The sequence below is a fragment of the Barbus barbus genome (assembly GCF_936440315.1).
Source record: "Barbus barbus genome assembly, chromosome: 23".
NCBI classification, from domain to species: Eukaryota; Metazoa; Chordata; class Actinopteri; order Cypriniformes; family Cyprinidae; genus Barbus; species Barbus barbus.
Window position 1 is genome coordinate 6,637,116 of NC_136751.1, and position 144,179 is coordinate 6,781,294.

At 37.6% G+C, this 144,179-nt stretch overlaps 5 protein-coding genes across 15 annotated transcripts in view; 3 read left to right on the forward strand and 2 right to left on the reverse strand.

Moving 5' to 3' along the window:
* Window positions 1–317: 317 nt before the first annotated feature.
* On the reverse strand, window positions 318–47,756 carry trip12 (thyroid hormone receptor interactor 12). 9 transcript variants are annotated; one of them, XM_079373977.1, is made up of 43 exons: window positions 47,670–47,742; window positions 45,077–45,106; window positions 37,621–37,767; window positions 36,583–36,708; window positions 35,570–36,468; window positions 21,602–21,707; window positions 18,457–18,593; window positions 18,231–18,314; window positions 15,318–15,413; window positions 15,070–15,221; window positions 14,623–14,658; window positions 14,345–14,440; window positions 13,938–14,030; window positions 13,532–13,693; window positions 13,216–13,284; window positions 12,354–12,519; window positions 12,062–12,179; window positions 11,742–11,898; window positions 11,489–11,642; window positions 10,267–10,495; window positions 9,879–9,997; window positions 9,480–9,684; window positions 9,274–9,371; window positions 8,964–9,138; window positions 8,376–8,517; window positions 7,954–8,145; window positions 7,475–7,626; window positions 6,437–6,594; window positions 6,284–6,357; window positions 5,973–6,172; window positions 5,695–5,822; window positions 5,420–5,571; window positions 5,048–5,190; window positions 4,788–4,944; window positions 4,604–4,702; window positions 4,180–4,294; window positions 3,890–4,047; window positions 2,975–3,139; window positions 2,700–2,864; window positions 2,493–2,606; window positions 1,529–1,623; window positions 999–1,102; window positions 318–915 (listed from the first exon to the last, which is right to left on the reverse strand). In XM_079373977.1, exons 3-43 carry the CDS (start codon window positions 37,716–37,718, stop codon window positions 719–721), a joined length of 6,285 nt encoding a protein of 2,094 aa, XP_079230103.1. In that variant the 5' UTR covers window positions 37,719–37,767; window positions 45,077–45,106; window positions 47,670–47,742; the 3' UTR covers window positions 318–718. The 9 variants fall into 9 exon arrangements, with proteins under 9 accessions (XP_079230103.1, XP_079230102.1, XP_079230098.1 ...); XM_079373976.1 differs by having other exon boundaries at window positions 3,890–4,044; window positions 9,274–9,374; XM_079373972.1 differs by having other exon boundaries at window positions 9,274–9,374.
* A 42-nt stretch (window positions 47,757–47,798) lies between these two features.
* On the forward strand, window positions 47,799–49,658 carry fbxo36a (F-box protein 36a). Its single transcript, XM_079373702.1, has 4 exons — window positions 47,799–48,275; window positions 48,519–48,627; window positions 48,709–48,881; window positions 49,110–49,658. The coding sequence occupies exons 1-4, from the start codon at window positions 48,180–48,182 to the stop codon at window positions 49,299–49,301; spliced, it is 570 nt and encodes a 189-aa protein (XP_079229828.1). The 5' UTR covers window positions 47,799–48,179; the 3' UTR covers window positions 49,302–49,658.
* A 4,150-nt stretch (window positions 49,659–53,808) lies between these two features.
* Window positions 53,809–72,926, forward strand: zbtb38 (zinc finger and BTB domain containing 38). 3 transcript variants are annotated; one of them, XM_079374310.1, is made up of 3 exons: window positions 53,809–54,122; window positions 54,566–54,713; window positions 68,221–72,926. In XM_079374310.1, the coding sequence occupies exons 2-3, from the start codon at window positions 54,594–54,596 to the stop codon at window positions 71,911–71,913; spliced, it is 3,813 nt and encodes a 1,270-aa protein (XP_079230436.1). In that variant the 5' UTR covers window positions 53,809–54,122; window positions 54,566–54,593; the 3' UTR covers window positions 71,914–72,926. The 3 variants fall into 3 exon arrangements, with proteins under 3 accessions (XP_079230436.1, XP_079230437.1, XP_079230438.1); XM_079374311.1 differs by lacking the exons at window positions 53,809–54,122; window positions 54,566–54,713 and adding an exon at window positions 60,016–60,245; XM_079374312.1 differs by lacking the exons at window positions 53,809–54,122; window positions 54,566–54,713 and adding an exon at window positions 66,480–67,566 and having other exon boundaries at window positions 67,911–72,920.
* Window positions 72,927–74,695: 1,769 nt separating this feature from the next.
* LOC306843067 (ras GTPase-activating protein 2-like) lies at window positions 74,696–116,134 on the forward strand. Its single transcript, XM_079374315.1, has 24 exons — window positions 74,696–74,907; window positions 85,255–85,378; window positions 89,026–89,132; window positions 89,220–89,314; window positions 91,932–92,008; window positions 94,644–94,727; window positions 94,999–95,071; window positions 95,574–95,650; window positions 96,392–96,493; window positions 99,393–99,546; window positions 99,840–99,994; window positions 100,101–100,215; window positions 100,370–100,444; window positions 100,774–100,897; window positions 101,101–101,207; window positions 101,474–101,560; window positions 101,695–101,772; window positions 102,650–102,723; window positions 102,879–102,985; window positions 108,358–108,440; window positions 108,969–109,177; window positions 109,266–109,369; window positions 109,656–109,827; window positions 111,672–116,134. Exons 1-24 carry the CDS (start codon window positions 74,850–74,852, stop codon window positions 111,700–111,702), a joined length of 2,472 nt encoding a protein of 823 aa, XP_079230441.1. The 5' UTR covers window positions 74,696–74,849; the 3' UTR covers window positions 111,703–116,134.
* Window positions 116,135–124,030: 7,896 nt separating this feature from the next.
* Window positions 124,031–144,179, reverse strand: part of LOC306842614 (transmembrane protein 255B-like) — a 23,495-nt gene continuing 3,346 nt past the window's right edge. The window contains exons 3-9 of the mRNA XM_079373578.1: window positions 143,777–143,839; window positions 135,101–135,190; window positions 131,969–132,049; window positions 131,237–131,322; window positions 130,338–130,497; window positions 126,220–126,357; window positions 124,031–125,098 (exon numbers count right to left, since the gene is read on the reverse strand). Of these exons, the coding sequence (XP_079229704.1) occupies window positions 124,940–125,098; window positions 126,220–126,357; window positions 130,338–130,497; window positions 131,237–131,322; window positions 131,969–132,049; window positions 135,101–135,190; window positions 143,777–143,839 (777 nt within the window). The 3' untranslated portion in view covers window positions 124,031–124,939. The remainder of the gene's footprint in view (window positions 125,099–126,219; window positions 126,358–130,337; window positions 130,498–131,236; window positions 131,323–131,968; window positions 132,050–135,100; window positions 135,191–143,776; window positions 143,840–144,179) is intronic.

Genomic DNA, 144,179 nt, shown 5'->3' on the forward strand with positions numbered 1-144,179 from the left:
CAAATAAAAAGGGGAAACAAAAACAAAAGTGACAAGAGGAGAGAGAGAAATTAAACAAAGTGGAACCAAAATGTAACAAGACGTTCGAGGGTATAATACAGAACAGAGGGGAAACTGGGCAGGAGAGCACACAGCTATTCTATCAAATGTGTCGAATGAGCAAAATCTGCAAATGTTTGTCTGTACAAATGATCTTTGGAGCTATAGGAACCCTCGCCGGCTTGATGGATGCCCCCTCCCCAACAGGAACACACAGTGAAGATGTCATTCACCAGGAGAGAAAAAAACTAACAAAAAAAAACATCCCTTTTTTTCTTGATACATCAGACAGCAACGCAAGTTTTAAAATGTCACCCAGGTTTTCTCCTCTTTTTTTCGCCTTGAACATCTCTCAACTACTGATATATTTTATAATCTGCTCTGAAGTTTCTTTTTTTAATCTGATGAGTCGCATAACACCCTTTCCTCCTGGTCAGGAGTCAAAAGGAAGTCTCACGTTCTATTGTTTAGTTTCTGCAAGCTGCTTTTCTTTAAACAAGTAGGCTGTACATATTTTGCCTCAATGTGGGTGTTAAAAAAAAAACAAAAAGGAAAAAAAGGGCAGGAAAAAAAAAAATGAAAGGAAGAGGAACTCTAAAGGAAGAAGTCACGATTTGTGTGGTTCTGCAGTGAGTTGATTGAAGGCCATTTTGAGAGTGAGAGGGTGCAGGAGGTGAGATCAAGACAGATGGAAAGACTGCTGGCCCTCGCGCGCAGCAATCAACAGTTTCTCGCGCATGATCTCGATGCTGGAGTAATCCGGCAGTTTCAGGTAGTTCACACACGTCATCACCGACGGAAGGAAGTCGTCCGGGTTCTCTGTCGACTCGAACGTCTTCCGAACGATGGTGAGGGGAGGGTTTAAACTCCGGAATCCTGAAAAGAAAAAGATGGAGGCCACGTTATCTGAGAACACCTCCCTGACGGCTGATACTCTGTGCACTGAAATGGTTCCTCACCTCCGACAGGAAGTCTGGGGCTGCCTGTGACAAACTGCAGGAAAAGTCTCTGCTGCTCTGCATCAAAACTGCTCAGCACCTCAAACAGGAACCGCACTGCACGGCTACAGACACACAACAAAATCTGTCATTTATACAGACGGGGATGTTACTCAATTTATGTGCGACTATAATGCATGCTGTGATTACACAGAAAGAGCTTTATTAAGGCTGGAATAGACTACACAACCTGAAAATCTGTTCACATTTTAAAACACAAGGCATCAAACACTTGCCAACTTAGTTACAGAGAAAACTGGTAGTCATCATACACTATCAGACATCAAGTTATTAAAAAAGCAAACTTGCACAAAAACGATGATAGGAGAAAAATGAAAATGTGTTGTACAATCAGCTCAAAATATGAAATGTGTCCGATGCCCTCTGACTGGATAGAACCAATGGCTTTGACTATGGTCAGCTAGCATCAACTACTGTCGACTCCTTCAGACCCATAGTGTATTCAGGCCTATGCAGGCGTTACTATATACCTGTCATGTGTGTAGCCGTGGTCCGGTCTGCAGCACTCCATTAGTGTCTTCACATCCCAGGACTCTGACTTACTGCCACACAACAACTGATCCAGCTGTACAGGGAGAGCACACGAAAAGAAAGATTAAACTAGACATAAATTTCATTGTAAAGCCACCAGTTAAAAAGATCATGAATGGCATTTTTTTTTCCTGAGGTGAACTTACAGTGTTAGAAATACAATGCTACGTTAAAAAGTAGTCAATTTAGAAATGTCAATTTTCCACTAATTTTAGTTTAAGCAATTTATGTGCTTTTTAAATATTTCTATTTAGCTTTATTTTTTATTTCAGTTTGTCAATTTAGTACTTCAACTTATTTTACTTCAGTTAGTTGCCAAAGCAATATTTTAAGCTTACATTTTTTATAAATATTATTATTAAATATTTATATATTTTATTTTAGTACCTTTTCAATTAACGCAACTTTATGCAAGGTTTTTTTTTTTTACCTTGAAATATCAATTTCAAAATCATTCTGATGCTACACTGACTTCTAATAAGGTAAATGGCTTCGGTTTCTTTCTCGTAGTCCCCCCAAAATGTGTTCTTTGCTAAGCAGGTATGAAATTCAGTGTGTTTGATTAGGGTTGGAGCTAAACTCTGCAGGACACCGGCCCTCCCGGTTACCCCTGATTTACTCACTGGCTTGAGTTACTGACGCATAAACGGCAATTAATGATTTTGTGACAGAGCGTCTAACTGTCCACAGTTTTTACATATCAAAACAATGTCTACTTATGTGTCAAATGATTAGGTAAAGTTTCATTTCTCCATTCATGACACCTTTGGCACACCATTTAAAACTTGTCCTTCAACTAAAAATCCTTCATGTGCAATGAGAAGAATAAAGCCAAAAAAATGCTGTGGCACCTTGAGTGCTTGGTCTTTAAAACTGAATGACTAAACTGTTGAAAGCGCTCACCTCTTCAGGATAGAAGTACTGCAGGTGATGCAGAGGGAAGACAGACTCAAATCCTTCCCTAAACGACTCAAACTGCCGAGAGACGCCCTCATTGAGTGTCCAGTAGACCACCAACTACAGACAGACGGAACAAGAGGTGGTGAAGTTAGAGCGGTTTATTCAGGCTACATAAATGACGATGTGTGTCAGGTTATTCAGTCCCCTTACTCTGAGGTATTCCTCCAGGTTGTGAATGGTGACGGGCACGTCTTTGCCCCCTTTCTTCAACTCAATATTTGGGAATCCAGGCAGAGTGAAGTCCAGGCCCAGATCTTCCACCGAGCAGCCGTTCATGTTGAGACTCTCCAAGGCCTGCTGTAGGGTCTCCCGTGTCTGACAAATACAGACAGTTACAATACAATACCAAAAACAGTCCAGATGTTGGCTGGCTTTGAGTGTTTCATGTCTCTATGTGTTATGTAGAGTTAGCAGCCAGTGCTCACATGTGATCTGTCCTGCTCTATTCTCTTCTTCTGGCGGATGATGTCCTCCAGGTGCTGGATGGATTTGGCGACACCAGGATCAATGTTGACCAGGTCATGAGAGCTGACAGAGGACTCGTGCCTCAGCATCCACTTATAGAATGGCAAACCTAGAGGCAAGTCCAACTAGAGACAAATAAAACACATCAATTAACAATATTCAATGACATGATATTCTCTTGTTGTGTCTGGAGGTATTAAATGATTGGGAAAAACAAACAAACTGAGCTTTATTCCAGAAAAGTGCCAGAAAGTGTTCTGTGCAAACAAAAACCAGAGCAGGAGATAATGCCGTGTGTGTGTGTGTTGCAGTGATGATTAGTTATCATATGGCTATTTTACCAGCAGAAGAGGAAGGTGTCATTGTGTCATTTTCACTACATGATTACCATGGCCAAAACACTACACAATAATAATATTGCTGCTATATCTATAGAAGTTTGAAAAAACAATGTCACTCAAATTCATCTTTAAGGTTTTATCACACTTTAAATATGTGTAGGAAGGCAGAGAATGTGTTTGTAACCATAACCGCACAAAAGCATACAATATAATTTTTTTCTGTTTTATGATGGGTGGCAACCAGCATTAAGGTGCAATACTGCCACCTACTATGTTGGAGTGTCAAGCAGATTGTAAAACTTAAATATTTGTGAATAAATGTGTAGTTTTCACGTATCAATATTTCATGTTTTTAATGTCATGGCTTTGATTCCAGTATATTGCATCACCCCTAATTTAAATACACAAATGTAAAAAAAATTCTGAGATTGTAATGAACAACTTTAAAAGGCTGAAATTCTTGAAAGAAAATAAAAGGGGCATAAATTGAATGTAAAGTTTTAATGCTACACAGTTTGTCATGAGTAAACGTACCAATCTGAAGTCCATGATCGCTTTAGCCATCAGTTTTCCAAGAAAACGGAACTTCATTTTGATCTTGGCGATGTGAGCTGGTTTGGTAGTTCGTCCAAACGGTACAGCAAACAACCCTCTGGAACTGAACATATACTTGGTACCCTCCTGACTCCCTGCTTGGAGACAGACAGAGTGTGTGTGAGGGAGGGAGAGACAGACAGAAGAAACAAGCTTGGTGAATAGCAGTAGAATGCTATTTGCATTACACTGGAAACAGTGCTCAAAATTGACAAATATATGACAGTTACCTTTAGGGTTGGAGAGAGTGACTTCCTCTCCTCTCCAAAGACCCAAATCGGCCCTCTGCAACTCCTGAGACACCAGAGCATAGAACTCTTGCGTAGGTCCGAGGCCTGTTCCCACCTGAGACACAGAGAGAAGTCAGGCATAAATCAAACAAGACTAACAGAAATGTGGACTCTGAGCTGAAACAGATTGACTGGTTCAAAATTGCACTGGCTGAAATACACAGACTCCATAGGCTAGTGAAATAACAGTGGTGGCAAACAGTCAATATGTTTATAGCGAGCTACCAGAACACCACCACATCCGCAGGGCCTCCTGTTTGTTACTGTAACAAAGTAACGCAAGAACACAAACGACACGGTTGAAATGCACTGGCCAAGAATTTGTGCAGACTATGTTTCTGGCCTAATCGTCAGTCATGCATACCTCGTTCTCGTATTGAATTTCCAGCATGGCTCTGGAACTCCCGAGGTCTTGCATTACTGACTCTGCTTGCTTCAGGAGCTCATCACGGTTTATCGTTCTCTATACATACAAAACAAATAATAAGAGATGGCATATATGACGCAATGACAGCATTCAAATACTTAAACAGGAAGTTTAGGGCAACCTTCTTCCTGTCAAGGCGTGGAGCAACACGGCTGTCTTGTGAGTCAGACTGGTTGATCTCTGGGTTGGTGTCGAGCAGGCGCTGCATGGCACGATCGCGGTCAAACGCAGTCACGTAGAAGAGCATCTGCCGTGTGTCAAATGGGAAGAAGAATGGACTAGAAGAGAGAAAATTAGAGGTGTAAAAAGTACAGAACAGACAGACTGGAGAAGTTCAAGACCACATGAGTGAAAAAGAGTATAATGAAACGTTTGCAGTACCAGGTCTTGCCGAGCTCAGTGAGCCAGGTGGGGATGTTCCCTGTCATGATGACCAGCGGATCCTGCAACTGCCTGTTGGCCTTTGCTGTCAGTTTACTGTTAATAAACTCACCAGTGGGAATGATCTCTTTACATGCAGCATTCTGGGGAAAAGGAGACAGATGAAAATCTACTGTTTGATTGTTTTATTATTGGGTGAATCTTGCTGAAAAATGTCCAAGTCACATTTCACACAAAAAACAAAAAGGAATAAAACAACAATTTGCATAAAGAAAATGAAGCCAATTTAAGAACCATTGACTTTTTTGATTATCGTTATCATTGTACCTGTGCTTTTGTACGAATGGAAGTGTTCTTGAACATGGTACTCACATCATACAGGTAGAACCAGTATCTACTGATGGAGTGCAGGACCCTCAGCAGCAGAATCACCTCCATTGAAGGATCATCAAAAGTGATGCCCTCTGGAGGATCACTAATGAGGTATGACTCTAATGGGTTTGTCACACTGGGACACACACCCTCTGAAAACACAAACAACAAACAGTCTGAATAAAGATGGATTCCAAGGCAGTCCCTTATTAAACTCCTATAGGCTACAGCTTTTATAGGTTATCAGTGCACAAATGCACATGATATTTCCCTACCATGCCACAGTTCGTCCTGTTTCTTGGCATTTCGAGGGGAGGTTTTAGTGGGAGCCGTCTGTGCACGACCCCTCTTCCCTCCGACAGCATCTTTACAGCCCTCTTCATCCTCTCTGACTGGCTTATACCTGTATCACACACAAACAAACATATATTAACACGCACTATGAATACAAAATAAAAGTTCAAATAATAGGGTTACAGACTTGTATCACATTCACGGAAAAGGCAAACATTAGTGATTGTGTAGTTTCTGAAAGAGTGAGAAAATGGCGTACCATATAGTGTGTGTTTTGGTCCAGATGCCTGCCCGTCCCAGAGGATTAGCTTCATCGTCTGTGCTCTCTCGCTCCTCCTCAGCCTGTAAGCTGAACTGCCTGACGGCCTGATATACAGTCATGTTGTACGGCAGCAGGTGCTCTCCAATGTAGAACTGCAGCCTGTGACGTACACTCCCAGAATTCAAGAACTGGGCAGCCTTTGGGAAACAGTTAAGAGTCCACAGTATTAAAAAGATTGCATACTACACACAGTATGCCATTTTCATCAGTTACTAGGTAAATATTATCATGAAAACAAACATTCGTACCAAAGATTCATCAATCTCATCATCAGAACCATCATCATCACTGTCTTCATCCTCCTCCCTGATCCTTCCATACCCTGTGGAGACCACAAAAGTCAACCATCTCATCTGAGAACTCAGAAACCAGAGAACATGTTAAGATTCTTGTGTGCTTACCTCTAACCACAAGGTATCTCTCAATAGCCTGTACCAGGGCCAAGGGGTCAATTTTGACCGGCCCGCCCTTCCACTGCTTTACATTGGTGCAGTCTGGGTGTCTTTGCAGCTGGCATTTTAGCTGATGTGTGTTGAAGAACTTAAGGGCTTGTGAACCCCTGTAAACAAAAGAATAACAATCAGCATGCGATAAAAAGATAAAAACATGTAGATTGTTACCATATTAAATCTTGTGTTTTTAACTGTTGAAAATCACTTGTTTTTCTTACAAACTTTGTGTATTTTAAATGCATGCAAACAAAAAGATTGAATTACAAATTGAATTCTCCATCAAAGTCAGATTCATTAATTTGTTGTGTGTGACCCTGGACCACAAAACCAGTCATAAGTATCACGGGTGTATTTGTAGCAATAGCTACAATACATTGTATGGGTCAAAATTATAATTATTTTCTTTTATGCCAAAAATCATTATGATGTCAAGTAAAGTTCATGTTCCATGAAGATATTTTGTAAATTTCCTACCATAAAAATAAAAACTTAATTTTTGATTAGTAATACACATTGCCAAGAACTTCATTTGGACAACTTTAAGGGCCATTTTCTCAATACTTTTTTATTTTGTTGCACCCTCAGATTCTAGATTTTCAAATACACGAGTCAACATTTGAAGTGGATCAAAACTTTTCAAAGTTGTCCTAAAACCTGAAACCAAAATGCATTCTCGTCTTAGGCCAACTTTGATTAACTTTTTTGATCCACTTCAAAAGTTGTATCTCGGCCAAATATTGCCCTATCATAAACCATACATCAATGGAAAGATCATTTATTCAGCTTTCAGATGATGTATAAAACTCAATTTGAAAAAAAAAAAATTACCCTTATGACAGGTTTTGTGGTCCAGGGTCACAATCTTAGCTTTTGGTTTGTATCAATCAAAAAAAAAAAACAAAGTAGAATATGAAAGCCAACGATAAATGGAAAGATAAATGGGTGTATTTACAAGAACATTAAAGAAGAGAGTACAGAGGGAATTACCTGCTTCCGTTGCCGTTCCCACTGGGAAAATCATGCACTTTAACAGGAAACTGTTCCATCTGACTAAGGCAGTTGTTCATCTTGTGCACCAATGACAGCAGTGGGCCATTCTCTGTTGGGTCCAAACGACCCAGAGGTTCCTGCCCTGGTATCTGAATCACATACAACAAGCAATGAGTCGCACTGATCACACCAGTAACTACTACAAGCAAACAGCCCAATTAACGTGTCAAATAAATTCAGCGCTAAGGGAGAAGTGTAACACTGTTACAAAACATAGTAAGTTGCCTTGCTGTCTCTATATATCAAACATACATACATATTCCTATAAATTTTAGTGTCAGAGACGCTTTGGCCAATAGACACTGTACCAATAGCTCAGCTAATAGTAATTATTAATAGTATTTGGATAAAAAAAACAGGAAAATCAGCATTGTGAGAGGCAGGAAGCTGGATGTGTTTTTTCAAGTGTGACTAACCGGGCAACCGAAGAACACATGCAGAAACCTCTTGATTCTCTCGTCTCTACTGATAGTGTGCCGTTCACTGTTTGATGTCAGATACAACAACAGCTGCTTCACAAGCCCACTGTGCTGGATCTCAAAGGAGGACACATCTGATTCAGATACAATACTGCTTATCTCCTCTAGACACTCTACGCCCCTGTCAACCTGAACAAAAACAGTTTGAGAGGAAGAATACATTCCACAGGACAACAAAAACTTAAATATGGTTCTCTCTCTAAACTGTACACATTAAAAAGTGATAAACACCATCATAAAGCGTTTCATAACATGCTTATTTCTTCTGTGGTAAAACATTTAAATTAGGCAGCATGATAGAATCAGCATAATAACTGCTTTATAATGGCTACAAATGCTAACTTTGTGTCTGGGGTTACCTGCAAGTTCAGCTGTTCTGTGGCAGTACAGAGTCTTTGCAAGACGTTCAGAGCAGGGTTGCTTCCATTCACGCTCTCAGAATTAAAGTAACGCTCCACAAACTTGCTGGCTTGTTCTTTTATCCAAGCCTTTATCTTATCCCTGAAACATCAAAAATTAACTATGGATATCAAAAGAACTTGTATTTCGCAACCTCAAAACTGTAACCAAGCGTCTGAAGAACAACCTAATTACATGATCTCATTTAATTACTAAACACTTGCCGATTTCTATACATTTTGTAAAGAAATTCAATGAAATTACAATTTCATGTAATTCATGTAAAATTTTGTAAATAACTAATGTAAAAATTTAATAAATTTAATGTAATAAAACATTTAAAAAAAATTGTGTTTTTAAAAATTAATTTAAAAACAAATGCAGCCTCGGTGAACATCAGAGACATTAAAAAAAAACTTGGGATTCCAAAATTTTCAACCGTAGGTTTATATATTGGTGTATAACAACAATTATGTCCGTTATCAACTAATTCACATTCCCATTCACAAACATATATAATCAGAACACAATTAAACATGTAGCTTTACCTGTTGTTTGAAACAGAGTCCTTGGGTGGCACTCGTGCCAGACCACTGACCCCTGCAGTGCGCGAGGGCTCTGAGTTGGAGCTGTTTGTCTGAGTCCCCAGCTTACCCCAAGTCTTGGGATTCAAACTGGCCAGGAAAGAGGACTTGGGGGACTGTGTGGTTGTAGGACTCTTAGCTGTGGAGGAGACATGCAGAGTACGGTAATAAGGCATTCACAATGGTCAAACAAAAGATGACACCAAAAAATCAGCTGAACCCACAAAGCATCACTGGCACTACTATAATTCTCAACACAAGGTGTGCTACATACCCCGATTATCCACTTTGTCATCGTCTCTGGGTGGGGAGTACTTGGGACGCCTTGGTCCTCTTTTAGGAAGGCGCTTTCTTTTCAGAACATCACTCAACCTACTAGAGAACAGAGGTTTCTGTTTTTAAACTTTAAATGACAAGACATTAGTTACCAAGCCTGCTAGCTCTAGATCAGTAACGCTGCATGTGAGAATGGCTCTATACCCCTGTGGACTGAGGTCCAGAGAGTCGTCCATGCTGTGCTGGAAACTGGGGGAGCCTAAGTCAGGTGTGACGTTAGAAGCAGCTGTAGTGGTTGCTGTGGTGATGGTGGTGGTGCAAAGACTAGCTGTGCCGCTGGTGCACGCTTTCGGAGGGCTGGTGAGGAACACCTCGGATTCAGCGAGGTTCTTTACCTGGTGCATAACACCTAAACAGAACAAGAGCAATAATACCGCAGTGTTAGGTGTAATGCATTACTGTAATCAAATATATATTTTGCAGGAATGTTGGAGACAACTTTTTGTTTTTCAGTAATCTTGCCTCAGCTAGTGAGATTTGATTCTTTCAAGTAACTTATGCAGAGGTTTGGTGTGAAGCTTATATAAAAACCAAATCCAGTACCTTCCCGTCTGAAATAAACACTGAACACATCTGGAAGCTTCTGCATAAGGATCTCAGCCATCTGCAAAGAGCCCACTACAATCTTCAGGTCCTGACTGGACAGCATGGAAGCTATGTGGCTACAGACAAAATTCAAACATTTGCACACATAAGTTCAGGATTAGTCAAACCAAACGAAGACTTACAAGCTTTGCATAAGCCACGTATCTTCACTTGAATCTATAACTAAAATGGAAGACAATTACATGGTGAAATGGGAACAGGTACATACACTAACGCTGTGTGGTGTGACGATGATTAACATCTTTTTGCTTTGAAATCTTTATTGATAAAGTAAACATAAGTTTCGTCCAACCGCTCACACAGAGCTCTGCATTCACAGACTGACCTAGACACAGCATGGTTGCGCAGTACGTCTTTAAGCAGCTCTGCATCTGCGAAGTAGATGATCCGGAGGATGGCTCTAAGGCACTTGTGTCTGACGGCAGGCCCAGCTGAGGAGCTGTACACCTCATACAGAACCCCAAACAGAGTCTTTATGAAGCACTTGGCCAGCTCAGGGTCCTCTTTCATCAGCTGAGCACGTGCGTCCTCTCGCCGCACCTCCAAGTGCCCTCCTGTGAACATGGACAGTTTTACTCCATTTATGGTTTTTAAAAAAATGTATTCTTGCTAAATATCCTGTATAATTTGGTAATGTGCCCGATTTATGGAAGTAAAATTAGATTCCCTGTTTATTGATTCTATTGTAAGTGTGTTTGTTACCCACTGGTCGTAATTTTTTGACAGCAGAGGCTGACCAATATATCATATTTGCTGATTAAATGGCACAGATAGTTGCTTTTTGGACTGTTTTTCTCCCATTACGTCAGAATTATTTGATTATGATGAATGATTTTACTTATCTACATTTCCAAGTCTTTCACAAACTTTGGCCTTGGAGTACTGTATGTTCGCCAACAATGTGAGAGGATAACAGCAGTTTCAATGTTAAGATTTACAAGTTACAAAGTCTTTGCTATTTTGTATGAAAAAAAAGATGTCTTTTGAATTGTGCAGATCATATTCAGAGTTGAGGGCGATCCAATTTGGTATAACAAACATGCACTCCAAAGAAGACATGAAGTCTTGTTAAGACATGAAGATCTTGTTAATCAATATTTCATAATGTTGAATGTCCACCAAGTTAATGTGACAAATGTTAATAGCTTATCTTGCGCTTGCTTCAAAAGACAATTTCTTGTCTTTCTGCATTTCTTGTAGATTATAAATTTCATATTAAAAAAATAATGTATAAGAAAAATAATTTAAAAAATAATAATAAGCATCAGTGTCAGTAGTACCATGTGTTTTTTTATGCATTTTAATTTATCTTAATTATAAGTGCTGAAATAATAAAGTTCTGCACTATTTTACATTTTTCATTCATACTGATTTTAAAAACTATTGTGGATTACTTTGCCATATTTTCCAATTTTAGAAAAAAATCCCTCAATTCGAAAAAAACAAAAAGAAACTATCTGATAGTTTACAACAAAATTGTGGCAAGGCAACATTACATAGAAATTGTTCAAGGAATATTTAATATAGTATAAGTGTGGCATGTGCACCTGTGTTGGGGTTGGCCAGAGGGTTGGGTTTTCTCTGAATGGCACGGGCAGTGCCAGTGTCTTCATTTATCTGCTGCATAGAGTTGAAGTCAATGGTGTAGACACGGCCGAGTGTCGACAGACTTATCTCGTCTTCCCCATTCTGGTGTGCAGTCTAAGAAAAAGTGAGCAATTAAGATCCAATTGTGATTCTGAATCATTAACTGGTCTTCTGAATACCATGCTAACTACATCTGCACTGCGCTGAACATACTTCAATGATACGGCTGTCAATGCGGTTGTATGGGTGCCACAGGCCTCTGTCATCTCTCCACTGCCAGATGGCGCCCTCTGTGGTCTGAGCACTGCCTTTCTTTAGCATGGCGTCAACCGCAAAGATGCCCTCTCTGGGCAAACATGGCATCAGCTCACTACAGCAGAGAGATCAAATACACTCATTACAGCAAAGATGACAATTTTCATTTTGGAGTGAACTAATCCTTTGAGTAAACTGAGGAATTATTATGAAGCTTAGAGCATGTTAATCAGTTGTCACCGACAGAACCACACAGATCGAGGAGAGGTTTCACATACCAGATGAGTGAGGTGAGTTCATAAAGCTCCTGAGGGCTTCTGGGAACGAGGTCAACCTGCTCTTGACAGCTCCCATTAGATGCACCACAGAGCAGGAAACGCAGGGTCTCTGCTATATCTACAAACACACAATACGCACAGTCACTCAATACACATTCACTTGAAGTTCATAAAACAGGCCACATATCAACCTTGATCTTGAATATGTGCAAAACAAGCTGCTCTTAAGAACCACATTCAGTGTTGATGTTCCTAATAAAAACAGGACTCCTTACTCATAGATGTGACTTACTCTGTTTCATGAGCTGTGCGGCCAGGCATGGGCAGTTGGAGCACATGAGAGAGAACATGCGCACTACCATAATGAACATGCCGGAGCTGAGCACGGGTGGAGTGAGCACCAGCAGCTGCTGGATGTTGGTCAGCAGGTCTCGTGACGCCACCTGCTGTAAGAGGTTCTATGAGACAGTGACACAGGGCAGCGGTTAATGATGTCACACTAAATGCACAAAAATGTTTTGCATACCAGAGTAGTGATGGACAATGCACAGACAAGTTGTTTTGACTGATTATTTCGAAGTGATTCATGTATGTGATAGATGTAACAAACATTATCTACTAAATGCACTTTAAATTACTGGCCAGAAATGAGAATGAAAAGCAGAAAAAAGGCTAGTTCACAGCAGGCAAGATGACAAAACATGACTAAAAAAAGCTGAGAAAAAACTGTGGTGTTAACTTTTGCCAAAATGTCAACACCCACCATTAATGTTTTGAAAATAAAAAAGTGGATGTTCAAAATCTGTAGTTTTAACGAAAGCCATGGAGCTGTCCAGTGTCCAGCAGATGATGCAAAACAATGCAGTTCACTGACAAACAAAAGCAGACATCTGTGTACAGGTATTTAATACATATAATAGATTTAATACATATATGACCGACAATGTAACAATACAAAGCTGCTTTAAAGTAAAAAAATAAAAATTCAGCAAACCTATCCATTAAATTTGATTATGCACTCCGGAAACATTAAGTGATTTATTTACTTATTTTCCCCTTGAAATGAACCACTTAAATTTGCTAAAATTGATCAGATGCAGGTTTAAGGTTAATAAGATTTGCCGTGTTTGTGTGTGCAAGTAATCATCTCTCACCTCCTCATGCTGAAAGTTGTCCACCAGCCTGGCAAAACAGAGACAAGTGCTTTCCACAGATTTTTTATCCTGTAAAACAAAAGTCATAATAAAAATGCTGATACATCTGAGGTAGACTATGTTGATTTTATTGTTTACACCTGAAGTCCGGCATCTGAAAGTCAAACAGGTGTGATTCACACCAGTAGCACTATGGCAAACATATCGCTTACGTCCTTGTGGGGTGTTTATGTTTGTGTTACATATCCAGACATGACAGCCGTGCATCTGCTCTTGTAAATGTGAATGAGATGTCTGCTGTGTTTCAGCTCATCACCTGGTGTGTGAGTCTCTGAGTGAGCAGGGGCAGAGAGTCAGCGACAAAGTGAAACTCGTCTGTTGTGATGCTCTGGCAGCAGTTAGCAGCGATGGCTAATGCGTTCCTCTGAGCATTGATGCTGAAGAACTCCAAGTACAGCAAACAGTCAGCCAGACCTCCCTATAGACATTTCAATAAAATAGCACAGCCTTAGTGGAATGTCATTTGTGATCAAATAAAATGAAGCCAACAGAACAGATTCCACATTCAAAGCACATCTGGGTCCACACATCTACTCTATATTAATGCTTTGAACTCTTTTTGTGATTAAATTATTAAATTCAATTCAGTTTGACTGGTGTCTTATAATATTGGTTGATCTAGTATTTAAGTAACACGACACTCAGAAAGTATCAGTACTCACAGCCTGTAAGATGGCTTTGCTGTGCCTCCGTGACAACATTTCCAGGGCAGTCAAAGCTTGCTCTGCCACATCGATAAACTGTATTACCTGAAGCTGTGGACACAAGGGAAACTTGGATTTGAGACAACATACACAAAGACACCTCTTCTAAACAACCTTTTTCATGACTGGCGAACTTCCTCATATATGAAACATCAGACTCCCATCAAGATGGCAGACACTGAATATGTGAATGTAAGTGGTTATACGTGACAGTGGTTGTGATGTTGTAACTTGTTTTTGCAACTTAGTTGCTAAAAAGTGAGCGGGGGCTATATCAAGTCTGCTTTCCTTGATATAGCACCTTTAATTATGTCATCCACATAATTGGCAGCCAGGTTTCAAAGGAATGGTGAGGTGCAATTTACCTTTTCCAGGAAGACAGGGATGGCGTCTACCACCACAGCCGAGGAGCGTGGCAGAGCCTCCATCATGTAGGTGAGGGCGCGAGATGCATGATTCATCTGAGGAAAGAACACATAGGGTGAACAGTTATTACATTATTCTCTAATTTTAAGTGTCAAAATAGATGGTTGAAATCATTGCCAGGTGATAGATTCACTGCAGTTGGCCTTGCATCGGCTGACACAATGTTCTGACTCTGCACGGACACATGTACCCACTCACAGAAGTTCCTAATACTCACAATATCAAAATTATGCTCCATCTGTAATAGTGTGATCTGCAAAAAAAGACAAGAAGAGAGCAGGATGTGAGGGTAAGAAGAGAAAGGCATAAGAGGATGCTTGACAACACAGAAAGGACGTTGTTTCTCTCTTGGATTATGAATTTTAAAAAGAACAACCAAGGGTATCTACAAGTTTTTTAAATTTAAGGGTTTTTAAGCTTTATGACCTGCACAAATTAAATTAACAGCATTTGGGTAGGGCAGGGCACTGTCTACTATAACATCCTAAAGATTAAAATCACAAAGTATACAAAGCATTATTAGAAGGACATTATTATTATTTTGTGCATCATTTGAATATTTTTTTCTCCTTACTGTCTAATAGGGCAATTCTTGGACAGAATAAACTACTATGTAAACCAGACGAGGTCCAGGTGAATTTCCTTATGCAGTGAGAGTACTCACCAGGGCAGGTACGACGCTCTTGACAGGGAATCCTCCCAGCGTCTCCTCATTACCCATCACTAGCAGCTGGCACATCTCTATAGCAGCCTGGAGCTGCTGGGATTCGTCTCCTGTAGCCTGAAGCCCCTGCAGCAGCTGTTGTGCCTTTGAGCCTGCAAGTGCAGAGAGAGACAGAAGACGGACATGTTGAGCAGAGGAAATACTCAATCATTCCACGAAAATGACAAACATAAGTCAAGGTCACTCACTAGCACCACTCCCGATGGTCCTATGAAACAGCTGAGACATACGGGGCCCAAATGGGCCAAACAGGTGAGGAGGAAGGCCCCTGGCCTCCAGTAGAGCTGTAGAGAGAGAGAGAGAAAAAATGAAAAAACCTTACAACTAGATGTTTCAGTTTCATTTTCCTTCACTTTGATGTCAACGGAAAAAAAAATTGACTAGAAAAATTTTACAGTGCACTACCAGTATTTTATTTAAAAAATAAATACTCAAATCACAGTCAATTATGTTGAGAATTGACCCATTCGAGCAGATGTGAGCTAAATCTGAACAATGAATGAACACTGATAAACTCGAGCCATTTTCTAGTAGCACCCAAACACATCCTATGCACAAGATTATTTTAAATACATTTACGTGATTAAAAGATACTAAATTACTTTTAACAACAAAAAAGTTAAATAAAATGTTTGAATATTCAGTTAAATACTCCCTTCAAATAAAACACTATTTTTATCTACTAAAATTAGATGTCATTTGAATCAAAGTAACATTGACTAAACTTAAATATTTTCATCATAAGAAAAAAAAACACTAAAACAATAATAATATCACTGAAGATACAATTATATTACAGGGCTTAAAGCGAACAAAAAAATCCTGAGCCTGAAATTTTTTTCCAGGGGCGGGGGTCCTATCTTTAACATTTGAAAGGATACTATGACAAAGTTATTGCTTTCCTTATTCAAACTGATTTTTTTCATGAATATATGGTTGACCTGAAGAATGAAGGCAATATAATACACTTGGAAAATTATGACCTATATCACCGCTTATCAACACTAGGGGTGTGACAATACACTTAGCTCTTGAGATGAGACAAAATACAGATACTTATTTCACTAGAACAAGACAATCTCTTAATATTTTTAAAGAAATTTTCAATGACAAAATATTTGTCTTTTAAAATTACAAAAAGTAAAAACGCAGTTGTATTTTGAAATATTTTAACTAATCTAGGGCTGTAACTAATGATTACTTTGGTAATCAAGTAATCTACTGATTATTTCGACAATTGAGTAATCTGATATTTTTAGTAACACAAGCAGACCTGAGTGAAAACCAGGCTTTAATATGACTATTTATATATAAACTAACGATGAGGCAATAATAATTGGCTCAAATTAAATATCAAAACCAAGTAATTTCATGGTTTTATTGAACAACACTGTTAAAATACATAATGTAATGTGTCTATACATAATATGAAAGTAACCAACTTAAAGTCCCCCTGTAGTGAAAATCACGTTTTTTTTATGTTGTTTATTTGTCTGTGTGGTGTTTTTAATATGCTTTCAGACAAACCATGTGCCAATCCATGTGCCATGTGAGTATTTTATCCTTAAAACTGTAGTTTGCCAATGGCACTCCCAGAAATGCGGCTTGAAACAGCCCTCGGGTTGCTACATCACAAACCAATAACTAGCATGCAAAATATACCAATACCAGCACAAAACCAAACATAAATTAGAGCAAAAAACCCATGAAGCCATGGTTTAATGTGAATTTAGAACCGCTAACTTGCATTATAACCCCACCTCTCCTGCCTCGGTGTCTGCACTTCACACACGTATGCTCGTGGGCGCAAATTAAGAATCACAAATGGCTGCATTCAGACTTGACAGCATTTTGAGGACACAACATCATCATGTAAGTAACTTTAATGAATGTTACAGTATTCACTGTAGTTGTCTGCTAGTAAAAACATAGCTTTATCAGTCATTATCTGTGTAGGCCATTGTTTTGCATTTACTACAGTTCAGTAGATCAGGAGGCACTGGCTGCTGCGACTCAGTGGAGGCGGGGCTAATTCGCATATTCATAGATCAGTGTATAGTAAACGTAGCAAGGGTGTTGAGTTACATTCAAGCTATTTTAAGGCATGAGAAAATTATTTTCACAAGAAAAAACATTTAAATGTCATTTTGATGATCAAAGATAAGTTTTAAGGGACAAAACATTTGACTACAGGGGGACTAAGTAAATTATGTATCACAACATACCTGCAGAGGGCGCCAACGGCCTGGTGACTTTTCACTTTACTGCGCGATTAAACAAGGTTTAAATCTATAATGTTTTTAAATTTGGCCACATGCAAACTCAGAAACTTACATTTTGAAATTGCAATGTACAATAAATTACCTTTTTAGAAAGGGGTTGATGTAAATCATTTATAAACCTTTGCCAACACAGAATACGTTACAAATCTAGTGAGATAATGCCCACCATTTTCCCAGATGAACGTTTAGCAATTCAAATTCACAGCATATGCAGAGGAAGAGTTTAGCCCCTTTCACACATACAGTCTTTAATGGTAAATTACGGTAAGTTACCATTAAGAGAACATGTGTGGAACAGGACCTTTTCAAAAATCCCAGTAAATTTGTTCTGGCAATCATATCGTTCTTATGGAGATGACATGATTATTCTGAGCCGTTCACAAAGCTCCGCTGCTTTTTAATTAGTTTTTCAATACAAATATGCATTAGATGGACATCTTTGACCATTGTGCCTCGCAGCTTTTTCAACGTGTCGCTTCTCCATTCATCAGGGCTGCGACTCTGCTACTGGATCCTATTATGCGCATCTCGTGATTATAAGAGCAAAATATTCTGATTGGCTAATAATGTTAGTTTGGTTGAGAGTGAAAGCTGTGCTCATACCATTGGTAGGCGAACTCATGGACTCGAAAGTGATATCAATAAGTTTTGTTTTTTTTAAATGTAGGATTATTTTTTTCCGCAGCCAAACGCTGCACGCCGGAGATCCAGCACAGTGCCGGAGAACTTTAAGCCCTGATATTATCTTCACAAATACCTAAAAACTCTATAAAAAACACTGCAATGAAATGAATTAAATAACATGTAGAGCACACATACCTTGCAGTCTTCCCATTTCAGAGTCATCTGATTCACTCTCTCCAGAGGTGGTCATGCCAACAGCTCCAGCCACTGAGCTAGACGCTTCACAGCAGAAAGAGAAAATGAGCATACAATAAAACATTTCTTGACGACATTAAGATACAGTCATTGTGCTCTTAACTCATACGGTCATAGTATCACATACAATGTATAGTAAAATCTCATTGCACTGCTGCTCTTTTACCTGACGCCCCTTGTGGTGTCTCCTCTGTGCGCGCGGCCGATGAATTGGCCCCATCCTGGTTGTTGTCAGAGTCGGCCATTTTCTCCTGTCGGCGAGATTCGGCTGCTCCGCGCTTGCCCAGGCCTGAGCCTCGCCGACTAGAAAGAAAAGAAAGAACAGGGAAAGAGAAAGACCAATATTCTCATTAAAATGTGCATATCCACATACACTACACTAAAATGATGCCAAACTATCAAAATAAACTATTTACTTTAATAAAATATCCATAGCCAAACAGCACAGAATGAACCCAACTTTAAAGAGCACAAGCATTTAAAGTGAAAGACGACAACTGTAGCACACGCTGATAAGAAACAGAACGTTAAAATCAGTGCGGCTATATTATTATAAATATTATTAACATGTATCATTCTTGGTGCGAATGGGGCATTGTTAGGAATGGGGTGTTGTTAGCAATGACACAGAGTCATTTTATAAAAAGACTACTTACACATTGCAATGTTTTATAAAATAAAGAAACAATAACTGAATAATTTATTGAAGTTTTTCACAATGGCTTTAAATGACACTTAGCCAATTATAATCAAGGTTTCCAAGCATTCAGAAAAAAGTTAGAAAAACAGTTCTGCTAGATAATCCAACATACTGCACTCGATTTCTTATGAGGATGAACTGGAAATTCCAGTAAAGTAACCGAACAAAAAAAAAAATTCCATGAGATCCCATTGACAAATTTGTATGGGGAAATCTTTCACCCTCAGCTGCCAGGATTTTGTCTGTGAAAATTCACTGAACAACAGTAAATGCGATTGCAGCAAATACATGAGCAAGACTAGTATGGATTGCATCCCCAATGGATAATACATCTTTCAACAAACACTTAGTAGACAAAAACTCCAGAAGAGTTTTGACAGTTGTGAAAAATCAAAAGGTTTAGAATGTTTATAAAGTGCATGCCACTGTAAAGACATTTTCATCCACATAAATTGAATATGGCTTTTACCCTGACTACAGCCTACTGAAGTGAAAAGGTATGTCTACAGACACTGTGAGCACAGAGACTGTAGTATACACTAGGGGTGCTCCTATCAGGATTTTTGAGACGGATCACGATCTTTTTAAAGCCTTCTTTTTATCATGTAGTATTATTTATATTGATGATCCAATCAAGATTTTTAGACATTTATTCAGGGCCTGAATTTCATTTCTGAAAATGAATTCCCCTCAAGTAACTCTTGAGAGAGGGAATTTTTTTCATTTGAGGGGTGGAGGAGGGCATTTTTTAAACATCCTTCAAAATTATATTTATACGTTTGATCATGCCCTGCATTTTTGTTTTGACAGTGCAATTGTTGCACAATAGCTTGCACACAACACAAGCCTGATTTCATGAGCTGTATACTCCGTTTGCAGTGCGTATGCAGTCCATGTGCAGTATATGTAAGCGGAGCAGAAGCAGCACGGACTGTGCTTTCACACGGGAGTCTGCTCCTGATCTATGGCTGTTTACTACAAACACAACATTTATCCATTATTTTGATTTCAAATCCAAACATTGTTACTTAAAATGCTTTTTCAGCATTGTAATTCTTTTTTTACACAGTACAGTAATACAATCTTTCTTAGATGTATTTAAATGCAATAAATATAAGAAACATTATTCAATGCTATTTACTTTTGCATTTACTTCTAGATTTATATATTCAGTTGCTCAAGCAAGTGACAAAACATTTAAACTACTTTTCTTACATTAATCACAAACATTCTAAATTAAAACTTACTATTGACAAAGTCAGCTTTACTGCCTTTTCTTTGGCATTGAAATCTTTTATACAAGCAATCCCGCGGTTCATAAAGAACTTTGTTTTACTACCTCCATGAGTGCCATTTATTATTCCCTTGTTTATCTAAAAGTGCTCTTTTCCTTTAAACCTAGTCAAAAAGCCATAGCCTATGTGTTGACTGTGAAACACAGTAGACTTTAAATTATATGCATTTGTGGTGTAATTACTACATTTTCATGCCAATCCATGTTCAAATTTACTGTAAACAATGCGCTGTTACTTTAATTCAGCGCTTGCAGCAGAAACGGACTTGATCTCTGCACTAGTGCAGATGCACCGCTCCTGGGACGTACTGCCGGACCGCAACTGTGTGCAATATGAGCGCTCTAATCAGTTAATATGAGCGCAAAAAAATATGCACCGCATACGCAATGCAAACAGTGTGTGTGAACCTGCCGTTACGTGTGTGTGCATGAGTGCAGTCTGCAGGAGAGTGCTGAATGGTTTAAACACTGGCAAGAATTAAAAAAGAAATGCAAATTATAAACTTTAGTGACGATGCAACACTGCCTCGATTGTGCAAGTGACAATCCCTGTGTCAACTGTGCAGCTCGCGTATAGTGCAGACACGATGTGATTTGAAGCCATTTGCGCATTTTGAGAGAGAGAGAGAGAGAGAGAGAGAGAGAGAGAGAGAGAGAGAGAGAGAGAGAGAGAGAGAGAGAGAGAGAGAGAGAGAGAGAGAGAGAGAGAGAGAGAGAGAGAGAGATATGAGGTGATTCACATTGTGAAATTATGTCTCACAGAAACTTTTCTAATTACTTTAGTTATTTAATGAAGAAATGAATTGTACAGCATTATAATTTTTCACCCATGCCGGACGCTGCATGCCCGGGTCAATCCTCTCACGGCAGGCACGTCATCAGCTTGAGATCAGTTTTTTGAGATCAGCCTTTTTAAGAGACTGACGATCAAACATCCCAACGTGATTATCGTCCGATAGTGATCGGCAGCCGATCAATAGGAGCACCTCTAGTATACACCGTAATATTTAAGTGCTTGGCTTAAATGTGTAGTGTTCATAAACGGCTGTTGAGATAGTATTCTCCAGTGAAACTAATAGAGGCTTGGACCCAGTAAACAGCAAACGGGTTGCGTTTCAAAGCATACTTCATTTGACAGCATGTGTAAAAACAGGGGCTCAATACATGCACACTAGAAAGACAATTTTTCTCCAAAGAAAATGAGCAATAAAAATGACATGCACATAGCCAGAAGGGCACATACATATATTGTTTAGCTTGTGCATGTTCTAGATCAGTAGGCTGCTCTAGTGTTTGAAGAGGCTGGTGGTTCAGTACCTGGTGCTGGCGCAAGAGCCCGTGGTCTTTTGACGTGTGCTCCTCCGACAACTGGGGAGCTCTGCTGGGGGAGACTCACTACGCTTCTTAGTGGACTTCCTCAAACCTAAAAAGAGAAACATACAGCATTAAACATTAAGAGTGAGACAGTTAAAGGATAGCAAGCCTAATTTAGAAGCCAGTCACAGAGAGATCTCACAGGAGAACAGCATGTTTTAATCAATCGCACAGAGAACAGTATGCTATTCCTCAGCAGGCTACAATGACACATCAGAAACAACTAGGGCTGGGTAAAAAAAATATCGATATCTCGATTTGAATCAATTCTCACAGGGCTCCAAACTGCGACTAAAATGGTCGCATTTGCGACCAAAAATATTAATTTGCGAGTGAAGTTTTTGCTGAGGTCGCCACTGGCGACTATATATAATTTGCATGAAAGGACTTTTTTCCCGATTGTTTTGCGCTCACATCTTCTGTTATGTTCACGTATTAAACTTACATAAGACGATGCGCATCAAAGTTTTACTGGAAAAGAGTTTCAAACAGTCCTCGTCTCTGCCGCACACAGTCTGCTGAACGCAGTGAGAGAGACCTGAAAGGTGATAATATAAACACCAGTACCCCGCGTCCACACGGTCCGTGTATGTATGGGAAGCCATTCAAACCAAAAGTGGGACGAGACAGCGGGGGTTTACAGAGCTCGCGCCGCGCTGACATGTCATCTGCGTGGTTCAATGGTCCGAGCCGCGCGGCCGATTCGTCAGCGCAGCGCGGACGTGTTTCCTAGCGACACCCAATGGGCAGCGCGGCGCGAACAATCCTCACCAGTGCTGCGCTGACCAATCTAAACAGATACAAGATCATTTGGCGCCACTCAATTACATTTTACCCATAAACCTCTGCTATTATTAATGTAAATGAGTGAGGTAAAATGGCTAGGCGCATTGTAGAAACAATTTTAACTACTCCTGACATTTTGAATAGAATTGAGGAGGCTCTAGGGGACAGAGACATTCATTCAGAAAATGAGAGACGAAGACTTTTTAACCGTTTGCCACAAACCAGACCCATTCCAGTTCGCACGTAACTTCAGTGGTGAGGCCTCACGGGGAACTGTAAACATGAGAAGAAGGTAAAATAGTGAATAACAATGTAGGCTATATGCTATTCGTCTAGCAAAGTATTTGCATTTAGTCATAGACATAGTTACACAAGTGCACAATTGCACAGGTGGTCCCTTCATTAGAGAAGTGTGTCTATTGACCTCCCCGGAAACCACAGTTGTACCAAAGGGAATGGCTAGAGTCCAACTCCTAAATAATGGTTAATAACCAGGTCAATAGACACACTTCTCTAATGAAGGGACCACCTGTGTTTCTTTGGCACCTAAAGGAAATAAGAAAATGCAATTGTGCACTTGCATTTTCATTATCTAATTCAGAAATAACATCTTACTTCAGGCAGTTAAATACTCAATTATAGGCCAACTATGTCTATGACTAAATGCAAATACTTTGCTAGACGAATAGCCTACATTGTTATTCACTATTTTACCTTCTTCTCATGTTTACAGTTCCCCGTGAGGCCTCACCACTGAAGTTACGTGCGAACTGGAATGGGTCTGGTTTGTGGCAAATGGTTAAAAAGTCTTCGTCTCTCATTTTCTGAATGAATGTCTCTGTCCCCTAGAGCCTCCTCAATTCTATTCAAAATGTCAGGAGTAGTTAAAATTGTTTCTACAATGCGCCTAGCCATTTGACCTCACTCATTTACATTAATAATAGCAGAGGTTTATGGGTAAAATGTAATTGAGTGGCGCCAAATGAACTTGTATCTGTTTAGATTGGTCAGCGCAGCACTGGTGAGGATTGTTCGCGCCGCGCTGCCCATTGGGTGTCGCTAGGAAACACGTCCGCGCTGCGCTGACGAATCGGCCGCGCGGCTCGGACCATTGAACCACGCAGATGACATGTCAGCGCGGCGCGAGCTCTGTAAACCCCCGCTGTCTCGTCCCACTTTTGGTCCGGATCGCGCGAGCGGAGAGTATCGCACTTAATGCTCAGGCGCGATCTCTTTAGCGCCTCAGTTAAAGCAGCAAGTGAACCCATTATATATTTCCATTTACTACTATAGTATGAAATGAATATGATCAAAAGGTAGGCAATAAGAAAACCTATAGTACAACTTACTGAAATGTTTTATGGAAAAGCTCATTCAGTGTTTCAAACTGAGGAAATGTATAAAGCTTGTAAACATTGCATTGTAATACATTTACCTCAGAATAACCACTCAGTGTCCATAAACTCATCAGTCAGCTAGAAAAATAACTATAAAGAGGAGCGTTTTGCTATATTCATGCGCTGTTGCATATTAATATTTTTACTTATTGTGTTGTACATGATTCAACTCCTATAAAATAGCATTTTACTAATGAAGAAAAACAGACTGAATGTGTGAAAGACGTGACAACATTTATAGCATGCACTGCACTCAGTTGCCAAGTGATGCTTATGGTCCATGATATTGGTACAGATTCTGTGTAACGAACAATTTTTTGTGACTGTATATTTCAAGTTGTAAAAGACATTTAATTCACACTTTAAGTGAACCTTAGTCCCCCGGTCGACCTGATCATCTACAAGATGGATTAAAATGCTGATAAAGCCTAGAAAAGATAAGACATAAACACATGACAAAATGATTGAAATGTTAAAATAGGGGGGAAAAATAAAATGATAATAATAAAATAAACCACTTTTATTCTGTGGCACCTAAAAAAATAATTTGGCGCCTAAGTTTTTCTTTTATAGGAGCCAATGGCTCCTTACTCGATTTTTTTGTCTGGAGCCCTGCTCATTTATACGGAACTATATTGATTCTTAAATCCCAAGAATAGATTATTCTAGCCTGTTTTCAGTTAATGGACGGAACATTAAAAGGCATCTCCCGTCCAATAAATCGCAATAAGCATTGTGCTTTGGTACTTTTAATATGAAAAAGTCTCAGACTTCAAATTCTGTCCATTGTATTTCAGTATTCAAACAATAGGCTAAATGCCGTTTTGGCACTGTTTAATGTGGAGTGACAGATCGCTGTAGCGCCTCAGTTCAACAGACGCGGCAGCGTGAGGCGCACCTGAGCTGATCATCTCCTCCACATTAATAGCAGATTCAGCACAAAATAAGCATGAATAAACATCCAAAGGTAAGTTAAAAGAAAGACTACAACTTTTCTATCCATATCCTGTCTAAAGTAATCGCTCAATCAGGGTTTCAGATGTCCAAAGACATCAATATAACGGCTTGTTATATTCATTATTTTTATTGTTCTTCAATGTTTAATTTGTTTGAATAAATCCATCAAGTTTTATGACAGCCACCATTTAAATGTTAATAGCCTATTTAAAACAAAATGATTTGAAGTAGAAATATTATGCAATTGTAACTTCATTATTTTAAAAATTTCATTAAGTGTCATTTTAACAGTTGTGTAGCCTGCAAATCAGTCAGTTTTAACCTTCAATATTATAGTAATGTAGCTAGTACCAACTGACTCGTGTATATTTTACAGAATTAGTTGAGATTTTTTCCATGAGAAAATTGGCATGTAGCTTACTGTACCCGATTTATATCCAAAACAATCGATATTGAATCGAATCAGTAATCAAATCGAAAGCTTGTGAATGAGAATCGAATCGTGAAACAACAGAATTAAACCTTTAGTTTTTTACTTCAGACTGCTGAAGTAGGATGCTGTACTTTTGAGCGTTTGTGTCTGATTATAGCTACTTTTTATTTGCACTGAATCAAATCAGGCGTGGTGTCAATGTGTAAATTCCCCCAAATAATCATAACAACTGGATTAAAAGGGGTGGTGTCAACCTTGTATAATATGATCAACAGGAAAATATTGAGCATATAAACACTCGTGTCTGACCATTTGCTTAAACAGATTTAAAAAAAACTGTGCGCACATGCGAAGGGCTGTGATGCATTTGTTACTAATGTTTTACATCATACAAACTCATCTTACAAAGCGGTCAGTGGACAAGACTAAATATTCACCACATTTTTGTAAAAAAATTAAACATACTGTTCTCATCTTTATTAGAGGTCAACAATTTTTACCAATAATGATAACTGCACTGGACGATAACCAATTAAAGGGCACCTATTATGTAAAATCCACATGGACATAAATGTGTGTTGGCAGTGTGAGATCACAACCACCCTACAATGATAAAAATCCACCCACTCATTTTTTAATCCCCTTTAAACCAAATCAGTCTCACTAGCCCTGCCGATTTGATTCTCTATGCAATGTGACATCACATTGCATAGGGCAGGGCCACGGGGACTGATTGACAGCCCTGCCTGGGGTCGACAATATAATTGGCCCGGTGGCCCGGACGTACTTTTAAAACCGTCAGGGCCACCAGATCGCTCCAACCACTAGCCCGGTGGGGCCAGTAAAAATAATGCCTCGATTAAAAAAAAGTCTAATTTCACATTAATTACCTGTGGTTCTGTGTTTTGATTTCTGTTTAATCGTCTCGGTAACCACCGCTAACACGTTACGTGATCCCGACAGCCTTACGCTCCGTCTGCACCGCCTTGCTCGCTCCCGCGGTTACGCGCACAAACTGCACACTGCTGCTCAGCACCTACCTATAAGCTACCTATATTAAGCTAGGCTACATGTTTCTGAAACCCACATCACCCGGCCAAACGCCGGGTAAAAAAGAGAAGGCAAGGAAGAGAAAATCACCAGAGGAATTGAGGGAAATCGAAAGGGAATACGAAAAGAAAAGGCAGAGAAAGTTTCAGCCCCAGTGGCGAGACCGCTGGAATTGGCTGGGCTTAGGGTGTGCGATATGACGATTTTTGATCGTGGATGATAAAAATGTCTCCACGATCTGCTTTTGAAGAAATATGGTAGTATCGTGCTACAGCAGACATTCCGTCAAATACAATTCTGGCTCCTCCGTCTCTATTTACTGTACAACACGACATACAGCAGTAGAGTTACTCTGACAGGACACTGCCGATTCGCGATCGCAAAAGTACATTATTTGCACACAAGCCTTGCTGGTTAAATGTTTAATTCGCGCGCTGGTCGGCGCTTTTTCTGAGCACATACACCTGAAGCACGCGCGCTAAAAAGCCTGTCTAACAGCTCCTGATTACTCAACTAACTTATTTTTTGCGCTAATACTGTCAAAACACACAAGGTTTACATACAGACTGAGTTGGTTATCTCTAAAATGAAAGTAAATAGTTAAGAGAGAAACAGATGCGTGCCTGTATATTAGATGCGTGCAGCTCTTAAAGGGACAGGACACTAAACATGCTGTCGACTGTCATTAAAGGGATAGTTCACCCTAAAATTTAATTTCTTTCATTATTTACTCACTCATATGTTGTCCCAAACCTCTATTAATTTCTTGTGCTGAACCCAAAATAAGATATTTTGAAGAATGAGGGTAACCAAACAGTTGCTGGTCCACATTGACTTTGATAGCAGGAAAGAATCCTATGGAAGTCACTGAGGACCAGCAACTGTTTGGTTTTCCACCTTCTTCAAAATAGCATTTATGTTCAGCAGAAGAAAGAAACTCATTCAGGTTTAAAACAACTTTTGAGTAGTTTTAAAGGGCCAGTGGCAAATTTCCGGAGGGCCAGTGGCAAATTTCCCTTATTGTCTACCCCTGCCTGCATTGCTATAGTTTCCACCCTCAGCGAGCTTTTTGGTTGTACACTGCCCTCCATTTTCTCCGTGCTCAAGCAGCTGTAACACCAACAATGTCTCGTAACAGGGCTCCAGACTGCGACTAAAACGGTCGACCAAAAATATTAATTTGAGAGTGAAGTTTTGCAGAGGTCCCCGCTGGCGCCTATATATATTTACATGTTATGACTTAAAAATTTGCGTGCAATGTCATTTTTCCTGATTGTATAGCAATACAATCAGGAAAAAAGGCATTGCATGCAAATTTAAGTCATTTTGTTGTGTTGACATAACAGGTGCCCTTTAATAAACAAATAAAAAAGAAAACATGCTGGTCGCACACCGGACGAGAAGCACAGCACCACGTTGCGGCTATGACAACGGGATCACACACCAGACGAGTCACGTTCAATTCAAGCAGCGGTCCGAAAAAGTTTATTTAACCACCAAACAGGCAAAAGTTCACTTTATTGAAAAAAAAAAAAAAAGTGTTGTAAATGAGTTTGAAGTTCTGCATTTCTGATTTATGTTTCTGTCGGCTGCATGAACAACCAATATGATTTCTCACATCACTAGCTTTAAATATTTAACTTTGCTGGCTAAAGAATGCATGAAAGTGACCAACTGGACATAAATTAACACAAATAGATGGTAACAATTGTGACATTAAACATCAGAGCTAGATGATAAACTAATATGTGAACTGGACTGGAATGTCTAGTATTCATCATTTTCTGAATCTGAAATCAGACTGTAGTCATTTGGTTTAAAATTAATGCATGTAAATGTACCTAATGAGGAAAAAAAACACTGGTTATCGCACATCTTGTGCAAATGGAATTTAAGAGCTGCGGCAGAAGTAAAGATTTTTAGATTTAAAGCCATTTTAATTTAGGTCTGTTCCTCGCACAAACCTATTGTATTCATCCAGACCTGATCTGGTATCACAATATTAGTACTGTATTTCACAAATATAATATCAAACATTTTGTTCAAATAGCAACTATTATCTAAAGCTAGAGATGCAGCAATAGGATTTTTTTGGCAGATACAACACAGATTTTAACAAACTATTGGCTGATTCCGATACTGGGAAAACGCCCGTAGTTTGTGTCTATGTGTGTGTGTGTGTGTGTGTGTATACACATTAGGGCTGGGTATTGTGACCAATTCTGCGATTCGATTCTTATTTTTATGGTTTCGATTCGATATCGATTAGCTATCAATATTTCATTTAAAATGTTAGTTTTGCAGACATGGGATCCATATTTTGATATAAATGCTGGTAACTGAAACTCTCCTACTTAAGTTTATTACTGAAATACACATCTACATTAATAATAGGGTGCACACAGTTGTTTTTTTTAGTGGAGCAATTCGAAAGATGGTGACACCTTCAGGACGAGAGGTGAATATTCATATCCTCTTACGTGAAGCACGCGCATTAAGAATCGATTCGGGGATTTCCCGAATCGATATCGTTGCGTTAAACTGAAGATCGATTAAAATCGGAGAATCGATATTTTTTACCCAGCCCTAATATACATATATACACACATACATGTATATACATACACACACATATATGTATATACATACACTCACACATACATATATACATACACTCACACATGTTTATTTATATAATATAATATATAATATTTTGCGAAGCAATTGTGTATAGCAGAAGAATAATTCAGAATTGGGTCTCTCTTGGAATTGGTGTTGGTTGATAAACACCATAGTAAATACAAAAACCTGACTGAATGCTTGAATATATATATATATATATATATATATATATATATATATATATATATATATATATATATATATATACTAGGGCTGGGACGATACACAAATCTGCTGATTCAATACTATCCCGACACTTGTGTGCTGATTCAATATATATTGCGATAGAGTATTACGATTATATAACTATTGCGATTCGATATTACAATTTAGTGATTTTTTTTGCTTACTAAAGACCAAACAATGGAAAATACTTGATCATACCCTTAAAGAGACTGAATATGACTCATCATATAAACAACAACCATGCATCACATCTTTCTGAACTTTTATTTGTACCAAAACCCTAAACTTGCACATGTCATTGCCCAAGTGTCAAATGTGAGTTTGACAAAATGAGTAGAAAAAAAAAAAACTCAGAAATAAAATAAAGTGCTGTGTTACTTTGCATACCGTTTTAGTCATGTTTAGTCAGTGTGCTAAATCCAAACTGTTTCTACACTTGGGATTCAAAACGTGAAGGTGCAGAAAGAATTCTCAAAGAGGTTTGATCCTCTGCCTCCACCATGGTTTTGCTTTCTCGTGCCAGCTTGAAATGTATACGATGTCATCTAATACAGCGGCGCTACACACACAAACCAAACGTTTTACGACATCAAAGCACCGCAAGAGCTACAGAGCTGCTTTCAAATCGTTCTCGCGGTACTTCGATGTCATACGCGGACCGGTCAGCACGGTGCTGCTTCAAGTCAAACACACCTATACATTTCGCTCTCTGTTAGATCAAAACTTCTCCCCACCACCTCTTAGGAAAAGAAATAAATATAAATTGATTCTGAGATTAACCAATTTAAAAAAAAATAAAGATAGTTAGGTGAATCGATTTTTTCTCCTACCCCTAATATATACACTGTGTGACTTCCTTTTAATTGCCATGACAAGCGGGTGTCAGAAAAGGATGTGCAAAAGTTTGTTTATAAGGGGAAACTGTATTTCTGCTTTACTATAAGCGCCACCTACTGGCAGAAAATGAGTTCAACCAGTCTGCTGGTTTTTACGCCTCTTCGGAACACAAATTAAGGTAGTTTTGATGAAATCCAACAACTTTCTATCCAAGGATGGGCGATATCTCACCGTTTGCGATATACTGGTATAAATTCTGGCGATAAGAATTAGTCTTCCTGTGATAATTACGTTAAAGTCTAGTTGTTGACATTTCTGGGTGCGACAGTGCAGAGCGACATTGCGGAAGGCGGACATGAAATTGAGGAGGAGTTTATCCTAAATGAGAAGCAATCTGGAACTGGTTTGGTCAGGGCTCTACATGTGTATGAGCCTGTTTACAAACCTGCAGTCCAACAAAAAATATAATTTATTGACATGCTGTTTCTACAAATTAAATTCATAACATAGTTGAGCGTTTGAAATAACTTCTATGACCAGACATGGTTTCATATTACAGAATGATAGTGTTATATACAGTGATAAACACTATGCATCGCATTCTATATATACTTTCCTTATCAAAACTAACCAAGATTGCTTGAACACGGATAAACCATATATTTTGTGCAATCGTATGTTTATTGTCTTCAAGTTTCATTAGTTAAAATGTATCTGTCTCCATTGTGTTTTATTCAGCTATTACTTGGATACCTTTTGTCTATGTTAGGGACTTCACTGAGCGTTGTTCTTCTGCTATGCATATTTGGAGTTTCTGCGCAAGGGCTCCCTTCAGCTTCCAGTATGAATTAAACCGTCAATACATTACGTGTGTACTCAATGATCACAACACCCTGTTTTGGGTAAAAATAGGAAAGATAATACTTTTCTCTTAAGAAACAGGATTCCTTGAATTATCGTCATCACAATAAATACCAGAAATATCATAATTTTAAGCCCATATCGCCCATCCCTATTTCTAACCCTGCATTGACAGCAAAGCAACTGACATGATTAAGGCCTATAAAGGTAGTAAGGACATCGTAAAAACAGCCAATGTGACATCAGTGGTTCAACCATAATGTTATGAATCTACAAGAATACTTTTTTGAGTGCAAAGAAAACAAAAATAAATTTTATTCAACAATTTCTTCTCTTCTGTGTGAGTTTTCGATGCGCGTTCATGAGAGTACCACTACAAATGCGTGTGCATTCCTCTACTTGTAAACAAGCGGCAGCACATCTGGGTTCTACATCAGAATGCCAGCTCCTGTGTCAGCAGCATCACATGCATGCGTCGTGGTACTCTTGTGAACGTGCGGCGAAGACCGACATGGAAAAGACAAAACTGTTGAATAAAGTCGTTGTTCTTTGCGCACAAAAAGAATGATTAATGACATTTTTGGGTCAACTATCCCTTTAAGGCACTGATTCAAGAAAGGTGCCCTGCTTTGCTCCTGATAAGCTGATGTTGTCTTAAAACAGCTAAGAAAAAAAAAACAACGCTTGTAAAAAATAAAAACATAAATGACCAAATGAGCCACGTTATAAAATACACAAAACCTACAGAAATCTCTTGAATTCTGTATCGATATGCACCATTAAAAAAAATTTCAAACGTTGCTTAGCTACCATAAACAACCCAGAGTTACACCAGACACAAGCAGTACAGTACACCAAAACTAAATTACTTACTACACAGTGCACATCTCATATACAGTATATTGTCACAGTAACCAGCCCTACTGAATATAGAAAATAGAAGGGAAAATGAAAGAACCTTTAAAAGACCTCTGACAGCGCTTTCCCTGTAAAGCCAGATGAATCACACATGCCTTCAACAGCTCCTGCCTGATGGTCAAAACCTAACACTGAGGGTCTATTCTGGCCAATGCACTGCCCCCTGCCCTTTGGCAGAATGCCCTCGCGTGACTCTTCATATCAGAGATCGTCCTTCCATAATCAACCCAGACTGACCTATGTCTATGCAGGATGACCTCTCATACTCAAGATAAACACCGCCAACAAGCCTTCACAGAACACTTTACAGCAACACTTAGTAGAAAAATCAGGATCAAAACATCCAAACATACCGCTGAAATGATCGTGAACATCCAACCAGCAGCACTCATACGCCTAAATTTCCATGCCAGCATTCTGACCCACCTCTGGGCATTGATACTCCAAAAGTTCTGCTAGGCTAATCTGCACAGCAAAATAACTACACCAAGCCCTTCCTACCTCAGCATACATCCAGCCGCGACTCTTGTCCATACAATACTGTAAGGCAGCAGAAGGTTGGTATTTTTAGACCAGTACACTGGCACTGAACTGGACTGAAACCTGAGCCAGCTCCCCCTGCCATGACCACAGCCAAAACCCCATCAGCTATTACTGGGGCTAGAAACGATCACAATCACAATGATCATGCCTTTGCTAAAGACACCGATTTGTGGAGGCAGGGCTGCTCAAGGTATTAGCCGTCAGGTCAAGGATCAGCTGAAATTATTACACAGCAAAAATACCTGCAATTTAGATGCCAGAGATGTTCAATTTCCTGTTTCAAGAGTGCTCCCAAGTTGTTTTTTACCCCAAAATTAAAAAAGGAAAAAAAGAATACATAAACCCCCGGTTTCACAGACAAGGCTTAAGACTAGTCCCAGACTAAAATGTAATTCTGAGCTGTTTCAATTGAAATAAACTTGCACTGATTGATCTTAAAACATGTCAGTGCCTTTGTTTTGTCTCAAGATGCATAGCAGTAATGATTTTTATAAGGCAAGTTAATAAAAATTACTTAAATGTCTTAATTGAACTATAGCCTAATCCTGGCTTAGTCTAAGCCCTGTCTGTGAAACCGGGCCAATGTTTGTAATATACATGGTTTGTAAAGAATTTATACATGTGCAGCATTTTTGTGCATTTTACACTAATTTGGTGTGAAAATATGTTCATTTCTCACTAAAGTAACTGCCTTTAACAGTCTGAAAAGCTGGGTTCATTTATAAATAATTCCTCTGTAACAAATAACTTACACAAAGTTTAGGTATACAAAACTGAAGACTAGTAAACAATGTGGAACCAAATAAATAAGAAACATACGTTTATTAGCAAAATGCATAAGAAAGCTTGGAGACACGGCATACTTGATGTAAATAAAAAAAAAAAAAAAAAAAATAAAAATCAGCAAACACTGTGGAACCAAATAAATAAGACACGAATGTTTAAAAAAAAAAAAAACTTCCAATATCACCTTAGATAAATGGCAGAAAACAACAGTAGGGCTGCACGATATATCATTTCAGCATTGATATCGCGATGTGCGCATCCACAATAGTCGCAGGATCTGCGATGTTTAGTATACTGATCGTTATTATTTATACTGATCGTTTTCTTTGTTCACACACAGACACCATCTTTACACCGGACGCAACAGCTGTTTTTTTTTTTTTTTAAATAAATCGCAACAAAGACGACAAAATATCGCAATGTGAGTTTTTTTCCAATATCGTGCAGCCCTAAACAACAGGCTTTTTAAAATCCTAAATATTTTTAAAACAGGAGCATTTGCATGTCGTTTTGAAACTCTTCTGCCATCGTCTCGTCTGTGTCGCCTCATGTGTGATAAATGAAAATTGGTCTGATGCGAGCACCCTGCATTGAGTCGCTGTGTTAAATTTTAATTGTAGTGTCTGTTCTCTAACTGAACAAAAGAATATTTATTACTATAAAAAAAAAATCAAACTGACTATGGGGGCAAGTGATGTAACCAGCAACCCTAGTACATAATCATACTTCATATCAAAACATTAAACAAGTACACTTTGTAAGGGTGTTTGAGTTAGAGAATGACATTTCAGTTAATAGAATGTGTGCTTGTTGGTGAGCTTTCCCCGCTCATTGTTGCAAGTATGCACTGATTGAATTGTCACCAATTTTTAATCAGCCGAAATTTGTCTTCTGTGATTGGCTGATCTAAACTCAGGACTCATCTTTTATTAGCTGCAGCACATAGGAAATCACACATACTGTACAAAGCTACTCTAATGACTAAAGGGGTGAATCATTCTCAATTTCACAAATTCATCAAACATGCTGTAATTCAGATGAATTTGTCGGCCTGTTCTAAAAACATTAATAAACACTAATAAAAATTAATAGCGATATTCTGATTTTTTTTTTATACAAAATGCATGCATGTTTATATAAAGAGATACATTTAACCATGTTTATAGTAGGCATCAATAACTACATGTCTTCATGATGATGATGATGATTCTTAATTGTTAGAACCAAACACCAACATCAAAAACAAATCAGACACTAAAAAATGTCCCACTTGAACAGTTTTGGACCTTGTAATTACAAGTTACATGTAAAAGATATACTGCTGTGTGTGACAAGGGTCACTTACAGCTAAAACAAGACTTGAGCTTAAATAGCAGGGCTTCATGACCTCTTAAAAATAAATATTGGTGATTAACATTGGCTGATCTTATTGTTAAAGAAAAATTGGTGATTACATCTGCCACAAATTTCCTGATTGGTGCACCGCTAGTTGTAAAGTTTGCATATCCCAGAGTGAGAAAAGGATTTCTCTGTGCATAGATAAACAACGTGAATGATCTCGTAGTGTGAGCGCTTCACACGATCAAAAGCAGTGTAAGTGGCATAATGTGGAATATCCTCCATATGTTCTGGGTTGAATCAATTTCATATTTTGCCACACGTCTTACTATCGCAAAAGACAACCCAGAGAGATCAGTCGTGTCACAGAAAGCTTGCGTGTCAGTTGCATCACTGGTGGCAGGTGCCTGAAAACTGAAGTCCACTTCTAGCACCCTTGCAGCTGGTGTTCTACATGTGCACTATGTTGAAACTGAAGCCTGGATGTAGAATAGTTGAAGTGCTTGCACACAGTGACATCCAATCTAACCAAAAGAGCCCAGCACTGATATTACCAATACACAAACGCTCAATATCAAAAGTACCACTGGTGCGGAGTCAATACCAAAGTTTTAAAAATGCAACAATACATGTTATAATCAAGTACTTTGTCAATTTGGTTGCTTTCAAATGCTCCTGTGTACATCTGCTTGCACGTTCTGTGAAGAGCTGATAGTGCATGTCAAAATAGATCGGTGATTCAAATCAGAGTATAAATATAAACTATCAGACCTGACACCTGCTCTGTGCAATGAGTCTCTTTGTTCTTCTTTTATTACTATATGTTCACTGAAATGTTTTAAAGTAATGTTTGTTTAGTTAAGTGAAAAGATTTGCAGGCTATATTGTTCAAATTTATCACTTATCATTTATAAGTTTTTTCCTGTGGTACCAAAATTGTTACTTTGTATAGACAGACTACTGACATTTTGGTATTGTGACAATACTAGCCTCAATAAGATACCCTACACCAACCCTCAGATGTTTGGTCTCCTATTTTGTCTAACTTGGGAATACCATACCATGAATTAGAGCTTGTTAACTTGTTTTGAATTTGGAACATTGCATTAAAAATACAGAAACAGTTTGAGCACTCACTTGCTAGTTTGGCCTGCAGTCCGGAGGGCCCAGGCTTGGAGGAGGTCTCAGCCTTGGCCGATCCCGGCAGGGACAGTTTGGGCTTTGGCAGGTTGACTTTGGAGTTGAAGCGGGATGTCCAGTCAAACTTGGAGGAGCCAGCAGCCTTGCTCTGCTCTTTATCCCGGCTGCTCCTTCGGGGAGAAGGGGAGGATGCAGAGCGTGACCGTCGCGCTTTGCTCTGGTCCTTGCCCTGTTTTAGCCGGGCACCCTGAGGGGCACAGCTGTTGGTGCCTGTGGTGGCCGAGGAGGAAGAGGAAGAGGAGGATGAGGAAGAGGCAGAGGAAGAGGAGGAGTCAGTCACGGTGCTACACCCAGCTTTGGCTGAGGCGGCCGATTTGGACGCCAGCTTGGTGGGTTTGGCTGCCCGGCTGGCCTCGCTGCGGGGTGGCAGGGGGCCTGCCGCGCTGCTCGAGCTGGGGAGGGAGGAAGAAGAGGATGACAACGAAGAGGCGTCTGCCTTCTTGCGCTTTTGAGAGGGGGTGGTTGAGGCCCCACTGGGGCCAGGGTAGGACGCGCTCTTCTTGCTCAGGGCTCTGTTGGGAGTCGGCTCGGCTGCTAACCGTCTCTTTTTGGACTTGGTGCTGACAGACGCTGGAACCTTCCTTGGCTCTGTAACTTCAGGTGAGGTTGTGGGGGCCGAAGGCCCACTGGATGAACTCTCCAAAAGGTGGCTGGACACCGCTTTGGGCCGTTTGGCCGGGCTGGGTGAAAAGGTAATGTTGGGCTCTGAAGCTGAGCTGCGTTTGAGAGCACGGGTGCTACTGCCCTCCCGTCTCCCCTGCTGGCCAGAAGTCCCTGCTGCTTCCAACTCTGGATCTGGAATCGAGTGTGAACCCACGGATAGAGAGAGGCTGTTCCTGTAAAAACAAACAGAAAGGGGAAAGACTTGAGTACCCAAGACAGAGCAGTCATCACATGGTGAACTTGCGTCACAAAAGACCCACACGCAGTACAGGAGGAAAAAGAGATACCTTCGAGAGGCGTGGCCGCGGGCGGAGCCAACGGCAGAGCTGGGCGGGGCTTTGGAAGCCTTAGAATTAGATCTTCTACTTTCAGGTGGGGAATTTGCTTTTTGGTTTACTTGCTCTGGCTGCAACCTGGAGAGGTTGGGAATTAAATAGCAGAGAGCAGTGTGGGATGGGCAGTAAATGAGGAACACCTCAAATTCAATTTCACAAGCTGACTATTCCTGCAGTCCTACAGCACTTCCTACACACCCGTCAACCCATCGGCAAAGATGAACAACAATCATTACGAGTTTCTATCTAGACATTTCTCACAAGTTGAGAGCATCGCCCTGAGTTGGGCAGCTAAACTATTAGCCATTTGGCTGTGTCGCTGGAGGACATAAAGTACTTGTTTGAAAGCGAAGAGAAAAAAGTATCCCCGTAAGTATAGAATGTCTGTGCATCAGGCCTAGAAGAGAGACACTCTGTCAGTCTTCCCTGCACTGCTATTCAGCAAAGGTGCCATGCTACTACTGAATCTATAGCACCATGGCAAAGGAAATTATATATTATTCAAGTTGAGAGTTTGCAGTGTGAATCGAATGTGACTAGAGAGACAGACTGGGCACCCTAAAATAACCCACATATATTTCTACTGTTGATATCACATAACCAATATAGTCTGCATCCTGAACATCTTATTCTTATTAGATGGTTATGTCTTGAGATCACAAGTTATCCGATTAAACTAACGTTCAATAGTTTGGGGTCAGTAGTTTAGCTTTTTTTGGAAATAATTTAATACTTTAATAAAACAAGGACATAGAAATCTTTATTACATTATAAATACTGCCACTTTTGGATTGATAAAGAAACCTAGTGATGCGTCACACAGGCAGAAACAATTCAACTGTTTGACCTCAACATTGCAACTGTTGTACAAATAGTATTCTGCAGGTTCAACTGGTCTAGATGCAGATGGGAAGATAAAGGTACACATACAGACCTAAACCAAGGACGTATTCTGCACTTTGGTGCAAAGTTTGGCAATTGCGTACTCACCTTCCTGCAAGTGTGTGGTCTATTGGCTGGGCCGCGGCTGTGTTCCTCTGTGAACGGCGCAGTGACCCCCCTGGATTGGAATTAGGCCGGTTGGACATTGGCACCTCTCTCCTGAAGGGACATACCCTTTCTAGACACTACCATTCACTGGTAACAAAGTATAAAGAGAGAAAAAAGGAAAGTTAGTTGAGATATGTTGTGTGAATGTTCTCAATGTTCTTGCGAACTAATTTTGGACAAAAGCCATTCTGTACTTGCAGATGTATCCTATGGACTATATATCCACTGAACTTCACTCTGACTGGTGAACAAAGCAATCTTAGTCTCACTGTATAACCACACAACCAAATGATCAATTCATCTCCATTCTGTCTGGTCCAAACAACCATTACCAAATGCACCTCCCGTTCCATTTATGTAAAGCCAATAGGAGCTCAATATCATATTTGATTCACAGACATGTACCGCAACACATCCATGGTTCCACAACTTGTAAAAGATCAATAACCTTACATCTCATATTAACGTACGCCACAGCACTACTGCACAAATGATCCATGAAGACACCAGGAACATGATGAAGGAGCGAGAGAGAGACAATCAATAGGACAAACGCTTTCTGAAGAGACACTGAAGGAGAAAAGGACAAATGCTCAGGAAAACCAATCAGTAATATGAATTACTTTGACAATGACCAATCAAATTTTAGTTTGATGCCCATTTCCTTGGTAATGGTGGCATCAAGCTCAAGGCTTCAAGATTTTGAAGACGAAAGCATGCTGGACTGCATCACAACACACAGCGAGATAAGACGCATCCTAAACATAGACAGAGAATAGCTGGAGGAGGGCCTTTGTGTCCTCCTCAGTTCAGTGGTAATGAACAGCACTAACCATCAATCACTACGACGCCGCAGAGACACACAATCCCACCACACCTTTATCCTGTGAGTATGTGAGATTGTGTCCTACGGCACCATTATTTAAGAAGGTTACATGATTATGAGAGATAATCTAAATGAAAGTATGACAAACGCCGTCAGTGAACTCCAATAGGGATATAGAATCAAGGCTTGATCTGCTCATGAAGTTGCACTTGACATCCAAGACAGAAACAACAGACATTCATCCATGAAGATTTTTTGTAAACAATTTGAGATTCATGTGTTGAAAGAACTTGTGACTAGACAGTATATGATGTATTCCAACCAAAACTATGCACTTGAGCTGACAATTATCAATGATTTTTGTCCAACTTAATCATAAACATCAGTTATTGTAGAATGTGCAGTCATGAAGAAAGTCAGAAATGTTTAATAGCAACTATTTTATTGGCAGCAGTGTATGGCCTCTTTGTCTGGAAGTCCCAGCAGCAGCAACATATATTGAAATAATGTATTCAGGTGAGATTAAATGTATTTCAAATCACAATAGGAATATGACAGTATTCAAATCATTATTTTCTGGCCATCCGGCCCTATACTGCCCAAAAATAAAAAACACACCTGCCACATACATGAACATGTGTTTTTAAAAGGGGTTCAGCCGACAAAAAGCTCTGTTCTAAACTTTGTTTACTACAAGCACGTACTATGCAGACAAGACTAGATACTCATGCACGATTACAGCATCAGTGGGGTCGATTATTAAATAACCTATAGCAACACCCTGAAATCATGCCAGAAAATAACCAATCATATTCACCACAATGGCTAAACAGTGCTGCAAATTGTTCTGCAAATGAAAACCATGAACCAAAAAATGACAAAATCAGCCTCCACATCAGAGTAAGGTGGTTATTTTAACTAAAAGTTGTTTAATTCGAAACTTCATCTGCAGCCCCAAAAAATTAAATATGGTATATTGCTACTCTCAGAAAACTGCTAAATAACAGTTAATCAAAACTCAATCATAATAATTAAAAAAATAAACACTAAATGGCAGTGGTATATAATTTTTTGAATGATGGGTATTCTATCCACCGGAAACACTGCTGAGCTTTGAGCAAAAATCTGTGGGTGTTGATTCTGACAAGTGCTGCTTTGAAACTCTTTTGCCATCTATATATAACCGGATATTTTTGTGACTAGCATTGAAATGGAATTAAATGATCATTTTAAGGAGATGCTCACCTATGTGAGAAGACACTGAGGGTTCCCACAGTACAATATAACATTTATATTAAAGAGGTGCTATGCCACATAAACTGGAGTGGAAAACACATACAGTAGTAGGTACAAAAGCGGGCAGTGACGAGTAAATCAAGTTCACAGGAATGTAGAAACACCGCTTAATCTGACAAGTATCCTCCTGTTTCACGTGACTAGCATTTCACATTAAAACCTGTCTTTAACAACAGATTGTGAAATTGTCCTTTTCATACAAAAGCAGACAGGAGTCGATCAAATGGTCTGTATGCACAATTAATCAAAGTTAATGCACTTATCATAACTAATTATTGTGACAATGCTAATAAATGAATTCTTCATAACGATTCTTTATGGACTTAATATTTAAACCAAGTTTTGGTTAAATCTCACTGCTTTTATCCTCTCATTTAAGTAGTCAAATCAAAGATGACCCTAGTAATCTACATTTCTGGTTGTCTACAATATACTTCAAGCAGAATCAAAGAATGAGCGAGTGAATAATCATTTTAAACTAAATCTGCTCAATAGAAATGAGTTTGTTTCAGTGGTTCAAAACGGAGCAAACTTTCCGATAAACTCTGTACCGGTTGCTAAACAACTTTGATGGTCCCTGAAAATTACGCAATAGGTGGGAGTGCTCTGGGGCTCCACCTTCTATGACAAAGAAATATTGTCAGGTTCATTTGTTCACTCAGTCAAACAAAGTCAGACAAGTCAAAAAAAAAAAAAAAATGAAGACACTGAGGAGCTTTTGCAAACATTCACATCTCTATGATCCATACAGCTGTGTGTCACCCACAGCTCTTGATCAATTACTTGTTCACCGGGTGTGAGAATTTATTTACATATCTTGTTAAATTTCCAGTTTCACTTAAGCTCAAATGGGTTTCATGTTTACTTAAACAAAATTACAGCCTGACTTATGAGAGGTTCTTATGAGATTGCGGAACTCTATATTAACTTATGTGGTACAAAATATAAAGCCCCTTTCACACTGCACGTTGGTCCCGGAAAATTGCCGGAGTGCCTTCTGTGTGAACGCAACCACGTCCCGGGATTGATTCCGGGATCAATCCCGGGTTGGGGACCTAGTAACATTGCCAGGTTCAGTCCCGGAATGAGCGGTGTGAACAATGCCGGATCAATGCCGTAAAGGCTAATGACGCGCGTTATCATGCGACTCTTTTACCGGGTGTTTTGAAGGCAGATCAACATTCACACAACGAAAAATGTGTAAACTGGAACGAAGCAGCGATCGGAGCTCCTCACTATCCGCGCTGAAGCTGAAATCGTTCGCCAGTTTAGTTTTTTTTTCGTTCGCTAGTTTAGTGAAATGGTGCACGGCGCATTATACACGTCACATGAAATGTCTTTACGGGATCTTTACGGGTTGTGTGTGAACGCACGCACAGATTCCGGAAAAATCACTGGCAGTGTGAATGAACCAAAATCTAACGATCCGGGAACAATTGCCGGAACACATTACCCGTGTATTTTCTGGAATCTCTGTGAGAAAGGGGCTTAAGTCTACAATGCAACATTTGTCTAGTGTCAAGGGAGGACAGGGATTTATGTACTCTTAACCTAGATACATTTTTCTTAGGCCAAATATGTCACTTTAAATATGGATGCTCCTACCACTAAACACAAATCCTCTCAGGACAGCATGCTCAAACTCTAGGGTCAAGTTGATTCATGGCTTGACAACAAATGACATTGGTCAAATGCTCCTCTGGCAACTGGGAATGGCTAGTACACAGAAACTAAAAGCCAGGAACACACCAAGCCGACAGTTGGCCATTAGGCAGTTTTTGATCGTCGGCTGACTTAGTTCCCTCAGTGTGTTCCGCATTATCGATTCGACATATTGAATCGGCGTCGGAGCTCGTCGGTCAGTCGGGCTATCTGATCATTCTGATTGGCTGTTCAGTTGGAGAACCAGTGCACGAGACTTCTGCCACCTGCTGGTACGGAAAGGCATTTCTTCTTACGCAGGCATGGATTCGTGAAAATGGAAGCTAAGGGGATTCAATTGTTATTTTTTCCATTTTCATATGTGTTGAGGAGTAGAACATACATTTACACACATACAAATATGCTCACACATGAAAAGAATCATACAGGAAATTTTATGGCAGTCCAATTCTGCAAATTGAACATTTTGTAGGTACAAGATAGGCATGAATAAGAGAATATATCCAGACTGACTAACAGGTAAAATATTATAGTTCTTCACCCTACTGCATACAAATTTTCACAATGACACATGCTTGTCTTGTTTCTTGAAAGATCTGCAAACTTGATCTATACTACAAAGGTTGTCATTCATAAAGATTTACATTAAAAAGATTGTGTTGTCTTACGTTAAGAATGAAGAGAAAAATGACCACCATAGTGTGCTACGGCATCCCACCTTTAAACTGTCAAATGACTTGCTCAAGGTATCACGTAACCACTTAGGGCTGTGCAATTAAATCAAATTCGATTATCATGCGCATCTAGTCAGTAAAGCCAGTTCAGTGATTGGCAGTAAATCGCCATCACCTGCTTTCAAATGGAGCGGGAATAACTACACAGAACCGTAGTACACCGACAAGATAGGCAATATCACATTCATAATCGCAGACAAATCGCCTTCGATTATGAACACGAAATTGCCTAGCTTGTCAGTGAATTACGGTTCTGTGTAGTAATTCCCGCTCCATTTGAAAGCAGGTGATGGCGATTAACTAATAATCAAGGTTTTACCGGTTTTACTGACTAGATGCGCATAATGGAATTTGATTAATTGCACAGCCCTATAACCACTGCAATGCATTCAAAAGCAGCATTATACAACCAATAGGCTCAGACACTCAACTTAACTTTCCCAAGAACCAAACTGTTATTACACAATCACGTTGAAGAACAGAACAGCCCACAGGTAAAAAAAAAAAATCATGTAACAATCACTAACAAAAAGTATTTATAACACCCATGGGATTCACAATTCCTTTTTTGGCTTCCTGTATCATTTTATAAATATATCTGCTTGATTTTCAAATGTGTTTTATCTAATGTTAGTTACATAATTAAAACAGTCTGAATAAGCTACTGTTATTCAAAAACACTGTGTTAATCTATATATTCAGTCATCTTAAATATGCCTGTTCCTACAATTTTGCTTGCTTGGCACTACCACCGACTCCATGATGGGAGGAGAAACAAATGGCTTTAATTACTTTACCCCTGTCATAACTTACACAGGATCAGCTCCACAGCCCAAATCAAATCATCAAGAAAACTAAAACTGGCCCTGAGGCCTGCTGAGAGACAGAATAAAAAAGCAAGAGCAATCCTGTAATACAGGAGAAAAATCCTTTTCAAGAGTCCAAAATGAATAAATACTTTGACTCTTCAAATAGACCTTTGCTATTTATCCATCAGGAACTGATTGGATCATGAAAATTGGTCTCTATGACCGGTGATTGGATTAGGGGGTTTGAAAAATAAGAGTCAAAAAGTATCTCCATTTCAGAGGTGCAGCAAGTCATCACATTCTGATGAAAGAAGAAAGATTTTTTAGAAATGTCTTTAGAATAATGTGCTCTGATGAATCAGTTTCCTTACACAGAATCGGGAAATGTATTGAGGAAATAGCAAGGTTATTTTCGGAAACGAAAACGAAAACGAAAACGATTGATGAAAAAACAATTTCGTAAACTGAAATAAAATAATGTCAAAATATTTGAAAAACTAAAAACGAAACTAACAACAGTTATTGAAAAACTAACTGAAATAAAATAATAATTAGCAAAAATAAAATAATCGTTTTCATAATCATTACGCTCTCACCCCTTGGCTGAAAAATATATGAGCTGTGTGGCGGTTTAGGGAAACACCTGGCGCATCTCTGACGGAGAGACGCAAAGTAGTTTAAAGCAGAGTCCTGCACGGTGCCTGTTTGCTAAACGTGCACCAGCAGTACTTAACAGAACACCCGACCCGTTATCCCACAGCAGCACTAAATTATTTCTGTAGCCTACCAGACCAGAACCGTTTGACAAAGACAGAGTCGCGACCCGAACCCGCATTAATCTACAACATCAGGTAGGCAAACTTATTCATTTTCTCATGTAATACAAGCAATCAAACCAACATTAGGCAAGTTGGTGCATTGAAGAAAAACAGACACGCAACATGATAATTAACAACAAAAAAAGATGAGAATGCACCTTTCTGTAAACAATACAAATGTTGCCCTAGCATCTTGTGATCACTGCCAAACTTTCGAACAAATAAATATGCATAGGCTAAATCACATCATACACACGCTTATAATTCTTCATAAAGAAAATAACATTCAAATGTGAGCTTTTAAATACGATTGCTGTTATTATTGAATTTAATTAGTCTCAGTTATGATTTATGCGTGGATGTTCACGGAAAAGTGTGCAAGACACGACAATATCATGATTATAGTTAAATAAGAAAAAAGACATAACCAAATTAGGCTACGTTTATTTCATATTAAATATCTCAGCACACCATTAGATATGACATTAAGCGCAACTTGTGTAGATTTATGTAGTAAAAAGGCTTGCTTACTTTGGTGTATATTTGTATACTTTTACCATCTATCAATCTCAGCATGGGTTAATTTTGTCGCTAAACGTTTGCCTCACTAAAGTTAAATTATGCCTACGTCTTTCTTTGGCCTTCGCTCTGGAAGTGATCTTTAATTAAAACTTAAACTAAACTATAAAAACGAAATAAAAATGTGTTCACAATAAAAACTAAACTAAAACTAACAAAAATATTAATGAAACTAATAAAAACAAATTTCATAGCAAATTTGAGAACGATATTAAAATAAAACTAATTGAAAAATTAAAAACTATAATAACCTTGGGAAATAGAACCAATTTTGATTTCATGTCGACTTCACTAGAAACTCCTCCTTTGCCAATTATCAAAAATACTACAATCTATTTAAAAAAAGGTGATTGGCTAGATTGTTGCTTTAAGTCAGCTGGAAGACCATTAACTCACTCAGGTAGAACTACCATTTCACCTTCACACTGAACTGCTTAAGTTTTTCCACATACATCAAATCTAAGTGCTAGACTCCTAAAACACTAAAAACACAGAATCTGAATAATGTGAAAAAAAACGCTTCACCTGCTCAAGTCATATATTCTGGATGTCAAGAAACTTGCCAAACCAAGATTGTCAATTTCCTGTTTAACCCCCATCTCCACCACACCTGTCCCTCACTGGACCCATCTTGTCAGCATGAAGGTAACGGCAAGCGCTATGTAAACTTACCAGCCGTGTGCAAATGCCCCAACCAGCAGCCTAGGGCGACAAGAGGGACAATAATGGGGGAAGGAAGGCGGGGGGAAAGGGTGAAAAAACAAAAGTTGATTTTAGTCAAATGTTTTATTCCATTAAATAATCATAACGTAAAATCAGAAATGATTTAAATTACAAATGCAGACTAAGCTGGCAGCCATTTTGTTCAGAAATAGTCAAAAATCAATGCCATATGTCATTCACTGACAATAAGCAAGACATTTTACAAAGACAAAGAACTCATTTTAAATATAAAGATCATTAGAAATACTGAAAAGACTTAGTTATGCTATATAACCTCTAGATGACAAAAACAGTCTCTAACCACATTCAGCCACACTGACAAGCATGGAACACATTTTAACCTAATAAACAAACTAATTTTGCCTCCTTTTTATTTTAATACATTCTCAGTTATTTTAAATCCCACAGATTAATTATGCTGCTTTTATATTACTCACAAGATAAGAGCTTCTTTGTGTCTGTTTTCATTCAAGACTACGACAATGCCATTATAACGCGAGTATTTATATCCATATCACTAGGCCTTGCGTTTTACTAGTGAACAAATGCACATGCAATACATAAACATACATGAACGTCAAGCATAAAAATAATGTCAAGGTCGTCAGCTCGCGAGGTTTTGAAAGACAGCAGTTAACAAACAAAATTCAGTTTAAAAGTGAGCATATGAGGAACATTTGTGTTTAAACGAGACGACAGGCCTTCCTCCTCAAAACGACACCACCGTTAAACGCTACTTCAGCAAGCTAAACAACGTCCGTGACATTCAAACTACTACACGTCAAATATACGATTCAAAACCCAAACATTTACAGAACTGAACAAGAAAAGCGTGCATTTCGACCATAACGCCAAACAATCGACGAACTGCCCCAAACATGTCAAAATACCCTGAGCACACTACTTCCCTGAACAGAGGGTGAACTGATATCGATGATTACGACCTGAATTCCTTCAAATGACTATAAAAAGAAACCAAACCCATCATTAGATGCGATCAGGCGCAGTTTTGTGTATTTGGACTGCTGACATGAAAATACGACATGATTATGAAGGCCGTTGTCAGAACAGGCCTGAGTCGATCCTTTTGTTTATTTTGCCCAGTCCAAGAAACAAACTCGTATCAGCCAAAACCCAATTACTACCCGTACACGAAAAAACCACACTAAACATCTCACAAAAACACGTACGCGTTCAGTTCGTCACAAATAAACAAAATACAGCAAGATAAGTTGATTTTCGCACCCCGCGGCCTTTACACACCGGTCTCGCGTTTTGTGGCCCTGTACAGTCGATTTGCTAATAACCTGTGATCGTCACATAAAAACGCATAAACATTCAAAACTTCGTTGCCACGGCTGCTGCAAAGCACTACAGAAAACAACACACGATGGCGAGTGAATTAAAGAGAAGTTCACGGAGTCAATGTGACAATCATGATTAGCTAATGCTAGCCATGCTAAGTTCAATAAAACATACAAAAACCTCATTGCATCAAGTTACTCATAAATTAACAACACTTCTAAGACCGACAGACAGCCTGACATTAGTTTCAAGTGCTGAATAAGAAAAATCGTCCAGTTTGTTTTAAGCTGTCTCTGGTGCTAACGCTGTTAGCGATGCTAATCTGCTGAAGGGACGAAGCGTGACAAGCGATTATCAACAAATAACCGGTCTTAATTACAACCGCGAAGACAAAACACAGTATAACATGAACAATCATCAATATAGTACTAAAAAGAGACAGATTGTACCGTTGTTGTCAGTATTTGGCCTACATATGGTAAAGCTAAAGAGCGAAGCCGGTCTCCTGTCGACGTGTATGCGGGCAAGATCAGGTCAAAGTGACTGAAGACGTAAACAAACTACACTAATCAACATTTCACCTGGACACGACTGGATAGCACAGGGAAATCATCACTTGTGACGGATGCAATCTTCCTCCGTTTCAATCAGACGTTTCGTCACATTACCAATAAAGAAAGAAAGAAGGGGAAATAAACAGAAACTTGTTTTCAGTTCTCGTTAACGTTACCTTCTAACGTTAGTGTGTGGGCCATTTTATTATTATGAATATCTTAAAAACCTCTAAAACGGCCCATACCTTAATAAGCTAACAGAAAATCAGTCGTCATATATGTTGTACTAGTCAGACGCTGATCTCTCGGTTTCATGGTTATAATGTCCTGTATATATATATATATATATATATATATATATATTACAAAGGGGATGTAAACGAGTCTCAATTCCCTCTCGATGCCTCGCAAACGTTATTAAAAAGATTCGAGTGGTTTATTGTATCTACCATTACATTAATGGCAAAAAGTGTCCTCCTTAAATATATAAAACTAAAAAAACAAACAAGGGAAAGAGGAAAAGGGCTCGAGGGATGACAAATGGAAACCATTTTTTCTTTCGTCTGGCTTTTCTCACTCATATTACACGGCTCCTGATTCACACGAAGCGCATAGGATGTAAGACGATTCCCGGACATTGAAGTTAAATATTTATGTGTATATTTCGGTGTTGTTGTAATTACCTATTTGTTCCAGTGTTGTAGTAGCTGTTAGACACAGTGCAGCAGCAGCAGCTTTACCTTCATCAGCTGAGCGACCTGCGAACTGCCGCGTCACCTCCGCTCCCACAGCGCTCCGTGCTTCCGCCACGCACTACTTCCCGCACGAAAAACAACGATTTACGACAGCAAACGGTGCGGTAAAGCCTTACCAACCACCGTGCCGACGATAATAACGCCTATTGAAGTTACTGCGAACGGGTCGTTTCATCATTAACCCCGCGCTTTATGATTTTATCACTAGTGCATCAGCTACGTTCGTCAGGATTTCATAATATCAATCCGCCAGGTCGTGACCCCCCCGCAACCACCATCTTAAAATAAAACGTTCACCTTTACATAATTTTAAGTATTGTTATTTTAGACTGTTTATCGACTAAATAGATGTGAATACACATGCATAAAATCGATTTGCGTAGGAAAAGAGATTATTTTGGTGTGTTTGTTGTCATGGTAACCACTTAGCGTCAAAATATGGCGTCTTTGCTGAGTGAGATACTGTTTGAAACCGCAGGACAAGGCCCACCTCCCACTAAAGACTTCTACCAGTTTGTCATCACACAAAAGGAGGTATTTAGAAGTACATGAAATGATGATTCCTCTGGGACAAATATTTAAATGTGGTGGTCAATTTTTGCATTACCCGCATTGCAAAAAAGCAATAGTCTCTCGATCAGCAAAATGTATTGTGATGTTAAATATCTTGTCATCAGTTAATAAAAATACCAGTGTTTATACATTTCATTTTCTTACAGCTGGGATTTTTGTTAGTCATATTAGGCATAATGTTTTCTAACCCTTAATTGTCAACAGGTTATATGGAGGTGGTGGAAGATTTCAGTTCGGTCTGAATTCAGAGGAGCACCACCTGGAGAAATAAAGCAGTTCCACCATGACTTTTTGAATGATGCAAGATTGCAGGGTAAAGATCCAGCTTTCGTTAGTCTTCAGCTAAATTATGTCATTTGAGTTGTAACCGTGAATGATATATTTGTGATTTTAGAGCAGCTAGCTGCAGTGTTTGGCACCAGGATTCTGGACTACACTTTGGCTCTGTGTCGAGGGCATGTCGACTACCTGGAGCGTTTACCTGACAAGCTGCTCCTTAAAATCCTTTCCTACATATCCTTACAGGACATTGGCCACCTCAGCCAAACCTCAAGCAGGTTTAGGAAGGTTAGACCAATACCCTGTCCCTTTCTCCTCTGCTTTTTGAGCGACATGAATATTGCATATAAATCAGATCATATCTATGTAACTGATGTTTTAAGAACATTATAAGAATATAGTGCAAAGGAAAGCATCACCACGGATCATAAACTAAACTTTAACCTTTGTCATGCATTGTTTGGGCTACAGAAATGATAGAGTATGATTTTTATTCATCTGTTAATGTGTGTCCAGCTGTGTAACTCGGAGGAGATCTGGAGGCAGGCTGTGATGGGTCATTGTGATATGATAACTGAAGACATGGAGATGCTGGCGAATGTCATGGGATGGAAGAACATCTTCTTTAAGTTTTACTATAATAAAGAACATGACAGCACAGCCTATCCTGCAGAGGAAGAAGACAAAGCCAATACTGAATCTCCATGAGCTATTAAAACAACTCCCAGTCAGTCAGAAAGACAATCATATGATCTTAAAGTGTTCATTAGTCTATTTCTGTTTTTTCATGCTTGCATGTATTGATAAAAAAAAAAACAAGTTTTTGAAAAATTCTAATTCAGACCAGTTGTGCTGTGCTATGACCACCAAAGTATTAAATATTCAAGTGTTAATTTTATCTTTTTAATGTATGCAATCCATAATTATTCATGTAATTCGTAAGTATTGTGTATATTCACTATTTCTGTCACCTAATACTGCTATGTTTTATCGCACTCTAGTTTGCCCTCATTAACCGCAATGCAGAAAGCAGATGGCACAAGTTAATAAAGTGAGCGAATGTGCAAAACCAATGAAACGAGCTTTCACTCTAGAGATGGTTCAAATAAAGTGCACAGTAAACATTAAATCACTCAATAAGATGAGCCTTACTTTTTAAGTGTAAGTGATTTTGAAATGAGAAGTCAGAGTATTTTTAGATGATCTATTTAAGGAAAAATGCCTCGTTTAGTTTAAAAACATACAAGAGACAAAGGAAGTCAATTACACACATTGCTAAATAATAATAATGATAAAAAAAATAGTTCACTGAACTCACATTAATCCATTGTTGTCACTCCATAAGGGATAAACTGTCACAATCTGGTGTTTAATGACATTGACTTGAGAAGAACTTTACTAGGTAAAAAGGAAGTTCCCCAACATATTTTTATTGAAATATATTATACAATATTTAATGGCTTTTAAGCACTGTGTAAACAATCAAGAAATCCAGTAAGCCTTGTGCAGGTTGTACTATCATTTGGCCTGTAGGTGGCGACAATGACTGTCTTATGAGTGATCCACTGATTCAACCTCACTGATTAAAATAGGAATCAAACACCACTACTTGTGTGTTGCTCAGGAAGAAAAAAACAGTGGTTGATGAAAGTTACTTTGTATTAATCTATTGTTTATTGAACTGCTGTATAAAAGTATTGCCGCATTCACTTTATCCATACTACAACCCGAATTCTGGAAATGTTGGTAAGACATGTCTGATATGATAAGACATCCCTTTTATAGCTAATCATGTTACAGACCTGATGCCAATTAACTTAATTAGTTGCTAGATGTTCTCCCAGCTGAATCTTTTCAAAATGTCTTGCCTTTTCAGCCCTTTGTTGCCCCCGTCCCAACTATTTTGAGATCTGTAGCAGGCATCAAATTTGAAATGAGCTCATTTTGTGCATAAAATTGAAAAATATCTCCGTTTAAACATTTGTTATGTTATCTATGTTCTATTGTGAAAAAATCTTGGCTCATGTGATTTGAAATTCTTTTAGTTTTCATTTTAATCAAATTTAAAAAAACGTCCCAACATTTCCGAAATTCGGGTTGTAGTAATAACAGTATTACTGACTATTAAAGAGCAGCCTGATATTGCTCAGCTATAAAACTGAAACATTTATAACATGTCCAGACTTGCCATTTCACAGTCATCTCTTGTATGAATGTTAGTCAGAGTGTTTTTTTTGTTTAGTTTTTTTTTTACCCAGAAGTTACATCATAATATATATATATATAGGATTTTATTATTAAGGTCATAAATCACAACCATTATTCTAATCTAAGACTATTTGGCCTGAGTGTTTGAAACCATCATACAAAATTACTACTCATGAAAACACAAATTTGTTAACTAGAGTTCTGACTCAAAACTAGTTATTGAACCAGCCCTTGTAAAAAGTAACAAATTAGTACATAGCCTACAGTTGTTGTTTTTTTTAACTTTATAATTAAGAAACACGCACACACACACACACACACACACACACACGTTTGTTTCTGTGAATTTCCATAGACTTCTATTACTTTTATACTGACCAAATTATATTTTCTATCCCCTAACCCTAAACCTACCCCTTACAGAAAACCTGTTTGCATTGTTACACTTTCAGATAAACATTATTTGCTATTTTTAATTAATTGTTTTACCTTGTTGGGACCGCAGGCCGGTCCCCACAATGTCAAAAATGTCAGGTTTTACTATCCTTGTGGGGGCATTTGGTCCAGTTCACACACACACACACACACACTTGTTTAACATACACTGACCCTGTAATTAGGTTGTATTTTCATACTATATATAGGTATGTTGTCACAACAAATTTGAGAAGAATGGCCTGGTTTTCATGCAACTGGATTTTTTGACTCTGAGATATAGCCTGTGTGGCCCTTAGTCCAAGTCTGCCATATTAATAGCTGAATATGAAGTCAGATATCTATAAACAACAGTGTTTAACAATACACTTCTGTCACGATTCAATACATGATACTGATCTCACAATATGATACTCTCACAATACCATAAACAAAGCCTAAATAGAGTTAAATGGCAGGCTAATAAAAATCACAGTTAAAGTGCTGTTCAATAATCAGAATAGAAATAATTACGATTCTGCTTAGCTAAAAATACCATGTTAGACACATATGCTTGCACTCTGTACCTGACTACATTGTTTGAAGGATTTTATTTTAAATGAGCTTCGGGTTTTACCATAATTGATGCAGTCTTTGTCTTGATCATTATTTATATGTGAATATATATATATATATGTGTGTGTGTCTTCTGTGTAAACTATACATATAGCTACATTTTTGCATCGTGATATATTGTGACACAATGTATTATTACAGCCCTAATAAAGAGCCCTCATGAGAGAGAAAAAGAGGATATACAAAAGAAACATGACAGGGAAGAAAACTACATTTTCTATTTTCTTATATTGTTCATTGACAACTGTAATGCTATTTATAATCTCCCTAAAAGTGTAAACATTGAGTCTACCAGGCCATAAAATATTTAGGGTATCACGCTCTTTCCAGCTCAACCAATCACGAGAGTCTGGGGGCGTGGCTACTGTAGCAGGCTGAGCCAGAGGCTGTTTAGACGGAGTGCGGCAAGATGAGAAATTTAGATTCGGTTACAGACTTTTACTTAACCTTACTGAAAATACGCAGGGACAAACAACAGATAAAACAAGGGAAAAACACTCGCGGTGCTCTTACAAGATGGAAGAATTTGATGAAATGCCAAACCTGTGGAGTTTCTTCTTGAAAGGTAAGGTTAAGCTAAACTTAAGTTTTTGTCACGTTAGGACTTTACTGTCAAGTCGCAGATAAAATAGTAAGATACTGAAAGGAGAAAAGTAGCTGTAGGGCTGTGATGAGCACAAGGAGTTATATATACTCTTTCTTTATGTAAATCCGCAATTGTGTTATTATCAGCTACATACAGGACTTCACTTTAGCAAAGGGGTAAATTAGGGTTAATCTAGGTTACACATTTTAGGTAATGTATTCTGAACACCTTTTAGATTACTTTTTAAATCAAACTTTTTTAAAACTTAGCATTAAATGTACCATATTAATGGAAAAAAGAGAAAGAATATATATATATACATTACACCAGGGTTTCCCAAACTCAGCTTAATGTGAGAACTGTGGGTTTGTGAGTTAATTAATAAAATAATCTAAACACTTGAAAAAAATAATTAATAACAAAAATAATATTTTATTTGTTTGCCTGCATATCAATGTGACCATTAAACAACGTCAGATAATTGTAAAAAAAATAAAAAAGGGTTGTTAAATTATTGAAATATTAACTATCATAGAGATGTTGCTCATAAACATTTTATTTTGAGGGGTTTTGACTGACAAAAAAGTTTGGGAATCCCATGAAAACAACAATGACATCACATGTCCAAAGTATTCCAGGTTTGAAATATTTGTCCCAGACTTCCAGAATCAACAGTTATTGAATTTCACTGGATATGATGAGGACAAAGTGTTTTACCAGTGTTTAGTAACTTTCATAATTATTTGTTTCTATCATGATCTAATTGCTTGAAAGGTGCTTTCCCCCAAAATTCAGAAGCATGATTTGGAAATGTATTTGTAATAGTTAAAGCTAAATAATATGATACACAGTAGGATATTTAAAAATTAAAATTTAAGAGAGACAAAAGAATAATTAGGGAGAATCAATAAATTATGAATAATTTACTGCCATTGTGTAAATAATATATAATTATGCAAGCCATAAAAAGTAACTGTAATCTGATTATGAGCATTTTAAAATGTATCATACTCTAATTACAACTACTTAATTTATGGAATCTGGTTACGTAATCCAGAATACATGAAATCAGTTACTACCCAGCACTGTCAATAATATGCATTTAGAAATCAGACACCGTTTACTTTCTAAATGCGTCTTATTGTAAATTTCCTCTTAATGCAAACTCATTTCTATATAGTAATAGTGATACTCGACTTAGTAAACACCCACAACAGAATTCAATTATTCATCTGTGCTCATCCTGACAGAAATATCTACAGAGTCCAGAGCTTGTAACCGTTTCAAAACCGTTTGAGTGGAAGCCCAGCTTTCCCTCTTTTTCACTCCGTTGCTTCTCCCTCCCTTTTCCATTCCCTCCCTCCCATCTCTCTCTCAGTACAGGAACTCGATGACGCAGCAGCGACAGAGGCCTGTGGAACGATTGCTGGGCTGAGAGAATAGCAGAGAGGCACTGCTTTGGCCGGACTTGACACTCAAACACACACACACACACACACAAAACGGCACAAAGGAAGTACTGCTGAGAGAGAGCAGCTGATCTGGCCCTGAAGGAGAAACTGTGCTGCAGAGTCTCTATCCTTCGCTGTCCTCTCAACCATGGCAGAACTAACTGATCTCACCCTGGGCCAGACTGTTTACATCTACAGCTACTCAAATATGGAAGAGGAGAAGGAATAGATCAGGTATATATCAGCCCCGCTCACTCGAAACTCTTTTTCTCTCTCTTACTCACGCTACTAACACACAGAGAGATTGTGAGCTGTTGTCCATTAATGCTGACTAAATAGATGCGCTAAAAGTGTTCCGCCGTGGGACTAGCGAGGCGATCGAGTGGCCATGAGTGAAATGAGTGTGTTTGTGTGTGTTAGCTTGTTTTGAGTATATACTGTGGGAATCCATCCAGATGGACGTTCCAGAGACAGTCGTTTGAGTGCGTTTCTCTTGATTACGTTCCAATAAAGGCGGGCCTTACTGTAATAGTGACATAATAACATTGCAAACAGCAAAAACCCTAAATGTTATCTGCACTATAATCTGGGTATTTATATAACTTTGCAACTTTTAAATGATCACAACATGAAATTTTGTAAAATAGTCAAAAACTCATGCATACTACAAATTGCAGGACTGGATCACGTACTGAGTTCATCTGCATGATGACCACCAGGAGGCACATCAATGTAGTTCCTCGCACAGACCCATATTTAATCGCACCGACAGGGACCAGAGGAAAGACGATCTCGATTATGAGGAGCGGTATGAACAAACGTCAGGTTGGTAAAGGAATTTTAATCTTACTGCGTTATTTAGAGCTTTAGTCACTTGATAGCAGGAAATGGAAAACTGCAGCCTGCCTTTATGTTTTTGCTCCAGGAAGACGACAATATTATTGTGGTTATACTATGTGATATTCATGTTTGATTTTCATTTGTTTGTCTTTCGTGTATTCACATTTCAGCTGAATAGCTGACTGCTAGAATTTGGTTTCATGAGCAGCAATGTTTCCATCTATAATTCATTACAAAACACTGCGGCCCACATATTGACCTAGGCCTCATCTTGATCGTCAGAGCGATTTATCATAGTGCTCAGGTTGTTTTCTTTCACTTTTTTACGTTATACTTAAGGCCATGTTGGCCTTGAATGGAAGATTCATGCTTTGAGCTCATTTGTACCGTGGTTTACTGTAGGCCTCACTTTGACAGGCCTCTGATGTGCTAGCATTTTTGATGCTTTCAGGGCCACAACCCACACATATTATTGAGTGACAAAGAACAAAAGTACTTCAGCCATGCAGCACTTGTCCGCTAACGGTTCACTGCATACTTGATATGACTCAGTGATGACTGTTCTGTGGCTCGTATGGCGGAACTCCTTACACCCCGAGGTTATTTAGAAGTAGTGTGTCGCACTGCAGAAAAATTCACTGCAACCATTTTTTTTTTCAGGGGCAAATCACTTGCTACAACAAAACAGTCTTCAGCTTTTCTTTTTATTAGGAGTTCTGGCAATACTAGCAGGAAGTGCCCTAACCTGAAATAGATATGTTATCTATAATCTGCTCTGCCTCTCGCGTAAATATTCTTAGAATATACTAGTAAAAATGTGCTGTCCCTCCAGTGAAGAAATACTGCCAGCTTTGATAAAAAAAACCTCCAATATCATCCTTTATTTTGTAAGTTTATTTTAAATTTCATATATTAAAATATATAATACACATATACATTTTTAAAATGTATACACATAACAAAAAATCAGAACGCAAAAACAGTAATATAAAAATGAAATATAGCAACAGCAGTATTATATTGCTGTATTTATGAATATGTTATTAATAGTGAATAATATATAGCTTATTAATAAAGTAAGTAAATTTGGTAAAAAAAAAACAAACAAATGGCCCAATGTTAATACGAAGAATTGTTTGTGGTGTTTTACCTGTATTTTTAGTTATCTTGTAGTTTATAGTTAAAAGGAATTTTTGTAACCTTAAAGGGATAGTTCACCCCAAATGAAAATTCTGTCATTAATTACTCACCCTCATGTCGTTCCAAACCCATAAGACCTTCGTTCATCTTCGGAACACAAATTAAGACGTTTTTGATGAAATCGGAGAGCTCTCTGACCCTCCATACTAGACAGCAACGCAACTGAAATGTTCCCAGGTCCATAAACGCAGTAAATGCATCGGTAAAACAGTCCATGTGACATCAGTGGCTCAACTTCAATTTTGCGACGCTACAAGAATACTTTTTTTTTGCGCCACAAAAACAAAATGAACACATGGACCGATGTATTTACTGCGTTTCTGGACCTGGGAACATTTCAGTTGCGTTGCTGTCTATTATGGAGGGTCAGAGAGCTCTCCGATTTCATCAAAAACGTCTTAATTTGTGTTCCGAAGATGAACGACGGTCTTACGGGTTTGGAACGACGTGAGGGTGAGCAATTAATGACAAAATGTTCATTTTGGGCTGAACTAACCCTTTCATTTACTCACCCTCATGTCGTTCCAAACCTGTAAGACCTTTGTTCATCTTAGGAACACAAATTAAGCTTTCTGACCCTGCATAGACAGCAACTGATCTGACATGTTCATGTTCATGGCTAAGAAAGGTAGTAAGGACATTGTTCAAATAGTCTATTGGACGTCAGGGGTTCAATCGTAATGTGCCGTGGTACTCTCGTGAACGCACAACGACTGACAAGGAAGATAATAAATTGTTGAATAAAGCTGTTATTTTTGTTTTCTTTTTTTGCGCACAAAAAATATTACATGAAATACAAATAAGTGATTTTATATTTCAGGGGTCCCACTCTGTTTGACCAATACATTTCCTTGACTTTTGCTTGAATTTTATAGTACTTGCAGTTAGTATATTTGGTCCCACTTTATATTAGGTGGCTTTAACTATTATGTACTTACATTTAAATTAATAATTTGATACAATGCACGTATTGTGTATATACATGCTTTTACATTGTACTCGTATTTTTAAAAATACCTATATGTAATTACATCTGTAATTAATTTCTGTAAGTACATTTATAATTACACTGTTGACCAATCCCTTACACCTAAACCCACCTGTCCCTAACCCATATCCCACCTCAATAGCAGCAAAACTGTTTTGCAATACAATATGAACACAATAAGTACATTTACTTATTTATTGATGTAAGTGCATAGTAGTTAAGGCCACCTAATATAAAGTGTGACTGTATATTTATATAACTAGATAATATAGAGGACTATTTATATTACTTGTATGTATATATATATACACACACACACACACATTTACATTTAAATATTTACTAGTACATAAGTATCCAGTATAACAAAAAAGGTCTTTGGAACGTGGCTTAATGGATGATTTGGCGTTTTATTCCTTTGAGGACCAGGAATTGTCCCATTGGAACAAGTTATTAGCATTTTCTGCCCCATGAGCTATTTTAACACAGACAGTATTGTGCAAAATATAGATTCTCGATAGATAAGCTGATTAATTTGCATGACTTGCCCAGGCCTGAAAATCACAAAATCATAGTTTTCCCGCTTTCTAACAATTGTGGGCATGTTGCTATATGACATTTAAGACGTAACAGAGCGATGTATTCAAAAGATCAAATAATTTGATATTCCTAGATATGCATAAGGAAACTGAGATGTTGTGGGCTGGATGGTTCAGTGAACAATCTAGTCTATGGTTCTTATTTCACCATCAGTGGTTCACTTATAACACAACCTGGGAGCTGAACTCAGGCCAGAGCACTAGTGAATGCAGCCTTTGTTACAGCAGCTTGTCTTCATGGCACCCAGGTAATCAGCACTCAGCCCTGTTTCCAGAAATAACCGCTGGTATCTGGGCATTAGGTTCACATGCTGCACCACGAGCTGAAGGAGGCGGCCTTCTGCAAGCTTTAAAGAGACACTCCGCCAACTTTAAAAGCAAGCCTGGTACATCAAATCAAGAGCTTATTAGATGGAAAATGAAATAAATATAGTGAAATACACCCTTCTTATTGAAGCTATCCACTTTGAGTTCTCATTTAAATGTGGACATAGATTTAAGATATTGAGAAAGATTAAAACAAAGAAAAATGCAAATCAAGTAATTTTGTGACTCTGATCATGCGATTCTTAAATGCCAGAAGGTCAAATTTTATAGCTTCTATTGAAGCACAAATGGCTCACATCATGATGGAGAACATGACCATCAGGTTTTGTTCAGCGCAAGTTACTCACACTTGTTATGCTGATAATGTAATTTATAATGACATTGCTACATTAAATTACAGAAGAATGCAAAAATGATTTTTCACCAGTGGGCTTAAATTTCAGATTACAAGGAATTTATTTTTATACAGTGTCCATTATAATTGGATTTGAATGAGATTCAGTAAAGTTGGAGTATGTGTAATCTCCTGTGCCAGTCTTGGATGCCTACGCTACAGCTGTGGGTGCAGCATCATGCAAAATCAAGTTTTTAGTTACCAGTGCCCTTGTGGAAATGCCTTAATAGCAGTCAGCCATGATTAGTTTATTATGCTAGTGAAAGTTTCCAATAAAACAAGGGTTAATTGAGATGACGCAAACGTGGAAAAGTTTTTTAGGCTACTGATATGACTGCAGTCATCTCATATAAATCATATATTTTAGTACAACTGATGTTATGAGTAGGCCTAAAAAAATTATGCGAGAAAAAATATTCATATTATTACTTTGAGTAATAATATTACATTTATTAATATTAGTGTGATTAAAATATGCTAGAAAACAGACAGAAGCTTTAGAGGGGGAAAAAAAGTAAAAGAAACGTAGGTATTCGCATTATTTATATATAGTTTTTATTTACAGTCTTCACCCTGAATAAAGACATACCCAGTTTGGGCCATGAAATATAATAACCCATGCAGATGGAATGTGAAGCAGCGCCTCCCTGTCCATTTTCTCCCGTTGCCTCCCACCCGTCTCCTCCCTCTCTCGTGCTCTCTGCAGCACAGCCGCATCCCTTTGCATCAATCAGCAGCCATGTTGAAGGTGAACCTACTGTCCTCCACCACCTTTCCACTTCCTCATGATCTCTTGTTCTCCCTTCGATGCTCTTGCACGCTCACTCTCCGTCAACATCTGTATCTCAGTTTAATGTCTTGTCCTCGTAACCTTTTGCTGAAACCTCTTTCTAGTGGTCTGCCATGTTGTCTTCCCCACGTCTTCCTGTCCTTGTCTTAAATCAACCGTTTCTGCTTGCTCATGCACTCTCTCATCCTCTCTTTCTCCTCGGCTGCTCGCCCTCCTTCTGCTTGATATCAGAAATGTGCGATGGAGAAGCAGACTGTGCAGTCTCTCTCGCTCTCTCTCTCTTTCTTTCTCTCACACCCACCCACCTGCCACTACAAAGATGCACGCATAAAGATGTCGCTGCAGCGGTAACGGTGTTGCTTAGACATACCAGCAAATGTGCATAAACACGTACTGGACTAGAGAAAAGCATGTTTCATTAGGTGGGCAAGGGGCAGACGGAGAACCCGAGCATGTGTGCGCCTGTGCATTTAAATTCATAAGCTTTTTTTGGAGGAGTGAGGGGGGCTCATCTGAAATAGCACCACCCGGTCCGCCATTATTTATTCTACGTGATGGAAAATGTCAAAAGCTGGCTCGCGCCAGGTGCCGTTTTTGTTTTGACACCAGTGGTTGCGTTGCTTCATCCACCTCGCACGCCATGCAAGCGCTTCTCACGTGTTAGCACGCTGATCCGTTTTCCCCACGCGCTCTCGTTCCGGCTACTCTTTTGCAGTGGCTAATGAAGTTGCAGTGCTTGCTAGCACGACGCATCTCTTTTCCGCTGGTAATAATGCACAGCAGCAGAGCTGCCCTGCCCGACTATTTATAAACTCCACAGTGGGCGAAAAGACCCTGGTGGCCAGCTAGCGAGCGTACGGAAGGAACGAGCCCTATAGCGGGGTGCAGTGGAGCAGACTGATGCCCCCTGCCACCTCTGGACCGGGAGTCTCACGCAGAGAGGGCACTGGGACTAGGGTGAACCAAAAAGAGAGAGTGTGTGTGAGAGAGAGAGAGAGAGAGAGCAAGCTGGATAGACTTATAGGAGAGACTACGATCGCAGCAGAGAGCAGCAAGTGATGAGTTGCAACACTCAAAAAACAAAAAAGCTGCAACACTTTCGCCTGCAAATGAAACATCTCTTTCAAGCCATCAGTGCATCACAGGAACAAGGAAGGTGTGAGCGATGTTTTCCGCTCTCCGTCCACTGAAGCGATTTCTCTGATTAATTGAAATAAAGGTACGTTCAGCATGCTTTTGCCTCCAGTTTCAAACAGACACAGTCGAGCCCGTTTTTGCAGGGCACCGCATCAAGATTCATGTGGTTTTATCTGTAAAAATGAAAGCTAATGTTTCGTTCTTTGTCTGACTGGACATTTCATACTCGTAGACAAATTTTCTGCACTTAATAGTTTGAGGGAAGGCAGGGGATTTTCATTTTTTCGCCATTTCGCTCATCTGGTATGGTAAGTCATGTTGAGGGTGTGGCAGGTAGATAAAACCACAGACAACAAAAGACATTTCACGCCTATATAAAATGCCTTACGGCATTAAACGAAAGCTTCGACAACTGAAAATAACAAATAGCACTTTTAAATTTAGTGGGGGTTTTTTCACGTAAAAGGGCCCTTCTACTTAAATTAGCATTGCCATCCAGATCTGTGAATCTATGGGATGTGATTTTGACTGCGTACTAGTCTACTAAACACACACACTTGCACACCCACACACACACACACCAATACAGATAACAGTGATCCCCAGCGATTGTCCTCAGCTTCTGCTAAATGCTACCAGGGCTTTCCAACATGGCGCTATCTGTAAGAACGGTTCGTGTTTCTCTGGACGGAAAACACAACTGCCTGCTCAGTCGCCATTCATACAAATCCCAATAAGTGCTGCGCCACAGCATGTTGCCGTGACAACGGAGGCCTGTCAGACAGGGAGCAGGCGGATGTTTTCCCAGCTATTAAGAGTGGTCTGCCTCTCCCGTTTAGCGCTATCATACACAAACAGTACAGATTAAAACAGATCTTGGGCAGCATCTTACTAACAAATCTAGCACGTTGTTACATCCAGACTGTTTCAGCTGTTGTTTAATGCTCAGTAAAGGTACAGGCTGAATAATAATGCTGTGTCATGATGTTTTTGATCAGATATGTTAGATGTCTTCTTTGCGGTTTGGTTGTTTCCTTTCTCATTATGAGCAACGCATAATGCACCAGGGACCACAGAACAGCTTGAGGAAATGTTCTTCAAAACTAGTTTATCTGTTCAGAAACTGAGCGCTGAGCAGACAAGGCTTTGCTTGTCAGTCATTTTAATATTGATAATTAATAATGTTCTCAGAATTTAGACTCTAAAATCTATAATCGCAAGTCCGAACAAGATCAACCTCCACTGTCTAATAGAATATTACAGGCGGCCATTTTACTTTGTACCAAAATGCTTTTGTCGTGGTTTCAAAATGGCCGCTCTGTTGAAAGAAAACAACCTCTCAGCAGAGACGCGCAACCTTTACCTTATCGCCAGACTTGCATACATTACTGAAAAAACAAAACGTGTGCACATTGCAGAGCGTTTATGCTAAATACATACTTGAACATGGTCAATTTATTGCAAATTCTCCACAATAACAAAGCGTAACTTTCTACAAATGATTGATATATCCCCCTCGGACCATCGATTGATGCAAAGTTAAAGTGACCAACATCTGAGCATGCGTCTAAAAAGCATATTTGGCAATTAAAAAGGTCGTTTGTTTTTTTTATTTAATGAGCCACACAAGGGGCCCTGGAAATGCATTAAAATAACATTGCAGTGACTTGTTTGAATAATAATGTGGACATTCCATGATCATCACACAGAAAAGGGGGCATCGTACAGAAAAAGAGCAAGACAGAAGAGAAAGTAGTGCAAATGACAGACAAAGGGAAAAACAATCAATACTAAAAACTGTTATATTTTGATGGTGCATTAGCCTGCTGCATCTGACATATATCCACTTTGCAGCGGCAGGTCAGTCTTCCTCCTGGGGTGAACTCGAACTGGAAATAGATAGTGAGAAGCAGAAATGGGTCAGCTTGCTAGGATAGATATTCAAAAGCTTTTGTGTTCCTGTACCACCAGGAAGATGTAGAATCTGACCTTTGTTCATTTCCTCATTGTGCTACTATGTAGATTAGTCAGCTAAAGAGTCAAACAAGTTCCACGCACTTGGTCGCTGACAGAAGAGAAATTTGAAAGGACTAAGTCCGCATATGCTATACAAATACTGTCAATAAAAGACAGCATCTGTTATTATTCTGTTTTATGTCTTGTTTTTTGCTTATCTGTGTCTTTTGCTTATCCTTTTGTCTCTGTCAAACGTTTCCATCCCATGACCTAACTGTGTTCAGCTGTGTTGTGCTCCCTCATTAGTTCTTGTTTGTACTGTATATAGCTCCTGTGTCTGCCTGGTCTGTTGTTGCCTTCGAGTGCACCTGGTAAGATCTTACTTCAGAGTAAGGAAATCATAATCACGTCATATCATCTATTTAAGTCTGCAGTTGTCAGAAATAAAATATAGATGTAGCCATAAATAAATAAATAAAATAAAATAGTTGTTACAGGTATGGTATTTTATATTTTTCATTTCACATTTTATTTCAAACTTTTACAGCTTTTTGTAGAAAACAAATTTATTACATATATTTATGAGTTATAATTAATAATATATAATTATAATTATATATTATTATCCTTGATCTTTTCCTGGCAGCCTGAATCCAGGAAATAACTTGAAATAATGATGTATCAGGTCATGTTATTATTGTTTTTGGATTTAGTTTTTCTATATTCTGTGTTTAAAAGGGATTCTTCAGCCCAAAATAAAGTCTGTCATCATTTAATCACCCTCACATTGTTCCAAATCTCTGTGACTTTGTCTTCTGGGGAACATTAAAGAAGATATTTTGAGAAATGCCTCTGTTTTTGTCCATAAAGTCAATGGGTTCCAATGTTGTTTGGTTTCCATTGTTATTTAATGTTCAGCAGATGAAAAAGTCATACATGTGCAACAAGTTTGGGTGAGTAAATGTGGGGCATCGTTTTTGAGTTAGAGTATCAGGAAGAGTAATTTGTTCAGGAACATACAGATGCTTGAAGGTGAAATAACACTGTAAAGGAATGGCATTATAAGCCTTTACACACCAAGCTGATGCTGATGAACTAGTGGCGACAAAAGCAGACTGCGGGGTCGGCTCACATCAGCAGCGTCCAAAGTTGCCCTGACACACCAAGCCGACACTCGACACCCGACAGCCAAGTAGCACGTCCCTTCTGCGCTTTTCTCGTGCACTGGTTCACCAGCTGAACAGCCAATCAGAATGATCAGATGGCCCAACCGACCGATGCCAATTCATCATGTGGAATCGGCATCGACGAGGACCAACTTCAGCAGACGGTGTGGAACACACTGAGAAAACTTAGTCAGCCAACGAACAAAAACTGCCCGACGGCCGACCGTCGGCTTGGTGCGTACCAGGCTTTAGGATCTAGACTGCCACGAAGCAAAAGTCTTCTCATTGCAGCAGTCAGGGCCAAGCTAAGCCTAACGCAAACTTACCAGTTTGACTTATTATATATTAATATATCATATTAATTTGGTCACATGGACAAGCAATCTATGAAGGTTAAGCAAGCTCAGCATGAACTTTAATATTCATGAGTTAGACCAGGTCAACTTCAGTCCTAGACTTAGTTCACACTGCAGGCTAAAGTGGCCCAAATCCGACTTTTTTTGCCCAAATGTGACCCATATCTGATTTTCTTATGACAGTCTGAACAGCACAAATCCGTTTTTCTCAAATCAGGCCCAGGCCACTTTCATATGTGGTCCTAAATCGGATACATATGAAAACCATACGTGCCATGCCATCATGTTTTCAAAGAAGCACAGCAGACTCACCAATGACAAACATGCTGAAGCTTGTCTAGTCAGGAACACATCAGCAAATACAGACGATAAATACATCATCCCTTGAATAGCTATTTTTATGCTTGGCCATTGAGCATTATTGTAGCTCAAACAGTTTAGCATGGTGCTAGTGACACCAATGTAATGGGTTTCATTCCTAGGGACAGCATGAACTAATGAAATGTACAACTTGAATCCAGTATTTGCCACTTTGGATTAAAGAGTCCATCAAATGCATAAATATTCATCTAGATGCATACAAAAATAGCCTACATCAGTTTCATTTAGTGTCACTGGTTCCACCCGTTCCCATGCCCTACTAGTGCTGGTTTACAACCCACGTCGGCCATTTGTATAATGGCATAATGTCTTGATTTTGAGCAATATATTTTACTCAGTGGAAGTGCTATAAAGGACAGCACTTTCCCAGCCATGGATTCTTGCTCACTTCCTCTAGTAGGCAATGGGGGTCATAGTGTATCTTTCACCACATGCCTTCATGTGTAGAGCAACGATGAGCAACAAGTCATCATTACAAACATAAGTCATCATTCAGTGAACCTCGCTGCCCTAAAAATAAATACCAAATGGAGATGAAAGTGCATAGGTCTGTGGAAAAAAACTACATGAAGCACTTTGCAGGTCCTAAGTAGTCTGCTAGTAGATCAGAATTGTTTCTTACATTGTTTAAAACTCATGACCAATTGAGATCTTGCTATCATCTTGGCATATTTATAGGATATTGACCAAGCATCTTTTAGTGCGAGTTGAATTTTTTTAATATTATAAACAGGATATAGAAGGGTGGGGAAGGTTTTGTAAAACAGGAAGTCTACTAGTTGCTACAAAATTGTCTGTCCAATTCTTGAGCTGTACTACGGTTCACAATTTTTAAATGGTACTCATTTTACCTGACAGATCTGAATGAATTAATGTTCTGAAATATCACACTAGTGTCTGTGACTGCTTTGAGCTCACACAAAAAAGGACTTTCAGAATATTGTCATATTCTTTGATTAGTCAAAATTACTTCAATACACTTTCTGCCTGTCGATCCTTTCATGTGTTTCTGTCTCTGATTACAGTGGTCTTTGTGGTATAGTGGTTTATTTGCAGGGCAGGATTTTGAAAAGAGCTGTGACTAAGTCTGGTGGATATTCCAGGACTAACATACACTCCAAGAGAGTCACTCCACATGATTTAGTGATTAAAAGTTGAAACTGTTTAGACACGTTCATCCAATATAAATTAATGGTTATTTCTGACAACAGACCCCAGTCAGATGATACCTACCTCATATTTTCATCCAAACATAATTTGGATAATAAAACATTTTTAATTTGTATTCATTTTGATGTATTTCTGTGTATCACATGTGATGGATTAAACTATTCTAATGCTGCCAGGTGAGCCATCTCCCACAGCCCAGGTGTTAGCTCCTGAAGCGGACAAAAGGAGCGTTCTCAATGAGTCATCTTGTATGGAACATCTCACCTTTGCTCAGTCTAGACTCTCTTTGATGACTCTGCCAGGTCATACCAGGTATAGCAAAGGATGAAATTGGTTGATGACGGGGTTATCTGACTATTAAGTCTATTTTTAGCCAGTCAGAGAGGAAAAAAAAGGATATTTAAAATATTGGTGTTAGAAAACATTTTGTTTGAAGGACTGTATTTATTGAAGGACTGTTCTTTGTTTTTCTGTGCAGTTGTTTCTTTGTTTTATGCTCTTCTTTGTGGATGTATCTATGTGTGCTTACCTTGTACAAAGCAGAGATGGGCACTCGAGTTAGTGACACGGACTTGAAGTCGCATTTTTATAGACTTCAGATTTGACTCAGACTCGACCTGAAACAACTCCAGACTTGACTCGACTTGAGGAAAAGCACTCGTGAATATTTAAGTTTTTATCCTTATACTTATATATTCAAAAAGGCGGGCCGCATCCGCATCCTGGCATCCATCTGGACCGCGAGTCGTAACAGCAGCACCAATTTAAGTGAGCAGCATGTCAAAACTGTGGAGCGGATCACATAACAAGCGCTCAGGGTCGTTTATGGCAAAAATATTTCAGCGCTGTATCCTCTAGTATTTTTATCTAAAGCCAAACATGCTTTATTCAAGCCCTTTTATCGGCGCGGTTATTTTAACAACAGCAGGAAACAAAACAATGCTGCAAATATAGTTATTTTTCTTACTATCTATTTATCTATAACCTATGACTGACCGTTCAAACCAGATGTGACAGGGCGTTTCTGATCTACATTTAGCATTATTAATCTGTAGGCTAAGAACATTTCAAAAGAATGGTGTAGCCTAATTATAATTGGGAAAATTGTTGTTAGATGGCTAGGATAGAACTTAAACGTTGAAACTGCTAGTTATTTTTATTTTCCGGTCAAGATGAGAACATTTTTATTATTGTAGCTACATTGTTTTTAGTAGATAATGCTTTTAAGTAAGATATTAAAATAGTATAGATTTCAGGAGGAAAACGCTGAACAGATATTTTTTTTCTGTCACATGGCCTCACATGTATCTAAATGTAGAAATAGAATACATGTAAAAATGTATTTATTTTTGTCCGGACCTCTGCTTGGAAGAAAAGAGGCCGCACCTCTTGGAACTTTAATTGAATACCCCTTATATTATAAAGAAAAACTTTATTTGTATGGTTTTGTAATATCTGTGTCACAGGGTATTTCCTTATGTGTCATGGTAGATCAGACTCTTTTTTAATAGAATTTGATTACAGAAAAACTGTTTTTGACACGGTAATGGATTAAAACATAAGTAACAGGCTGGATGCATATTAACCTTACATCCTAACATCTCTTTTTTTACAAAGCAGATCATAGATCATATATTTTGTCTATAGCCTATAAAACAGCTTCATAAATAGGTAGATTTCAATACATGAGGATTCTGAATGGGATTTTTTAGCGAGGCATTTAAATGACTTGAGGCTCGACTCAGACTTGTGACCAAAGACTTCAGATTTGACTCAGACTCCAAGTTAAAGACTTGTGAACATCTCTGGTACAAAGTATGCTTCTGTAATCTTGAGAGCAAAAATAAACAAGAGGAAGCTCAGATCAAGGTAGCATGATGAGGAGAAGACATGAGGGTAGTATGAGGACTAGTACGTGGTAGTACGCAAACATCCTCAGTAATCTCTACTGGCTTCATCTTTACCTCATTTCTTTGCATCACAACAACATCATATGTAAGATGAAATATGCATCTGTTTTTGCACTATACCTGTATAATAATTGAATATATTACAGTTTGGCTGTTGATGTTATGAACTAACCACATCTGCTAAAGAATGTATGTTATACTAACTACACTGGCTTCATTTGATTCCTGCTTTATAGACATGTGATGATAGCAGTTTAAGAGATGAGTCATGCTGCCATCTAGTGGTTTGATATGATTAGATTAGAGTCGTCTATTAATTAAACGTTTCTTTTCATTCTTAGTTTAAAATGTCTCCTTGCTATTCTACTGTCTTTTTATTAATAGTTAAATGTCATGTTGTGGTCAAATATGTATTTGTTTAACATGGTTACATTTTTTTTTTTTTTACTAATTACCCTAATGTTGTTTCAAACCTTTATGCATTTCATGGTGACACTATTTTAAGGCGTCTTTGTTACACAGGTTACATGTATTTACTATTATAATTATGGATAATTGCATGTAATAAGTAACCCTAAACCAAACCCTAATCCTAAACCTAACCTTATAGTACGTACATGTATAGTTAATTAATATTACTCAGTACTTAAAGGTATAATTAGACTGTAACAATGACATTTTAAAATAAAGTGTAACCCATTTCATTCTTCTGTGGATCACAGTGAAGTTTCTTCTTTTGTGCTCTGCAGAAGGAAAAATGTCATACAGGTTTAGAACAACACATTGTGAGGCTGGGAAAATAAATTAGAATTTTTTGGGGTGAACTATACATTTAAAGGGTTACTCCACCCCAAAATTAAAATTTTGGAGGTGGAGTAACCCTTTAAGTCATCATCCTCCATTAACACAGCGTCTTGTTATTGAATATTATTGACTTGTTATTGAACAGTGACTAAGTATACTGAATACCTCATTAAACTCTCAGTAAAACAAATTATTGATGTTCAGAAACAGAGGTGTTGTGCTATTAAATCAAAGTATCTATGATTTTTTTTTTTTTTACCCAGATTTAAAATATTGTTTTTGTTGTTTTTTACCTGTTTGTTTCTCCTCTGCAGATGACTGTGGTCAACCCCAGCACTCTTGGTCTGGTGGACAGTTCCCACCCCCAAGCTGTCCTCAGTCATCTTAGTGAACAACGTTCACAAGGCCTATTCTGTGACGTAATAATCGTCGTAGAGGATGTCAAATTCCGGGCTCACCGCAACATACTGGCTGCCACAAGTGGATATTTTCGTAATGCATTCAAAACGCCTGAGGTCTACACATCCAGCCAGGTGCTGGAGCTAACAGACCTGAAATCTGAGGTCTTTGCTAGCATCCTGAACTTCATCTACAATGCCAGAGTGGAGTCAAGTAGTACAGAGGACAGCAGGTCTTTGGTGGCAGCTGGAAAGCGTTTAGGAATTCCCTTTCTGGAGAAATTGCTAGACTCTGAAAGGCAGAGCTCTGGTCTTTTACAAGACCAAGCCTCTGCAGGCTGCGCAAGATCAAACAGTCAGTCAAAGTTGGCAGACACATGCACACTGAAAAAAGAAACCCTCAAGCCTGAGGAGTTAGACTGCTCTAAAGGCCCAAGGATCACCAATGCTTTCTCCATTACTGAGGTTGAGGCAGTAAACAACCCATTTTCTACACTGGATCACCGTAACAAAGTTACCGAGGGACTTGAGGAAGGGCATCTTCCTTCTAGCTCCCAAGATACAAGCATATCACCCACAGAGAGTGAGCCTGCCAATGCCCTAACTGAGCACTCATATGCAGTGAGCCAGGGGCAAGAATCTAAAGAGGTTAACCAGGAGAATGATAACAGAACAATCATACCTGTCGTGCCTCCAGCTAAGACTTTGGTTACCCATAGACTTGGACCTATAAAGAAGCGTCGTATACATGGTAACGGTATTCCGCCTCTCTCAAGTGAGCCAGTTGCAGCTGTGCCCACTATTACAGGCACATCTGCAGTGGAAAAGGCTACTGTTGCTCCATTATCTTCCTCCCAGTTGTCCTCAGATGCAGCACCAGAGATACATTCCAGCCTCGATCTGTTGCCACCACTTGACATTACACCCCCTCAGGATGCAGAGCCTCCCTGCCTCAGTCCTCAGAATACACCCAATGTCTTCTCCACCTTCAGCTGCCAGCAATGCCCTGAGACCTTTAGCGACTCAGCGCTTCTCACCATTCACATGCAAATACACAAGAGATTTGTCAGCCATTTGTTTTGCAAGTACTGCCGTAAAAAGTTCATGCATCTGAAAAGATTGCGCAATCACGAGCAGGTTTGTGTGAAATCTCTAAAAGGCCCATCTGAGTTAGAGACAAATAATAAAGATTCTTTGAGAGTCCCAGTCTCTAATGGTACATCTAATGCAAATACCGCACAACACTCTTTACCTCCACCAGATCTCCATATCCCTTTAAATTTAGAACCCACATTGACTAGTCCCCTTGAGATGTCTCAGGATAAAGTTAATGGGACCTTAAAAACAAATAGCACTTCAAGGACTTATAAGTGTTCTGTATGCAAACGGGCTTATGTGACCCTTTCTAGCCTAAAAAGACATGAGAATGTACACTTATGGCATAGAGCCTATCCTTGCCACTACTGCAACAAAGTTTTTGCTCTGGCTGAATACCGCACCAAGCATGAGATCTGGCATACCGGGGATCGCCGGTACCAGTGCATTTTCTGCTTGGAGACCTTCTTGACTTATTACATCCTCAAGAATCACCAGAAGACCTTTCATGGCATTGATCCACAGCTGGCTGTCAATAAAAAATCAGCAAATGGTGGATTCAAGAGTAGTGTCTACCCCATAAAGCTTTACAGGCTTCTCCCAATGAAGTTTAGAAAGAAACGTTACAAGTCATACAGTCAGACATACTCTGAAGGGATCGAGGGCAATGATGAGTCCTACAGTGCACCTCTGGGCAGCTGTTCTCCCAACACCCTTTTTGACAGCACAGTACCGACAACTAATTCAGATGTTGTTAGTGGTCAGTCCTTATTTTCAATGCCAGTGACATTCATGGCCACTCCAAAAATGATGGCATCAGAAACGCCTCGCATCAGCTTTGACAAACCGTGTGACCAAAACTTAGGATTTTCTGTGCCATCTGAGACAGACCAACCCCTGAAAGATCTCTCTACTGATTTCAGGAAAAAGTCTGGATTTGATGGAAAAGGGTCACCTCTCTTCAGTTACAGATTTACAGATTCTTCAAAAGCAATACAGAAAAACGCAGGGTCCTCTCTGATTACGCATGAAAGTGACAGAGATTCTCCAACAGAGAAAAACACAGAAAACAGCACAGACATTCTTCCATTCCTCAACTTACCATCCGTGTGCTCCTTCGAAGGGTTGAGCAAGCTGAGTGAACTGTCAGCAGCAGCACAAACCATCGAGGACATGGCTAATCAGCTGCTGCAAGCGAGACCTGAGAGCATAACAGCCGATCAAGCGCCTAGTGAAAAGACAGAAACATACATTGCTAAGCCTGCATGTCCAGGCCCATCAATTGACAACCAAGTCCTTCCCCTCTGCCAAATAACTGTGAAAATTGGCAACGAGGCAATTGTTCGACGGAAAATAAAAGGCTCAAAGCTATTTCCAAAGAAGAGGAAAAGGAAAAGCTGGAGACAAGAGGGCATAGGTCAAAGAAGCCCTGCAGAGGAGAGTATTGGAAGTCCAAGTTTGAGAATGAGGGCAGACGTCACAACCTCAGTTACAGAAAAAGAAACATATGATGACCCAAATGATCCTGAAACCGACAAACTATGGCGTCCCTATTACACTTATAAACCTAAAAAGAAGAGTAAGAAAGTGAAAAGAAAACGAACAAGGATGAAACATCTGAGATGCTACACTAGGCCCTTGTCACCTGAAGCCAATGAAGACTTCAGAGAAACACCGTTCTGTCCAGACAAGAGGATCTCAGCAGACAACTATGGGGTCAGGAGGGAGCCAAGGCATAGCAGCCAAAAGGAAGCTTTCCCCTGCCACAGCTGTGAGAGTTCTTTCGCTAGCCAAACCTCTCTCAGCATGCACATCATCAGCTGCCACCAGCCACACTGCAGAATATGTGGTAAACAATGTCCCCCTGAAGACACATCCAGCACAGCTGGGTCCACTGGAGAGGATAGTGGTGACTTTATCTGCAAGAGCTGCACTGAGGATGGCTCCTGTTTCAGCTCAGATGTGACGTCCCCTAGCCTGAGCATGGAAAAGCGCTATAGATGTTCTTACTGCCCACAGCGATTCCTTTACCTTGCCACCAAGAAAAGTCATGAGAAAAAACATCTAGAAAAGTCAGGTAAAGGACACAATTGCAGGTATTGCTCAAAGGTATGTAAATCAGCAGTGCTGTTGAGTGTGCACGAGAACAAGCACTTCAAGGCAGAAGATGGAGAAGATCCAAACATGACATGTAAAATAACCAGTTCACTTTCTACAGGTAAAGAGCGCAAAGGACCGATCAAACCCGAGCCTTGGGAAAGCATGTATACCAGCTCAGAGATCAAGCCAAAGATAGGGGAACCTATAGAAACTGAGGGGAATTATCCTACAATCGACAGTGTCTTCAAGAAAACATCTTTGTCATTTCCTTATGCGGCAGATAGGTCTTTTAGTCCCCTTTCCCCAGAAATAAAGAGGAAGACGTCCAAGAAAAAAAGCATTTTGGAACGTTCTAAAGGATTTGGATTTGAGGGGCACAGACAGGACTCTGTAATATGGGGACAACAGGATTGACCTCCCAACACAGGTACAACCAAGTAAAGTGCTGACTCTGTCCAATCTGTCAGCCAAGAATGCCTGCAACCAAAGGAACTTCCCAACAGCCAACAGTTGCTCAATTCAGAACAGCATTTCTGCAAAGAGGAACCTTGTTTTCACACCCACGAAAGGAAGGAAATGCATCTCCTGCTGATGTCACAGAATAATGACATAAGTGACAGGGCAGGCCTTACAACGTTTGAAAAATGGAGAAAAAACGCACATGAAAGTATAAGGAGGTTGGCGTAGTGACTTTGCATTCAAGAGGACTTGTGAGATGTATATATAGAGTATTTTTGGTCGTTCACAAGAAATACTATTGGTAGTTTTCCATGTTTTTCTATGAGAAAAGAAGTGGTTTTATTTTTCTACGTTTTTATTTGTCTAAGTCAAGTGGATCTTCCCTATTCCATTGCTCATTGTGTTGTACTCTATGCATCAAGTAAAGTGAACGACTAGCAGCACCTTACAGTAAAGATAATTGCGAGTGATTGTACTTTTATCGTAACATAACACCAATACCACCATTTCAATCTGTTTGTTGCACAAAAATGCATTAATAACTGTGCTGATTATAGTGATAAATGCTAAAAATGATTTTCCAGAATATACCAAATGTTTTACCTTTCATTTATAAAATTACATAATTTTGTGAAATACTTACAACAAATCATGAAATAAAAAAATACAGTAACAAAAATAACACAACTCATCTTATTAAGTATATCACAATGTTTTGTTAAAATTGTTGTAATATAGTAAAATGTAATAATGTTAGCCACAGTTATGGACTTATTAAATTTAACACAAATGAAAACAAGGCTGCGAAAGATCGACGGGCAGTCCATGCAATAGGATGATGTATTGAGAGATTATTTAAAATTACACGTTTACATATTACAAATATGTCTTTTTTTTTTTTTTTTGCACAGTATGTTACAGTTTCCTTGTTTTCATGTGTGGCACATTAAAAACTGCATCTACCATTGACTAAGGTTTATTGCAATGTTGGCTGGGTTTCCTCAATATCAAATGCCAGTTTTCTACAATTGGAACACAATTGCATTAAACTTTTTAAATATATTATTAAAATCGATAAATAATAAATACAAGAACCACGGAGAGGATGACTCAGAGAGAGAGAGCCAGAAAGAGAATGAGTGAAACAGAGCCCAGAGCTCCTCTTCCTCCTGAAATTGCAGACCTGTAAGAGCGAACTCTGTTTATTCATTCAGATTGTCTCTCTCGCTATGTCTTTGGGCCTCCATGCTGACCATCTGAGAAGCTCATTCCAGTTTCTCTGTCGGTCCTCCACACAATGCCGCATTCACAGTGTCCTGTCTGGGCCCACGTGACACCAGTGCCAGATGTTCTGAACTCTCCACCACCGTCAGCTCCTCTCGGAGATATACTGGTAGCAGGTTTGTGCCCAAAACCGAAAGCCTATCAGTACAATGTCTGTGAAGGTTTTCATTCATTCCAGGTCATCAGGGGATGTACCCAAATTTTGTTTTACATTTTTTCAAAAACTCCATCAACTACTTATCTGTTTTACATGCCTAATCCATCAGAAAACATCTGCCAGTCTACTCAGATATTAGGCTAGTGAACATTCAAGTGGAGATTGTCATACAAAAACAATACATATGTTACAAAGGAAGGAGTAATTTTATATTAAACACAATGCTCTGACATTAATTTGACAAGTTTACAAAAGCAAAGGTGCAACACTTCATAAGTTTTCATTTTACTCCATAGTTTAAATATGACGCAGATCATATATAATGCCCTTACAAACTCTGCACAGGTAATATACAAGGGATAAGATTCCTGCTAAACAGAAAGGTTTTTCTGAGCAAAAACAAGACTTAAGAGACATTGCTGAACCACCAGCCACTGGACCAATCTTCAGAGACGCTGATAGCATGGGCTAAGAAATCAGAACAACATCAAATTTGTAATTTGATTAATACCAATGGCATTTTCACATTTCCGGTTTGGAATGTGGTATCCTCATTAGCAAAATTATGACGCTCCAATTTTCAACAAACTTTCCAAAATAGCAAAACAAACAGATGAATTATGGCAGTCAGAAGAGAGGAAGATATCAAATGTCCAGCTGCAGTAGTGTTTACAATATTGTAATTTAATACTAGACTAACATATCACAATATATTTGTTAAAAAATGCCCTTATTATTGCTATTAAATAATGAAAATATGTTTTAAAAAGTTTATTTCAGATAAGTCAGGCTAATTGTTCTGGAAATGCATTTTCACAGTTTAAAAAGGGTGGCTATACAGTCTGATTATTGGCAATATAGTATTATAACATGATTATTATCATCACATTATCCAATAATATTAATTAATATTAAATAAACAAAATGTTTTAAAAATATCTAACATCACACAGACCGTGGATGGTGCATACCGTGATACACTTGGCAAAGTTTTACTATTAATGTATTTTTTCAATATTTAACGTGTTTTTTTATTTTATTTGTTTGTTTTCAGGTGATAGGCAGCATTGAATCTTAAAATGCCTTTAAGGACAAATTTTAAATAATTGAAATTATCAAACCACTAGCTAACAGGCTAACTGGTATCCACAAACACCGTTTCAAAACCTTGACAAGACTAAAATGCTCTTGGCTCACTAGGTTTTAAAACACAAGTCTTCTTTCGAGGGGCCCCGTTCCTCTGCTCTGTAGCTGGTCCTCCACTAGGGCTTCCGTGTGTTTTGACTACATGATGCTGCCTGTGTGAGTTGATTCACACAAATCCCGGTCTGCCGTTGCGACCAATCGCGCTGAGCCGGTGACGCTTCGGAGGGCCGTCCGTCCGTGCGCCTGCATTCATAAACGGATGTGATAAGTGTTGAATGTACTGTACAGAGACGAAACTTGGACCATGGCGGAAGAAGACGACACGAAAATCCGGATTTTGCAGAGCCTCCGAGGAAAAATATGTAAGTGAGACACGCTGCTTGGATAGCGAGGTACATGTGTGTGTGTGGAAGAGTGTGTTTAGATGGTTTTGGGAGAGAAAGAAAAGCATCGGCGAGGGGCGCGGTAGGAGCAACACTGGGGCTGTGAGAAACCTGCCACATTTTGCGAACAGTTTGGATAAGTAGTTCACTTAATTTTGGATATTTTACGTTTAAATCGTCTTTATATCACCAGTGACAGATATAGCTCAGGCTTTTCCCCATTATCTGCGAGTTAGCAGTGATGCTAACGTGCTCAATACCCTGGTTCCCCCTCACAACCGTCGTATTTATTCACTTTTATGTTAGTACAAGAGTGAAATATTGTTCTTTAGTTACCCGTTTTAACCAAACCCGTCGTCATGTCGCTGGAGTTGGCGGATGGTTGATTCATTCTTACCCGGACAGAGGGTGTGAAATAAACGGTGGGGTCCTCGCCGAAATCTGACAAATTCTGAGCTGGACGGAAGTTGCTGCATCGCTTTAAATAAACGACAATTTCCACAGACATTATCACATTTATCATTTTATTAAAAACTGTGTATAATATGGTGTATTATATAAACTATAACGCAATAGCTGTAACGTCGAAGTATAGATTTCAAATGACAAATTACGTACAGTAGATTAAAAATCATATATATTACAGTTTATACAATAACACTTTGGTCACTTAGTATTAGCAGCTAATACTGTCATTCAAAAAATATTTTTATTTATTTATTTTTAAATGACAGAGAGCTTCTTAACTCTTTTTACCCTCTTTGCAGAATCCCACATTAAATGTATTATGACTTACAGTCGTAGTAACTAGCTGAGTTAACTATGGTATAGTTTCTGTTAGGGTATTTGATATATTTACACTGTAAAAATCAAATATTGAGTTATTCCTACCCGATCTGACCCTTATTAGGATTGATTTGTATAACCCACTATAGCCAGGTTGAGTTTTTGTCTACTTGTAGCACGGACAAACAAAGTACCATAGAACTGCAATGATCATTGGACATGATACCGTGGTATTACCATATTATTTTTGGCATGATACCACAGTAATAACATGTTATTCTTTAAAAGGATCATTTAAATTCCAATGTACATGTGTATCATCGCCATTCTTCATATTTCACACTACATAGTAAAAATGTTTTGTCAAGTAACCTTCATGTAGCAACATTTAAATTACATTTTTAACTAAAGACAATTGCATGTTCTATGATATTACCGTTGGATACAATTAGTATAAAATGGTACTTTTGATACATGTCACATTTTTGTAAAGGATATGACATGACAGCTGATGTTGACACTATCTGGGGCAAATGAAAGATCACCGTGCGTCTGAAATATAATTTTGACTTGTCCGATGTTTTGAATAGGTTGAGCCGATTTAAATTGATACTCAATTTATTTAGAGATATTTTCTTAACACTGTCAAAATGATTAGTGCTTATGTTTTTACCGTCTCCGACCCCTCACCCGCCAAAATACAAAAAAATTGAACCGAAACCTTCTGTGTTGCAAGTGAATTCGTGGTAAATCATCAGTCTCTGGAAAGCTCATTGGAAGCCTCATAGCCACATGATATTACATAATTCATGTGAAGTGGAGTAGCTCTTCATTTTACGGGAGTATAGAAAGAAAAAAATTATGTAATGGAAAAGATGTCCAGTGGTACAAGTACAAAATCTGGTGTAGTTTCAGCAAACCTGAAAAAAAACAGATATAGTATCTCTTTCATACCTGGAAACATGTCATAAGATCTCTATCGTGATCTATCTCCGTATTAAGTCTTATGTATAGCTCTTTATGCTGATTTTTTTACAACTGTGTGTGCATGCATGCGTATGATTGTGTGAAAGTCATCGTTTTTATCTTTCCACCAGGATGAGGGTAGGCTTTTCTGATTACAGTAACAGCTCAGTAACCTGCCTTTGCTACTGTACTAAAACAGCTGTCTGCACTGGGGATGTGGGGGCATTCAGAGTTTTTTTTGGAAGTCACTGTGCGTAATTGGGACTTTTAGGACATTTGGATGACTCGAAAGTCCCAACCTCAGGTCAATTCCAATAACGTGTATAGTAAAGCGATAATACTAATAAACAATATGAGTGAATGACTTGCTGTTGTGTGAATTGGATGTAGTTTGGAGTGACAGTATATTTATAAAATCATAAAATTTTGCTTTGTATGATCTGACAGAATTACACTCTCAGAAAAAAAAGGTACAAAAGGAATGGTCCCTACACTTTTGTACCTTTTAGGTACTAATATGTATGCTTTAGTTACTAATGTGTACATTTAAGTTCCCAATATGGACTCTTTCTTTAGGTACAAAGAAAATTTGTTTCAAAAGGTACACCTACCTTTTGAAAAGTTATTGCCCAAGTGACAGCTTATGTGCCTTTGTTTCTAAGAGTATTGAATAATTAGTTATACTAACAGAATATAAAACAGTTGTTGTCATGTTTAGTGCATTAAAAAAGTTACACATGCCTTCAGGAAGAATTGGGAAAGTCCTGTTAAATAATTCCTCTTTTCTTTGTAAATGCTTAGGGAAGAAACCAGGTACTGTTTACTTTTACAGTATTTGACCTGACTTTCCTGTAATTTGGTAAGTTTTTTAGTAAACAAACAAAACACCATTTATAATAAATGTCTGGTTGTTAAAAATCCCTGAGCCTTCCTGACCTGAAGAACAGTTTATTTTTAGAATTGCACTTAACTAAAATATTCGATCAAAGCACTTCCTACTCAGAACGATCAGGTTCAGGGCAGTGACACACTGTAAATGTCCCATGACATCAATCATGTGCTATCAAATCAAATTGTCCGAAACTCTCAAAGGGGACAGCGTGACTGACGTGACACTGAACAATTGATCAGTTGCTAAATGTTATAATTGTGCACTGTATTAACACGCTTGTCTAAATACATAGTGTGGTTGGCTCTCGTCGTCAGCCATTTTTATGAAAGGATAAAGGCATTCATTTGTTTACTAGTGTTTTGTAGTTGGTTGACAACAACTGTTATGTCTAATAATGGCTACTGCCCATTGGTCCGTGAGGTGAATGAATACAGCTCAAAGGCTTTTTCATTCACAAAAGCACACCAAGGTTTCAGAATGACTGTTATGAGTACGTAGGCCACTGTGTGCAGTGCGTCACACTGCAGTGATGTCTTTGTCCATGTAAGTGTCCTAATCGGGACGTATGTCAACACCATGCATAACCACAAATTGGGTTACAGCCTCAACAAACACAATTAAACCATTCTGTGCATGCATCATTTATGATGTTATTGATTTAAGCAATAATATTCATCTGCTTAAATCACTGAAATCCCTTAGCTTAAAAAAAATCTGGTATTAATTCAGATTTGGGCCCACAGTATGCCCGCAGGAACACTATTACTATGTTAACTAGTTGCTTTTTAGCATGCATATTATTACTAGCATATTAACTGTTTATTAGTACTTATAAAGCATTGATCATATAATGATTTAAATGGCTTCCCTGAAGCAGTCATACTTGATTTACAATGTAAGGAAAAAACTTGATCATGATAAAATGTTTAAAATCAGTCAATATCGATAATTATCACAATAAAGTTTAAAGGCAGATTTTGTCTCCTGAGTGAAAGTTGTAGAGGCCAGACCATTAGTTATGGGCTTAAACTACTCTTTATGGTCATAACATGATAAACGCTTCATGTTTTTGAATGAAGTTTTTTGTTTTATTTTAAAATAAATATTTTAAACGTTGCTTCGTTTCTGGCTGTTCTAATGAGTGATATTCTTTCAAATCATGAAACAGGTTTGTGTTGCCTGACTGTATATTCCACACAGTTTGCAGTGCAGGCTGAAATATTAATAATATTACGTTTTTGTCTCTTAGAAAAGCACATTTGACAGTAGCTTGAGTTGACAGTTGTAGCTTGAGTTAGGATGCAGATGTAAATTTATGTTCATTATCAAAATCAGTAACCATATGTAGAAATGGTAACAACTTCATTTTTATATGGTGAAATAAAATTATTGCTTGTTGAGTTTGATTCACATAGCACCTAAATACTATGGTAAAGGTATTTGTATGAAAAACAGTCTAAATTTAGTATAGGCCTAAATGCACAAACACTATAGCTTAAAAAAAAAAAATATATTCCATTACTCCTTTAATACATTAAATACATGTCTACATTAATAATATTACAATTCCCTAATTCAGGTTATTTTTCTTTAGTATCAACTTTGAAAGGGAATTTCATGACAATACAGATGCTAAGCATGTGAAAACCATTTATCAAATGTGAAGACCTTATCAACATGCTAAAATTCTCTCAGAACACCACAGAAATATGCAAAAAAAACAACTCGTAACGCCTTGTCAACATGCTAAAATTCTCTATAAAATAACTATTCTGAACACCTTAGCAATATGTTAAAAAAATCTCTCAAAATTCCTTAGCATTGGTCACTCTGATGTTATCTTTTTCTTTTCTTTTCCCCTCTTTTTGCACGCAAACGCCCACATTTACATGTGGTCACCAGCACCGGCTATCAGCAGGTGTGCGTGCACATATACAAGCAGCAGGAGGAAATGTTTGCGTGTTGTGATGTGTTGGAGAACTGTGAAGCATTCAGTAGTATACTAATAACAGCCGACAAAGAGGAACTAAACTAAGGGCTGGCTCTATGAGGACCATCTTACAACACACTCTTACGACTTTATAATGGCCACATTGTTCCGGTGTCAACCAATTCTGATGTCCTTATTTCAGTACTAGACAAGCGTGATAGTTGATTATATTTAAACCACTATACAACCATTTGTTTTCCTGTAGTGGGCATTAAATCAGTTTCGGTGTTTTGTGGCTTTTAGTTCATGTTTGTCAGTTTGGAGGTCATATAAATGCTTGCATACGGCTAAAAGTTATCTTTCTCTAGAAAAAAAAATATTGATGACTCATCATGCACTCATGGGCGTGTCTAAATATTTTGTCCAATGAAATCTACTTTGATTTTGTGAACTGTGATGTGAAGTCTAGTTATTTTAAAAAAAGAAAACAAGCACTTTGATATTTCTTGCCCAAAAGTCCTTTGTCAAGTGATTTCATTGGGCCTTTAAAGGTAGCAAACAAGCTGAGGTTGGTGTTTAAAACTTGTGGCTCACACTCATTGACTCATAACCTTCTGACCGCTTACTTCATTCACTCTCAAACCTCATCTTTCGCTTGTGTCTTCATACTTCTTTCGCAATAACTATTTTGTTACAAATAGTTTTGAGCAACACATTAAAAAACTATCCATAAAATCATACCGGTATGATTCTGAACATGTGGTAAATCTACAAATTTTGTATGCAAACATGTATAAATAGACACTATACATTTATTTATGTTTTATTCATTTGAAACTTTATTTTGTAAGCATTTTATTCTGAGAACAAAGAGACCACAGAGTCACGTGACACATGAAACTAGCACAGCTATCAGTTTTGTGTCTATTGGGAATTGGTTGCTTGGGAAAAAGATCAATTAGGATATCAGTCAGTGTATGAAAATATTTGACCGCTGAATGTCAGAATTCATCAGTCAGAAACAAGTATTCAAGAGAGCTGTGTACAAACTGTATTTATTTCTGAGATGAATCCATGCTAATATGTATGTTTGAATAACACATGCTGTTAAACAGATGATCAGTATGCTGTTAAACAGTAGGCTAGTTACAAATACAGTGTAGCCTATATTAGTTCTAAAGTTAGCTTTTCTGCTGATTCATTATTTTTCTGAGGAACTACGGTTTTTTTTTTTTTTTGTCTTTTTTACAAGGACTTCGCTAAGTTAAATTATTATGAGCCTGGCTAAATTAGGGTCAAAGATGGGGTCAAAAACTAGCCAACTCAGTGTTTCCCCTTCCGGTCTGTCCGGAGGGCCTAAGTTAAGATCTTCTAAAAGCAGTTAGGGATGGCGTCACACAGGTCTCTGGTGCTGCTTCTGAGCGATTCAGGGCAGGAGGGCTTAGCACAGAGCTCAAGAGTCACTTTAGTTTTCACAGTCAGTGGCATTGGGATTAGACATTAATAGTTCTTTAAAGAGCTGAAGCAGATTGACGCTGTCACCTCACACTCCTTTAGCAGTGCATTGTGCTTACACAGATAACACTAAACAGTCTCTGCTTTTCAAGCACAGTGATGTGATGCAACACATTTCATGGGTGAATTTGATATTAACTAACTGTTGTGTAGGTCATATTGTGTCCTAAAAATACAAATGGATGTTGATTTAAACTATTTCAGACAGCTGCCATCAGAGTAGTTCTGCATAAAATGAACCCTCGTGGGGATCGAGATGCTCTTTCTCTTCTTTAGACCCAAAAGCAATCTGTAGACCCCCCCCCACCCCCACCCCCATTTTATGCAATGATTTTAGGGGCGATTTTGTAATTCTGGTCAATTAAATTACAATAAAACAGAATGATAGCTGAAAAAAAATCAAGATTAGGCAAAATATTTCAAGCCTAAGAGTGTGTTGAATTTTAATGATGGAACTGGACAGTAAATGATCAAATTCTGTGGAAACGATAAGATATTTCATTATGTAGCTGGTGTGATTTGAATCATATCTTTTCATCGGCCCAGATGATTTCACAGAAATGTATCCGGTATGGTTGCATTTTTTTTACACAGTTTTCATGCATGTTTGTTTATGTCTATGAATGTATCTAATTATGAGTGCATGCATACATGTGTGTGTGTGTGTTTGCATGTAGGGAACTCCAGAGTTTTGTATCTGCGTGTGTGAGAAGCCTTGTGTAGCTTGTTTGTTCAGACCTCACAGTTGTGGTTTGTATTCACTTCCGTTGCTAAGCATACAGTGCTACACATGTTCGCTTCTCTTCATTACACCTGTGTGTATGTGTGTGAGAAGAGAGGGTTAACTGTAGGGCATTGGCTGCTATCATGGCTCCCTGCGGCTGTGTGCTCTTGGGAATTTAGTTTCCTCTGAGTCTTTATCTGTGTCGACTGTGAGCATCATTATGAGGTGCTCAGGGTTTCATTTGCTGTTGTTTTCTGAATGGTTCAGGGGAAGAGGTGTGTACCGGAAACAGAGACTGTGTAATTGCTAAAGGTGTAAGTTGCAGACTTTGTGCATTCAGTCTCTGTTCCCTAATGAGAAATAAGCATCTTCTGTACGGTGAATTTTATATGAGCATCAATGCATTATGGAGTCATATATCAGCCCAAAAGATAAAAATAAATTATATTTTGCATGCAGAAAATGGGGGTTATTTTTAAGACTTTTGATATGCATTGCATAGTGACATTATTTGAAGTATTTTGCCCAACCAGGAAAAAAAAAATATTTTTGCTTTAAAATCGTGTCAAAACAGTATGATTTTTCATTAATTAACAGTGAAAGACAGAATAACAACAACAACAACAATCCAGAAAAACGCATTTCAAAAAAGTTAGAAATTGATTTGCATTTTAATGAGTCAAATAAGTATTTGATCCCCTTTCAATCAGCAAGATTTCTGGCTCCCAAGAGTATCCTTACAGGTAAGGAGCTGAGATTAGGAGCAGTCTCTTAAAGGGAGTGCTGCTAATCTCTGCTTGTTCCCTGGATAAAAGACACTTGTCCACAGAAGCAATCAGTCAATCAGATTCCAAACTCTACACCATGGCCAAGACCAAAGAGCTGTCCAAGGATGTCAGGGACAAGATTGTAGACCTACACAAGGCTTGAATGGGGCTACGAGACCATCGCCAAGCAGCTTGGTGAGAAGGTGACAACAGTTGGTGCGATTATTCGCAAATGGAAGAAACACAAAATAACTGCCAATCTCCCTCAGTCTGGGGCTCCATGCAAGATCTCACCTCGTGGAGTTTCAATGATCATGAGAACGGTGAGGAATCAGCCCAGAACTACACGGGAGGATCTTGCCAATGATCTCAAGGCAGCTGGGACCAAAGTCACCAAGAAAACAATTGGTAACACACTACGACGTGAAGGACTAAAATCCTGCAGTACCCGCAAGGTCCCCCTGCTCAAGAAAGCACATGTACATGCCCGTCTGAAGTTTGCCAATGATTCAGAGGAGGACTGGGTGAAAGTGTTGTGGTTAGATGAGACAGAGGCCAGCTCAACTCGCCGTGTTTGGAGGAGGAGGAATGCTGCCTATGACCCCAAGAACACCATCCCCACCTTCAAACATGGAGGTGGAAACATTATGCTTTGGGGGTGTAATGATGCTTTGGAACAGGACAACTGCACCACATCAAAGGGACGATGAACGGGGCTATGTACCATCAGAGCCAGCGCATTGAAGCCAACCAGGGCATTGAAAATGAGTTGTGGATGGGTATTCCAGCATGACAATGAACCAAAACACACGGCCAAGGCAACAAATGAGTGGCTCAAGAAGAAGCACACATTAAGGTCCTGGAGTGGCCTAGTCAGTCTCCAGACCTTAATCCCATAGAAAATCTGTGGAGGGAGCTTAAGGTTCGAGCTGCCAAACATCAGCCTTGAAACCTTAATGACTTGGAGAGGATCTGCAAAGAGGAGTGGGACAAAATCCCTCCTGAGATGTGTGCAAACCTGGTGGCCAACTACAAGAAATGTCTAACCTCTGTGATTGCCAAGGGTTTTGCCACCAAGTACTAAATCATGTTTTGTGAAGGGGTCAAATACTTATTTCACTCATTAAAATGCAAAACAAATTATAACTTTTTTGAAATGCAATTATTATTATTTTTTGGTTATTCTGTCTCTCACTGTTCAAATAAACCTACCATTAAAATTATAGACTGATAATTTCTTTGTCAGTGGGCAAACGTACAAAATCACCAGGGGATCAAATTATTTTTCCCCCCACTGTATATAAAATAAGTAAATATATTAAAACTATATGTTAAACTACACTACTGGTCAGAAGTTTGGTAGTGTCATCAGCGTGTCACGATTTCCAGAAAATATTAAGCAGCAAAAACTGTTTTAATAATAAGAAATATTTTCTAAGCACCAAATATAAGAATAATTTCTGAAGGATATGACACTGAAGACTGCCATCAAAGGAATAAATTACATTTAAAAAAAAATAGTCAAATAGAAAACAGTAAATTTATATTATAAAAATATTTTGATAATTATCGTAATAAGAGTATTGTTTTGAGTGAATGTTTATTTGTAATGTTACAATAATTTAAAATAAACAAATTGTGATTTTCATAAAATAGGCTTCATTTATCTTTATGCGAAATTCACCCCCGGTTTCACAGACGAGGCTTAAGCCTAGTCCTAGACTAAAATCTAAGCCTGAGCTGTTTCAACTGAAACAAACTTGCTCAGACTGATCTTAAAATATAACAGTGCCTTTGTTTTGCCTCAAGATGCACACCAGTAATGTACATTGATAAAAGTTACTTAAATGTCCTAATTGAACTATGGCCTAATCCTGGTTTAGTTTAAGCCCTGTCTGTGAAACCGGGCCATAATTTTGATTTTGTTCTTTATTTTGTTGTGACATATGGCCATAGTTTGGTGTGATTAACCTGTTATTCCTTCTTACAAACCTGTGGTTTGTCTATAGACATGATCAACAGCTAAATCCCAAGCCAACAGCAAGTACAGACCTTCCTCAACTATATTTTATGAATGGCTTTATCCAAAAAAATAAAACTAAAACAAAATTGTGGTGATTTTAGAAGAGGCATAAAACTGAAAGCTGTGAACCACAATAAAGAATCCATAGTATCTGATATTATAAATGTCATAGAAAGTTATAAAGTGCATGTTCGTTTTTATTAATTGTTCTTGCGTTCAGAAAATATCTCTAGCTGTGTCGTTCTGGTTTGATGTGGTCTGGATTAGTTATGGCTACATTTGCTCTCTGACACATTAATACGTGTGGTTGTGTATGTGTGCTTTTGAATTTGATCTTTTGAATCAGCGCTCTCCTGGAAGCCCCAGTGCATGCTGGGAGGAAGTTAATGCTTCTCGTCTGTAACCACATCTTAGATGAGCTCCATGTACAGCGGCCACATCCGCCTCAAGCCTCTGCACCACCACAGCGCTCCTGCAAGTGTGTGCGCGCAAATCGTGTGTGTTAGTGGCCGTACATTGCCGACCCCACAACTGACAAACCTCTAATTCGAATGCAGTGTTCAGATACCAAAAAAATATATATATATTTTGGTTATTTTCTTTTTTCTGTGAAAAGAAGGGTCTTATACAGAATGTCCTTAGAGAGGTTTTTCACAAATTGGGATTTCAACTTTTGGGAAAGTAAAAGTAATGTGAATAATATTGTGTAACTTCTCTCGGCAGGCGAAGCAAAGAATCTGGGTCCGATCTCAGGGCCCAACCGCCTCCGTGACCTTTGCACCTTCTGTACAATCAGTTTGGACCAAGAGGAAGTATATCGCACAAAAGTCTATGAGAAGAGTGTAAGGTGAGACAGTAAACACACACTCTGGTACACATGAGCACTCAAACATCACATGCAAACTACATGCTGATGTTGATGATATTTATCTTACAGCACTTCTCATATATGTGGTTTTCATGCTGCTTCACAAAAATGCAGGCCTACTATTTTTCTGCCATGTACACGTGATTCGAACAAGATCGGAAACACTGCCCTTTTATGTCGTTTTATTTCATCTTTCATGGTAGTTGCTGAAATATATATTACAATATACAAATGGATTTAAACATATCCTGAAGAAAATGTCAGAAGCACCCTAATTTGTCAGATGTTACCCTAATTTGTGCCTGAACTAACCCTTAAATATAGTTTTGTTGGTGTTTGGTAATGTTAATAATTTGACTTCAATTAATGTAGTTAACACAAAATTTTTTTAGTGAATTCTTTTTTTTTTGGAGATGGTATAGAGATAATTTGTCCTGTTGAAAATTCTGTCATCATTTGCTCTGCTTAATATTGCTTTATTATATTTATAGAAGATATTTATAGAAGGTATTTATAGAAAATATTTTGAAAAGTGTTTGAGTTTATTTTTTCCCCCCAAACATTAAAACGGGGTCTGAATTTATGTTGGACCCCACTGGCTTTCATTGTAAGGACATAAACAGTTCAAACGTTCTTCAAAATATCTTATTTTGTGTTCCACGGAAGAAAGAAAGTCAACAACATGAGGGTGAGCGAATGATGACGGAATTGTCACTATCACTTTAAGCTGTCCTGTGTTTTAGCATGTTGTCAGGGTGTTTTGGGTTGTTGCTAAGGTGTTCAAAAGAGTCCAATCCCAATTCTCTAAGACATTTTTCAATGCAATTCTATGCCAGATTTGTCGTTGTATAAATGGCGTGGAGAGCTTCGATATTCATTATACTCAAAGTTGACTTCTCATTGTGCACCAGATATACTTTGTCTGATAGTTCATCTTGATATCGGACGTACAACATTGTGTTTGACGATATTACGTTGTGTACACTTTCAGTTGCAAAAGCGTCTAGTCATTGAAAGAAGCACATTTTCTTTATCTCACTCTTTTTCTGAAGGCTTTTCCTCTCGTGGTATTTCACAACTGTTTTTTCCCCTCTGTTCAAAGGGCTCTGTTGGCTGTGTCTAAGGAAGGGTGTCCACCTACGCGTTCCCTCACTTTTCTCTCTCACACTTGCTATCTATCGCTCCTTGTCTTTTGCTCACACACTCATTTGCAATCAGCCTCTCTCAAAGCGTGAAGTTTTTTCCTCAAGTCTTTCTTCACCTCTCCTAATCTTTCTTTCGCTCATCTGGCTTATTATTAAACACTTTTGAATCTGAGGCCATTCATGTGTGCCGTGTCGCCACGTTTTCAGTATTTGGAGTCGAGTGGTTTTACCTGTAGCAGTTTTCAGGAGGTCAGAATCTGTTTGTGTGTGAATGTCTGTGGGAGCGCATGCGCTCTTCAGTGCGGGGGCTATGAGTGTGTAATTTGTGTGTGTGTGTAAAAGAGAGCTGGAGTGTGTGTGTGGGTGGATGAGCATTCTCCGCTCAAGTCTCAGCTGAGGTATTTGACTGTTGCACACAGCTAGATGATTTTTTTGCACGTTGAACCTTTTTAATCTGTCGTTGTTGTTTTTTTTTTTGGACACTTTTGTTATGTTGTACGATTTTTTTAATTTCTTGCTTAGACCCCAAAAAGTGTTCAGACACTTAGGCTAAACAGAGTAACCAAGTGTAGTCCATCAGATTTAGTTATGAACATGATCCACTAACATTTCAAAACCACAACAGAAATTTTGAATGTAATTATATCTATTTAAATAATTGTATTTTATATTTAGATCATTTGAATCTTTTGAATCTGAAACTGTTTCATATCGTGGCCATTAAATAGTATAGTATAGTACATAAATAGTATAGTGCATCAAATTCTCATTAACTAGACTTACACATTTTTTAAAGAGATTTTATTTATTTATTTATTTTTTGCATATTGATTACCATTTGTATAACCACAGTTGTGCAAATACCATGGTTAAACTATGATTAGTGTAGCAAAGCCATGGTTCATTTATGGTTACCATGGTTTAACAATTTTTTATTTATATTTATTTTGTACATTATGTATTTATTTATTTATTTATTTATTTATTTTAATAGTAAAGCCAAGGTTAATTTTTGTAAGGGAAGTTGTAAAAGTAAGTTAGCCAGAATACATAACCTTTCATAGTTGAAATAATTGTGTATTTCGTTATCTTATTTAGAATATCATAAAAAAGCTAAGCATTCATATGATCAGGATGTGAAAATAAACAAAAACCTCACCTTTCAGAGCAAACATGTCCCAACCATGTTCATCACTTTGTGGTTCCCTTAAACATTTCTGATGTGGTCTGTGCGTATTTTCAGCGTTTGTCTGTATTTGGGTGTCATGAGTATTTGTAGCGTTTGTCTGTATTTGGGTGTCATGAGTGTTTGCAGCGCGTTTCTGTATTTGGGTGTCATGAGTATTTGCAGCGCGTTTCTGTATTTGGGTGTTGTGAGTATTTGCAGCACGTTTCTGTATTTGGGTGTTGTGAGTATTTGCAGCACGTTTCTGTATTTGGGTGTTGTGAGTATTTGCTGTGTGTTTTTGTATTTGGGTGTCATGAGTATTTGCAGTGTGTTTTTGTATTTGGGTGTCATGAGTATTTGCAGTGTGTTTTTGTATTTGGGTGTTGTGAGTATTTGCAGCACGTTTCTGTATTTGGGTGTTGTGAGTATTTGCAGCACGTTTCTGTATTTGGGTGTCATGAGTATTTGCAGTGTGTTCTTGTATTTGGGTGTTGTGAGTATTTGCAGCGCGTTTCTGTATTTGGGTGTCATGAGTATTTGCAGTGTGTTTTTGTATTTGGGTGTTGTGAGTATTTGCAGCACGTTTCTGTATTTGGGTGTTGTGAGTATTTGCAGCACGTTTCTGTATTTGGGTGTTGTGAGTATTTGCAGCGCGTTTCTGTATTTGGGTGTTGTGAGTATTTGCAGCACGTTTCTGTATTTGGGTGTTGTGAGTATTTGCAGCGTGTTTTGGTATTTGTTAGGACAATGCTAGGACAATGCAAGTAAATGCGGTAAAACACAATGTAATGAAGTGCAAAACTAGGTAAAAACCTGGAAAATTATGGAAAATTCCTTCATATTAATACAGTATATTGTGGCCTATTTTTTTATGTATTATGTGGCAAGTCACACAAGTTCTATAGAGAAAACCATAGAAATAAATGCTGTATGACAGAAAACTCTTCTGATGTATTGCATCATGCCCCATTTGAAAATTTGTTGAGACATTTTTTATTTTATTTTTTGCATCGCACTTGGTTAGAACATGATAATGCAAAAAAATATAATTCTTATTACTGTACTGCAAAACATAAATAACATACATTTGCATTTATACATATAGCAGATGCTTTTATTCAAAGCGACCTGAATTCAAGGTACACTTTTTATCAGTCCTTGCTTTTCCTGGGAGTCAAACCCATGGTGATGCTCACGCCATGCTGTACATTTTGAACTGTAATATGTGATATTGATTATATTTATTTTTTGCAGGCACTTTGTTAGTGGAGTCACTGTGCTTGTGATTAACATTCCCTTTTCATGTGCTTTAGTCCGTTCTATGGCGAGGACTTCTACTTCGAAATTCCACGACCATTCCAATGCCTTTCCTTCTACGTGTACGCTAAGAGCATGTTCCAAATAAGGGATCTACCTGTAGGTCAGTATCTTTCGCCCTTGTTTTGACTCATTTACAAGACTAATACACAGTGTACATGTCAACTAAGGCTTGCATGTGTGTTTGTAGGGAAAGTAGCCATCAGGAAGGAAGATCTATATAAGTACTGCGGGAAAGAGAACTGGTTTCAGTTACAGCCTGTGGATCCACACTCAGAAGTTCAGGTGAGTGAACGGTTAGATGGCATAGAAGTTATCATTTAACACACAAACACACATCCAACAGAGCAATACATGAATACACGACTTTACTTCCCTTCTGTGGTTAGTCTCCAGCCGTGGTTTGGGCCAATCGGGTGAGTTTATGATTACTCATTGCCTCGCCATACCCAATGAGATCAATGTATGATTAGTCAGCTCTTATATGTGGTCCAATGACTTGAAAGCAGATGCAGGCCCAACTCCACATCCTGTTTTTGTGTATGGTGTATGCACGGATCTGTTTTGTACACAAGTGTGATTCACTGTTCAGCGGAACCAGGGGCAGGGGGTGTGGACTGTATCATAAACAAAAAGTGTTTATGTAAAGGAATTTGCTTTTGTAAAAAGTCTGTTTCGAAAAAAGAAAACATACACAACGGAAAGACAATGTCAAATAGCGGTTTGCCACTTTTGGAAAATAATGAGGAAAGTAAACCAAGCAAGCAAGTTTCTGCATAAGAGTTTCTACATTTTGTATGTGTATTGATAACATCGCTTTTAACTGGAATACTTTTTGAATACTTGCAAAATATTTTTGCAATGTATTTTTACATGTATAATTTAAGAAAGTAAAACTAGCAAGCAGAGTTTCCACGTAAGTGTTGATAACATCAGTTTTAAGTGGAATTTAAAGATATTTAGAATACTTGCAATGTATTTGTAAAAAAAAAATACTTTTGCAATGTATATGTTAAAACACACACACAGACACAATGGAAACGTAATGGAATAGCGATTTGCCACTTTTTCAACCGAGGAAAGTAAACCAAGCATCTCCATAAGTGTCTCTACAATTTATATGCGTATTGGCAATATTTTGAATATTGTGCTAATTTTTGTTGCTGTTTCATTTGTTTTCTTTGTAAACTGTGTTTAAGTGTATAAATATTTTTAGGGCCACTGTATATGATGATAGGATGTGTCCATCAGAAGTCTGATTTATGGAGGCACTCACATGATTAAAAATTAAATAGCCTTTAATAAACTAGACTATTTCATTATAAAATTGTTGGTCACATTTCAGCTTCTTTGCATAGCTTTCCTCAGAGCAGCCATGTTTGCAGACTAGTTTCACAATCCTTCCTTCGTTGTGCGACTTTACAGACTTTTTGAGTAGCAAAAAATTTATAATTTTCCCTAAATCAGTTCAAACTGTTTTTTTTTTTTGCATATTCAGACTCTGATTCAGTGATTTGTTTGCAATCACACAGAATTCTTCTTGGGAAGTCTATGTGTAACCTTTGATATATTAAAATATTTTTGTGAAAATATCAATATTGTACTGGTGCATATAAATAAAAGGGATTATTTGTATCAGTATTCATTTAGAAAAAAATATTATTTTCAACTTTTTACTGTTTTACCGCATATTGCAGTTCTTACAGTTTATCATTTTTAATCTGCTTGTCAGCAATGTTTTTGACTAAAAAGAATATATATATATCATGATATTTATGTTTGATATTTATACATATATATATGTAGATTTCATATATCCCTAGAGTTTTGGTGTTCCAGCGTTGCTTTACGACAGTGGTTAAACACCGTGGTGTGTGTCTTTAAACCTGAGGACGAGAAAAGGGTGGGTGGCAGTTCCGTCAGATAATGTTCAGAGCCACCCAGAACTGGCTGAAATCACAAGACGTTCCTCTATCGCTTTTTTAAGCCCTCACGCACTCTAAAAAGTTAAACAACTTATTTACACAAAACAAGTTTTTTTTGTTTCCGCATGCGTATGAAATGAATTGCTCTATTATTAATCCATTGTAGATGTGATGTATCTTGCAAATAGATCTACTTTTGTCTTCTGCAGGGTTAAATGATTAGATTCTATGAACAGATTTGAAAGTATTAAAAAAAACTTGTAACTTTATTTTTAAAAAGTAATTCTTTAGTATCGGCTTTGGACATCTGTTAACATTGAATTATTGGTGCGTTTTCGGTGTCATTTCTCAAAGGAACTTGCACAAAATATTGCGTAGGAGTATGTGGGTGTTTTTATTTCGTTTTTCTTCTCTATCTTTCTCCCTCCCTGTCCTTTCCTCCTCACCTCTCCTCAGTTTGCACTCTTTCTCATTCCAACATTATCAGCCTCAACAAATTTGACTGGCTGGATAGGTTATTTCAACATATATCATATTATATCATAAACATGTCAGTAGTTGATCTTCAGTGCCACGGCCCTCAAAACACCTTCTGTATTTCAGATGACTTTTTTGTTTTAAGCAGATGTCTGAATGATGGTTTGTGGGACAGATCCTATCATCTGAGTATCATATACAGTGGCCCTAAAAGTACTTAATAAACATTTAAAAAGTCTGAATGTCATTGCATTCAATAAGATATCAAAGCATTATTTATTTATACAAATATAATATATATATATGTGTGTGTGTGTATGTGTATGTATATAGTTTTTTTCTTTTGTATGTAATTTGTGAATGCTGATAAATGGGTCAGTGCACACAGACAATAAAGCAGTGTCCCATCTAAAGACAACATGACTGAAATATAAAGCACACTGGGGTTCTGTTATCTGCTGGCTTGTGTTATCCAATAATAAGTCTTTTTACTTTTACAGGGGAAGGTTCATTTAGAGATGAGGCTGAATGAACTGATCACAGAGAATGGTACCACCTGCCAACAGCTTGTGGTTCAGTAAGTGATGCTTGTCTGTCAGTGCATGTGTTTAGTGTATTTGAGCTCAACATGAATCGGCATTCATAACCCATTGTACATTTGTACTGTTACATTCTTAAAAGTGAAACAGGATATCGAATTAAGACGCCAAGGTTTGGCTAGTCAGAAGGGCCCCTTTATTCTTTGCTGGTAGATGTCTGAGGACAAATGGGGGTTCCATCTCTGCATGCTGTACATTTATTTTCACACTGGCATCATTTTTGAACATTTCTGTGAACAGAAGTTTTTAGCATTTTATCTGATTTGTAACGAAAAGGGATTATAAACCTGTTTATAGACCTTAAGGTCACCCTGCAGTTTTCTGTTTAAATAAATTCTATCAAACATTAAACTCTTGAGCTTTTTAAGACATTATTTGTATTGTTATGTTTAGTGAAAAATAAAATATGATAAAAAATAATATATAATTATAACAGTATTATGTAGAATTTTATTTAATTTAGAATAATTATATCTATCTATCTATCTATCTATCTATCTATCTATCTATCTATCTATCTATCTATCTATCTATCTATCTAAAATATATAATATATACTATTTTATTCTAAATTAAAATTATTAAAAAAAATCTTTAAATCACAATTATAATCTTACAATAACAGATTTTTGTCTTAATTTTTATAGAATTAGAGTTATAAATAATATGTATTTATTATTATTCTTCTTATTATCATCATCACCAATGAATAAGGGCTTTTCATCACAATTTGGTCTCTTTGTTCTTTTTGCAGCAGCATGAGACATTTTCTTATAAGATGATATGTATCATTATCATACCGCAGTTCATGACATATTAATCACAATTTCTTTTTTAACCCAACTGTACAGCCATATGCTGTAAATAAATAATTTTAAAATGATAAAAAAAAACTTTATTTTCTGCAAGTCAAAAGTTTAGGAATCTCTGATCTGGACACCTGCCACTGAGATAACAGGGATGCTGGGCTATATGGTTGCTTGTTTTTCTGTGTATTAAAAAGTCCTGCATAAATAAGGCATGTTTGGAAATGGTCCATATTTGGTTTACTGCTGTGGTTTGATGGTGCTTCTCATAATACTACATACTGCATGCTTTCTGCAACATGTGGACGCCGTGTTGATAACTTCAGAGGTGTGTGTCGTCTGGATGGAGGAGAGTACCTGTGAAATTCATCTTCACACCTCTACGGGATGTATGTATTTTCTTTAACGGTGTGAAAAATGCTTTGACTCAACACTGAGTTGCTGACGTGTGTGCGTGTTTAATGTTGGCCATCGCTCTTCATTCACACTCTCCCACAGAGCAGGTTGACGAAAGAGGAAGTGATGCCGTGACGGCAGGAAGTTAGTACTGCGCTGCTCCTGTGGTTTTGTTTTGCCGTCACACTGCTTTTTTCTCTTTCTCTCTCGCTCTCTGTCGTTCTTTCTCACCTTCCTTTGCCGCTTCATGGCTGTCACCATGACAACTACAAGTGTGAATTACTTCCTGTCTTGGATAGTAGTGCTTCTGTTTTCAGCATTCTTATCTGACACTTTCATTTATGCTTGTTCGTCTTTCATCATCTTATTCTTTCATTCATTCACAATTTAACATGACGCTGTGGTACCTCTGAAAAAGTCAACAACAGTGCTCAACAATAAGGAAGAGGGGCAGTGTGAGATTTCAGTGCCAGTTCACTGACAGTCACTTGCCCTATTGGGCCTCTACATATTTCATTTGTTGATCATGATTCATGTACCTGTGTTTATTGCTTGCAACATTTCTTTTTCTGTGACATTGCATTGCAGTTTGTGACGTTTACATTTTAAAATAACTTTTGCATTGTAATATAATTTAGAAGTAATTTATTCATGTGGAAAATAAACGTTTTCATCAGTGTTGAAAACGACTGAAAACAGTTCTTTGTAGCAATATATGTATGCCGCTCAAAAGTTTGGGATCAGTAAGATTTTTTATGTTTTTTAAGGGCGTCTCTTCTGCTCATCAAGGCTGATTTTATTCAATCAAAAATACAAAAAAAACCAATAATATTGTGAAATCTTATTGCAATTTCTAATATTGGTTTCCTATTTTAATATACTTTAAAAATAGAATTTATTTCTGTGAAGAAGCGCTGAATTTTCAGCATCATTACTCCAGTCTTCAGTGTCACATGAGAAATTATTCTTATATGCTGATTTATTATGAGCGTTGAAACTGTTGTGCTGCTTCATATTGTTTTTTGGAACGTGATACTTTTGTCTTTGATTCTTTGATGAATACAAAGTTAAAAAGAGCAGCATTTGTTGAAAATATAAATATTTTCTAACAATATGTCGTTACTATTTACTGACAGAAACTACCTCATAGTTATATTAATACCCAAAGCTATATTAATACATGCTCATGTTCTTTTTGTGAATGATTCAGTGATATTGGTGCTTTGTATTTTAAGGGAAATGCCAAATAGATATTTAGGCATTATTTAGACTAAATATCCTGTTTCACTTGGATTTATGTCACAGTAAAATGGATTAAGAATGTGTTTTCATGTTTAATCACAGTATGGACCGAACATTCTTCTGTTTTGATCTTTTCATAACAAGCTCATTAAGACAGTGTCTGTTGCAGGATAATTGCGTGTCAAGGTTTGCCGTTGATAAGTGGGCAGAACTGCGATCCATACGCCACAGTAACACTCGTAGGGCCCGCCAGGTGGGTTTATAAACATACTGAAGGTGCCCAACAATCACAAGGTTTACTGTAAAGGAACAGAGGAGTGCATAAAACATGATGATTTCTAATGAAGTCAATACTTGAACAGTCAAAATGTTCTATTGTGATTGTTTCTAAATCAGTTATAAGATAGTTTCGGCCTCTGTTTCTGATCTAGGCAGAAATGAGTACATAACATCCGCTCTGTTTCAATAATAACATCCTGCTCTCTGTCTTTCTGTTTCTCTCTCTGTCTCTCTCTCTATCTCAGGTCTGACCAGAAAAAAACTAAAGTGAAGAAGAAAACCAGTGACCCTCAGTTTGATGAGACATTTCATTTTGAGGTACAGCCTCATCCATTTATTGAATAATGAATGTTGATTTTGATAGACTAAATAATTTTTCTTAACCCCTCAAATCAGGGCTGTGTGGGGGACAAGTCCCCCTTCACAATAATTAGAAATGGGATGTTTAAATGTTTAAAAGTTAAATTTTTAGGCTGCTCTGCCTGAGCGGTCTAACAATGCTCGTCAATATCAAAATGATTGAGATTGCCAATCGAATCAAAGTAGGCAGGTTTACTCTTCACAGAAACAGAGCACGAATTCCAGCATGAAGTGTCAGTTTTAACATTAAAAGAGAGGGTGGTGAGATTAAAGCAGTGAAACGTTTAATATTTGACAACTGTTTTACTGTTAAACGACTGACTGACTGTCTTATTTCCTTGCTTTATCAAAAATGGAATGAGGCATGGTTACAGTCTTGCCCTAAACAACTGATTAAAGTATCTTGTCGTATGCATCTGTAGCGTTAGTCATCCGTTCACAATTGACAATGTTTCGGCAGGTCACAAGGTCAAGCAGTTGCAAAGGGAGGTCACATTTTCACGTGGAGGAGGAGGACATAGAGAAACTAGAGATCAAGTGAGTCTTCTCTTCTCTTTTGTTATTTGTTGTCATTGTTTTTCATAGTTTTATGTTGTCATTGTTTTATCGTTGCCTCTCCTGGCTGGATCTGTTTTGTTTTGTTTTGTTTTTTGCTTTGCTTTGCTTTGTTTTGCTTTGTTTTGTTTTGTTTTGTTTTGCTTTGTTTTGTTTTGTTTTGCTTTGCTTTGTTTTGGCTGGATGCAGACTTTTGTTTTTGTTTAAAGTCTTTTTTAAACGGCATATAACTGCAAAAACCGACTGTTTGTGGATGAATATGGTAATCAAGGATGAATGCTTATTTGATTTGGCGACTGTATGTTTTGATGAATGTGGCTTTGAACTGATTTGACACGTAATGTGCCACTCTGAATTGTCCCATATAGCCCTCTGCAGAAGCTGACAGGTAAGAGTAGGTGAAACCACCAGATGGCACATTAGATCATGACACTAATGTGTGTGTGCGTGTGTGTTTATGCATGGTTTTGGTGTGTTGTTGGTTTTTATTTTCCACTCAAATGCAATTTATTTGTGTGCATGTTTGATGTGAGAAAAAGCTTAATTCGGTATCGGAGAGAACTGCATCTGTGCTCTGCGTGCTGAATTTCAGATTCAGTTTGACTGAAAATGGGAGAAGTTCAAACGTGTGTTGAATACATTGATTACAGAGCTCTGTTTGTGTATGTGTGTTTATAAAGGAACATTTAGCTAATGCGTACTCTCTTGTACTCTCCCATGCAGGGTGGAGCTGTGGAATAATGGTAACTTGGCACAGGACGTGTTCCTCGGAGAGACACGGGTATCTGTGAAAATCCTGAGAAACGACCATGTCCACAGAGCATGGTAAGAACTCACATACTCAGAAGTAATATATTGAATATTCAGTTTGCTGGCGCTATACAATTATGCAACTATGTAAACTATTTTTATTTTTTTTAAATGAGTGTAAATAAAATAAATTTGTGAGCCATTTTTGTAAAGGTTTATTCATTTATTTTAAAAAAATACTGTAAGCTTACTACAAAAAAAGTTGTGCACTGAAAAAAAGGGAAATGTACTGGTAAATTTCTGCTTTTAAACAACACAATGAAGTGCAAAATTCAATATTTAGGCAAAACACCTGTAAAAAATCAATACAGAAAATACCTTCATTTTAATACAGTACATTTTTACAGTGTAAGACTAAATTTTTACAAAGAAATAGCCAGTAGCATAGAATTAAACATTCAGTTTTGAAGTAGAAAGACTGAAATAGTATTTTCTTGTAAAGCATACTCTTGTATATGTTTTTTAAGCACTGATAAACAGCCAAATATGCTAGTAATATGCATGCTACTTAACAGTGAGAATTGGCACTTAAAATCTTACCCTTTTTTATTTACAACTTTAAATAAAATAATTTTATCACGGTATATACACTTGATACAGAATTGAATAAACTTTGATAATGTTTGTTAATAAAAGTACTACTGTTCATTGTTAGTTCATGTTAGCGCAAGTCCATTAAAATATTAACATTTTTGATTTGAATAATGTATTAGTAATTGCTTTTATTAACATTAAGACTAATAAGTGCTTCAGAAGTATTTTTTTATTATTAATCTAATGTTAACAAATGGAACCCTATTGTAAAGTAATACCAATTTTTCACTCAAATTGTAATACACACAATAGTCAAACTGGATGAAATAAAGGTATATAAAGGTGTGCCTGCACACACTTTAATGCGGTACTGCAATATGCTGATCTCAGTGTCTGAGTGAGGTATACTGATGAGGAAGGGAGATAACAGCCAATCCCAGCTCTGCACTGTCCTTATCTGCCCAATCAGGCATGAGAGCACCACCTCTCTGACGTCAGAGCTTAAAAGAACATACTTCAGCATTACTTTACTAACTCTAGAAGCCTTTTCTTAAGGCTACGCATTGTGACATAATCAGTGACCGCTGACTGCAGCAATCATAATGTAGATTTCAGCTGCAATTTTGTCTGATCTCTGATAGTTTTTGTTGAGAAGCGTTCGACAGACTGTGGGTGTGTGTAGGTGCGTGTGTTTTGGGCGGATTGCTTCCGTTGCCCGCTTCCCTTGTGTCCTCAGGCTGTGGATCACAGCGTCCTGCCGGTAGTGTTGTGTAAACATCGTATGTGCGTGCATTTGTGTGTGTGTGTGTGTGTGCATGCGTGTGTGTAGACTGAGAGGGAACTTGTTGATACTGATCTGCATGTTTTGAATGAGGGCAGTGAGTCTACTGCGTGGGTGAGCTTTTGCATGAACCTAGCATAAAACAAGCGCACATACTCACACACAGACACTGACACTCTTAAATACAATCCTGCCTCACTAATTCCTTTACTTTGTAGCTTGAGCAATGCAAATGACACAAAGGATAAAATTATATAGGTGTCAGACACCCATATTGAAACTAAGGATGAAAAAAAAAATGCTGACAGGAATATGGTTATAAATTAGCACTGGGCAACAGATTTAACAAAAAGAATAGTTCTCAATTCAAATGTTTTTTAAAGAGTCTTTTATGCTCACCAAGGCTGCATTTATTTGATAAAAATAGAGTAAAAACAGAAATAATGTGAATAATATTACAATTTATAAGAAATATTTTCTATTTGAATATATTGGAAAATGTAATGGTTACACTTTATTTTAAGGTGTCCTTGTTACAGTGTAATTATACATGCAAGTACATTTATTAACTACATGTATTTACTATATGGTTAGGGTTTGGCTTAGGGTTACTTGCATGTAATTACTTAATTGTTATTGTCATAGTAAGTACATGTAACATGTTTAACATGGACACCTTAAAATAAAGTGGTACCAATGTCATTTATTCCTGTGATGGCAAAAGTGAATTTTCAGCATCATTACTCCAGTCTTCTAATATGCTGATTTGCTCTTTAAGAAATATTTTGGCAGAACCACTGATACACTTCCATTCAAAAGTTTGGGGTAAAAAGACATTTTTGAAAAAAATGTGGACAAGGAAATTGAAAGTGTTATTCAGCAAGGATGCAATAAATTCAACAAAATTGACAATAAAGATATTTACAGTATAGTGATACAAAATATTTTAATTAAAAAAAAAAAAAATGCTGTGGAACTTTTTATTCATAAAAGAATCCCCAAAGAAAATCTTGGTGAACATAAGATAATTCTTTCAAAAATATAAAAAAATCATAATGACTCCAAACCTTTTGTACCAGTGTGTGTGTGTGTATATATATATATATATATATATATAGAGAGAGAGAGAGAGAGTATAGTACATTAGTAATATACAGCCAGATTTACCTACATATATTCAACTAAAACATTTTACTATATGAAAAATAATTTTTTGAACATTGCTGGCTGATGACGCAATGTTTAACCAGAATATTCTGATGCAATATTTCCAGTTAAGTCCTTGAAATAGTTTCAACTGATTCATGGAAACTTAACAAATCGAACGTTTTTTTTTGCTTTTAAAACGTCTCTTTCTGAACACTCGTTAGTTCGGTAACACATTGAATGACAGAAACCTAATGACTAAATAAAAAGGGCTTCATAATCATTGTAATAGTCACAGTGTTGCTTCATTGTTTTATCACCAGCTAAATAATTGTGAATATATTGTGAATATTTCATATTACACAGTGTGTAATCTAACAATACAGCATATTAAATGTTGAAGCAATGTGAGAGTGAAATAGTTTCTTAAAAATGGGAAATTTTGTTTTGTAGGTACTTACTGCAGCCGAAAGGAAATGGTACAAAGTCTAAGCCAGATGATCTGGGTTCTTTACGTCTGAAGGTGACATACACAGAGGACAACGTCCTGCCATCTGCCTGCTACACAGCCCTCCGCAACCTAATGCTCAGATCCCCGGATGTCAAGGTACAATAGTGCCTTCCTTTTATCTGGAAGATCTTATGCACTTTGACACAAACCACAAACCCAAAAGTGAAAATTCTGTCATCATTTACTCATCCTCAATTCATTTCAAACCAAGTTGTTCTACTACTATGGAAGTCAGTTACCTACATTCATCAAAATATTTTCTTTTGTGTTCAACATCCATTCACGTTTGGAACAACTTGAGAATGAGCAAATGATTCATGCGAATTTAAAACTATCAGCCATACTTAATTAGCAAACATAACTTCTTTTTATTTTTTTTGTGTCTCTAGCCGATCTCAGCATCAGCGGCTCATGTTCTGGGAGATATTTGCAGAGAGAGTGTGGGGTATGAAGCACTGCTTCCTGTGGTCAGACTACTGCTCCATCACAACAGGCTGCTGCCCTTTCTCACTTCTGTTGCTGCCCTGGAGCTGGAGAATACACAGTTCAGTATCACATTCACACACAAACACTTATATAGTTTTTTTGGTTTGGTTAGAAACACATTTGCTTTGTCTATCCTCTGAATTGTTCTCCGTCTCCCTGTGCAGAGAGGCCAACACCATATTCAGAGGCAATTCTCTGGCCACCCGCTGCATAGATGACATGATGAAGATTGTGGGCAAAAGTTACTTGACCGTCACCCTCAAACCTGTTCTCAATGAGGTAAAACACACAAGATTTCTTCAAGATTTTTTTTTTTTTATGTTAACCGGACATCTATATAAATGCATTGAAATTTGTGACTCAGATTTGCTACAGTTGTTAACTCAGACCCACGCTGTATAAAATCGTTTGTGTCTTCATTCTGCTTTTACAGATCTTTGAATCAAATAAAACCTGTGAGATTGATCCAGTCAAACTGAAAGAGGGCGATAATGTGGAAGTCAACAAGGTGAGATGGTGTTTGTTTTTTCATTGATACATAATTTGGCCATATACATCAGCTGTTGAAAATTAAAAGGGTGACTCTGGACAAAAAAAGACACCAAAACTGAAAAATGCATCTGGAATTAAAAATGTCCCTGTAATGACTTCCTGAGTGATAGCATCTGATATAGTTCTTAATTGCAGTTTTATGTCTATATAGGTTCTTTACGTCTACCGATGTATAAGATGGTGTTGCTTTAATTTTACAGATTGGATGTAATAAATGAAGACAATAGGAAACAAATGTGTCCTATCTTCTGTAAATCTCATGTGCATGTGTTTGTGTGTGCTTAGGAGAATCTTCAGGGTTATGTACATAAGGTTTTTACGTCTATAACACAGTCCAGCTCTAGCTGTCCTCCCCTCATGTGTGATGTCTTCAGGTCACTCAGACAGCTGGCGTCTAAACGCTTTCCAGGTGAGGCAGCACATGCACACAGACGCTCTTTCACTCTCATTTACTTGTGCCGGGTGCACGAATGCATTTTGTCCTGCAAAATTTTTAATGACCTCTCTCTGGCATCTCTGTACGCATTCCTGAAGGACTGTGATGATTCACCACTAGGAGGAGCCAGATACTCAGTCATGACTAATAATCTGTCTCTGTGTGTCTCACCACAGCGGATCCTCATGTGCAGTACTCAGCGGTCAGTAGTTTCGTATTCCTGAGGTTCTTTGCGGTGGCTGTTCTCTCTCCACACACCTTCCAGCTGAGAACCCATCATCCTGTGAGTGTGCAACAACAACAGCCGTGTCACACCTCAGCTAAAACAAACTACCTAGTTGTAACAAACATGATTACTTCCTTTTTTAAGCATGTGACTCATTTACTTATGTCAGGAAAGACCCATTGAGACTCTCTAGTCTTTTCTTAGAATGCTTTCAGTCAACAATACATGTTATTTGTAAGAGCATAAAGTAATTACCAGTAAATGAAAGCAAGTGCTTTGAATTAAATATGAGTTGGTAAAATCACCTAATTTTACTCTCTCAGGACCCCGAAATTTCCCGCACGCTCACTCTTATCTCTAAAACCATCCAGTCTCTGGGCAGCTGGGGCAGCCTTTCCAAGAACAAACTGGTATGTCAGCTATAAGTCATGAGGGAACCAACATTTGAAAAGTTTTCCCCTAGATATAGAACCAAACCAGAATATGTTTTGAAATTCCTGTTTCTGTTGTGATGTTTTGGATTTTTTTTTTTTTTTTTTTTCAGTCTAGCTTTAAAGAAACCTATATGTACGATTTCTTCAAGTTATTCCAAGAAGATGAATGCATAGAAAAAGTTAAAAAGGTACGTATTTCTAACTAACTAATTGAGCCGTCTCTACAATCATATTTCTTTATATTCAGATTGTTTCCTGTTCCGAATAGATTGGACCTTGATACTTTGATACTTTTTTTTTTGTCCAGATCTATTAATTTATCCAGAAATACATTTAAATGCAGTTCTGTAATGAGCATGTTTTTAATTTCTAAATTAAATTACTTTTTTTTACGGTGCATAAAGTAAAAAATGTCAGCATGATACAACTGTCCTGGTATCATAATTATTATTTAAAAATATAAAACATTTTTAGAAAGACCCCTGAAAACACTCATAATTTTATTAATAATGAATAATTACTATTTAACATTTTTTCAAACATCACACACTCAAGGTGTAAGTAAAATGTGTTATAATTTTTTCCTTGATGGTTACATTTGATCTTTTCTTGAAAATGCTATAAAATGTCAGTAACACTTTACTTAAAGCCTTTATGTCTAATGCATTATAAATGGCTATTAAAGGGTATAATGCATTATAATTATGCATAACTTGCATTGTAATACATTGGATCTTGTCGTAAACTATTATAAACCGAATTTTAAAGTGTTATAATGTATTAACTCTGGTTACAATTATTCATGAGGTTGTACAGTACATTATAAGGTGCATTACAAGGCATAATTGTTGCATTAAAACATATTTTATAATGAATTATTCATAAAGGCTTTAAGTAAAGTGTTGTTAAAATGTATTTTTCAAACCAAATAAAACCAACACGAATACAAAGGTAGTACATGTCTAGGAAGTATTTCTCATTGCGATGTGTGTTAAAAAAATGTGTGTCTTAAACTTGGGCTTCTTTTTTAAATATAATTTTCCTTCTGTCATTGTTTTCCATTAGTTCTTAGATGAGATCTCCTCTAATATAAGCAAGGAGTCCAGTGGAGTGGAGGACTCATTTGTGCTGAAGGAGGGGTGAGTGAAAGATCAGTCAAAATATCTGATTAGTGCAGTTTCATACTTTGAGTTTTACAGTAGCATCAAATAACTACAGTTCAGTTTGACAGACTTTTACCACATTGTTTCCAGGAAATCTTAACAGTCAGATGTGTGCTTATGATTTTTAACAGAGAGGTACATAAGCGGGCCCAGGGCAGAAAGCGAATAGGAAAGAAGAACTTTAAGAAACGCTGGTTACGACTGACCAATCAAGAGCTGTCCTATCACAAGCAGAAAGGTGAGTGATCCCAGCTAAGATGTGTTCTCCTGAACAGCAGTTTGGTCCATGATCCAAGGAGCTTTGTTTGTGAGCAGTCATCCAGTTCACATCTAAAATGTGGGTGTCCAGACAGTTGCTTTTGCTGGCAGTCTTTTATATGATAATGGAGTTGAAATAACATGAAAAGCATCCCTGGATTCTTTTAGCTTGTCCTCAGTTTCACATTCTTGTTTGTGTAGCTCCTATACATGTAGTGTGGTCGGACAGTTCTGGATGTGAAAAGTTCTGTTTCCCCTTTTGATTTATGCAGTTGGATTTATGTCACGGGTGATTTTGTGTATTTAGCAGTGTGTTTGAGTACTGAATATGTGTGTGTTTTAAATTAGTGGCCATTGCTGAAAATAGGATGGACAGCGGCATATATAATGCTGATATAGTTTAAAACCAGTGAGATGTAAATTGAATTGCTGGAATTAATTATTTTGCACAATATTTTCATACATATTTTCATATCAGTAGATTCTGGACATAAAAGGGAATTTATATATTGATCCATTCGAATAATCAAGACATATAGTGTTTCATTGAGGAACACAGGTAAGAATAATATTTATTTAAATATTTAAACTGCAATGAATGGCAATATTTACTTATAAACACACTACCAATGAAAAGTTGGTAACACTTTACTTGAAGGGGTGTGCATAAGACTGACATGACACCTTCATAATCATGGCATGACACATCATGAATATGAAGGAGGTTTATGCATGTTTATGACAACTGTCATTAAGTGTCATTCGCTCAGTTATGTCATTTTTAATACAAAGATGACATTGTTTGAGATGTCTTTGTTATGGGCTAGGGGTAGGGTTAGGTCAAATAATGTCATCTTTGCATTAAAAATGACATAACTGAGCGAATGACACTTAATGACAGTTGTCATAAACATGCATAAAACCTCCTTCATATTCATGATGTGTCATGCCATGATTACGAAGGTGTCATGTCAGTCTTATGCACACCCCTTCAAGTAACGTGTTACCAAAAAAAGGACACATTAAATTGATCAAAAGTGACAGTAAAGAAACTTACAATGTTAAAAAATATTAGTTTCATATAAATTATCTTCTTTTGAACTTAATTTATCAAAGAATCTTGAAAATAATGTATTAAGCAGCACAAATGCTTTCAATTTTGATAATAATAAGAAATGTTTCTTGAGCATATTAGCATGCTGGAGCAGTGGCTCCAGAAAATTTATTTTTAACTGTAATAATATTTTGCAGTGTATTTTGATCAAATATATATGGTTAGCATTAGAGACTTCTTTCAAATATTTTAAAAGTCTCACTAATCATAAACGTTTGTGCGGTAACTTTTATACAATTTGCGTGCGCTTACATTTTTTTTAGTTGTGTACATTTCCACATTTTTTAGGCGGAGTGATAATGAATCACTGAATCGTTGTTTTTTAACTGATTCACTGAAATGGGCAGTTTGAAAGAAATGAGTTCCAGACGTGTAACGCACTTCCCGTCTGAATCAGTATTTTTGTTATTGAGGTTTGAATAAGGACACTATTACAAATATCTCTGTCAACACTGTCACACTTATGAGTCATGACATACAGAGCAGGAAATATTCACAGTGTTGGTTTATTTTTGTACCGCCTGAATAGTGCCCTTATTCAAACCTCAATAATAAAAATACTGATTCACTTCAGTATGCAGCACTCAGCTTCACTGCTTCCTAACTACGTAATTCCCACATTCCCTTAAAGTGAGCTGTCCTGTGAAACAAGAGCCATGTCATTTCCCAAGGTGTAATGTGAATGCAAATCTGGATGTCCCCGCATGATACACATTTACCGTTGTTGTAATAATAAACATCCTTCAGTGTGATAAGCTCAAAAGAAGACAGCATGGTGGCTTGAGCTTATTTTACTTCCTGCTGGAGTGTCAGCAAAGCTGAATTACTGTTGTTGTCTTTTTTCCATGGGAGAGCTGATCAAACATATACTACTGAAAGGAAAGAATGCTATTGATAAAAAAGTTTGGAAAAATTAAGATTTGACCATTTTTTTAATTTCTCTTAAGCTCACCAAGGCTGAATTTATTTGATGAAAAATACAGTAATAACTTTTCAGCAGCAATTACTCCAGTCTTTAGTGCCACATGATCCTGCAGAATATGAGGATGTTGTGTCTTTATCCAGCAGAGTTCAGAAGGCTGAAAGAATTGTTTTGAATATTGCCTCCTTTGAAGGTTTTTTCCCCTATGCATTTAGATTTCCACATTGCTTTTTTATTATGTAACTGTGTAATCTATCATATAATTTAAGCACTTGTGCTGGGAGTGACTCTGGCAGAACGCCTGTTTCTTGTTAGTGTTCACACAAATAGAAAGAATTATAATGTTTGTACATTATTTTTCTTTCTTGTTAGCTATTCTCTTAATTATACCAATAAAGAGGTTTTCTGAGTAATATTTGTTTTATGGACTATAACAGTTCTTGTACATTACCTGTGTTTTCTTGTGACTTTATGTCCATATAGTGACCCCAAAAAGTATTTGGACACCCGAGTCAGTAGATAACAAAATATAAAGAAAAAAGTATTGAGACAAATGACTAGGATACAAATTGAGGAGAACTGATTTCATACAGTCAAAATCGATTAGGCGCCACTGTTTTATTTCCCATTTTGATGCAGGAATATTCTGTATTGTTGAAGCATGAGGTTCAAATTCACCTCAGGATCAGGGAGTGTAGGTTGCATTTTTAGTAGACAGTGCCTTTTGACCAAATGCGCTCACATCAGTTAAAAGAGAGAGAGAAGCTAATAACTCGTGGTTTCATTTCCTCTTATTTGATCAATGAACAGTCATCTTCTAAGACTCATGACCGCTGAGCATCTGGACTAAATGATGGACTGTCCTCTGTAGAAGTGCAGATTTCATTTGTAAGCGTCCTCCACATATCAGATCTGGGACTGTCGAGGATGTTATGAAGGTACTCTGAGTTTTTCACTGGCTAAACTCAACCTGACCCGCTTAATGGTTAAAAAATCTCGCTGGAAAGAAAATCAAGATGCTAAAAGTGTTACATGTTTACATATAATAGTTAAAATGTATATTAAATTCAATTAGCGAATGTTTATACGATGTTAATTATAGTTAAATTATGTTTAACTCAAGTACATCTTTCTATGTAATTTCATATTGTCTGTAATATGATTAAAGTACAGTTTCAGTACAATCTGGAATGCTAAACTAAAATGTCTTTCATTTTAAATTTCATATGTCATGTATGAACATATATTTGTAATTGTAATATAAACATATTTGTAATATTCTAAAAGGCAAACCTTTTTGGCATTATTACAAAGTGCATTTTTAAAAGTGTGTAAACACAGTCGTGGAAGTGTGATATTAATATCGGTATAAATATATAGGATACTTTTGTGTATTGTACTAACATACAGTAACTCAAAATATGACCTGATGAGACATTTTGGAAATGCACTTGCTTGTAAAAATATTACCAAAGCAATTAAACATGGAGTTTGACAGTACGTGTTGTACCTTATCCAAGATGAGGAAGAAACCTCGATATGAATCAAGACTCCACAGGAGAGCCTGTCCTCTTCTGAGTTCTTACTGATGAGAATTCCTGCTGCACTTTTAGTCTGGGGTGATGGGATTGCAACAACAAGCCTCCTCTTCATTTGAACATTTGTCTTTCATCCTTTTACAAGAGTAAAATCTGAGAAAGTGGTTTAACAGACCTACACTTCAGAGTCCAGACCCCGCAGTCCACTGAAGAGCTTAAATACGTGTGTACAGTGATAAGCATTTACTAAAAAAAAATAGGTTTGAGTTATGTACACACTCACATTCTTGCCTTGATATAAAAGTGAAGACGTACTATAGACTAAAAACATGCTTTTGAGGACAGTTTTATCCCTAAACTACAGCTAAGAGTTTTCTGCTGCTGTAATTTAAGTAGCTTAATATGACACCGCAGAATATTTTACAGTTAAATGTCAAACCACCAATCTTTAATCTTTGCTAGGAAGCTAAAAACCATCTGTTTGTGGTGTTGTAGTGTATTGTCACATTGGAAAACTGCAGAAGCGGCTGTTAGAAACTAAGAAATTAGAAGATGCTAGTAAAAATATCTGCCAGTGGAACAGGGCAAAATATTTTCAAAATGTTTAATACCTTGCCATTTTAATTCTCAGACAAATGGTGTAAGTAAAAGAGTTCAAATGTGTTTTTAGGAATGCCTAAGCAGCCTCGGGTGTGATACTGCATTTACTACAATACAATTCTAATGGCTCACTTTTTCATTACGTATTAATATTTTACAATTAATTAAGAAACAAATTAAATTTCAGCTGTAAAGCAGCTCTACAGAATATAATAGTGTCTGTTTTTAGCTCTATTTAATGGTTTCAATTCACTTCAATAACTGTCAATGTTACAATATTTATTAGCTATACTGCAGCTATAAGCAGGTCTACAGAAGGCAAAAGTGTAATTCAACTCAAGTCATTCAGTGTCAGTACAATTCAGTTACAATTACATTGTTGATGTTGTGAAGTTATTATCATTATTCAGCTCAAAAAAGTTGTTTCAGACCCTATTGACTTTAACTGTGCCTTATATACTGTATAAACTAAGGTTAATAGTATGACACTCTATAAACAGAAGCTGATTTTCACATATATATATATATATGTTTTTGTGTGTGTGATAGCATGGGTGAAACTTGGTTTTGGCCAGTAAGCATCCAAGACCAGAAATATCTCTTTTTACTTTAAGGATAATTTAAATGACTTATTTATTATTATTATGTAAAAACCAGCGAGCCAGCTAGTGGCAGCACACACCTGGTCAACATTCGGGAAGAACATTGATTGAAAAGAGTCAATGGCGTGTGCGGCTTTAGTTCTCAAGCATCTGTGTAATTTGGCTGTTCTGTGGTCAAAATGCTGCACGTCAGCTGAGGAGATGAAAATAGGAATTTTTCAAATGTGTAGAATGTGCTTGAGAAACGGCTGTGTGTTTGTATTGGCGCAACAAGTTGGTGTGCTATGAGCTCCACAGACTCGGCTCGACTAGACCGAGTCACGGGTCATTACAGAATATCATGTGATGATTTAGTGTCCGTCTGAACTGCGGTCCCAAGATGTTTGTTGATGTGTGTATGCAAAAACAGACTCAAGCAGTCCCACCGGTCTAGGCTCTGTATTTACATTTATCGCAAATTTAATGATGCATGTTATTCATCAATATCCTTACACAAAGTGCTAAATATGGCAAAGTGTGAATTTTTAATTACTATTCAAACAGTATGGATAAATGTATCTTTATCTTTGTGTACAGGGAAAGAAGCACTGTGCGTCATTCCTGTGAAAAACATCCTTGGTGTCGAGAAACTGGAAGAAAGTGCCTTTAACCGCAAAAACGTGAGTAGCTCAGTTGTATGTGTGTGTGTGTGTGTGTGTGTGTTTATCTATGCTTCTATATCTCAGCTGGTATAGCATGGCGCTAGCAACGCAAAGGTCATGGGTTTCATTCCCAGTCTCATTATATTAATATTAATACTTGTTATATTAATTTTGTAAATTTTGAACACAAAAAAGTAATGGATTGCAGTTCTGAAAAAGTTCAGAAATCTTAGAAATGTTTTTCAATATTTATGCTCACCAAGGCTGCATTTTTTGTGATCAAAAAAGTATTGAACAGTAATATTATGACAATTAAAATGAAGACTGGACTAATGATACTGAAAATTTAGCTTTGAATCACGAGAATATATTACATTTTAAAAAAATGCAATAATATTTCACAGTTTTAAATTTTTTATTGTATTTCTGATCAAATAAATTCAGCCTTGATAACATTTTTTGAAAACAATAAAAAATTGAATTAATCCAAACTTTTGACTTTTAGTGAATGTGTGATATCCTCCTTTACCACTATTTGTTTTGCAGATGTTTCAGGTAATCCATTCAGAGAAGCCTCTGTACGTACAGGCGGGGAACTGCGTGGAGACCAACAGCTGGATCGAGGTACTGAGTCAGGTCAGTCGCTGTAACCCGGGGCGGCTCAGCACGTTTCACCCGTCTGCTTACGTGGGTGGGTCCTGGTTATGCTGTAAGGAACTCAACGAGAACACCCCTGGCTGCAAACCCTGCACTGCGTAAGACATCTTATTAATACATTCACATTTTAGCGCTTTATCGAATGTGTTCACGTTCTTGTTTTTGATGTCTGATTTTGTCTTATAGGACAGTGTTGGCTAATATTCAACTGGACATCGACTGTGACAGAGAAACAGAACGAATCTTCTCCTTCTTCTCCTCCAACCGCTCCAGACTACAGAAGATGGAGGGTGTGTATAGCCAAAAAAACTGAATAAAATCACAACTGGCCCCATTTACTTTCTTAATACACATTTCTGCATGATTCATCAGTGTATGTTTTCATGATATTTCTACTGAAAAGAATGTTTCTTGTCTATTAATGTAACAGTGACCTATGAAATAATTGCTCAGTTGATCCAGGATATTTCCTGCTCAATATTCAGTTTCACTCAGAAACAGTGAAATGTTTGAACTCAGTAAATTCCATTTTTTTTTACATAGCAGTAAAGTTGGTTTATTTGTCTGTGTCTACAGATGCCTGTGCCGGTATGTCAGTGTATCTTGGGCAGCAGGAGGAGTGTTCAGCCTTCACTATACAGGACCCTAAAGAGACCTTCCGTACTATTAAAGAGCTCGGAGAAGTACTGGACGAGCTGCAGGCTCACCACGACTCAAAGGGAGCACTAACTGATGAACCAGGCACTATGTAAGACACCCAAAATCTGTTAAAATTGGCATGAATTAAGACATCACATTTGCAAAGTGCAAAATGTGAAGTAATGTAGATTAATTTTAATTATTTTATTATAAGAAAAGTTCACCCAAAACAAAAATTTGCTGAAAATGTACTCACCCTCAGACCATTCAAGATCTAGAGTAGATGAGTAGATGTTTCTTCATTGGAACAGATTTGGAGAAAATTTGCATTATATCACTTGCTAACCATTGGCTGCTTTGCAGTGAATGGGTGCCGTCAGAGTCCAAACACCTGATAAAAACAACACAATATTCCACCAGTAGTCCACATGACTCCAGTCCATCAATTAATGTCTTGTGAAGGGAAAAGCTGCATGTTTGTAATGAATAAATCCATCAGCATTGCTTCTAGCTAAGAGTCCTCTATCCATGGCACTGCTTTCTCCAGTGAAAAAATCTTCTTTGTCTAAATCAGGAGAGAAATCTGCTCAGATAAAGCACCATTTACAAGTAAAAAATAGGTCAAACATTTTTTGTTCCCACTTTATATTAGGTGGCCTTAATATGTGCATTTAAATGAATCATTTGATACAATGCACTTATTGTGTACCTACATACAGGTTTTTACATTGTAATTATACTTTCACGTATTTACATATTGCACCTTAAACCTACCCATACCACCAAACCTGTCCCTAACCTTACCCGTATCCCACCTCAATAACAGCAAAAGTGTTGCAATTTAATATGAAAATAACATTGTACTTTTTTTTGATGTAAGTACTTATTAGTTGTGGGCACCTAATATAAAGTGATGTGTGAGGACAACGGGGTGGACTTTTTCACGAGAGGAAGCGATATTATGGATTATGGACTCTCTCATATTGCTAAGGCAGATGCGATGGTTTCAAATTAAAACACGAATGCTCTTAAGTGGTACTTAAGTCTGTTCATGAAGTGCTGAAATGCCAGTCATCGTTGTATAACCTCATTATGACCTATAACTTTTGGTGTAATATTTACCTAGCCAAAGATTTGTTTTCCTAAATTTACATATTATTGCTCTTTGGTTGATTTTGATTGCTTCTGTTGTCCTCATTTGTAAGTTGCTTTGGATAAAAGCATCTGCTAAATGACTAAATGTAAATATTAAAGGTAATTATCAACATACTTAAATATTTAGCTTTGCTTCAGGGACATTCACCAATCAAGCGGTGCTCTTTGATCCTCAAAGTAATATCAATGACAGCAGTGCTGGCAAGAACAGCTCTGGATATCAAGAAGAAAAGGTTGCAAAATAAAAATAAATTATTAAGGTTTTTCTCTTTTATTTGGCCTCATTATATGGGTTGGCCATCGGGCCTCAGTGGCTTTCTTCTAGGACAGATAAAAGGGAGCTGGGATGAATTTAAAATACACACAAAAGGAACAATGGCATAACTTTGCCAACATTTTTTTGTTATTATTCTCATAAATCGGTCAGTTAACCAAGTTGGAGTCTATTTCAACATTTTATGACTGTTTTGACATAAGGTTTGAGGTACAGATGTTTTTTGTGGAATAGGTGGAAATTTTATTCTCAAAATATTATGAGTTTAATCTTGAAATATTAGATTTATTGATATATTTTTATGTGCCACTAAAATGCTGTTATAAGAAACAAACTCGTCTACATCTTGGCTGGCAAATACATTTAAAAGTACATTTTCAGCAAACATTTTTCATTAAAAAAGTCCTAAATCAAAATTACCCCGAAAAGCTATTAGTCAAAATTTTGTCTTTTGTCTTGTGTGTGTGTGTGTTTGTATATGTGCAGTAAAATTGTTTGACATTCTTTTTTACTTTAAATTCTAGCGAGAATCCTATAGTTGGAAAGACAGCGTAACATTGTGACTGCAGGACCAGGTGGTACTGCCACAGCCACACAAGCAGAGGGCTCTGTGTTTGTCGACATTGAGGAGCACGACAGCGCTCTGGTTATGCTCAGAGAAGTGCTGCCGTCTTACCTCTCCAGCGATGGCCTGTCTGGGGTTACAGTGTACTTAGAAGAATTTGGCCAGTCAGGAGTCGAGTGGTGTGTCCGTGAGTTGCTATCATTGGAAAAATCTAGCTCTTTTCTCTGTGCCTGTTCGGTGTCTGTCTTATATCAGTTTTTAAGATCGTTTAGAAACCTCAATCGCCAGTCCGCACAGTAAGAAAAGATTCCAATCACCTCTTATCCATTCCTAAACAGGCTGTGAAAGTCCAGACACCAGAGTTTGTCTGAGAAATTATAGCTGCTAAAATAGTCTTTGAAAGAACTCAACCTTCACATATTTCTTTATAAACCGTCAGTTTTTCAGACTACTGGTCGTCTGATGTTAAATAACCATGTCAAAGGGACTCTTCGTTGTTCTTTATAGTTCTAGTATCATCCCTCTCACCCATCCCATTGAGTGTGTGCATGGTTTTCTATCTGTAGTGGATAGAATTAATCTGCCTTATAAATTCAGTGGAGGTACTTACAATCCCACACTTGTGTATGAATTAGGGACTAATGCAGAAGCACTTTAGATATTTGGAATATTCCAGATGAGATTGTTTTAGATACGTCGTATCAACCTTTTTTCCCGATATTGATCAGTTACATGATCGACTCTTGTGTAATGTTCTGTAGATAACGTTCATATCCTGTAGATTTTTACTAGCTATTTTTCTTACGCCAAAGATGTTGTTTTGTAGGTTTTCATGACTTGAAAATGGTATACATGTAGTTTTTTTAATACAGATCTTAAAATAAAAAAAGGAAAATGGCTATCTATATTTCATTGACGTACATTTTGGGAGCATCTAACATTTTGATAAACATGAAGAAGAGTTCGTTCAATCTTTGTCATTTTTTCCCCATACAAACAATGGAAATGTTTGGATATTTGATAGTATGCTGTCATAAACACTGTTCCAAAAACCTAGTGAGCTGCCTACAAAGACGGCATTTTAAGGCACCAAAATTGTGCTCGCAACGCAAAGGCTGTTCGGCAAAATCAAATTATGGAAGGTCTGCCTCCTTTGCGTAGATTTCATTCCCATAACTCAGTGGGGGAAATAAACAATCCTATAGGCGTTTGAGAAAATGCTCTAGCTTTAGTTTTATGCTATACTAAAAAGCACTGATAAAAAAGAATATTGGTATATGCCATTTTGCTTGAATATTGAGCTGTTAGCTTAGCAACATGCTAATAGCAAAGTCTAATTGGAATCAGTTGGAATTGGATTTAATGCTAATTATGTGACTTGCAACAGACCGTTCGGATGCCGTCTTAAAATATAACTGCCAGTGTCATCAAGGCAGCTCACTAGTGTTTTGAATGGAGCTATAAACAGATTCTTTGGTAAGAATTCTGTTTGACAAGTTACAATCACCTGCGTCATGTTTGTTGTGTTGTAGTTATGTGGTGGAATTGTCATGTCATTTCCTGATAACCACCCACTGTTTATTACAGGTCTACACATTCACGGGTTTGTTTTAAATGACCCCATTCTCAACTGTACAGAAGGCTTTTCTGTGTCTTTGCTGTAACATTGGAGACTGTTATGTTCTGCTTGGCATACTTGTGTTTTGCATATATTGTTAGTAGTCTAATCAGTGGTTCTCAACTGGAAGGTTAAAAATGTTCCATGGACTTCAATGAATATATAATGTGAAATGCAAACAATAAAATGCATTGACTGTATGATAGTGAGTAATTGAGATGACAAAATAGTAGACAAAAAAAAAAAACTTAAAAATAACACCCTATATGTAATGATGATCAATAATGAACAATTTAGTTCTGTTGGTTTGTAATTATAAAGAACATTTTTCTTTGAAGCCTTGGAGTATTTCACAATAGCATCACTTTTATGAGCTACAGATCTGTGCATTCTGTGTCATTGTGTGCCCAGTGTATGATTTTGTCCACAAATTCCCATCTGAAACCAATGATTACTGGATGATAACTGTCGTAGGGCAAAATCACGAGCCTTTGATTGCCCTTAATAGCTCGCGTGTACTGAAGAACCAGTAGAGTGCTGTAGTTCTGTATTGATGTAGGCCTGGTTCCCGCCCTGGTTCCTCTCTTGGCTTTTGAATTATTGCAGAAAATAAGCTCTATGCCCAACAAAAGCTTATGATACTTGCACATTGTGTTCATCATGATCTTCTCAATTTTGAAGCCTAAATACAATCACATGAGGTAAAAAGCCAAATGTAGTCTATAAATTTACGACACCACAGTCAGTCACATGACTTCCTCATCACCACCACTGAGCTCCTGACAACTCTTTAGTTAGTTTGCAAGAGCATGATTGTAAACACAAGGCTATTAAAGCGGACATAGATGAGTTTCCCTGTTTGACGTGATGATGTTTAATGTCCCCAACAACTTCTATAAGACCAGATTTAAGATATTTTGGTATCTTACTTAAGGCATTTAACCAAAAACCAATAGAAAAAAAACTTCTGGATGACGGAACGGGAAGTGCTAAAATGCTAACTCATTTCTGAGTTTTGGCCTACAAAAATACATAATCACTGCAATCTATAGGAGTGATGAATTTTGAATTTTTGATTTTCTATTAGCGCACAAACCTGCGTGAGAGATTTTCACAGAGCGCCGCGGCTCTTATAGTTTTCTGTTACATTAAAGTTCTCTCAAATGGTTGTCCAGAAGTTGCTTTCTCCGGTCCGGATATGGATATATGGCTCTTTAAAAGTGAGGAGAAAATGCTTTTGTTGATGAAATCTGTCACTTGTTAGAAGCTCAACAAATCAGGCTCCCAGAGACATTAAATACGGGTTGCAGTGAGGACATGGTGGTTTGTGGAAACCACAATATTTTGAGAATTATTGGCTGCTGAGAGCATGAAACCAATGAAATTTTGTACGATACACAATTTTGGTACCACGTTGGGTCACCAGCTGATGTCCAATATAAACTCTGGGTCATGAAGCAAAACCACTTGAGAACCACTGATTTAAATAAACTTAATATGTCATATCAAATTAAAGTGTACTTAGCATGATCATTTTACATTCTTTAAAAAAAGTCACCTTAGCATTATGAGAAAATCATAATTGGGGAATGCAGGACTTTCTTGGACTTTGGCATATCAGAGAAAGCAAATTGAATTCTGTAACACCCCAAACTCCATTGTATCATTCCATTCTGAACAAACTCTAGCGAACACACAAGTAAGACTACAGAACATCAGTCTACATGTGAATTTCAAGTGATGTGCCTCTCAACCAAATATATATATTTTTGTAATCATGACATTTTGAAAGCTGAAAGATTGTATTGAGCATTGATAAAGAGGCCTGGACACAATTTGCCATTTCAGCACGAACAATTATGCAACATTCACCTTCTGGTTATGGTGTCAGGATATATATATATTTGTATTGGGTCCATCAGATAGGTATAATTTGTGTGTATTTATCTTTTCTCTCATGTGATGTGTAGATGTTTGTAACACACTGTGAACTGAGTGTCGTCATGATATGTTGATGCATTGGTTGAACGGTACATGGATGTTCATCTGGAACTCTGCGGCTCCAGTGAGCTTCAGTAGAAATGTGGTACTGATCATCCTCACTTCATAACAGTGGTTGAGCAAAAAGCCGTGTGGGCTCGCTTAGCATCACAGTGATACCACAGACCTCCTCCATTCATTAGACTTGTCGGATCGAATTTAGTGGTTTCTGTGTATTCGTGTAAAGCCCAGCCATCTCTGAACTGGGCATATTTTCATCTCGTGTAACCGTACAGAAACCATTACGACCAGCATCCAGTGGCCTTTAAGACCCCCAAATGCCCCCGGACTAAAGGTTCTTCTTTAACATTCCCAATTTAGCACTTATCTTTGAGTCGATGGAACAATGCAGACGATGTCATTTAGCTTTTTCTCGAATGTATATCGGTACGAATCTACAATCACTATATCATCAAACCACGATGTACTCCTTTTAGGATGTTTGTGCTCGAATTTCACCCTGTTGCCGTAATTGGGCCTTTTGAAAACCTTGTAGTTTAAATAATGCATTCCTTAAATTATTATAATTTTAGATCAGTAATGTAGGTCTGTAAAACTGCTATAAATATTTGCACAAATTTGACCACTTTTTTTTTTTTTACGTTCCCATTCCTCTTCCAATGTGTTACTAATTGTACTGGACATGTTTGCTTCATTTTGTTATTTAAATGTTTTTATACCATTATTTTCACAATACAAGCTCACATAATTCCTGTGTTATTCGTTCTGTGGAATTAATTTGCAATAAATATATTGTTTGTGTGATTCTTGTTTGTGTGATATCAGTGGATCTATATACCAAATTTTCACATTTCAGATCAATAGCACATTAAGCTTTTGTGGCACACTATTATTGTAATAGCTCATTTATGCTGTCAAAATTAATAATTAGAAATATGCAACAAATTATACATACATTTACATTAGAAAACAAAAAAACACAGTGTTTAATGAAACTGCAGAAAAGACAGAAGACAATTAAACCTTCACATTGCAAATAATATCACAACTGGCCGACTAATCATAGAACGGATAAGATGTGTAAAATCAGTTGATTTGAGTTTAAAAGAAAGCCCATGCATGAACTTAAATTGTGTCGACCAAGATCATTATCATCGTCTTCAGTTTCACAGAAATGCTGAGAAAACTGCAAAATATGAATTCCTAGATTTCTTGTCCGACCTTTTCCCGCGGTCTTCAATCTATGGAAATTCTGAGCTGAGTTTCCCTACCTCTCCTTACATGAACCGTGATTAACTGTGTATTATCAGAGGCTGGGAACCGCTCCAGTGCAAATGAAAACATACAGCAGAGTATTGTTTGTACGTGCACATTTTCATCTCAAACATATGCTGTCAAGAATAATACGAGTGATATCAGTCGAATTTAAACAATGCAGAGGATAAATAGAAAGTCTCATTGATTGTAAAACCATATGGTTCCACTTTATTAGTATCACTGCAGTAAAAGGGCTTTTATCTGTCACAAAATCACCAGCATGAAAATTAGCTTGTTTTAAGCAAATCAAATGGCTGTAAATCTGTCCCACTGCCGAGATCTTGACCCTCTCGACCGGATTCCACAAATAATTCACATAACGTCATCATTTTGGCATTTGTTTGTAATTAAAAATCCACAGCATTACAGGAAGTAAATATGTATTTTTTTTACATTGCAAAATATAGTTAAAAATGAATATTCTGTCATCATTTACTCATCCTCAAGTTATTCCAAACCTGTATGAATGTCTCTGTTCTGCCGAACACAAAGGTAGATATTTTGAAGGAAGTTTGTAATCAGGCTGTTTTGGGGCACCAGTGACTTCCAAAGTAGGATAAAAAAAAATACTACCCAGAACTGCTCTGTTTCCTACATTCTTCAGAATATGTTCCTTAACAAAGTTAAATTCCAGAACAAAGACATTCATACGGGTTTGCAACTACTTGAGGGTGAGTAAATGATGACAGAATTTTCATTTTTGGGTGAACTATCCCTTTAAATAACTGCAAACTAACATTTTGTCTCAAACTATCAATATTTAGTTTGTTAAAATGCATTAATTCTAATGTTCGTTAACTCTGTCCAGTGAAAGTTCAAAACTGTAACAAGGAAAAAAAAATCTCAAATTTATTTCAACTTCTGATTGGGCCCTGATTTTGTAAAATACAATACATCTAGAGACCCATAAAAAACTGGCGTCTAAATATTGAATTTCACAATTCCAAAGTTAATCCAACACAAATTTTTATGTTTTTTTCCAAAACAGTTCAGTTTAATGATTCAGTAAAATCAGAAATGATGCCGTTTATCTTCTAACCACAGCATGACCCAGTCACACAACTCTTTAAGATCAGTCAAATGACCTTTCATTGCCTATCTCACACCTTTTAATGGGCAAACCGGCAAAGGCCAACAACAATACCTGCTCTCTGTCAAAGTCATTGCTATTTATAACAATACAGAAACACGAAATGTGGTTCAGGAAACTGCAATGCACATAACACGTTCAACAAAATCCTACAGACCATAAACAAGACAGGAAGATATATAAACAATAGCGGAACAGTGCATATGTATATAACTAGTTATTGTACAGTGAGGTGATGTAAAGTTTGTGTATATATAATGACTGATGACAAACAGATTTCTGAATGCAAAAAGCAAAAAGTACATTTTCCTTCTGGACCTGGATCTGGGACATAAAACGAATGAAGGAGAACTGGCAGAGTGGCTGAATTGAACTGAATGCATCTCAGCTTTTGGCCTGATAAGTGAGGTAACTAAAAATAAAGGTGATCAGTGAATGTTTTCCATTGTAACTGTGTTCTCTTTGCAATCTTTCACAGGGCTTTCCTGTCAGATGTAAAGAAAATGCAGATGCAGACTTTTCATCTGCACAAAAACATTTGTGAGATTCATTTCATGAAGTTATCTGAGATTTTTAGGTTGAATTACCTTAAAACTTTGTCTTTGGATAACAGTTGTCAAATATAGTCCACACATAGGCAACATTACAGAAATATTGTGATGTTAATGTTTATAATATCTTTATATATTCATGATTTACAGTCACGTGTAGGAGATTAGAGCTGGGAAATTATTTATTTCTGCACTTTGCGATGATGAAAGCAATCAAGCAGTTGAGATATGCTATATAAAAATTCATCCTTAAATATATCATTCATATCATTTCAACCAACTGGCTAATCATTGAATCTGAATTCATAATATTATCTATTAATACATTTTTTAAATACATTTATGAAGTGTTCAGATGGATCTAGAATTTTGATGTTTAATTTCTGTCATTATTCAGTTATATTTATTAAAAAAATTACACATTTACATAGACTAATAAATTAATATTTTACATAAACGACACCTTTTAAATAATTACAAATGCCAGGTATATTAACATATTCTGCAAAAATCTGATTACATCTGCGGTAAATTTAAATTAGAAATAATACTTTAATCATCATAATGTACATGCTAAAATCATCTCTTAAATTTGACAATTTAGCAGTAAATGCTCACTGTTCTTAAAATTGTCCCATCTTCCTTATATTACTACTTATTGATAAATGTATCCACTTTTATGATCATGTAAGAAATACATTATGTATATGCATTCAGGTTTATTTGAAAATACAGGCCAGTGAGGAAAAATACTTTAATTATATGTAGTGTTATTGAATTTATTTATTTATTATATATATATATATATATTGTGTGTGTGTATTATGTTATATTATATTTAATTATCTATTACAATATTTTGCGTTTTAAAACTCATAATCCTCCAGATTTGTTTGATTGAATCTTTTCACCCATCAGCCAGAGCAATGAGAACACATTCTCATTCCCAAGCTAAATGTCCCAATGTCCAGCTGTGAGGGTCATGTTTGCCCTGGCATGGTCCTTACAATCTTACTCAGTTTCTCTATCATTCTCTCCCTGGGTTTTAACTCAGTTCTTCTCAGTGTTCTTCAGTGGACCTATTGTTCTTTTCTCAAGGGCTGTTCTCTCCATTCTCTCCACTGCTCAGGAGCCCATTCCAAACAGAACAGCCTGTGAAAGACAGCTGACAATAAAGATGATGGTGTGCAGCTCAGAGAAACAGTGTTTGGAGAGACGCTTACCCAATCCCAGATAAAAACTCATATATCCACACATAAACATCGTCCAAACAACAGAGAACACACGCACTTCCTATTAATCTAAAGGCAGCGCTGAAACACATGCTGCAGACAAAGTGAGCCTGCTGATTTCAGATAGAGTATATTTATTGGAGTTGGCTGGTATGTCATCACACATTTCGAATACTGCCAAGATGTGTTACTGTAGTTCATTAAACTCATGTTTCATGTTTCCGTGCAGGAGTTTCTCTGTTACTCGTTTCCTGACTCGGGATCAGTGAATCTGATGTACACAGGGATACCCACCACGGCGGGAGTCCCAGTTTTAGAGGAGAATGTTTCAGTTAACAATATATTGTGGTTTGTGTTCGTGGCTATTGCTTGGTATTTAATGTTACATTATTTTCTATATTTCTTATGTAATATATTACAAATGAACATTCTGTTTCACACTTAATTATTCCAAACCCATATGATTTTCTTGCTTCAGAGCGACACGAAACACTGTTGAGCTCCAAAAAGCACTATAACAGTATAATCTAAATGATTCATCTTGATGGAAATTTTTTTAAATGGCTGCTAGTTGCAATATAAAATGGCACCAATAACATTCCTTTTCACAAATTAATCATTAAAGGAGCATATTATTCGACTGAATTAATAAATACTTATTTCATACAGTTCATTGCACAATACTATGACATTGTCATGGAATACTCTGAGACAACATTGAAGATCCAAGTGCAGTTTTAATGTGTGATACAAACCAAAGACCCAAAAAAAAACACAAGGCAAAAAGGAACAAGCAAGGTAATCCAGAATGAAAACACCTGCAAAAACACTCAGGAGACGGTGTGACAAATACACAGCACAATGCTTCAGCAACCAAAAGCTTAGAGAGCATGGTATATAGTAGGTGAGCAGCTGAAAGCAATGAAACATGATAGTCTGTGCAAAGGGTAATGGGAATTGAAGTCAACGACAAACGAACAATAATCTAAGAAGAGTGTCCTCTGACGGTTGTCATGGGCACACCAGCTGATGGCTGTGACATAACTGTGAAGGCTCCCAGAATGGAGCGGGCTCTGGAGTGGACTCTGAAGTCTCCTGAACTGGAGCGGGGTCTGGAGTGGACTCAGAGGCATGCTCCTGGGAAGCTGGGGTGAACTTTGAAGCAGCCCATGCACACAGAACAGCCATGAGGTGAAAAGGCGAAGACGGCCTTCTTGTCTATGGCAGCAGAAATTAAATTGGGCAGCTCTTTAGTGACCTCTGTGGCCAAGACAAGGAGAGCGGGTTGCTCAGGGATGGCCTTCACGGCAGCAGCAGTGAGAGTGGACTGTTCTGTGGCAGGCTGTTCTGGACTGGGTTGCTCAGGGACCTCTGGGACCACTGGAGTCAGTCCTCCAGGTCCACCGGACTTGGGGCCACTGGAGCCGGGTCCTCCGGAACCACAGGACTCTCTAGGCCTGTCCTGTCCTCTGAGACCACCAGGCCTAGAGAGCACCAAATGAAAACTATCGGCAAAAACACTCAGAAGAGAGTGTGACAAATACACAGCACAATGCTTCAGCAACCAAAAGCTTAGAGAACATGGTATATATAGGTGAGCTAACTAGGTAAATTACAAACAGCTGAAAGCAATGAAACATGAAACAACAAACAATGATCTGGGTAGAGTGCCCTCTGATGGCTGGCATGGGCACACCAGCTGATGGCTGTGACAGTTATGGCCTACAAACATTTTCCATAGGACATTATTTGTAAACTAGTACATTTTTACGTTTGCATCACAAAACCAGTTCCATATGTATGTCTTTTCTGACATAGGCAAACTTGCTTGGTGGCTCACCTGATACAGTACTGCACGTGTGATGTAGTATGAATTGGTACTAGTCACAATAAAAGAACTCAAAGATGAAAAGAAGTTAGCTAAAATGCCATAACTGTTTGAGCAAATTTTTTTTTTTTCATCTTTGGAATATAGATAGTTTGGACTACTGTTTGTGTCCCAGGGTGTTTTGTTGTCATTCTAATTGAGTTGAAATAAGCAGTGTTTGGGGTAACACATTACAAGTAATGCAAGTTATGTAATCAGATTACTTTAAGTTAGTTAGATATTTCTAACTTTCTTCTCCTGCATCGTATTCTTAATGTAATGCTGAAAGGTTTGTTTGAGATGCACCCTCTACTGTACTGTTTTTACATTTGCCAAAAATAGAACGTTTTTATATTAAGACCAACCAAGAACGCAAAGTAAAAAGTAATTTAATGCATTACTTTCCTTTCAAAGTAACTAATATAATTAGTTACTTTTTAGGGAGTAACACAATATTAAAATGCATTACTTTTAAAAGTAACTTTCCCCAACAGTGGAAACAAGCACATCACAATGCCCGGAGGGACACGGTATGATCCATCAACACTCCGTTGTTCCCTCAAAACCTTTTATGTCAAGGATGTTCTAATGCTTTCTCCAAGTATTTTGCTGTCTATAGTCACACTTACGGGTGGATTTTATTACTGATCTCCCGGCATTAGACTCACAACACCTGTCTTAGTTGTCTGGTGCCAATAAAGGGCCTCCCCACTGCCCTTGAGAAGCACAAAGTGTCTGACTGCTGACCAAAGTTCATCTCCCAGGTTTGGAGGTCTGCCTTCTTATTCCTAGGTGTGTCAGTAAGCCTGTCATCTGAATACCACCTGCATTCCAACAGTGAGATGGACCATAGTATTTGAGAGACAGGACGCTTCCTGCAGAAATAATGTAACCATCAACAGCACAGCTGGATCCAGTTCCTCCCATGGGCTGAGGACGCCCATAACTATTTCCATTAACCAACTGATGACAAGGAAACCTCAACACCCATAACCCATTATTTCTGGATCCCACTGTCTATGGGCAGTGATACAAAAATGCGCAAGTACGATCTGTAGTTTTAACAAAAGCCCTGATGATGTCAAAATATGTTATCCGGTGGACTTTATCTGACAAGAGATTTGTGTGAAGGTAACAGAGAAAGAGTACACATCATTTACATACAATATACTACCAACACTGTAACAATACAAAGCTATTTTAGACCAACTATTCCTTTCCTATTCCCCCTGCAGTATGATCTATTTATACTTAGAAAACTTCTAGTTTAATAATTAAGTTTCACATTTGCATGTTCACAGACCTTGGTTAGTTGTCACATGACATGCAGGAAACAAACTATTTTAATTTTTTAGTAAGTGTTTTACTTAATTAACTTTTCATTAAACTCACAAACCCCTTGCAGTTCCTTTACGAACTCCAGTTTGAAAACCTTGACATAATGTAATGTTAATGCATGTCATGTTGTCAGTAACAACAAATGGAATATATTTTCTTTTTCTTTGCATTTTTTATCGATATGGTACAAGATTATACTATTTAAATCAATGCGATAAACGAGTTAGGTCAAAAGTAATCTAAAAGTAATCAGAAAGTGTAATGGGTTACGTTACTAACAATTTTTGTCACGTAATTTGTCATCAGTAACAGATTACAATTTGTAAGTAATCTACCCAGCTCTGTCTGTCTTTCGTCAGAAATAAACCATAAATCTCAATACGCTGCAACATAAATCAAAACAACATAAAACCTTCAACGCAGGTTGTCGCCACAAAAAAAGAGGAGAGAACAAACAATCCCTTTCTGTTATCTTTGCACATAGGGCCTATTTTAGAAAAGATAAAAGGTTTGAAGGCTTTACATGCTCATGTCAGGAGCTGAAATATTGCTAGTTCACAGACAAGGTGATTTTATAATTCTAGTCTCATATTAACGCATTTAATATTTAAGACTTGTGCCTATACCTTTGAAAATTCTAAATCTAAACCTTTCAAACCTTGCATCACTGTAAACAGGATTTTTGTTTGTTTTACAACCGAGGAACTAAATTATTTGAACAGAGAGCTTGTCACAGATGATGTCCATCAAGCTTCACTTGTTTTGAACCTGGAAGATTGCTTTAACACAAAACATTCGGTTTCATAACACAGGGCCTCGCTGCATCCAGTCTAATCGGTCCTGTACCGATAACTGTTACATATGTCTTTAGAGAGGCTAGTGGACACATGGAATATGTATAAAACCTGACATTAATGGAAACGACATTGTAATTGAAGCAGGTAATGATTCAAAATGCATGATGTCAGCTAATGAGGTCCATTTGTGGAGTACAATGAGCAGAACACTGTCCTGCTGTCAGACTCGGAAACCTCTAAATGAACACTGCTCTGTTCTGTGCTCAATATGTATGTGTCCTGTTTACTGTCTTGTACTCTCTGAAAATGTAAGATATTCTTAATGCAGTTATTTGGAGTCTTTTGCTGCTTTTAACTCTTGTCTTATTTGATTAGATGTCTATATATGTCAGTGAGGTCAAATAAATACTAATAGACTGTGGAGTTACAGTACAAGAGTAATGTTTAGAATCATTAGATTTGTATTACTGTCATATTTGATTGTATCAGTGAGAAGCAAAACTGTGTGTAGATAAAAAAAGCCTGAAATTTTATTTTCGGCCTTAAAATATAGCTTCATGAGAGTAAAAGAACATTGCCTTTGGTATAAAATATAAACTACTTCTTCTAACAGAGCTTGTACAAAAAAAAAACTTGTATAAAACACAAATATATCGAAGTAAAGCTTCAAAGTATAAAAACATATAAGAGACAACAATTCATGTTTATCAAAAGGAATATGTTCACACATCATATACAAACATCTAGATTACATTTTGAACGTCAGGAACAGGAATCCCTTGCTTTCAAAAAGTGCTTCAAGAAAACCTCAAGTTGTAACAAGCTGACGAAATGACCAGCTGGGATTTTGAAGTATTAAGCAAAATTAAACAGATTGATGAAAATGAACAATTCTGTGTAGAAGTCACAGTCTACAACTGATTGTAATTAGTCTTTAATGTTATTGTTTTTTTAATTAGCCATTTATTTTATTATGTGATATTTACTGTTCAGCCATAGCAAGCCTTACATAACCTTTAAAAACAACATGAAATGGCATTAGCATTGCATTTCTTCAATAAATGTCTATAATATGGCATATTTATAAATGAAATGGAATATCCACCAGAAAACAAGGCCGAGCGGGGCTTCATTTACCCGTCATGGTTTGGATAGAAGAACACAGTTAGTTAACATCATTTTTCCCATCCACTCAGGCTTGCAGTAAAAGGACATTGTTTTCACAGTGGTGAAGAAAGCAAAAATACATTTTGATGAAAGATTATGAAAACAAGCCATTTTCTTGAGAATGTGCTCAGATGAATCTTGCACAATAAGACCACGGACATTTATTCGGAAAGCAAACAGTCCATTTTGATTTCATGTTGTGTTAAAGGGGAGTGCAGTGTAAAGGTCTTCGGTTTGGATTCAGATGTTCTAAGCGGAGAAGCTGGAGGTCTTGTAGGGTAGCAGGTTGTAAAGGGGGGCAAAGGGAGGAGGGTTGGGCTGTGCACTGGATGTATCTGATGATCCTCCTGGAGATACACTAGATCCTGCAGCAGAAGGTGCTGCTGGAGAAACATAAAGTGACGCCCTCTGGAGGAAAGAGGAAAATAAATTGTGTTTAAAATAATTTTTTTAGCTTTTAAATTGCACATTTTACTTTTTCAAGATTTTTGGACTGCACACTGAGGAGATGTTTTTCATCAGCTCTTTTTCCAGCAAACTATTGTCTTACTTTAGCTATGTTCTGTAGCCTAGTGAACTACGTCATTGTCTGCTGTAAATAGAGCACACAATAGAAACACTGAGTTAAATGGTGCGTTTGATTTAAATATATTTTTAGCAGTACTTTTTCAGTACTGAATAAAAATGATAATGACAATTTCCTCAATTTCCCCTGATATGACCCGTCCACAACCTTGGATGGAAGTTATCATTTAGATTGCCACGATGGATCCTGGAAATGGAATTCAAGCCATAATGAGATGTTGCTATAGGTGGGTCGCTCATTCAAGATTTCAAAAAGGGGTTTTCACAGCGATGCTATACAAGAATCATTGCTCGGTTCCTAAAAGAACCATTAAATTCCTACACTCTAAAAAATGCTGGGTTAATATGGACAAATCCATCAATTGGGTTGTTTTCCATCGAACCATTATTGCAGAACTTTATTTTTAATAGTGTTGAATTTTTGAACAAAGCTGATCATGTAATAATGTAAGATTTTTCTGAGTGACAGGTTTATGTTTAATTTATTAAGCTGTATAATCCTATTCTCTTAGTTTATTTGTTGCGTTCACGATGAGCATGGCTGATCTGATGCTTAGTGATGTGTGTTTAAGTTGGCCAGAGGAACTTTTGTGGTGATGCTTCCAAAAGCAACTTCAGATCACTCAGCAGGGGTGAGAGTGCTGGAAGATCCATGATCTGGGATTGGTTAGACTTCTGCCTGGTGTTCTCGGCAGGGCAGGGGTGTGATCGGGACAAGCCCAAGGATCAGTATACTTAGGCATGGTTTTATAAGGGAATGCTGTGGGATTTTGGACGGGGATCATTCTGTGAGCACACACCGCATCCTCAGGGGATTTGATAGGGAGTCTCACACTAATTTTACGGTACACAAAAAGTCTGCAAGTCTCCGCAACTGAATCATACCATAAAAGACCATGAGCGGAATCTGTGTGCGTTTTTTAAAGCGAGCGTGATGCACTGACCGGGTAGAGCTGGTGTCCTGCGTGTGAGTTTGGGTCCATTAGCAGGGGTGCAGTGGGGGAAGAACAGCTGGCCCCCTCTAAAGAGAATAGAGATGAACCTCCCCACTGGGACACAGCAAGACCGACCACCCCACTCTTCTGGCAAGAAGAAAAAAAAAGTATAAGAGTCATCTCTGGCTGCCATATGCCAATAAAATATTTACCAAAACAGTTTATCTATACAATTGCCCCAGAAAGTATAGTTTACTTCTGCGTTCCAATCCCGGAAATGTGAAAAGGGTCCAATGTTTATTGGTATATCTCTGTTGCACAGGGCAATTTTATGTGTTTGCATAAAAGCCAATGGAATCATATTTTAATTTGATTTATATGCATGCACGCAATCTAATTTGTAGCTGATGATCCTTTAAGTGACATGCTGGTCTTAAATTTTTAAAAGGTATAGCTTAAAAAATATTGAAAGGAGGATAACAGATGTAAACATAAAAGTCTGTACATTAAAGTTTATGCAGTCTTTTAAGCTTTCATAAACCCGTTTTGTGACTTATATGCAGCAAGCCATATAAAACTCGAATGCTCGTCTTGGGAAAACTTCATTTAGCAGTGGCTGAACTGGCACAGTTTCCCCTATTGCCGAGACACATTTCCTGAAAGCAATACCACATTAATCAAAACTATAAACACAAAGCCAAAACCATCAACTCAGTGTTGCAAACCTCAAGCTTTTAAGACAAAATTAAACACTGTTAAAAAATGTTCAATTCAAACACAACCCATCAAATACAATGAACACAATTACACACGGCGCGATCTGTTTAAATGAAACAGTTACATTGGATTAAGACACTGAAATGAATATAGGGTTGGTCAAAGAAATATGTACATATCTTGAATCTGCAATATCACATTCATTGCATAAACATTTCTACAAGTACATATAAAATATCAAGAATTTCCTATGTTTACAGTAGTGGTTTTGTGTTTATAGAGTCATAGTTTGTTGTGTATTGGCTATTGAGAAAACATGATAAACATGGCAACTAGTAACTAGCCGGATACAAAAATGGATTAACTGGCCAAGAGTTAAGATCCAAGTGTTGAAGACAGACAGTACTGCTGAAAGTGTCAGCGATATTTAGCTAAATTAGCAGAAAAACGTCTAAACATTTACAATGCCTTCACACGGATTTTCCAGTTCAAAAATAAGCCCAGAAGTTTCTCTTCACTGTACTTTACTGACAGATTTGAAAAAGCCTTTCCAGTGGTCCAACAGATTTGTAGTGATTTATGTGATACGCTGTCCAATTTTGTCCCACTTATGGTCTTCAAAGCAACGCTATTTTGACCTTTGTGAGAAATTGGACCAATAAAGGTAACTGTTTTCCTTTCTTTTTCAGAAGCGTTTACAGAAGAACACCTGTGCCTTGAGCATTAATCCAATGAGAGTAGCTTTTAAAACAAAATTGGAGTTCATCTGTCATTTCATGTACGGATTCAGAAAGATTGGAATCTCTGTAGATATTATCAGGGTGGAAGTGTCTGGATGTGGGTGTTACGAAAGGTCATTTGCACAGGATGTGTGCAAAACAAAACTTACTGAAATAAGGCTTATAATATTATATAATATTAATAAATTAGAGTATTATAATTTAATCCTGAACAACCAATTGTTATTTTAATCAGAAAGTTAGCAAAATGTCTTTAGCTTTAGTTAGTCTTCAATGAAGGCCAAGGTTGTGTGAGGCAAAAAAAAAAAAAATAATGATGTGATAATCACATTTATATGCAGCAATGAATTATCATTCCCTGTGTCACTGCCAAAACTGGGATGATTGAGAGTGATAATCATAGCAACAGATTGGACAGAATATCTAATATGTCAAAATAGATCTGTGTACATGCAAATATGTAATAATGTAATGCAAGATTTGCCACAACAATATTGAAACCCGAAAACAGAGCAGTGATGGCTGAATTATTAAAAACACTTTGTTTTTGTTTTAAGTTTTATTCTGACACTTGTAATTATTACTTGGGTTTCACTTTATTTTGAACTACTTGCAAAGTAACAACTTGTATTTATTTCTTTCAAATAATTATATAAAATATTTAAATAGTTAAAGGGTATGTTCCAACAGGTTTTGCTTTGGTATAGAAGGTACAGTGACATTGTACTGTTATTTTTGTGTTTTGACTACACTAGTACTATAATAACCTAATTTCAGTTAGTACATTAAACATATAGTGTAGATGTGTAATATTTAAAAATATTTTGTCACAGATATTATTCTAATCTAACTACCATAAAACAAATAAATCCCTCCTCTCTCAGGTAACACCATCCGTCAAACATGGTGATGGCAGCATTATATTCTGAGTTTCTATTTGTAGGATGAACTAGAAAGCTTGTTTATATCAAGGAAAACATGGACAAAACAAATACACAAACATCCTTGAGCAGAATCTGGTTTAGTCAGTCAAACATCTGCATTTAAGCCAAGATTTACTTTCCTACAGGAAAATAAATTTCCCATCCTTCAACACAGGAGGATTATTGAAAACAAAACGCAAATCTTTGCAGCTGTTTTCTGCTTTAATCAATCAACAAAAGCAGAAACAAGAATGCCACCACAGATTCCCAAGAGATCGCACATACTTTATCTTTCTTTCTTAGCAGAGAATGTCACGTTCAGTTAAACACATGCCAGACATCTACCGGTGGGCTTTTAAACCAGTGTGATTAAGCTCTGCAGATGATCCAGCACGTCTGGTCTTTAATCAGCCAAAGAGGGCCCACATCGCACCCCTCAAGATCTCACGCCACTGGCTCAATGCAAGGTTTTGATGCTGACTTTCAGGACAGCCACTGGAACAGCACCTCCCTACCTCCACTCCACTTTATTTTATTTTCTCCAGCTTAGGTCACTGAATGAGCAACGCCTTGTTGTTCCTTCATAACGAGGCTGAAAGTTACTTTCCAAAACCTCTGTTCCTCTCTGGTGGAATGAGCTACCAACCTCCATCCAGACTGCTGAGACCATCACATCTTTTAAAAAGCAGCTGAAGACACACCTCTTCCACAACTTAACCCAGAGCCGATCCTCCCTATACGCAGAATACGCAAGCTGCGTAGGCCCCCCGAAACACCTGGGGGCCCCCTTGCTCTCAAAGATGTTTTAATTTTTGTTTCGTTTTTGAATTCGGTCAGCGGTTATGAAAACATGAAACATTTAATGCGGTGCACTGTCAGCCTCGCTACGTAAAAATAACTCAAATCATGTAACGTGAATGTCATACAGTCTCTTGCTCGAGACTAAAAAACGTGTTGAAAGCATACCGAGCCACGGAAGAGATACTGTTTCTCGAGCGCTTTCCGCGAGCGCGATTCGAGATGGAGTGAAAAAATGCATTACATCCATTCTTTCATCCCAGCCCCCATCATCAACCCACCCCCCAACCCCCACCGGCAACAAAGTTTTGCGTAGGGTCCCTAGAAGTCTAGGATCGGCACTGAGTTAACCACCCCACACACTTAAACCAATGCACTTACCAAAATCTCTACATTTCTGCTCTTCTCTTGCTTGCTTCCTCATCTAGTTTTCTGATAAACCTGGCACTTGCCTTGTTGTCATACTCGTTGGAAGTCATAGATGAAAATTAAACTCCATATTGGCCAAATTTAGATTTTTTTAGGATGAAAACACTGTAATAAAAACCATTGTAAATGTTTCTGGATTTTGGAAAGTAAAAATTTTGTCAAAAAATCCTGTACACTTGCAAATACAGTGTTGAGTTGTGCAAAGAACCCTAGTGAAAAATAATTATACTTAAATTTATTTGAAATACATTTATTTCATGCTCAGTATACATTTTCATATTTATGTACTTAATAAAAATACCCTGCAGTTGTACTTTTGGTATACTAAACTGGCATGTTTAAAGTCTACTAAATTGGAACAACTAATTTTGTACTTAATGCATTATAATTGTGTGATTTAATTAGAAATGGACAAAAATTTAATAAGAAATGGACTAAAATAAGAAATGGACTAAAATTTTGATGACTGCTAGTTATTTGCATCCTGTTTGCTAACTCTGTAATTTTTTCCGTGCCTCACCATGTCTTTGACACTGCCCAGGACAGCAGTGGTCAGGATTCCACACACGAAGGCCAGCAGATTAAGCGTGGCCAGGACCCAGAGGAGAACATACAGAGAGAGGACCTCCTGACAGGTCTGCACACCAACAAACTCATAGTAATTGTTCAGATATCCTCCACTGGAAAAGAAAGCAAGAAAATCATTGTCATGGTGTTATGTGTTTATGTGCTATCAATAACTTATTGATACTAGAGATTCTCAAGAAAGTGTAAGTGGTTCATTGCCGTGCAAAACTCACTATCTGTATTGCAAATGGTATGAAATGCGTTCTATCATGACAACGCTGCTGCTGATGCAAAGCAATTACAGGAACTTGCTACTGCCAATACATACGCCGATATGGTGCTGTGAGTATTTGAGACCTACTGCTGCTGCACAAATAGCATATATAATAAACTGTAGCAGATCTATACAGGTGGAGCTGGGGAAGTGGAGGGATTCAGAGAAAATCTCAAAGCGCACTGCGAACTACTCTACTGAATGCTAACAAGCCATTTAAATGTAATGCAGCAAGCTCGTTGGCTGCGTATGCAAAATGAACCAATCAGCTTGTACCAAGTAGTTAACACTGAAAATCATCAATTTGCATTAATCACCCATCAGCCCGCGCCATCAAGAGTTTCATGACAGAACTTTTACTATTTTCAATACTTATATTTAGAGATTTTAACTCTTAACTCAAGGTATGAATATAATAGTAATAGAGATACTTGTAAAAACTAAAAAATACTAAAATAATTAAATTTATTTTTTTGGTTTCTTTTCTGCTCTGCAGTGGACAAATAACTCATATTGCATTATTGTTGAGTGTTTCCTTAAAGTGTCTGTGTTTCTTCACCAATATGTGAATTACTTACTTGGCACAATCATACAAATCACAACAGTAACACGTTCCACTCCGAACTTTCATATTACATGACTCTGTTAGTCCTTGACAGGGAACCTACAAAACAATTGAGCATCTTTTAGACACTATATACAAAACTCACTTTTTTTTACAAACAAAATGTTCTGTGCACACATTTTCATTCAGCTGTCTCTTGTTATAACTAACCAGAGCCGATCCTCCCTATACGCAGAATATGCTTGCTGCGTAGGGCCCCCGAAACACCAGGGGGCCCTCTTGCTCTCAAAGATGTTTTGATTTTAGTTTCGTTTTTGAATTTGGCCAGCAGTTATGAAAACATGAATGATTTATTTTAATGCGTAAAAATCAGCCAAATCATGTAACGTGAATGTCGTACAATCTCTTGCTCTTACTTAAAAAAAAAAAATAGTTGAAAGCGTACCGAGCCATGGAAGAAATACTATTTCTCAAACGCTTTTTCGATTCGAGACGCTCGGACAAATGCGTTTCATCCACTCTTTCATTCCAACATCCCCCCAACCAAATAACCCCCCCGCCCGGAGTCTAGGATCGGCACTGTAACTAACTACTGTTCATCCACCAAGGAACTAAATCAACTTAAAACAGGACTTCAAAAACCTGGTTAAAAGACAGCTATTTAGGTGGGCATGTTATATGACTACAGGCAGGCATGCAAATATATTTTACAGAGCTGAACATAAATCAGGAGGACTTGACTCACTGTAGCGTAGTAGTTCTCATAGATGTAACTATTTCCACTGGTGTAGAACTGACATCTTCCTGCCTTCATTGGACGCATATCCTGTTGACAGAGTGTAAGAAATGTCTTCAGTTTGACATTTTCTTCTGGAATTGCATTGAAACGTTTTTAATTTAAGTCATTAAATTTAATTTAAGGCATTTAATGCCTTTTTGTTCAGAGAGGCTTCTACCACTACTATCTACAACCACTACAAAAACGTCGGGGTAAAAATCAATATCTTTCTTTTCTCTACATTTCTACTCTGCTCTACCTTGTACATTGTTCATAAATGTGGCCCTGGACCACAAAACCAGTCTTAAGTGTCAATTTTTCAAAATTGAGATTTATACATCACCCGAAAGCTGAATGAATAAGCTTTCCATCGATGTATGGTTTGCTAGGATAGGACAATATTTGGCTGAGATACAACTATTTGAAAATCTGGAATCTGAGGGTGCAGATTCTTTAAAGTTGTCCAAATGAAGTTCTTAGCAATGCATATTACTAATCAAAAATGTTTTTGATGAAAAAACAATAATTTTGACCCATACAATGTACTTTTGGCTATTGCTACAAATATACCCCAGTGACTTAAGACTGGTTTTGTGGTCCAGGCTCACAAATGTAAATGAGAAGCTCAAAGTGGGCATTTCTTATCATCACACCGAGAGTTTTCCCTCAATTCATCAGTCCATCATTCTGCTCTTCATGAGTCACATTCAGGCTGTTAAGACAGATGATCTGACCACTGACTTTTTACCAAAATACTCAGTGAACTCCTCATCTCTCCAAATGCAGCCCTTGGATTTTGACACTGAAAACTGAACATGTTATGTAGCATGCTGAATAAGCTTAGTTATAAGGTTAACAAGACTGTGACTTAAGAACTTGTATGACCAACTAACAGTAAGCCAAAGGCTTATCAGTCTCACTTTTTGATATCAAATTAGACCAAACTGTTTTTATGTAAACAGTTTTAAGGAAACATTTTGATGACTCATTTTGATTACTAAGGGCCAGATTTACTAACAGCTTGTACCAGCGCAAACCCTCTTTTGACATTAAAAATCTACTTTTAGGATTAATTAAAGACAAGTGAAAAATTAGTGCTGAAGAGGCATGGACACAGTCATTTTTGCAGCTGACCTTTTTGCATATACATTTGCAGGAGTTTCCTTTTCAGACACCAAATTTATGAGAGGAGAGTGTTTAAATGAATCCTGCAACTCCATTTACTATGGTTTGTGCCAGTCAATTTACTGGTATTTGCGCCATTATTATTATTACTTCCCCAAAAGCATGTCTTAATCCAGCTAATTTGCACTGCTCTTGGTAGATTTTGTTGGTCATTATGAAAATTATACATCTGCATCTGTGTTCTTTTATTCATGAAATGTCAGTAAATCACCCACAGAACATTCCACTCCCAGCTGCACTTTTATGGGATTGAGCTTTCATGCTTATTTGCCCTGTTTAGTAAATCTAGCCCTAAATTGTCTACAACCTGAATTCCGGAAATGTTGGGACGTTTTTTAAATTTGAATTAAATGAAAACTAAAACACTTTCAAATCACATGAGCCAATATTTTATTCACAATAGAACATAGATAACATAACAAATGTTTAAACTGAGAAATTTAACATTTTTATCCACTAAATGAGCTCATTTCAAATTTGATGCCTGCTACAGATCTCAAAAAAGTTGGCACGGGGGCAACATCGGGTCTTTTAATTGACATCAGGTCTGTAACATCAAAGGGATGTCTTAGAGAGGTAGAGTCTCTAAGAAGTAAAGATGGGCTCGCTCTCCAAACTGTGAAAGAGTGCGTAGAAAGATTGTGGAATACTTTAAAAACAACGTTCCTCAACATCAGATTGCAAAGGCTTTGCAAATCTCATCATCTACAGTGCGTAACATCATCAAAAGATTCAGAGAAACTGGAGAAATCTCTGTGCATAGGGGACAAGGCCGAAGAATTTTGTTGGATGACCGTGGTCTTCGGGGCCCTCAGACAACACTCATCGGCATGATTCTGTCACTGACATTACTAAACGGGCCCAGGAATACTTCCAGAAACCACTGTCGGTAAACACAATCCACCGTGCCATCTGCAGATGCCAACTAAAGCTCTATCATGCTAAAAGTCATATGTGAACACGGTCCAGAAGCGCTATTGTGTCCTGTGGGCCAAGGCTCATTTAAAATGGACTTTTTCAAAGTGGAAAAGTGTTCTATGGTCAGACGAATCCAAATGTGACTTTCTTGTTGGAAATCACGGATGCTGTGTCCTCCAGGCTAAAGAGGAGGGAGACCTTCCAGCGTTTTATCAGCGTTCAGTTCAAAAGCCAGCATCTCTGATGGTATGGGGGTGCATAAGTGCATACGCTATGGGCAGCTTGCATGTTTTGGAAGGGACTATGACTGCTGAAAGGTATATAAAGGTTTCAGAGCAACATATGCTCCCCTCCAGACGATATGTATTTCAGCAGGACAATGCAAAACCACATACTGCAGCTATTACAACAGCATGGCTTCGTAGTAGAAGAGTCCGGGTGCTGAATTGGGCTGCCTGCAGTAAAGATCTTTCACCAATAGAGAACATTTGGCCCATCATTAAATAAAAAATATGTCAAAGACGATCACAAACTCTTCAGCAGCTGGAAATCTATATCAGGCATGAATGGGACCAAATTCCAACACCTAAACTCCAGAAACTCATAACCTCGATGCCCAGAAATCTTCAAACTGTTTTGAAAAGAAGAGGAGATGCTACACCATGGTAAACATGCCCCCGTCCCAACTATTTTAGACCTGTAGCAGGCATCATATTTTAAATTTTCTCAGTTTAAACATTTGTTATTTGATCTATGTTCTATTGTGAATAAAAGATTGGCTCCTGTGATTTGAAATTCTTTTAGTTTTCATTTTATTCGAATTTAAAAAACATCCCAACATTTCTAGAATTTGGGTTGTATATCTCCAATATAGTAGTGGTTGCTTGGGTATTCGGTTTGCTTGATGCTGCATTAATAAGATGTTCTGAACGCTGGCTTGGCAGTTGCTTTTACATTGTTTCTATGTAAAACTGTTTTCATAGTTGCTGTACTTACAATGTTGAGTAGGATGAAAACACCATCAACCACAAGACACAGGAAACTGGAAATTATACCAAAACTCAGGAACACAATGGCTGCAGTCAGCTGGACAGAGAAAGAAAAATGGAGTAGATACAAATATACATTTGAGTTGACAGCCAAAAAAGATGCAGTCTTTATTTATTTATTTCCCCAGAAATACATCAAAATATATATATTCTGGAATATATATTTTTTTCTTTTGACTGAAAAATAAATAATATAATAATAATAAATAAAATATAAATAATACACAATAAGACAATATAATAACTAATATATACATATAAACATTTATAATACATTATTACTTTGATTAAATAACAAATGTGTTAACATTAGCTCTCACATAAACACTACTGCGCAACAAGAGATACATTATTGCATGGCGATAGTCATCTTAAATAATTGTGACCTAATATTGCAGAATATAAAACAGCTTTATTTGACATGAACTGTACTGTAGTGAATGTACTGTACTGTACTGTACCTTTCCTTATAAATACATATACTCATACATGTGCACATACACACAGTCTTTGTCCTTGTCCAGAGCTGACAATTTTTTTATGTGATTCCTGGGGCGCAATAAAAACTCATCCGGCTTTGAAACTAACCATAAATTACTTACATATAACTGACAATAACTCAACCAAATGTCATAGAGTATTTATTTTAATATGCAATATGATATCCACAGGGACACATCTCTTCTCAGCTGATCAGAGACAGACTGCCAAAAGAAGCTCAACCCACCAACAGAGAAACAGATGCACATACAGAGAAAAGGAGAGCCCGGAAGAGAGGAAGTGAACATAGACAGTAAATGGACACACTGTATATAAAGGTCAACAGAGGAACAGAGAGCAGAGTAACAGGAAGGAAGATAAAAGGACAATGTCCACACTTAGGAACTGTGCTTCTTATTCAGTTTAGTGAAATCTATACCAGATGTGAATCACAGTTCAAAGATGGGAATGAGGACGACATTCAAATTAAACAAGACATAAACAAGCATACATTTTTGACCAAATAATAGTCTTTTGGTATGACTATATGTGTTGTTTTCAATTGACTCTTCGTTAAGCTCTGCCTTTGGGCAGAATCTGTTTGTCTCACCAATGGCAGATGTTCAGAATGGTGGAATAGATCTGCTGCTACTGCTGCTGCTGATGTGGCAGAACAAGTATCGAGACTTGGTACTGCCAATGCATCCTCAGACATACTGCTGTAAGCATATAAGTAATATAAAATAGGGGTAGAGTGGGGCAAAACACCCCCCTACTGTTTTTCCCAAAATAACCACAAAATAATTCAAGCTATATTTTTATTGTAACTATGGACTACATTGACAAGAGTGATGTAGAAGTTTTCCTCAAGCTTACACTGGTGATGTACCGGAGAGAAAATGGATTTTACAGTAAATGATCTAATTTTCAGCGGTAAGAAAAAAAGTGTTTTAAAGCTTGTTGTTTTGTAGAACATCACAGTTATATATGATATGAGAACAGTTGGGCCTGTAGATGGGGAGTATGTGTTATTTAATAAAATCTAACTATATTTTCAGAATTACATAATTTTTTTTTATCAAACATAGTCTTTGGGGTAAAACACCCCCAGCCAGGTGGGGTGAAACGCCCCCAGGGGGCAATGGGAGATTACTGTAGTTATTCTGTTCTGAATATCAAATCCTTTGTTTTTCCATCAAATGTATTCTAACTAGTTGGTTGACTAAAAATATTTGAACTTTACATTTAAAAATTACCTCAAGTTAGCATCAGGTAGCTTGTTAGCTAACCATTTAGCATCAGCTAACAATTGTTTTTCAAATATGCTATTATAATTTTGTAATTCATATTTATGGATTATATTATTTTTTAATTTTAAGTTAAAACTGCATGTACTCTGATTTTGCTGTAAATGTTTAAAGCAAATTGCTTTGTCAGACTGGGGGGCATTTTGCCCCATAGGTGGGGTAAAATGCCCCCTTGGCACAAATTAATATTTTTGTTAAAAATCTAATAACATGAAAATTCTGGACATTTTTCATACTTGGTTTATAATTTATGTCACTGTCATTAAAACAATGAAAGTTTTTCTGAACACATTTAACTTGTTTCACAGAAAAAAAATTACACAGTCCTTAAGGGGGGCGTTTCCCCCCACTCTAACCTATATGTAATAATCCCCAAATATTGCATACATGAATCACGCTGTAACAGATCTATACAGATGGAGCTAGGGAAGGTGTAGGGTTTGTAAAGCATGCTGCAACTGCTACAGCAAGCACTAATCAAGTATTTGAATGTTGAGCAGTGAGCTCATTGGCTGCTGATATAAAAACAACCAGCTTTGCCATGCGATAATGATGTCATTACATCAGACTGCATTAGACCTAACGGACTGAGCCATCTGACAGCCCTCTCATTTCATGACAGAACTTTGGATTTATTTTTGATAATTTCATGCTTGTGGTGTATGCTTTAAATTACAGTATGGTGGAAATTACATTGTTACATTTTAGCAATATTTTCTTTTAGGTTTTCATCACTATGCTCTGGCAGTCGAGCTCCAGGAATATAGATGGCCAGTAATTTCTCCTGTACAATTGTTCAGTTGGCCTGATTAAGTAGTCATTTCTGCCATAATATAATGTACAGTAGGTTTAAAATGTTGGCAAACATCGACAACCAGCAAACCAAACTGCCTCAAAGAACTGCTTCAGATGGCCATTGAAAACATTTTTCCTATAATAGCAACCACCGAAGCTTGAAGAAACATCACATCATTGTGAAAATGTCAATGGTTTTGTTCTATAAATCGGGGAAAGTCGTGGCCTAATGGTTAGAGAGTCAGACTCGTAATCCAAAGGTTGCGGGTTCGAGTCTCGAGCCGGCAGGGATTGTTGGTGGGGTGAGTGAATGTACTGAATAATGAAGCGCTCTCTCCACCCTCAATACCACGACTGAGGTGCCCTTGAGCAAGGCACCGAACCCCCAACTGCTCCCCTGGCGCTGCAGCATAAATGGCTGCCCACTGCTCCGGGTGTATGTTCACGGTGTGTGTGTGTGTTCACTGCTGTGTGTGTGCACGTTGGATGGGTTAAATGCAGAGCACGAATTCCGAGTATGGGTCACCATACTTGGCCATATGTCACTTCACTTCATAACTGCCTGAAATAGTGAAGAATACATGCAATGTTTCCCAAGAGCTTTAATTATCACAATATTAGGCTTGCTTTAATGTCTGTCAGGGTTTAGATTCTTCAGGGCAGAAGGATATTTGTCATTTAGAGCTACCAATGCGTCATTTGTTTTTGATTATGTGATTATAGGTCTCCAAAACAAAGTTTGACATATGACAAAGTTTTATTGGTGATTATCTAATGTATCACATTTTATCAGCAAATATGAAATAATTTATTTAGTGTGTTTTATTCATTTAAGCTGAAATAATTGTTTGTTGGTGCCAGCAAACTAACAGTGCCAAGCTCTGAAGTCTTCAAGTTATTTCAACAAGTAGCACATGAAAACAAAACTCAAAAACACAATAAAAGTTGTAGCAAGATGTGGTACATTAGCTTTTTTAGACCTCACACCATGTTTTTTATTAAATCACCTAGAAACTATTATGTTTTTTCCGTTCTGTTTTTTTTTTTTTTGGAACACAATGAGGAAAAATTTATTTTAAATGAATGAATAAATAAATAAATAAATAAGCTATTCAAATCTTTTTAAGATTTGCCTTTTTAAATCTAAGTGTAATTATTTGGGAGAAATAATTCATAATTGTTTTCTAACCTATGACTACTGTAGTGTTAGACATGGAACTGAATATAACTTCCGTTATGTCATCAGGCAACTAAAGGAAACCCAATTATGCAAACAGGCCCAGATCAGTGTGGAACAGCATGGTTTTGCAAAATGAACTGTCTGTGGCAGGATTATTTTTCAATTTAAATATATGCATTTCAAAGACAAATAAGTGATGGGGAACAGGAGCACTATTCTGAAATCAATAAGGAAAGGAAAGGACGTGTCTGCATTTAACCCATCCATGTGCACACACACAGCAGTGAGTAGTGAACAAACACACACACACCCCATGAACACACACCCGGAGCGGTGGACAGCCATTTTATGCTGTGGCACCCAGGGAGCAGTTGGGGGTATGGTGCCTTGCTCAAGGGTCTCACCTCAGTTGTGGTATCGAGGGTGGAGAGAGCACTGGACATTCACTCCCCCCACCTACAATCCTACCTGAGACTCGAACCCGCGACCAAGTCTGACTCTCTATCCATTAGGCCACGACTGCAACACATGGGACTCGAACCCAAAATCTCCTGGTCATGTGCCTGTTGCACCACTGGGGAGATGTGTCTTAAGGGGATAGTTCACCCAAAAATGTAAATTCTGTCATCATTTACTCTCCCTCAAGTAGTCTATGAATGCCTCTGTTCTGCTGAACACAAAGGAAGATATTCTGAAGAATGTGGGAAACAGAGCAGTTCTGGGGCACCACTGACTTCCATAGTATTTTTTGTTCCTACTATGGAAGTCAATGGTGCCCCACAACAGCCTGGTTACAAACTTTCTTCAAAACATCTACCTTTGTGTTCAGCAGAACAAAGACATTCATACAGGTTTGGAACTACTTGAGTGTGAGCAAATTATGACAGAATTTACATTTTTGGGAGAACTGTCCCTTTAAGAATAACTTGAATAAAAACTTAAAAGATCAAAAAATTGTATTTGAATCAACCAACAACAGCCATGTCCTCATTGAACTTAGACAAATCATGGGAAGTCGTGGCCTAATGGTTAGAGAGTCGGACTCGTAAACCAAAGGTTGCGGGTTCGAGTCTCGAGCCGGCAGGGATTGTAGGTGGGGGGAGTGAATGTACAGCGCTCTCTCCACCCTCAATACCACGACTGAGGTGCCCTTGAGCAAGGCACCGAACCCCCAACTGCTCCCCGGGCACCGCAGCATAAATGGCTGCCCACTGCTCCGTGTGTGTGTTCACGGTGTGTGTGTGTTCACTGCTGTGTGTGTGCACGTTGGATGGGTTAAATGCAGAGCACGAATTCCGAGTATGGGTCACCATACTTGGCTGAATGTCACTTCACTTCAAATATTTCTTTCCTCGGTGAAACATAAAAGAAGATATTCTGAGAAATGTCTCAGTGCCTTTTCTCCTAACAATGGAAGTCAATAGTCACCACAGCTTTAGTTGCCGACTCTTTTCAAAATATGCACTTTTGTGTTCTGCAGAAAGAGAAAGTCTATGAAACAACATGAGGGTGCGTAAATGAAGACAGAATTAATGTATACTGTTACTGTTCTTTGTAAACTGCAGTATCTCAACAGCTTGTCCAGAAAACACTATAGCCTATAGACTTTTAAATGACTACACTCTCCCTGAGATAACAAATGTTTTCTGGCCTATGAACTCTTTTTCATCAATACATTGGAATTACGGGCTATGAAATTTCCATCCTCTGTGAAACATTCTTCTCATCTGTCTGAACAGTTCATGCTGTACAAAATGTTCTTTCTCCACCTCACCCAGCATTTATGTTTCCCTCTATGACATGTAACATTCCGCATTTGGCTTAAGTATTTTATGTTTGTACACTCTAAAAAATGCTGGGTTAAATAGCTGGAATAGACGGACTGACACCAGGCCCATAAACACTGGGCAGGAAATAAGCTCATTGTGTGTCTGCACTCCTTTTAGTACAGTGACCCTTCAAGAACAAGAACAAATTAACAAAAAAATTAGCTTGAAACACCAATCTGGAGCAAATCTGTGGCTTGGATATGTATCTGTCCCACTACACCCTTTTAAATCGGAAATTTAAATGTTCTGATAAAAGTAGTAATAGCGGAAAATATAACCCAACTAACAGCTACAAAGACACAATGTTCTGGGTGGTAGCAAATGTACCATGCATTAAAATATGGGTGGTCTGTTTAATTTGAAGTATTTGAACATCATTATTGTATTAAAGAAAATTGTTTTCTGTTAATGCATGCAAAAGAATATTTTGGTCATGTACAAAATGGATTGTGTTACATTGCAAAACAGTATGCATCTGTGAATCATTAAAGGAGCCCACTATGTTCTGGTTATGCTCGTTCAACGGCACCTATGAAATGATGCTGATTAACACAGACAATAATTGTGTCCATCATTTTGTAAAAACAAGCAAAAAACATGTAAAATAAAGTACAGTGGAAGTCTATGGGGTCATAACTCATAACAAAACTCATCCTGCTGGAAAAGGAATAGACATTGTTTTATGGAAAATTTTATGAATGGGCTTCAACAAAAATGCAGGCTGCACATTTCTAAATGGAATCTTCCAGAATGCCTTGCCTGACTTCCATTATAAGTATGTTACTACCCTTTGAAAACATGATGTAATATTAATGAAATAAAAGGCCACTTCAGTGTACTTAAAGAGAGTACACTTTCATAACTGTTTCTTAACAAACTTAAGTATACTTTCACAAAGTGCACTTTGTAAATGTCAAAATGTCAAAAATGAAATGCATTTAAATCATTGTTTTACTGGAAGATGCATTATTATGAATTATGCACTGTTCATTTAACAAAATTGTAAAGGGTGGTGGTTGACTTTTTTTTCTAGGATTGATTATGTTTATGGGGTGAAGTCTAACATGTGTTAATGCTTCGTTTAAAAAATAAAAACACCTTGTTTTTCACATAATTTACGTTCTCTGTCCCTTCTCCTTTGAACGCTCCAATTATGTCTTGTTTTTATGAAGAATTTTTTCTTTGTTGTTGTCTCATACTTTTAGATACGCTGTTAGGCTATTTGTAAATGCTACTGCTTATGTTAGCTTTTAATATACAGTTTTATCCTGATTAAAGCATTAATACAACACGGCAACCACATGTGTCCATGTTTACAGCCTCTCATAGCTATGTGCAAATATCTGTCTGTCTATACCACCCCTTTAGACAGATAGACTTGAGTCGTGTGGATTACTTGTGGGTTATTTTCATACTTTTATCCACTGTTTGGACTCTCAGTCTCTGCAGAGGATCCATTTGGTGAGCACTTGATGCAATGCTTAATTTCTCCAAATCTGTTAAGATGAATAAACAAACTCATCTACACCTTGGACGGCCTGAGTGTTAGTAAATGTTTTGCAAATTTTTAGGTGAACGACTCCTTTAACCTGTCAAGGTAGAGCAATGTAGACCTTGATATCAAGGATTGTTATGTTGTACTTGCATAGCTACTACTCACTGTTGCGTTATTAAAGCCTTGTTCAGACTGTCAGTCCAGACTTGTTTTTTGTGAATATCTGACTGGAATCAGATCATATTTAGCCTGAACGGCAAAAATCATGTGAAACTCAGCATCTTGGGCTGTTTCTAAGCAGTAATTGGAGTAACCCTGAATTCATCTGCATTACTGGAATAAATCAACAGTCCCCATAAGGAAGCTGGCTTAAATGCAAAAAATGCAGAAAAGGTTAGGTTTTGGAGTTGGGTTAGGTGCTGGAAAATATCTAAGCTAAGTGTAAAGACGATGGAATGTCCCGACCAAAAAAAACTGTGTATGTGTGTGCAGGTTTGATTACTTGTGAGGGCCAATTTATTGAAACTGCCCTCACAAATAAAGAGAAACATGTCAGAAACCCAATGTGAGGACATTTAAAGTGTCCGCACTGTTTGATAGGCTCATAAATCGGACAAATTATGTTTTTCATTAAATCTACTAACAGGTTTGGGTGAGGGTTAGGTTTAGAGGTAGATCAAACCTTTGAAACCAGTGTGAAATTCTGAACAACTGTGTGTGCTCTCACAGCACACCATAGTCTCCTTTTGCATAGAGTTTATGTTATTTTTTTAATTCCAAATATTTAAAACATTTAAACTCAAGCCACTAAAAATTCTGAACACCTTGAAACTTTACTGAACATAATTTGGCAGATCTGTGGTATAAAAACAGTCATACTGTGTTTTTAAATGCTTGTGCTTCACATATATGACCCTGGACCACAAAACCAGTCTTAAGTCGCTGGGGTATATTTGTAGCAATAGCCAAAAATACACTGTATGGGTCAAAATTATCAATTTTTCTTTTATGCCAAAAATCATTAGGACATTAAGTAAAGATCATGTTCCATGAAGATATTTTTGTAAACTTCCTACCGTAAATATATTAAAACTTATTTTTTGATTAGTAATATGCATTGCCAAGTACTTCCTTTGGACAGCTTTAAAGGTGATTTTCTCAATATTTTGATTTTTTTTGCACCCTCAGATTACAGATTTTCAAGTTGTATCTCAGCCAAATATTGTCAGATCCTAACAAACCATACATTAATAGAAAGCTTATTTATTCAGCTTTCAGATGATGTATAAATCTCAATTTCGAAAAATTGACACTTATGGTTTTGTGGTCCAGGGTCACATGGAAGCGTGAGATTAGAATGTTTTCTTAACCAGACTAAAGAAAAAGGAAAATAAAAAAAAGAGTACATATTTTGTGAATCATAACTAGTAATGACCATGGCAGGATGACAAGGTATCATGCTGATCAGGATCATAAAACAAGAAGACAAAAGCCAACTGATGATGGAAGACTGAAAATGTTACATTGTGATATCTACCAGCTGCTTGCGGTTTTCCTCTAGGCATAGTCCAAGAACTCCCAAGAATGATCCAAACGCCAACTGCAATCAGTAGACAGACGTGAATGTAAAAAGAGAAACAAATGATGCAGAATACTCTAGAGAACATAAGCATGTCTGTACGAGCACTGGGAATCATTATCATGGTTTCAATTCGTTTCAAGCTAAATGATTTATGGCATTCACTCTATGGTTTTTTCAAGCTTAAATGACAAGAAAATATGAAGGGGAAATATGAAACACAAATATTTCATGAGATTACATCCTGTTGTGGAACACATAACCAACCCTCTCCTCAACATCCTGCTGATACCTAATTGCAAGATCCAATCACTTGGGATGCAAAACTTCTTCGTGGCCATCATCTTATGAGAAGTGACAC

Excerpts from the sequence above, each read along its gene's own strand:
- trip12 (XM_079373973.1), bottom strand. The coding sequence starts at position 37,718 with ATGTCCAACCGGCCTAATTCCAATCCAGGGGGGTCACTGCGCCGTTCA. Across the intron at positions 9,998-10,266 it reads CGCAACCATGCTGTGTCTAG|CCACATAGCTTCCATGCTGT; the intron begins GTCAGTCTGTGA and ends TTTTGTCTGTAG. Across the intron at positions 5,191-5,419 it reads ACTGGTTCTACCTGTATGAT|AATGCTGCATGTAAAGAGAT; the intron begins GTGAGTACCATG and ends CCTTTTCCCCAG.
- zbtb38 (XM_079374310.1), top strand. The coding sequence starts at position 54,594 with ATGATGACCACCAGGAGGCACATCAATGTAGTTCCTCGCACAGACCCA. Across the intron at positions 54,714-68,220 it reads GCGGTATGAACAAACGTCAG|ATGACTGTGGTCAACCCCAG; the intron begins GTTGGTAAAGGA and ends TCTCCTCTGCAG.
- LOC306843067 (XM_079374315.1), top strand. The coding sequence starts at position 74,850 with ATGGCGGAAGAAGACGACACGAAAATCCGGATTTTGCAGAGCCTCCGA. Across the intron at positions 95,072-95,573 it reads ATGAGACATTTCATTTTGAG|GTCACAAGGTCAAGCAGTTG; the intron begins GTACAGCCTCAT and ends ATGTTTCGGCAG. Across the intron at positions 100,445-100,773 it reads ATAATGTGGAAGTCAACAAG|GAGAATCTTCAGGGTTATGT; the intron begins GTGAGATGGTGT and ends GTGTGTGCTTAG.
- fbxo36a (XM_079373702.1), top strand. The coding sequence starts at position 48,180 with ATGGCGTCTTTGCTGAGTGAGATACTGTTTGAAACCGCAGGACAAGGC. Across the intron at positions 48,628-48,708 it reads GAATGATGCAAGATTGCAGG|AGCAGCTAGCTGCAGTGTTT; the intron begins GTAAAGATCCAG and ends TTGTGATTTTAG. Across the intron at positions 48,882-49,109 it reads CCTCAAGCAGGTTTAGGAAG|CTGTGTAACTCGGAGGAGAT; the intron begins GTTAGACCAATA and ends ATGTGTGTCCAG.